Here is a 121896-nt window from a genome sequence, read left to right as displayed (position 1 = left end):
TCCAAAGCGTTCGTATTTGCCTTTTGTATCCGTTTTCAAACATCCCGAATTGTTCTCGCGAATTGACGTACAGATTCACTGGTCCTTCCTTCTGTAGCTTCACTAAATCAAACGGTGACGGCATTTTCCGCCCTACACTACCTCATACGGACACAAACCGGTATTGGTATGGACTTCTGCATTGTATGCGCATACAAAATGCTTCAAATACTCGTCATACTGACGGTGATGAGAAGCCACATAAAAACTCAGCATCTTCCCGATTGCTCTGTGTACCCATTCTGTCCTTCCGTTCGCCTGTGGCTGCAACGCGCTCGTCCTCAACTTCTTTACGTTCAGCAGTTTACACAGTTCCTTCATTAAATCGGAAACGAAGTTGGTTCCTTGGTCATTAATTATTGTCTCCAGTACACCAAACTTCATAATCATGTTATTTACTAATGTTTGCGTGACTTTTGCTGCCTGTTGATTTGGAATAGCCACCGTCTCCACGTACCTCGAAAAATCGTCTATTATTGTCAGAACTAATCTGTTCCCCGATGGTGTTCGACCGAAATGACCTAAGACATCGACTCCCAACATAGAAAATGGACATGTCGCTTTCGGCAATCGTTGTAGCTATATCTGTTTCCTACTCAAGTCTGCTCTCTGCGCACATGCTATACAATTCTTGACGTACTGAACCACATCCACTTTCCTACCTTCCACCAATACCTCTCCGCCACTCTCCTATTCGTCGCTCCACACACGCCATGACCAGATATCATATGATCATATGCTTCCTTTAAAACCTCATCTCTTAGTTTCGCTGGCCCTATTACCCTTGTCCCTAACTTCGTTTCTCTGCACAGAAGACCGTCGTACATTTTAAATTGTGGCTGTGTCCGATACAATTTACAATCGTTGTCAGCATCCTGTAATTCTTGCCATACTGCTAGGTCATAACCTATGACTTCTACTTTTATCACCTTTTCAGTGCATCCGCATTACCGAGCTTCTTCCCAGGCTTGTGCACCACCTCGTAGTCGAATTCACTGAGCCTCACAGCCAGTCTAGCGAGTCTAGTGGACAGATCCTTCAAACCCAAAAACCACTACAACGCAGCATCATCTGTCACTACGCGAAATCTTCTCCCATATAAATAACATTTAAAATAAGTGATTCCATTGATTACGCTAAGCATCTCCCTCTCTGTTGTTGAGTAATTCCTCTCTGCTGCATTCCACTGCCTAGACGCATAGGCTACAGGATGTTCTTTCCCATCAATTTCCGACTAAGAACCCACCCTAATGCTTGATTCGATGAATCGCATGCTTGAATACATTCCCTTTCAAACTCTGGATACACAATAACTGGACTTGATGTTTACACTTCTTTCAGTTTGTCAATCGCTTTCTGACACTCTTCTGTCCACTCAAATTTCACACCCTTCCGTAACAATCGCGTCACTGGCTGTGCCATTTCCTTAACTGTTTTCGGCTCCCGAAAATCCATTACAGCTTGTACCAACCTCGGAGCTTTTCGCACTCCGTCCTTATTGATGATATGATCTAAATATTTCATATCTTCCAATGCAAAATGACACTTCTCCAGGCTCAGCATCAAACGAACTGCTCTTAACCTCATAAAGACTTCCCTTAACCGCTGTCTATGCTGCTAAATACTACTGTTAAACACTATAAATGTCATCAAAATTGACAAGTCACTGCCGTGGTTCAAAACCCCTCAACACACTGTCTAAGAACCTCTGAAACGTTGCTGGAGCGTTTTTCAAAACGAATGGCATTCTGATGTACTGCTAATGCCTCCCAGAGTAGAGAAAACAGTATTTGGACGATCTTCTGGAGCCATCTCTAACTGATGATAACCGCTTGTCAAATCTATCGTAGAAAAGTACTGGTACTGCCCTAAGTGATACAAAGTCTCCGATATGTTTGGAATGGGGTATGCGTCCGTTACTGTCTTATTATTGAGTTATTGGTAGTCACAATAGAACCTGTATTTCTTAGTTCCATCCGTAATTTTTTTTTTAGGCACAACGACAATGCCTGCTCCCCAGCAACTATTACTATGCTCTATAATACCATCTGAAAGCTGTTGATCAATGAAATCCACATTCGGTTGCAGATACCTCGGTATTCTTTATGGTTTACGGTAAACAAGTGCTTCGTTACATGTTGGTATCCTATGTTGAACTAATGGAGTTGCTGGTAACAACCCTCGCGGAAAAAACAAATCTTTAATTTCCCACAACAATTCTTCCATATGCTCTTTTCCTTCTCCTTTGTTACGCAACGTAGTTCTATCGGCAGTTTGTGGTTGATCGCTACACCTACCTTCCGGACACCAGTCTTCATCATCTGGTACATCCAAATTCGCTTCTAAAACTCGTTTTCTCAAATTCGCATCTGCAGCGCAAATATTATCCACGTTCACAGGGACAACTCGCTCGTCGTTTCCCTCTTGTACGCGTACAATACTACGTTTCACAAAACAACCTAATGGATCCAAAAATTCATTATCCTCCAATGGTTCCATAACACATACTGTACCCACAGGTAGATTGGACTCTACACTTACCCGAAGCGACTTCCCGGTGCCACTAGGCACACGCTCATGCGAATTAAGCCTTAATGCTAATCTACGCGGTTCAATAGGTTTGTTCATTATGTTGAACGCCCCTCGTGTCAGCTTTGCATCGACAACAGTTTCCCCAAACTGAAATAATATTCCACCGAGATCCACATTCGTTGTCCAAGGTCAATTTCGGCATGTGTTGATCCAAGAAATCTACTCCTAGTATTATGTCGTTGGACTTTCCCTATGTGAAAGTCAAGTGTCACCGATCCCAATGGTGTGACCTCCTTACCCCCACTCCGCGCAACCTATAACGTGGTGGGTCTAACTTCCTTCATCCCATTAAACTCTTAATAGCCACTGACACTTGCACCCTGCGTCCAACAAAATCTTAAACCATTTAGTTCCTAAGGATCCTACAACTGAACATTCCACCTCTGCATACTTACACACCTGGAAATTGAAATAAGAACACCGTGAATTCATTGTCCCAGGAAGGGGAAACTTTATTGACACATTCCTGGGGTCAGATACATCACATGATCACACTGACAGAACCACAGGCACATAGACACAGGCAACAGAGCATGCACAATGTTGGCACTAGTACAGTGTATATCCACCTTTCGCAGCAATGCAGGCTGCTATTCTCCCATGGAGACGATCGTAGAGATGCTGGATGTAGTCCTGTGGAACGGCTTGCCATGCCATTTCCACCTGGCGCCTCAGTTGGACCAGCGTTCGTGCTGGACGTGCAGACCGCGTGAGACGACGCTTCATCCAGTCCCAAACATGCTCAATGGGGGACAGATCCGGAGATCTTGCTGGCCAGGGTAGTTGACTTACACCTTCTAGAGCACGTTGGGTGGCACGGGATACATGCGGACGTGCATTGTCCTGTTGGAACAGCAAGTTCCCTTGCCGGTCTAGGAATGGTAGAACGATGGGTTCGATGACGGTTTGGATGTACCGTGCACTATTCAGTGTCCCCTCGACGATCACCAGTGGTGTACGGCCAGTGTAAGAGATCGCTCCCCACACCTTGATGCCGGGTGTTGGCCCTGTGTGCCTCGGTCGTATGCAGTCCTGATTGTGGCGCTCACCTGCACGGCGCCAAACACGCATACGACCATCATTGGCACCAAGGCAGAAGCGACTCTCATCGCTGAAGACGACACGTCTCCATTCGTCCCTCCATTCACGCCTGTCGCGACACCACTGGAGGCGGGCTGCACAATGTTGGGGCGTGAACGGAAGACGGCCTAACGGTGTGCGGGACCGCAGCCCAGCTTCATGGAGACGGTTGCGAATGGTCCTCGCCGATACCCCAGGAGCAACAGTGTCCCTAATTTGCTGGGAAGTGGCGGTGCGGTCCCCTACGGCACTGCGTAGGATCCTACGGTCTTGGGGTGCATCCGTGCGTCGCTGCGGTCCGGTCCCAGGTCGACGGGCACGTGCACCTTCCGCCGACCACTGGCGACAACATCGATGTACTGTGGAGACCTCATGCCCCACGTGTTGAGCAATTCGGCGGTACGTCCACCCGGCCTCCCGCATGTCCACTATACGCCCTCGCTCAAAGTCCGTCAACTGCACATACGGTGCCCGTCCACGCTGTCGCGGCATGCTACCAGTGTTAAAGACTGTGATGGAGCTCCTTATGCCACGGCAAACTGGCTGACACTGACGGCGACGGTGCACAAATGCTGCGCAGCCAGCGCCATTCGACGGCCAACACCGCGGTTCCTGGTGTGTCCGCTGTGCCGTGCGTGTGATCATTGCTTGTACAGCCCTCTCGCAGTGTCCGGAGCAAGTATGGTGGGTCTGACACACCGGTGTCAATGTTTTCTTTTTTCCATTTCCAGGAGTGTATTTGTAATGTTGAAATTAAATAGAAGGTCCCTTAGGTGGATCTTGGGCCCCCTCTGCCGTTTAACAATTGTTTACCTCTACCTACTTCACTTCTCCATCCTCTACGCTGCTGATTTCTACCCCTTCCTTTATTCCTCGGTGACTGGGTACAGTGCCTCTGCACACGTCCCGTGCGACCACACTCATAACATATTAAACCCACTGTGAAACTGTTTGTCTACCACATACCCCATTGCCACGTCTATTTCCTCACATTCGATAGCCGGCTGAATGGACGAATGCAAATCATTCGGATTCCCATCACACACTTTCCGCTACATATGCACCGGTAACCCCCTCAAAAACACATCGAGAGCCCTTTTCTCGGCCTTCTGCAACAGAACTCCATTCGCTTCATCGCTGTGACCCAACTCGTAGGTATACTCGTTAATTTCTCTTATCCTGTCCGCAAATTTCTCTACCGTTTCCCCCTGCCTGCCTCTTCGTCATTGTACTCAACCTCTCCCTGAAACACCGAGCGCTATTCTGTTTCTTTTACCTCTGTAAAGCCCCTCCTTCAACAGCTGAAACTGTCCTACCCTCCTTAGAGCCTCAGAAGACCTTACATATGTCTTTGCTTCGCCCGTTAATCTAATCTTGGTTACATGTAGCAACTGTTCATAAGACCAACCATTCATCACAACTGAAGTTTCCAAGTCCTCCACAAACGAACACACATACACAGATGCCTTGCCAGAAAACGGAATAATCGAAATCGTGGTGGCTGAATCAATCTCCTGCTGCAGCACCCTAGGCAACAACGACTGATCCGATACGGTTTCCCACTCACTTCTAGGTGCGCATGCGCTTTGGAACTGCGTTTTGTCCACTGTCAATTGTGCTACCTTTTCCGACAAAATCCATACTGCTTCTTGTTCCAACGCACCTTGCGTCCCTGACTCTGCCATTGTGTTGCTTTCGTTCCCAAAAAAGTGGTTCAAATGGCTCTGAGCACTATAGGACTTAACATCTGAGGTCTTCAGTCCCCTAGAACTTAGAACTACTTCAAACTAACTAACCTAAGGACATCACACACATCCATGCCCGAGGCAGGATTCGAACCTGCGACCGTAGCGGTCGCGCGGTTCCAGACTGTAGCGCCTATAACCGCTCGGCCACTCTGGCCGGCTCTCGTTCTCAGTTAGTCCCAAAACAAACATTTGAGTACAAAAATTACCTGACTTCCTACAGCTCCATATCATCATAACATCATCATACACCAATACAAAAGTAATGACATGCCACGAAAAACAACATTTTACTGCCTCAAACAAACTAACACTTGTTCTGACAGAAAAATATATATGCCTATGACAAACATCTAAAATGGCCTACCAGGAGCCATACTCAGTACACAAACAAAATAAAGGAAACGTCCAACACTCAAAACGAAAAATCGTTCAACACTGACCACATTTTGTGACTGTAATGCAGGCGGTGGGTTTGAACATCATACTGTACAGATGTCGTCCACTATTCTGACACCAAATGTAGAGGCGTGTTGGATGTGGATGGAAACCGTCAGGATGCATTGTATTAAAACTCATCCGCATATCCTAACTGATTTATTATTTCCAGCTACAGTACCCCCATTGCTCTCAGTCTGCATCACTGTGTTCCACAATGCTGAGGATGCCACTTCGCTGTCTGCGAAACAGCTTGGCGTAGAATCGCTGCCTCAGCGACCAGTGCAACGCCCTATGGTGTGTTGGCCTTGTACGGCTGCGGAGTTATCACAACATCAGTCTGTGCTGGCAGTCAACTCAGCAGTCTTCATCCCTGCTTGCCTTAGCGCCGCTAGGTGGGAAGCCGCAACGTGGCCCCTCCGCGTGCATCCTCACCTCCTCACCTGCGTGGCTAAGATCGCGGCAACACCAAGCGCCCATGATCCAGCGTCCAAATCTGCAGCCCTCGACTCGGGATGCCTCTGTGTTGGAAGCCAACAAGACTGTCCGCAGTACTGATCCATGGTGTGGCCCGTCGGTGGCTGGCTGCAGACCCTGCATTGGTCTCAGAGGGTCTAACCAAGGACCTGCCGTGGACTGGAACACTGGCGCCCCATCTGCTGCTGCATGTAGCCAGTGGTGTGACACATCCTGATGTCTGGGAGAGCTGTCACACCTGAATGCCTTGTTAGTGAACTGGTGTCCATTTATACGCAGCTTTTTGCCTCTGTTTTACTAATGTGCCGCTCTGAGTCTTGTATTCATAACACCTGGGTTGGGCCAGTGGTCCCCTTCTGCTTGTAGCTTCTGCCATGCAAACCACTTTTCAGCAGGTCTACGACCCTGTGATCTTCATTCTACTTCGCAGCCGCTGGTAGCGTAACTTACTGTCAACAGGCTCACGCCTGGCTGTAACTTGTGCGCTCAGAAATATTGCACTGAAGCTAACCTTTTCCCGTCTTAAAGAGTGGTGCCGCCACATTGTATATCCTCTCTTTTCTGGTCATAATAACTTATTTCTGCCCAAATAATAAAACTCATCTATTACTTAAAGTGTTTCCCCTTCTAATTTCCTCAGTATCACCTGATTTAGTTCTACTACAGTCCATTTACCTCGTTTTGCTTTTGTTGATGGTCATCTTATATCATCCCTTGAAGACACTGACCACTCTGTTCAAATGCTCTTACAAGTCCTTTGCTGTCTCTGACAAATATACAGTGCCATCAGCAAATCTCAAAGTTTTTATTTCTGCTCCCTGAACTCCAATTCACACTCCAAATTTTTCTTTTGTTTCCTTTATTGCTCGCTCAGTATACAAACTCAATCACATTGGCGATATACTACAATCTCAGATCGCTCCTTTCTAAGACGAAATAGTAAGTAACCAGTTGCACAACATAAATTTAATTTCTTTACCAATTTCAGGCACTTAGTGTCCTTCTTCAGAAGGTTATACCTACTGCATTATTTGGGAGTGTTAACAATAAGATGCATATAGCAAAATTCTCTTCTCATCAACTGCTTCCCTTTCACGCCCCAAGGCTGTTATTAGTTTTATGACATAGAAGCCTTAAACATGCTTTCCAAAATGCAAGCTATACTTAGACATGGAAATGTACCACTGGAGTATATACTGTAGAATTTTTGACACTAATCTGGTGAATATCTGTATATGTGGGAACTGACTTGCACTTTCTTTTACACTGCGGATGCATTTCCGAAATATTGCGACATTACATTACTTGATGAGTCTTACACTGTCTTTTCACGCACTCAACATCAACTGTGCTCTGGATAATCGGTGTAATCGTCGAAGTTTCTTGCTACTTGTGTATCTTGCGTACATTTTACAATTTTCCTACATGTTAGGTGTTGAAAACAGTTAATTTATACTTTATTGCTTTTTTGTAACATTGGAAACATCTACTGATAACAGAGACAATCACTCACAGTTTTAAGAACAAACTGCCAAAGTTCCTACAAAGCAACCATGAGCTGGTGCCTATAATAGTCTGGCACAAATCATGATACAAATATCGTAATGTGCTCATCTTCCGCAATGCAGGAATCTACTGGTGACAGGAGCACCTGTATTCTACAGTGCAGCCATCTGCTTGTTACAGGAGCACCTCGGTTGTGAAACAGATCTTGATTTTATTTTGCATCCTCAAATTTTGAAGGACAGTATTAAAGGTAAAACTCATTTTCAAAAAATGGAAATTCCTAGTTCATTATTTAAATTTTATAAACAAATTTTGTGTTTTAGTTATTTACAGAGAAATATGCTGTCTATTCGGTCCGTTATTCCATGGCACATGAACTTTACCAATGTGGCTGGCGAGTCTGTCCTTAAACGAACTTGTGGAAGCCAGTAATGCAAACATGGTTGACATAATTTTCCATATTTGAGATGCTTGCTTGGCTGCCAAGCAGGACCACGTGGGGGAAGGGGGCATGGCGGTACGCTTTGTAGCATTACGTTACTAGGAGACGTTACTAGGTGACATGAGCCCGGTTTTCTCTCGTGTCAATAGTAAAACAAACAACCTCGGCTTCCACTTGAGATTTACATAGTGAAACAGGCCCATCCGCAGACAACAGTATAAAATGACGAACTATCATCTTAAAGTTGTGAGAACGTGGTGGTTTGAGCAGAATGTGTAATCAGTATCCAGGTCACTGCAGAGATGTCACCAACTTTGTTGAACCAAATAGGTGGATCAAGTCGGCTGTGACTTAGGAAAAATATACCACACAAAACTAATCATTCAGGCCTAACGCATTCACACTTAACTCGTTGTCTGTGCGGTAATTTGTCCTAAACATAGCTTCATCAAGTTCGGTATTAGCACTGTGACCAAAAATTAGCAACTAAAAAGTTCCTGTTGACTGCTTAACGTAGGAATACCTGTACCATAACGGAATAGGCTCCGGTAGTTCTCCACAGCTTTTTTTCGTTCTTTTTACCTCGCAGGACATAGTCTTACACTTAAAAGATAGCTGTGAATTATGCGGAACTGGTGTCAGGCATGTATGTGGTCCTCGATCTCTGACGGAATCCGTGGCCGTGAACTGTGTGTATGTTCCATGTGGAATCAGTGCAGTAAGATGCTTTCGATAAAACGTGGCAAAATCGCAGGAAGGAACTGCCATGTTTCCCCATAACCAGTATGCGAACTAACCTGCTCTACATGTTAGCGTATATATGGAGACTGTCCAACGTTCGTATACGGAATGCTGGACCACTCGCTACTCAACCGACAAGAACTAGCGACGACCGTCACACCGCGTCAGTGACAATCAGTTAAAAACAGGGCAGTAATTACGCAGTTAACTACATGCACTGCACGTCTGAAGCCGGGTACCTCGCATAAGACCATTGCCCACAAGGCAACTTTGCCCAACTTCAGGCGACCAAGAAGTACAGAAACTCAACATGTTGATGTGATCCGACAGTTGGCTATTTTGCCTCTTATCAAATCACGCAAGGCGTAGAGCGCATTGATTTGCGGAGGATAATGCTCAGGCCGGAGGTTAGCTTTGTTTTGGGGAAGGGTTTAGTACGATGTGACTTGGGCCCACTCATTCAGACTCCCACGAATGTGAACCACGATATTTGCTGGAACACCCTGGACGACCAAGTGTTGTCCTAGTCACCATATCTTCTTCATTGGTGCCCGCCTCTGTATCCGAAGCTGTTAACGCCCTCTAGTGCTGTGTCGCTTGACTCGAAAGTGGACCACTTAGAATCCTGGTGGTGGATGGAATTTCAGCTGCCAGTGTTCGGCCGGGAAAGAGAGGACAGGCAATGTCATAAGGATCCTGATCGCCAGTCTTTGCGCAGTGCTGTGAATTTATTCCGAACTCCTCCACAGTCATGAAATCAGATCATGTCTCACAGTTGATGGTGACTCGTCTTCCAGATAGAGACGTTAATCTCCCTGACCCCTTATCGCTATTCGATATCAGTAGGCTGCGTGTCGGCACCAGGTTTAGCCTTCTGTCTTCTCTCGCCATTACACAAAAGGGAAACTTTGCACCAACTGTACACAGATCCAGTACAGTCACGCACACGCAGCATATGCGATTCGACACAATCTTCACGCTCCGTGAAGAAAGGGAAGAATGGCAATGGACTCAGCCAGCCGCTGGCCACCGAGCACCGATCACCGAGAGCTGGCCGTAGCCAGTGGTCTCCAAGTTTCCACGTATTTTTGAACTACCCAGTCGTCTGCATGAAGATGAAAACGTGGGTGAAACTGGAGAAATTGTCTAGGGATCAAGTGAGAATAACGGTGTTTTCATCCTAATAAAGGACCACACTACCAAATAATCGGAGATGATGTCACTGTAATTGTTCTTCAGTATGGAAAATCGTAACGAACTTCTTCAGAATTTTCAACCAGCATGTTCAGAATACGCAAGTATTAACACTGTCAGATCTTCAACGTCACCACATATGAATCATGCTCAGAATCATGCAACCGTACGTAACTGATCATATACATATTCGTAGGAAAATAATTTTCAGTCTTCAAAAATATTTTTCGATGTTTCACTACAAAACAAGACTTCAAAAAATTGTTGTAATCATCAAAAAATTATGGCTTTTCTTTTTTCACGTGTTGCTAAGCACATATGTCTATCTAACGAACTATTACAGAGACCTTTTATCATCAGATCTACGACATAGTTAAATTGGGAGATATTGAACCTTAATGAAATGAGGAATGATTGCCTTCCTTCAGTAAATAACAATTGTTAAGTGACGTAAAGAAACCTTCGTCAGATCTTGTCCTGAATATGTAACGTCTTCCTGCTGGAGTAGAATGCCTCCTTCTTTGCCGTCTGCTTCGAGCAGAAAGCACAACAATAAATAGCCGTCACTCATTTTGAGAAACGTGCATCTAAATGGTCAGATTCGTAATTCTCTGTGATAGATAGAACAGCCATCATAGTGATTTAGTGTTGTTCTTGTTTAATGTATTTACCAGACGTAGTAATATAAGGGTCGTGAATGGCATCACATAATGAGTAATCACTATAGAGGACGCACCACGTAATCGACTGAAACAGCTTTACGAACATCCGACCCAGTTTGAAAGAGGCCAAACGTGAGTGTCTATTTTGTCGGTCGGTCGAATCGTGCAACATTATGATTTGTGGGTCATTCGGCTGTGACACTTGCCTGATGTTTGAATGCGTGGGAACGTGAGGGCAGACACACACCTCGTCATGGTTTCAGTAGACCGCGCCTGTCCCTCAGAAGTGAGGACCACCATATTGCGCACCAGGCACACAGTAACTCCTTCATATCTGAGCCTGCATTCCCAGAACGAGTAACAGGCTCCCTGCAAAATTCTGTGTCCCGTCGCAAAGCACGGATGCTGGCGAAAATACGACCAAACAGTTACCGTAACACATGTAGGCTGACTTTAACAACACAGTCTGTACAAATGGTGGCTTTTGTAGCGGTGTCGAGACCGAGAAACGCGGTCTCCTGACGGACAGCTTCACGTAGTGTTCAGCTATGAGTCGAGAATTCCACTATTCCGGGTTACCACCTTCGGAGAGTATGTAGGCAACTTGGAGAGGCACAGCGGTGTTATTTCTCGAATTATGGTGTGGGGAGCCATCTGGTATGGCTTCATGTCACGGCTAGTAGTGATTGAGGAAACTCTGACGGCACAACGCAATGTCACGGACATCCTACGCCCTCCTGTGTTACACCTCACGTGACAGTTGCGTGGTGCCATTTTTCAGCTGGACAACGCTCGTCCACACACGGTTTCTGTCTCTGAGAAAGGTCGTGTAGTGCTGAGGTACTCCCAGGCACAGGAAGATCCCCATATCTTTCCCCAGATCGGACGTCAACTCCGCCATCATCCGGGATCAAAGCACCAGCCACAAGAGGTGAGTGCCAGTTTGCCTCAGGAGAGGATACAACCACTTTTGTGGCACCTTAACCCAGTCATTGCATGCATCCAGACCAGAGCCGGTGTAATTACTGCCGTTGTAAATTTGACTTGGTACTGTAATAATTGGAGTAACTTAACATATCCTTTTAACCCCTACAGTACTAAAAAAAATCTACTTTAACATAAAGCCATGATATTAAACTGTAAGGCACGGAGAAATCAGTTTCATATGTCGTTTACAATCTTAAAAATCGATTGAAAAGTGTTACGAGGGGAAGAAACGTACAGATCGAAAAGAACCTATTTTCCATTTTTTTTTAGGGAACAAGATAATCTCTACCGAAAAACTAAACACATGAGTTCACAGAGCTTCGCTTCACTTACCGCAGTTTTTTTACAGCAAGAAAATCGGAAATCTCACGTGTTACGAATTTGGGTCTGCAGAGAAGGACACGCACACTGTAATGGACGCTGTCGCATGTTGCGTGGCTAAAACCTGTCCAACCGGTCTGCCAGTGAGCAGGTTGTCGGCAGTATAGGGCCTGCAGTCTGTTCACGTCGATTCTGGAGGCAGAAGGTCTGGGTCTGCTGCTAAATACGCTTTCTGCGGTGAGTCTAACGCCTTGAAAACTGTTTCGTTTCCGAAACCGACATGTTACGACCACAGTTATGAATGCTGTGATAACAAGCTCGTATAACTTGCCAATGGGTGATCTTTAGGCTAAAAGGAACTGAATCGCTCAATTACAGTCAGTTAACTATGATTCTAAGCTCAGTAGAGGGAGCATTCAAACCAGTCCTCCACGCGATAGCGCATCCTGTGATGTCATAAGGGTCACCTAAATATCAAGTCAGTCTCAGTTATTTGTTGTTCAGTAGCGTAAAAGTTATTTATCGGCAGAAATAAGTTACAGCAGAAATAGGCACTCCTGTTGCGGACGTCATGCTGTTGGAGGAAACAGTTTCAAAATATGTTGCGACATGTAAGGGATGAGAAGACATAACGGCACCATATCTCAAATACACGAAAATGCAGTTAGTTACGATTTCTAAAATTACTGCCTGCTGATTTTACGAACCAATGCATTTTGCAGTTATGCAATCTCTCATTGAAGTATACTTCAATCGAACCCTTTTGCTGTAGATGCGTTCATAATTAGATATTTATTAATAAAATATAGCTAAGTACGTAACAGCTCAGTTCAGTCCAGCTTGTGTGATACATGGTTCTATTAATAGAATCCAAAACTATACGACCTATCTAAGTTTCAAAGGGAAGTGAACTAACGCGAAACTCCGCCAGCGCACGTGTCGGAAGACCCAACGAACTGACCGACCGCCGTGTCAACCTCGGCCTATGAACGTCATAGGGAGGGACATGAGGTCAGCACACAGCTCTCCCGGCCGTTGTCAGTTTAGTGACCTGAGCTGCTACTTCTTAATCAAGTAGCTCCTCAGTTTGCCTCACAACGGCACCCATCCAAGTTTTAGCGAAGCTCGACTGCGCTTAAGCAAGGCCGTCGGCTACCATTGCATATTATTTACTCTGCGTACTGTACACACGTTTCCTGCGGTAGTACGTTGCACATTATTTATTCTGCTTATAGTACAGATTTTTCAATGGAACTTGCATAGCAACAATAAATTATTTATATCAAAGCGAGAACAATGACTGACGCATAATACGACACGACCTCTGAAAGGGAGACGTAACGCTCCGTTGGCTGACTCTCGAAAGCAAAGCATTCAGTGTTGCTGTGTACTTGCTTAGACGACTTTGGAGGTGGCATTTATGTGCTGTCGGGTTTATTGTGGTCTCTAGCTTGTGAAACAGATTTTTATCAACGACTCAGATACACTCATGACCAAAGTCTTGACTGACTGTACAGCAGATGTGAACATCAACGGTCCTTATGGATCCGTGTGACGCATCGAGTCGCGAGATGCATTCCTTCCTCATACCTACAACCCGCAACTTTCCTCTTACAGTTAAATTACAAGATGGACTGAAAACCTAGAAGTCTGGCTTCCTCTCCCATTTTTTTTCTTTTGTGTACGTCGAAGAACACTTTCAGCTGAATGGACCACTTTTTTACCAACCACCTTTCCTACAAATTTGGCAGGTTTTGCAGATTGCTAGACGTACAATTCAAGTTTATTGTAATGTTCAGTAGAGAGGTCTTATGTAGCTACTGCGAAGATAGCTCATCAAGTGCGACTGTAGGGCCTACACATTGTCAAAAGCTGTAATTCGTCCTCAAACTCTTGCTCTTCTTTTAGAAACCCGTTAGTGTTTGTTGGGGTAGAACATCGCATTTTACCTTGGTCCATAGCCATTCACGAAAATTCATTTGATGCATTTACCTTGAGACGTCCACTAGAGAGCTTGGCTAATCAGGAAGCCTCATCACTTTATCCAATTTTCTTCAGTAATTTATAGTCTGGAACGTGGTCAATGCAGGATTTTGTATATTAGGATCCCCATCTTAGAGAGAATCACGTGTTTAGCTGTGGGATCTTTCAATACTATCATTGTTTTCTGTTCTGGAGAACTGTGGCTTGACTAAGTTTTTGTCGAAGTACTCGGATACTAAATTTTTTTAAATGTCTATCTACATTTACATCTACATGGATACTCTGCAAATCACATTTAAGTGCCTGGCAAAGGGTTCATCGAACCACCTTCACAATTCTCTATTATTCCAATCTCGTATAGCGCGCGGAAAGAATGAACACCTATACCTTTCAGTACGATCTCTGATTTCCCTTATTTTATCTTGGTGATCGTTCCTCCCTATGCAGGTCGGTGTCAACAAAATATTTTCGCATTCGGAGGAGAAAGTTGGTGATTGGAATTTCATGAGAAGATTCCGTAGCAACGAAAACCGCCGTTTTTTTTAATGACGTTCAGCCCAAATCCTGTATCACTTCTGTGACACTCGGTCCCACGTTTCGCTATAATACAAAATGTGCTGCCTTTCTTTCAACTTTTTCGATGTACTCCGTCAGTCCTATCTGGTGAGGGTCCCACACCGCGCAGCAGTATTCTAAAAGAGGACGGACAAGCGTAGTGTAGGCAGTCTCCTTGGTAAATCTGGTACATTTTCTAAGTGTCCTGCCAATAAAACGCAGTCTTTGGTTAGCCTTCCCAACAACATTTTCTATGTGTTCCTTCCAATTTAAGTTGTTCGTAATTGTAATACCTAGGTATTTAGTTCAATTAATGGCTTTTACATTAGACTGATTTATCGTGTAACCGAAGTTTGACGAGTTCCTTTTATCACTCATGTGGATGACCTCACACTTTTCGTTACTTAGGGTCAACTGCCAACTTTCGCACGATTCAGATATTTTTTCTAAATCTTTTTGTAATTTTTTTGATCTTCTGCTGACTTTAATAGTCAATTATGGACAGCGTCATCTGCAAACAACCTAAGACGGTTGCTCAGATTGTCTCCCAAAACGTTTATATACACTCTTGGAAATTGAAATAAGAACACCGTGAATTCATTGTCCCAGGAAGGGGAAACTTTATTGACACATTCCTGGGGTCAGATACATCACATGATCACACTGACAGAACCACAGGCACATAGACACAGGCAACAGAGCATGCACAATGTCGGCACTAGTACAGTGTATATCCACCTTTCGCAGCAATGCAGGCTGCTATTCTCCCATGGAGACGATCGTAGAGATGCTGGATGTAGTCCTGTGGAACGGCTTGCCATGCCATTTCCACCTGGCGCCTCAGTTGGACCAGCGTTCGTGCTGGACGTGCAGACCGCGTGAGACGACGCTTCATCCAGTCCCAAACATGCTCAATGGGGGACAGATCCGGAGATATTGCTGGCCAGGCTAGTTGACTTACACCTTCTAGAGCACGTTGGGTGGCACGGGATACATGCGGACGTGCATTGTCCTGTTGGAACAGCAAGTTCCCTTGCCGGTCTAGGAATGGTAGAACGATGGGTTCGATGACGGTTTGGATGTACCGTGCACTATTCAGTGTCCCCTCGACGATCACCAGTGGTGTACGGCCAGTGTAGGAGATCGCTCCCCACACCATGATGCCGGGTGTTGGCCCTGTGTGCCTCGGTCGTATGCAGTCCTGATTGTGGCGCTCACCTGCACGGCGCCAAACACGCATACGACCATCATTGGCACCAAGGCAGAAGTGACTCTCATCGCTGAAGACGACACGTCTCCATTCGTCCCTCCATTCACGCCTGTCACGACACCACTGGAGGCGGGCTGCACGATGTTGGGGCGTGAGCGGAAGACGGCCTAACGGTGTGCGGGACCGTAGCCCAGCTTCATGGAGACGGTTGCGAATGGTCCTCGCCGATACCCCAGGAGCAACAGTGTCCCTAATTTGCTGGGAAGTGGCGGTGCGGTCCCCTACGGCACTGCGTAGGATCCTACGGTCTTGGCGTGCATCCGTGCGTCGCTGCGGTCCGGTCCCAGGTCGACGGGCACGTGCACCTTCCGCCGACCACTGGCGACAACATCGATGTAGTGTGGAGACCTCACGCCCCACGTGTTGAGCAATTCGGCGGTACGTCCACCCGGCCTCCCGCATGCCCACTATACGCCCTCGCTCAAAGTCCGTCAACTGCACATACGGTTCACGTCCACGCTGTCGCGGCATGCTACCAATGTTAAAGACTGCGATGGAGCTCCGTATGCCACGACAAACTGGCTGACACTGACGGCGGCGGTGCACAAATGCTGCGCAGCTAGCGCCATTCGACGACCAACACCGCGGTTCCTGGTGTGTCCGCTGTGCCGTGCGTGTGATCATTGCTTGTACAGCCCTCTCGCAGTGTCCGGAGCAAGTATGGTGGGTCTGACACACCGGTGTCAATGTGTTCTTTTTTCCATTTCCAGTACTGTAGATAAGGAACTGCCGAGGCCCTATAACACTACCTTGAAGAACGCCAGATATCACTTCTGTTTTACTCAATGACTTTCCGTCAATTACTACGAACTGTGACCTCTCTGAGAGGAAATCGCAAATCCAGTCACATAACTGAGACGATATTCCATAAGCACACAATTTCACTACGAGCCGCTTGTGTGGTACAGTGTCAAAAACCTTCCCGAAATCCAGAAATTCGGAATAGATCTGAAATCCCTTGTCAATAGCACTCAACACCTCATGTTAATAAAGAGCTAGTTGTGTTTCACAGGAACAATGTTTTCTAAACCCATGTTGACTGTGTGTCAATAGACCGTTTTCTTCGAGGTAATTCATAATGTTCGAACACAATATAAGTTCCAAAATCTAGCTGCATATCCACGTTAACGATATGGCCCTGTAATTTGGTGGATTACTCCTACTTGGTGGATTACTCCTACTACCTTTCTTGAATATTGGTGTGACCTGTGCAGCTTTCCAGTCTTTGGGTACGGATCTTTCGTCGAGCGATCGGTTGTATATTATTGTTAAGTATGGAGCTAATGCATCAGCATACTCCGAAAGGAACCTAACTGATATACAGTCTGGAACAGAAGACTGGCTTTTATTAAGTGATTTAAATTGCTTCACTACTCCTAGGATATTTACTTCTACGTTACTCATGTTGGCAGCTGTTCTCGATTCGAATTCTGGAATATTTACTTCGTCTTCTTTTATGAAGGCATTTCGGAAGGCTGTGTTTAGTAAGTCTGCTTTGGCAGCGCTGTCTTCGATAGTATCTCCATTGATATCGTGTAGAGAAGGCATTGATTGTTTCTTGCCGCTAACATACTTCACATACGAGATGAATCTCTTTGGATTTTCTGCCAGGTTTGAGACAAAGTTTCGTTGTGGAAACTGTTAAAGGCATCTCGCATTGAAGTCCGCGCTAAATTTCGAGCTTCTGTAAAAGATCGCCAATCTTGGGGATTTTGCGTCTGTTTAAATTTGACATTTTTGTTTCGTTGTCTCTGAAACAGTGTTCTAACCCGTTTTGTGTATCAACGAGGATCAGCTCCGTCATTTGTTCATTTATTTGGTATAAATCTCTCAATTGCTGCCAGATACTATTTCTTTGAATTTAAGCTACCTCTGGACTACACTTATATTATTAATTTGGAATGAGTGGAGATTGTCTCTCAGAAAGGCCTGAAGTGAGTTTTTATCTGCTTTTTTGAATAGGTATATTTTTCGCTTATTTTTCGAGGATTTGGGGATTACAGTATTCAATCTCGCTACGACAACTCAATGTTCACTAATCCCTGAATCGGTTTTCATGCTCATTATTACCTCAGGATTAGTTCTTGCTAAGAGGTCAAGTGCGTTTTCACAACCGCTTACTATTCGCGTGGGCTCATGAACTAACTGTTGGAAAAATTTTCAGAGAATTTCGGATGATATTTTATGCGTACCTCCGGAATTAAACATGTATTTTCGCCGACATGTCGTGGGTAAATTAAAGTCACCACTAACTATTATCGTATGAGTCGGGTACGTGTTTGAAATCAGACTCAAGTTTTCTTTGAACCTTTCAGCAACTGAATCATCTGTATTGAGAGGTCAGTAAAAGGATCCAATTATTATTTTATGCCGGTTGCCAACAATGACCTCTGCCAATACACTATCTTATTAATGATTTATGTGTTTGTTAAATTTAATAATTAATTTTAATTTAAATACCCAGCCAGCTTCAACAGTGCTACTTATATATACCTTTTGTCAACGCTATCAGGTCCTACATCTTTATCAGTATTTCACAAGACGAGGTACTGTGTTTGGTATAGCAGAACAATTTTCATTACTGGTGTTCCCAGATGATGTAGATGTATACAAAGAGACTGCTTAGTTGTAATTTTGTATCAGTATTCTTGCTATTGACCAGTGATGGTAAGATTAGTGGCTGTCTCTTAAGACACATAAATCTAACGAACGTACAAACACAGTATACGTTCAAACGTAGTGCGCTGGTTCATCTATGAGTGTGGATGTGATAGACGGTTACAATCCTATTTCGCTTTGCTGAGGTATGCCGACATTACTTTAGGTTGTAGCGAAGTCTCTCCATTACCAGTGACATACTGAATTCTCTTTAGTAGGTAGTTCTAAATTCTATAGCGCACCTGTTGCAACATTACTTAAGAACATTTCTTGTGGACTAAGTGACAGCGTGGAATTATACTGAACGTTTCCAAACGTGACTGCATTCGGTGCCTTTTGGAGACAATCTCCCTGAATACTATCGTTCTTACTTACAATCATCAATACTGTTTTTATTCTGTCGATGCGTTCATTACCCGACATTCTGGCTTTCTTAGTTGCTCGCACTTCAGGGAATCTCCGACGCCTTCGAACGACTCTACAAGCACTATAGTGTCGTCAACATACCTGCTGCGATCACTTTTTTTCTGGTGTGCGTCCTGGGAGAAACGGACTTCTAATCTGGCAGTCTGGCAGGTGCGTTTTATGGAGGTCCGGAGATCACAGAGTCATTATCAGAAGACCTCCAAATCCATATTCAACGGTAGGATATCCATCTTTCGAAACTTAGCACTCTTGTAGTAAATCCAAGCCACAAAGTAAGTGCAGCAAAGAACCAATAAGCAGATATGACTCGCGCTGCGTTCATGAAACTATTCTGTAGCCAAGTGAAATGATCGTATGGTGTTATTGGCAGGGAGAGCCCTTCTGGTGTAGTTCTACTTTAGATATGATACCACTTTGCCGGCTTGCACTTCGATGAAGGTGAAATGAAGTGATGAGCACAATACAAGCGCACAATAAACTATGAAAGAAAATCTCCGACTCAGCCGATAATCGAACACGTAATACGACGGTCTAAATGGAACAAACCAGTTCATCAGGACTTTGGACTACAGGGTGGGCAGGATTGGAAAACGCAGTGCTTGGCCACCATGTCCCCCTCACCAGCTGGCGAGCCGTGCTGATAAAATTTGAATGTAGTCCGCCTCAGTAGGTGTGTGGTAGGAGTGACGGTTTGCTAAGCGAATGGTCCAGGGTTCGTAGATTTTCTCCACTCAGGGACTTGGTGTTGCGTTGTCTTTACGTTCGTAACGTCATAACTGACGTTACAGTGTTGAGGTGGCTGAATGGGCACGGCGCCGAAAGCCAATTAAAAACAGGAGAGAAAAATAAAAAAAAAGATAGAAAGAAACTAGAAAAGAAATTAGCCGGAAGCACCGAAATACAGTAAGGGATGCCGACCTGGTCTCTTTTTTCAGAAAGCACTGTGGTAGTGTGGAACATATTTATTCATGTATTTCATTAACAAAAATGGTTCAAATGGCTCTGAGCACTATGGGACTTAACTACTGTGGTCATCAGTCCCCTAGAACTTAGAACTACTTAAACCTAACTAACCTAAGGACATCACACACATCCATGCCCGAGGCAGGATTCGAACCTGCGACCGTAGCAGTCGCGCGGTTCCGGACTGCGCGCCTAGAACCGATTTCATTAACAGATCGCCTTGAAATGTAAGGTGGGTCGGATGCTTTTGAATCCAATAGCAAACACTTCTCAGTATTACAATGTTATTGGTATACAGTTGTTAATTATTATTTTTTAAATAATATAAAGACTATAATTTAAAATTCTCTAATGTTACAGCGAATTGAGTGCGTAACAGTAGTTAAAATGGTTCAATACAATTTTTTTCTGCCTATCTGATGAGAATATACTTTATACATGCAAATGTAAAAAAAAAAAAAAAATGTAATACAATGAGAGTGGTGGAAATAATTTACAATATATTGAGGAAAGTGATATACTGTACCTGGATGTGTAGCATAGCGTGTGTAGCATGTAGGTTGGCAATGGCCTAATTCTACGTTTTTCAGGTGAGAAGATCTCGGTAGAGCCTAGAGCTATTCTGATCTGAAATGATTTTTGCATGTCTGTGTTTACTGTGTTTGTGTGTATTGATATATTACTGGGAGTGTTGCAAGTCAGGATACTACATGATATTCAGCAGCTGCTTGTTTGTCCTATTGTGGGTAGTTGCGGTACATTCTATATGGTACCTTAGATACATACACCTGAGCATTTGCTACAAGTAATACATGAATTTTAGCTTTACATGAGAAATGTATTTATGTTTGTAAATTTTTTAGTAGAAGAATAATGTAGTTCATGGCTACTCGAGTGGATTATTCCTTAAATAACTTAATACATTACATTTTTAGATTTATACATACTTTATACAGAAAACATATTTGATGTATAAAATTAATTCATTGTAGCTCTAAATAGAGTAGAGAATATACTTCTATCTACACATAATAAAACAATACGTTACTGCTTGTGTGCAGTATACTTTAAACACCATGCAATATGTTAATGGGGAGTAGGAGCGTCGAAATAAATGTTCTTCAAGCCTTCTCCTCCCAAGCGACGTTACGTTATTGCTAGTGTCTTACTACACTCCTGGAAATTGAAATAAGAACACCGTGAATTCATTGTCCCAGGAAGGGGAAACTTTATTGACACATTCCTGGGGTCAGATACATCACATGATCACACTGACAGAACCACAGGCACATAGACACAGGCAACAGAGCATGCACAATGTCGGCACTAGTACAGTGTATATCCACCTTTCGCAGCAATGCAGGCTGCTATTCTCCCATGGAGACGATCGTAGAGATGCTGGATGTAGTCCTGTGGAACGGCTTGCCATGCCATTTCCACCTGGCGCCTCAGTTGGACCAGCGTTCGTGCTGGACGTGCAGACCGCGTGAGACGACGCTTCATCCAGTCCCAAACATGCTCAATGGGGGACAGATCCGGAGATCTTGCTGGCCAGGGTAGTTGACTTACACCTTCTAGAGCACGTTGGGTGGCACGGGATACATGCGGACGTGCATTGTCCTGTAGGAACAGCAAGTTCCCTTGTCGGTCTAGGAATGGTAGAACGATGGGTTCGATGACGGTTTGGATGTACCGTGCACTATTCAGTGTCCCCTCGACGATCATCAGTGGTGTACGGCCAGTGTAGGAGATCGCTCCCCAAACCATGATGCCGGGTGTTGGCCCTGTGTGCCTCGGTCGTATGCAGTCCTGATTGTGGCGCTCACCTGCACGGCGCCAAACACGCATACGACCATCATTGGCACCAAGGCAGAAGCGACTCTCATCGCTGAAGACGACACGTCTCCATTGGTCCCTCCATTCACGCCTGTCGCGACACCACTGGAGGCGGGCTGCACGATGTTGGGGCGTGAGCGGAAGACGGCCTAACGGTGTGCGGGACCGTAGCCCAGCTTCATGGAGACGGTTGCGAATGGTCCTCGCCGATACCCCAGGAGCAACAGTGTCCCTAATTTGCTGGGAAGTGGCGATGCGGTCCCCTACGGCACTGCGTAGGATCCTACGGTCTTGGCGTGCATCCGTGCGTCGCTGCGGTCCGGCCCCAGGTCGACGGGCACGTGCACCTTCCGCCGACCACTGGCGACAACATCGATGTAGTGTGGAGACCTCACGCCCCACGTGTCGAGCAATTCGGCGGTACGTCCACCCGGCCTCCCGCATGCCCACTATACGCCCTCGCTCAAAGTCCATCAACTGCACATACGGTTCACGTCCACGCTGTCGCGGCATGCTACCAGTGTTAAAGACTTTTCACTTTTTTTTTTTTTTTTTTTTTTTTTCACTAGCTGCTTATATTTTATGACCCACCGTCTAATTTCTTATGGTGGGTCGTATATTGCCACTTAGCCGCTGTGACTGGGTCCGGGGTCCGCAGTGACTTAAAGTAACACCACACCGGCTCCCGTCCCCACTCACACCGTTGCCCGTGTCCCGCCACGTGGAGGCGGGCTCTGTTTAGATCCATTTGTTATCTTTTTTTTTTTTGTGCAGCATTAGAAAAACTTATAACTAATACAAAAACAAGTAAGATATTAATAAACAAAACGAAATTAAATATTTAGAAAGAAGGAAGGAAGAGAACTGAATAGAGAAGTTATATGTATAATATGGCCCGTCACCTGGTTGTGGGCGGCGGCCCGGGTCTTGGAATGACCCTCAAGACGCTGGCCGTTGCTCACCATGCCTTTAACATCTACCATCCTAAAAACTACCTTAACTAGAAGAGATTAGGGTACGTTAAAGCTAGAAACTAAGACTAAGACCTCCATGTCCAGCCTGCTAAACTATTTACGATATTCAATAGAGAGGTAACTGATTTTGTGCTTGGCTCAAAGTTGCTAATGAAAGGGTACTCGTGGTAAAAGTAATAAGGTAATGACGCTAACGGTTTGTGTTGAGCCTGCAAGGCTCCTAGTAGAGTACATCAGGCGCAAGCACCTCCCGGCCCCGTCGACAACACGACCTGAACGGTGGTTTTCCCCGATCTACCATAGGTATCCGTCGGGTTGGGCTCAAAAGAGAGGAACCACAATTAAGATCCTTCCATCCAGGACGTGCGCCGCCTCTTACCAGGGGGGCGTAGGTCCCTTGAAGAGGTGCCCAACTTTAAGCTTCAGATGAGAGGTTCTTAGTATTGTGGAGGTTGAGGTATAGGCTGTGTAGGTTGGTTGTACAAACAGTTCACACTGAGCCAATGAGACTTACAATGATACGTGGTGTGGCAGTTAGCACTTTCCGGCCCCGCCAGCAACACAGCCTGAGCGGTGGTTTTCCCCGATCTACCATAGGTATCCGTCGGGTTGGGCTCAAAAGAGAGGGACCACAATTAAGATCCTTCCATACAGACTGTGCGCTGCCTCTTAACGGAAGGTGTAGGTCCCTTGAAGAGGTACCTAGCTTTAAGCTCTTATTGGACATGGAGATGCTGTAAACTATTTATATATACGGTGCAATCTGTTTTTAGGATTGTGTGTGACTTGTGCACCTCTTGTCGGTTGTTCCACTCTGTTCTTTGAATTTGACTTGGTTGACACTATGGATCATCCGCGCTGGACGCTTCAATATCTGTGTTGGTGCCCTGGTCTGTATCTGTTTCTTCTTCATCACTCGTGGTGCTAATCATATCTGTATCCCCCTGGGCATCGTGACGTCTGTTTGGACCGACTTGCCTTCGGTAGGGTCTGTTGCGCAAGTATTCTATTTGTTGGATCTTCGAGATTTCGTCCGTTAGTTTGTTGAGTTCAGTCCACCTTTCCGGGTCGCGTATTATGGCATGTAGTTCGTTCTGTGTGTTCAGGCGATTTATGTGTACTGTTTGTCTTGTGTTCGTGCGTTGTCCGCAGAAGAAGACAGTATGTTCAGGGGAACCTTCTTCCCCGCATGTGCATCTATTAGTCTGCTGCAGACTCACGCGGTACAGGTGCGTGGGATAAGGGCCATGTCCTGTGATGAAATGTACCATACCGCGGCTGGGATCAATATGTTTTAGTTTTAGTCTTTCCCGGATGTCAGGGAAGAAGTTGTAGACACGGCGGCCCTTATCGCTGTTGGCCCACTCGCTCTGCCAGGTATCCACTCGCCATGCTCTGAGTTGGCGTGTTGTCTCAATCGGTACACCAGTGATCTGCCGAACCTGGTCTATTCTCCCCATCCTAAGCCAGTACATTGCTGCGCGGTACCTGATGGTGATATCTATGGGGAAAATTCCCATGACGACACATAGTGCGTCATTTGATGTTGTATTGAATGCCCCTGTTAGTCGAAGTAGAACACTTCTTTGGCCTCGACGTACAATGGTTCTGTTGGTTGAGAGATTTAACCTGTGGGCCCACGTACTGGCAGCAAAGCATAGTACTGACTCGAAGAGAGCGCAATGGTATGTTCGTGTCACTGACAGGGGTAGTCTGAATTGTTCCGAATTTAGCCTAGCCAGTTTGTGTAGTATCTTTTCTGCTTTGTTTGTGCATATTCGCATGTGTTCGTGGAAGTTCAATCGTTCATCAATGTATACTCCTAGATAGCGTGTGACTGCTAGTCTTTTTATGTTTGTGTCCCCAATTTTGACTATTGGGTTCCTGCGCCGGATACCCTTTAGCAATGTATAAGTTGTTTTGTTTCCTGCTATCTTTAATTTATTATCTGTGCACCATTGGGTTATTGTCCTAAGTGTTCCATTGGCTCTTTCTTCTAGCTGGGCACGGTTATTTGCTGAAACTACGACGAGTAGATCATCAGCATAAGCGACAGCTCCATCTGTCAAGATGTGCTCCTCTAGTAACTGTAGGAGCGGTTCTATAACTATGTCCCAGAAGATGGGGCCGCAGATCGACCCTTGTGGACAGCCTTTTGTAATTCGTTTAATCACTTTCTGGTTGTCCATTTGCCAAACGACCGTTCTGTCTCTGCAGTAGTCCATGAAACTATTATACAGAGACTCCGGTACCTGCAGGTGTCTGAGCCTCTTGAACAAGGCCGGCCACCAGAGGTTGTCGAAGGCACCTGAGATGTCTATCATAATTGCAAGTGTGTATTTGGAGGGTGTGTCGTGTACTATTTGGAGTGCTCTGTTAATTGCGTCGTCTATAGATTAGACTGCGATGGAGCTCCGTATGCCACGGCAAACTGGCTGACACTGACGGCGGCGGTGCACAAATGCTGCGCAGCTAGCGCCATTCGACGGCCAACACCGCGGTTCCTGGTGTGTCCGCTGTGCCGTGCGTGTGATCATTGCTTGTACAGCCCTCTCGCAGTGTCTGGAGCAAGTATGGTGGGTCTGACACACCGGCGTCAATGTGTTCTTTTTTCCATTTCCAGGAGTGTATGTGCTGTCGGTATTTGTTTCTTTTATGATTGTGACTGCCTGTTGTGTTGTTGGTGACTGTGTTGTGGCATGCAGTGTCATGCGTTGTGGATTTGGGTCCCTTACATGTTGATCCTTTCTGAGACATGTTCACTTAGTGTGTTGGTTCTGAAGTGTCGGCAGAAGTGCCAACACCGTGTTGTTTGAGGAAGCCGAAATGCACGCTATAAGCTCACGCAGGATGGCGTGAAGTCTGAAACAGGATACGTAATGAATGCTATAAAGAAAAGTACGTAGCTGCTGGAATACTTAACTTTAATCCACAATTGGTGAACATTGGTCTTGTTACTGTACATGCTTCATTAGATACATAGCAAAGGATAAATGGCGCCTTGCTATGTCGTAGCAATTGGCTTAGCTGAAGGCTATGCTAACTATCGTCTCGGCAAATGAGAGCGTAATTCTCAGTGAACCTTTCCTAGCAACGTCGGCTGTACAACTGGGGCGAGTGCTAGTACGTCTCTCTAGACCTGCCGTGTGGTGGCGCTCGGTCTGCGATTACTGACAGTGGCGACACGCGGGTCCGTCGTATACTAGCGGACCGCGGCTGATATAAAAGGCTACCACCTAGCAAGTGTGGTGTCTGGCGGTGACACCACAGGTTCCTTCTTCGGTTTCAGAATCTGTGGTCCTGATTGCGTCCTCCCATGGGTTTTCTGTTGCTTGTACTTGTCTAGGTGAAACCGTAAATTTACTTTCAGAATCTTTTCTTAAAAAATTTACTTTATTTACTAGCGACTGATGAAGAACATTAACACATTTAATCACACTAGATGAGCTTGGAAGTAGTTGCCAGGAAGTAACTGATGGAAAATGAAATTACTTTAACAAATGTGAATTTTATTTAGAGGCAGAAAGAACAATATTAACAGTATGAGCCTTCGGGCTGAGACGCTTGCCTGCTCCCTTTCAACACGACCGTATTCATGACCACCCACAACAACCTCTGAAGGAGTACACTGGTGCAAATCTGCAACACATCAGATTACTTTAAACTACAAAATTTTTAACAACTCTCACAAACCACAAACCGTAAACTATGCACCCTGTAAGAGCGATGTAAATGGTACAACACTCAACTTATTTGCCAGCGAAAGTGCAATTTTTTTAAGGTCCCTTACGGTGGAAGGGTGGCAACCTTATAGCCTAAAATGAATATTTCAATAAAACTCATAAAATGCAGATTTACATAAAATGTACAACGTGCTCTACATTACACATATACCACCTCGCAAGATGATAGGCAAGATAAAAACATGTTTCAATAATTCGGCCTTTAAGCAATATATTCGTTAACACTGAATCCGACAAACATGACACAGGCAGCTATTAACGGTTTAGAAAAGCTTCTCCACGGCAATCATTCACTGACGCCCCACTTACACGTAAACTGAAGGATTTTTTCCGCTGTATCTAGCATCAAAGTTCACATACGTATCGGGTTCACGTTATTGTCCACGATAACATTTTTGTTTCTTGCTGCGCCCGTATCTTATGAAATGTAAGTTTCTGCAAGATTCTCCAGTGTTTCAGCCATAGCGACATCGGGATCTTCAAGGATAGATTTCGTTCCAACAATCTGGAAAATTTTTTGTGATTGCTTTCATGGCTGTGTATCGTTGTGACAATTCTTGTATAAAGCGCTCTGGGCGTTTAAACACTGTTCGACGAACTTCTTAAATCGATAATCCAGCATCACAAGGTGGTTCACATGGCGCTGTTTTATTTACTTTCTTTGTTCCTCGTCGATCAATATTAACGTCCATATCACTGCATTTTTTAGTGCCAAGCGCAACAGCATATTCTATAATAGTGGTTCATGCCACCACTGAAAGCTCATTCAAGGTTTTTAATTTGGCTAGTATTTTACGCAAAATCAATTCTGAAGATTGTAAATATTGCTGGACTAAATTTACTTCTTCCAGCATCGTGTAGATAAGAAAAGTTAAAATCACATATAATAAGCTTGCTGCATATCTAATGTCAAAGATTGCCTTAGATGGATCCTGCATATCTTCCAAAGTGCCCAAAATTGTTTCCTTTTATGTCTTTAACCGAATTAATATCCGCCCGCGATAGCTGAGTGGCTATATCGAACCAAAAAAGAAAAAGAGTGGTCAGCGCGACAGAATGTCAGTCCTAAGGGCCCGGGTTTGATTCACGGCTGGGTTGGAGATTTTATCCGTTCAGGGACGGTATTGTGTTGTCCTAATCATCATTATTTCATCCCCATCGACGCGCAAGTCGCCGAAGTGGCGTCAAATCGAAAGAATTTCAACCGGCGAACGGTGTACACGACGGGAGGCCCTAGTCACACAACATTTATTTTACTGAATTAATGACCAGTCCAGGGAGCAACAGATAGTCGTTTCAGCCTTATTCCTGTTTTTTATTCAATTAATACTCATCCATATACATGCAGAAGACGGGTAAACCTCCATACAGATCAAAAGCAGGTGACGTTGGAAGCAAGACATAGAATGCGTGAAATCCACAAAGATTTATGGAACATTTCGTACAGCGACTGAACAGAGCTCTAGTACTGACTTCTCGAATTTTTCGTTATAATCTGACTGACGGGGCGTTGACACAATCTAGAGCCAAGCACATGGCAATATCCAGCACAACTGCAGCTGAATATACTTTGCAGTCTTTCACGTCACAAAATAATTTACAAATCCGTTTTTTTTTTTTTTTTTTTTTTTTTGAAACCGTTTCTTAAGTCTAGATGACTCAAGTTATTCTCGTTGGGTTTCCATATTCACAAAATAAATTATACAATAAATACCACGGACACAGCGCAGACAGATCATTCCATCAGCACCACCTGATGATGGCGGAACGGTTATCCGCCGAAATATCGTGGAACTTCGACGAACGGATCCGGCTGCACACCCGAGAACCTTGGATACAGCACATTCGCCGGGAAAACCTGAGATCTCATATCACCAACCTCTACGGGGAGGATATGTACCAACTGGTGAAGAAACTGGATAAGCTTCGGAACCAGAAAGGACGTCGGCTGAGTTCCCTCGCCTTTTTACTAAGGTGTAGGGATGAAAACACCGTACCTACGTTCGCCAAAATGATGCATTTTATATGCACGCCTGCAGCGAATCGTATTAAGCGAGGAGCCAGTCTGGCCCTGGTCAGGGAGAGGATTCGCTACACCCGTCTACAACTGGACAAGAACGCAAAGGAGCTGCTGCATCTTCATGTACGATTATCCTCCGTACTCCAAGATCACTCTTGGGAATGGGTGGACGGTGTTACCTGGGCCCAGGCAGACTGGACCCACCGTAAATCCACGGAGAAGCAGATCACCAAGTTTGCACGATTGCACGACTACCTGGCAAACCGAAACATGAGATAGTGCCCACTAGGCGGACCGTGATTAACCTCACGGGTAAATCACTCGGCGACGCAGCTACAGCTGTACCTGAAAAAGGACTCAATTTCGCACCGACACCTGCATATCTGCCGTTCAATGAAATAATCTCTTCAGTAGAACAGGCTGTCCGTGGCTTACCAGATGACAAAGCAGAAGAAATCAGAAGGGAAACTTGCCGGATTGTTTCAAGGGCAAAACCAGCCAGAAGCAACATCTCGGGAGCAGAAAGAGCAGCACTACGAGCCCTCCGAGACGATAAGGAGATCGTCGTTCTTCCTGCCGACAAAGGAAATGCCACAGTCATCTTTGAGAGACGCGACTACGAAAAGAAGATGCTGCAATTGCTAGACGATCCAGCATATCGGAAAATCAACACAGACCCGACCAGGAAGATACAACAAAGCACCGCCACCTTGTAACCTCCCCACAAAAATATAATAAATAAAATTAGTATGATTCTAATTTAGTGTAACCGCCCCACAAATTCCTTTCTCATTTGTAACCTCCCTACAAAATTCTTTCTCATTTAATCTAAACTCAAAATTCATTCACATTTAGCGTAGCCTCAAAACAGAAAAGTTCCTAAACCTCTCAACAGTAAAAATTATAATTATGTCGTTCACATTTAGTATAACATCCTAATAAAAAAATAAATTCAGTAACCTGGTAATAAAACAATGTAACTAACCTCTCAATTAAATTGTCGCTCACTTATGACTTTTCAATAATTCACTGTGAATTTAACCTGGTAAATTTTGGACGACACCAGTGCTGCGTCATGGCCCTGAAAGATCATTCCGAATAAAAGAAAAGGAAAAATTCTTACCTCAATGAAGTCGCCGGATATATCTGCTCTTACAATAAATTTTTCCGGCACAGCTCTGTGCAATGCTGGCCGACCTATCTGTCATTTTTGAAAGGAAGCAACCGATTTTTCTTTTTTTGCAACAATCGGGATGATCATGGATGGGAGAAATTAGTAAATTCTTTAAATTGAAATGAATGGTTGTTAAAAGTTACTTTTTATGAGAAAGATTATTATTACGAGATTTTTAAAACATTTACATGGGACTTGAGATGACATTACTACATATACGCGAGGCTGCTTTTTACCTTATACAATAATACTCAGGCTCCGGCATAGCTGCACCGCGACCGGCCACCCAACACGATACACCAGAGCAGACCAGAGCCGACTCCAGACTAGCAACAACTTACTGCTGCAGCTACACAGTTCCTACTGTAGTCAACACTGCTCTCTGGTCAGAGACCTTGCATATCACAGGCAGCGCATGAGCAATACATCGAAATTACATCTGCTCGGACCTCTTACATTAACCCTCCACTGGGGGGGGGGGGGGAAATTTGGCAGCGATGGTGAGTCAATTGGACTTGCCATGAGCAACAAATTTTTCTAAAATCTACTTAATTAACTAAGTTTAGAGTCACTGAGTATATATATATATATATATATATATATATATATATATATATATACATATATATAAGTGCAGAAAATGAAATGAAATAGAGTGCAAATGCACTGAGTACAGAACATATCAAGCAATGACAAATATCAAGCAATGACAAAATGTATACGCAATGAGTACAAAACATATTAATAAATGACATAAAGTGCACATGCACTTTATATATTTTTTACCATTTTACAAGAACTAGGATACGCAATGAGTACAAAACATATTAATAAATGACATAAAGGGCACACACACTGTGTATGTCTCTACCATTTTACAAGAACTAGGAAAGGAAAGGGAAGGATTGCATCATGGTTGTAGCACAGTAGGTTGCACGTAGCTGCACTGAAAGTCCATATCTTTCTACAGAAGCACAACACCAAGTGAGACAATCTGAAGTTCCTTTCCCTGAAGTATTAATCAGTGTAGCCAAGACACTGAAATGTCGTATTAATATTCAATGTTATCATTTTGGTAGTACATTAGGTACACCAAACAGTGGGACCATAATAACATCTCCATCGTTCAAGGTGGTGGACAGCATGATGTGTCAACGCCACACTCCTGAAGAATTGATACTTTTTCACCAAAACAGAATTAGTGCAAAATCCATATATAGTGTTCCATGATCATGAGGATGGACAGGACAAGCGGATATTGCAGTAATTTCTGGTAATTAGGTCAGAAGGTGAAGGACATTAAGTCATATGCTAGTCATCATTGAGAATTACACTAGTCTATTAACCGATTTGAGTAATTGTTGGCACTCATTGCCTAGTTACTGAATATTTCTGTACTATGTATGGAGTATTTAAGAACATTATTCATAAGTCATCTGATTACACTAAATATTGGCACTCACTGGCCAGTTACAAACCATATTTATGCATTGTTCAGAAGTCATCATTCAAAGCAAGAGTTAATTAATGGCATAGCATTAACATAATTCATCTAGTTATAGTAATCATTGGCACTCATTGGCCAGTTACTAAACATTTTTATGCATTGTTCAGAAGTCATCACTCAAAACAGGAGTTAATGAGTGTAGCATCAAGCTGCTGGTATTCATATATAATAGCATGTAAGTGACATAAGACAAATTTAAAATATAAGAAACAGTGGCATTCATTGGCCAGTTATAAAGTATTCATGTAGTTTTATAAAACATTATTCAGTATTATTCAGAAGTCATCATTCAAAATGAGAGTTAATTATTGGCATAGCATTTATAGAGTATAACAAAAATATTATTTACAGAAATTATTGGCATAGCATATATGCATTATTACAAAACATCATTCAGTATTACTCAGAACTCATCATTCAAGTGACACAAGACATATTTAAAATGTAACACACTATAACTATTACTGAACGTCTATGGCTAGAAAACATCATTCAGTATTACTCAGAACTCATCATTCAAGTGACATAGGACATATTTAAAATGTAACACACTGTAACTATTACTCAAGGTCTGTGGGTCAATAATACATAGATATAATGGATTCAATACATCTGACAAATCTGCATTATATTTAGTACTATAAATATCTCTTAAACTAGTAGCAATATTTGGGACTGGTAATACATTTTTTTGGTGCCAGCAATGCATTGCGTTGGGATCGATAATTAATTGCTGGGGCATGAGAATATTTGCTTTTGACCTATTGCTGCAAATAAGGATTAGTAACGTCATTCGTCATGAGTCAGCTGTAGCAAGGTTATGAACAAGTAGAGTATATGTGATCATATTCATGAATGACACACACAAATGGGTAATAAAAATGGAATTACTAGAACAGGTGTAATAACTAACTGCTTATAGCACATTACTTTCATGAATAGCTTCTCCTGGAAAAAATACAAAATGGATTATTAAGCTGAAAGAAGAAATGCATATTGTGCTGAAAAGTAGTGAACTTCGAATTAACAGGTAATGAAAGGTGTACTCAATTTGTATGTACTCTAGCTGTCCTTTACAAAACATTCAGTCATTATACCATGCGACATAAGACATACTGTCAAAACGAACTGCAACAAATACTTAAATAACTACATAGCATCTCTTAACTAACAGTAAATATAAAAACTTCATCGTTATCCTCATCTGCAAAGAAAAACTTCATTATTCATATTACTATAACTTCATTACTATCATCACCTGCAAAGAGAAACTTCATTATTCATATTAGCATATTCTCCATATAATTATTCATAATCATTCATTATCATCTGCAAAAAAAGACACTTCATTATTCATATTACCATTTACTTCATGCAACTATTCGTAGTACAGAGTTTCTTATTTCGAGCATATTTCATCACTAAAACTAAGATGTGTAGTTCCGTCTAACAGCGTGCATCAATCGCCTCGTATTCTGAAAGAAAAAATTAGTTAAGACTGCTATCATACGATGTGTATAGTATATTCTCGTTAATGCTTGTTAATTCTGATCTATATACTCTTCATGACGAGGTATTGCATTTTATTTTGTTCATTCCGAAGGTGAAATTTCCACTTCATAGTAATCCACAGTGGTTTGTTTGATTTATTTCTTTTACACTTTATTGCTTTCTGAAAATGATGAATAAGGATTAATATCTTGCATTTAAATCATATACCCATTAAATAAAAACTGGTTTCTAGTGATATAATTAAGCATACAGCATAGCATGACAGAAAACGTATTATGTCAAAAACATAGAGAGTGTTCATGTGCAAAAATGTACACATAGTCTCATAATGCAGTAGCCAAGAGTGTAGAATAGTCAAGATATTGAGATATCATAAGGAAAAATGTAAAAGTCAACTGGCGTTTGTTATATCTTAAAGATTTCGTAGTGCATACAAACAAAACAGGATAACAATCATACATACGCGAAAAATGGAAAATGTGAACGGTCTGATATATAACGACAAGAAAAGCGACCTGCTAACCTTACGTTGCCAGGCACTTGCCAAGAAAAAATAGGATAATCATCAGTAAGTAGTAATATAAATACAATTGTATAAGTGGTCATATAAAAATCAGGAAATGGCATTACAATGTGATAAATCATAAAGTATGTTCATTCAATAAAGGGTTTAATATTGGAGACATGGTGATTGCCTTTACTTTTTCTGGTTCTCAGAGTTTCGACGTGTGCTACATTAGGGTGAGAAATGCTGCGAATTCTGTGTGGACCTGCGTATAAAAGCTTAAATAATGTGTGCGTACTAATATCTTCTGTCCAATGTGAAAGTCACGGCGTATACAAGCCTGTTTTTGCTGTCTTCTCCGGCGCTCTGCGGCACGTTTGATGTTGTTTAGCGCAATGTCAATTATTTCATGGTGTCGTAGTCGACGAGATGTAGGAAAGGATACTAATTCTTTAATTTTGTTAGGTGGTTCAACATTTTTCAATATAACAGTCGGAAATAGCATAGTAGATTCATTTGGTATCGAGTTAATAACGTCCTGGAATGACAGTATGTGTGTATCACAATCGATACGTTTTTTATGGCAGTGTATTATACATAGTTTACCTATTTCTTTCATTAGACGTTCACAAGGGTTCGAAGAAGCATGATACTTGGATATATTAATCGGAGAAATGTTTCTTGCTCGTAACATACGTGTCCATATAGCAGATCGAAATTGTGGTCCATTGTCTCGGAAATTACTTTCAATACATGCCCTACATGAAACAGAAAATGTTTTACAAATGCATTCGAAACAGATTTAGCAGTAGCTTTGCGTAACGGAGTGAAGGTAACAAATTTTGAAGTGAGTTCAACAGCGACAAAGATGTAGCAAAACCCTCTATTAGATCTGGGAATCGGACCAAAAATGTCTACAGTGGCCATGTTTCTCAATTTAACAGGTACAGTGGAATGTAACGGAAGAATATGTGAAGTCGTGTCTGACTTAGCTTTCTGGCAGATTTTACATGACGCTAAAACTCGTCGAATACGTTTCTCCATGTTGGCAAAATAAGAGTTCTGTCCCAGTATAAGAAAACATTTTCTGGCTCCATAATGTGCGTAACTTAAATGAGTATACCAAATCAATTTGTTAACAAGCTCGTCAGGAATGCGTAGTAATCAATTGTGGCTGTCAGGGTGAGAGCGGCGAAACAGAATGTTATTGTGTACAGTGTAATGGTTTCTAATGGTAACATTATTCCTATCTTGCCAAAGGTGTTTAATTTCTTTCCATACGTTGTCTTTACTCTGATCTTGTGCTATGTCTCGTAATGACGCCGAAATAAAATTTTCGAATGCAACTTGTTGAATATACATGACGCTGAAATTTGCTTGGCAGAAGTTGGTTGCGATGTCTTGCTGATTGTTGCTGAGAGAACGGGATAGTGCGTCTGCTACAATATTTTGTGTACCGGGAATGTGAGCAATTGTAAAATTAAATTCCTGTAAATAAAGTTTCCATCTGCTTAACCTGTCATGTGTAAATTTTGCTGAAAGTAAAAACTGGATAGCTCTATGGTCTGTGTAAACGGTCGTATGTCTTCTATAAAGAAAATGTCGAAATCTCGTAAATGCCCATACAACACATAATGTTTCAAGTACTGTAACAGAATAATTGCGTTCAGCAGGTGACAGAATGCGACTCGCAAAGGCAATGTTTTTAATTACTGTAGAACCATCTTCTTCAATTTCCTGAAAAATGTGTACGCCTAAAGCGGTGTTAGAACTATTGGTGGCAATGGAAAAATTTCTAGTAAAATCTGGATGTGATAAAAGTGGTGCATTCAACAAAGCTTGTTTCAGATTGACAAATTCAGACTGTTGGTTTTTCATGTAAAAGTGTGTCTCAGATGTCGTTGAAAGTAATGACATTTTCGTGAACAAGATTCTCTGTGTCAAAAGTATTGCTTGCGTTGCTGGAAGATTCATTCTGCACTGTATCTAGTCAAATTCTTTCTGACGTGCTGTTATTTTCGGTAGGATGCTGTGGCATTTCAACTATTTGTACTGTTCTGTTACTTCGTCCTGATGTATTAGGTTCGGGATGATACCTACTGTCTGGTTCATTCATGATAATCTGTTGTTGTGGTTGATTATGCTACTGGTAAGACCGACTGTTATTAAACATACGCTGAAAATTGTGCTCATTACTTTTACGTCTGTCATGATAGTCATTTCTATACTGCGCATTGCGATATGAGTTGAAATGGTGTGTTTTCTGTACGTAGTGATTTCCTTGCTGCTGTGTGTTACTATTTGGCGGAGCCGAAGCTATACGTGTACGCGGCGAAACACTAAAGCTTGGTTGACCTTGCAGAATACATTGTTTGTTAGGTACGCTAACCAGCTGGTTTTGTTGATGTTGTGGGGAAAAGCCTCTATTGTTACCAAAACGTTTTTTGCTGTTGCTGATAATTTTGACGATACTGATGATTAAAAATTTTGTCACTTATTAAAATTACGCTGGTAGTTGTTGTCATTTCAAGAGTGTCTAATGAAAACTGTCACTTTCGGTAAAACTTGTCATATCAGGTTTTCTTTACACGTTTCTAATCCTAGATAGATCGATAGTTGAAGAACTGTTTTGATAGATATAAAGGATAGTAGAAGAGAAGGCAGCAGTGCAGAAAACTAAAGATGAAACAGCACTACTGCGGCTCAGGGCCCTGTGCACGCTACGGCACATATTCATCGAAGTGTAATGAATCCCCTGAGGTCACTTCCGCACTGCAAATAAATTTTAGTTTCTGCGTTACAGGCAATGCTGGTGAAAATTCAAAAGCAAGTTGTGATATCCAATCCAATTCTAGTTGCTGCATTACAGGCCAAGCTGATGAAAATACAAAAGAAAACTGTCGTATCCAGTCCAAAGGGTGATTTGTGTTCTGTCATTATTAAATACTTTAAATTTTCTCACGGATAGAAAGTGCTTGTAATCAAAATTTTCCTCTTTGAATGACTGAACAGGTTCAGGATTGCATGTTAATCTGTTTGTCTGTGACTGTTCGGAATCTAAGTCACGTACTCTCTGTAAATTACCTAAATTATACTGGCTGTGTGAGTCTGACAAATGTTCGGAAAGTGGCATATGCTGTGATGTGTTAAAGGCTGAATTATTTTTCATCTCCGTCATTTCTTGCTGTATAGTTGACAATTTTCTATGTAATGTATTATTGGACGAACCTATCTCACTGATAGTCTGCTGCAAATTTTGGAATTTGGGTGTTTGATTAAGCGAAACTGGTGATGTATCGTCTGATTTGGTGTCATTATTATTTTCGATAACATCAACACGACTGGCCAATTCATCATATTTTTCAGTCACTGCTTTTACGTGATCATCCTTTTTAGTATCACAAACATTAATTTGTTATTGTATTTTACGTGTTGTTTTGTTCAATTTTTTAACGTCTGTTTTGATCGTATCAGAATCCTGTATTAGTTCCAATTTTTCAAGTCTGTTGGTCATTGTCTGAAAGTCTAATGTGTGTGTTCTGTTTTTGTTTTAAGATCGGAGATTTCATCATGCAATTCGTTATTCAACTGTTTGATACTGTTAATTTCGTCTGATACTGTAGCAATATTGTTGTCTACGTATGTTTTGGCTTTCGTAAACAATTTACGCTTATCTTCCTGTCTTTGTACAGTAATTGTTTCCATGACGTGTTGCTTTACTTTATTCTGTTCCTGTATAAATTTACTGTAACGCTTTTCAGTGTTGTGTAGGTGGTGATTAAAGCGTGCGTCAATTTGGCTGTTCTGTTGGTCAAATTTCGCGTCTACTTTCGCATCCAGCGTTCGTGAAAGTTCTGCTGACATTAATTTAAACTCGTCGCGTAACTGTGTTGTGTTTTCAGAGCATTGTTTAGCGACAGCACTAATTTCATCTGTAAGTAATTTAGTTGTGGCTGCATGTGTATTACTTAATTCCTGTGCCACAGATCTAATTTCTTCACCACTGCTCCTAGCACAAGCCTTCATTTCCTCATGTAATTGTTCCTTAGTATCATGACATTGCACGGCAACGGCTGTAATCTGTTCACTAAGCTGTTTGGAATTGTTATCTAGTTTTTCATTAAGTTGTTTGTAATTGTTGTCTTGTTTTTCATGACTGTTTGGAATTATTTTCTAGTTTTTCATTAAGTTGTTGTTTGAGATTTTCATTATTTTCATTAAGTTGTTGTTTGAGATTTGCACTAAGTTGTTTACGCGATTCACTAATTTGTAGCAATACTGCCATAACTTGATCCCAGCCAAAATTAGCGTTCATTGTAACGGAGCGTGACACGTCATCAACTGTCGTTAAATTAACAGAGGACACAATTGAATTCGTTTGCTCATCATTAGCATTAAAATCATTACTAGTGATCGATACGCACTGATTATCAGTAATTAGAGGATTATCGCTGAGTGTCGCAAGTATTATCGGTCAAATTATTCGAGTCGGCTATTTCACTCATCGCACATCGCGATGTACTGTTAACAGTTTTTCGCGGCATTTCTCACAAATCAAAATTAAGCACAAAAATGAAACAAAGACGAAGTAAAAATGGAACAAACATAGTTACAACAAAGAGCAATAAATTGCCGATGATCTGTGAAAAAGGTAACAAATTAGTAAATGCCTTGCGCCAGATGCAAACTACATTTAAGTAAATAAGAGCAGATATATGACTACTTCTCAGAAATTCACAAAGAACTGGAATATTCTCTCCACTTAAACAGTGAGAAATTCGGGCCTCAGCTGACACAACTGTTCAGGCACGTGTTAACATCGACGTATTTTGTCTTCAACGGTCAATACTACGAGCAGACCGACGGAGTAGCCACGGGGAGCCCGCTCTTCCCCAGTGGTGGCCAACCTGTTCATGGAGAGTTTCGAAGAGGAAGCACTGGAAGCCACCGAACTGAAACCTGTATGCTTCTTTCGGAACGTGGACGACACGTTCGTCATCTGGCCACATGGACAGGAACAGCTACAGATATTTCTGCAACATCTAAATTCGGTCCATAGTAACATTCAGTTCACGATGGAGACTGAGAAAGATGGAAAACTACCCTTTCTTGATGTCCTAGTGGAACGTAGGTCTGATGGCTCACTGGGTCACAGTGTGTACCGAAAGCCCACACACACTGACCTGTACCTACATGCGTCCAGCTGCCACCATCCGGCGCAGCTTAATCGAATGCTCAACACCTTGGTACATAGAGCACACTCGATCTCTGATCAACAGAACTTGACAACGGAACTCAAACACCTGGAGATCGTGTTCCACAAGAATGGGTATGGTAACCGCCAAATCCAAAGGGCCTTCCGACAACAGAAGTGCAGCAAGAACCGAGATGAAGAACAACCCGAAGAAGAAAGCAAGCTCTGGCCTTTCTGCCCTTTGCTGGCAACGTATCGTCAAAAATAGGGAGACTGTTAAGGCGACACAAGATTGACACAGTCTTCCGGCCACCAGCAAAGATTCGTGACCTACTAGGAACGGCAAAAGATGACGTAGGGCTGAGGACAGCGGGCGTATACAAAATCCCGTGCGGCTGTGGCAAATCCTATATCGGCCAAACAGTTCTCACGGTCGAGGACCGATGCAAAGAACACGAATGTCACACCCGCTTACGCCAACCCAGCCCTATCAGAACACTGCATTGAAACCGGACACACAGCGAAATTCGAAGAGACAAAAATCCTGACTGCCACAAGTGCCTACTGGGACAGTACCTACAAGGAGGCCATAGAAATTCGAGTAACAGATAACCTCATCAACAGGGACACCGGGTTTCAACTTAGCAAGGCCTGGAAACCGTTATTAAACACCATCAAAGAGCAACGGCACGAGCGGACGCGAGATCCTTCCGCCACGGCGGACGGAGATGGACTGCGCCTACCACCGGGCGTGGCTGCAGCTTCCCCCACCCCTCCCAACGCGCGGCGCCCCGCCGGCCGCCCGCGCCGGGGTACGACTCGGGACCCCGCGGACATAAATACCACGGACACAGCGCAGACAGATCATTCCGCTGCTCGACTCGCTACGACTGACATCGTCACCGCGCACGCAACGTTATGGCTGGGAAGGAGATTGCCGCCGCATTGGAAGCCCTCATCAATGCGATGGGGTTCACCGGCGGCCGCCAAGGTCACGCCGTCTACCCGCCGCACCACGCCCTGCGGCGACGTCAAGTGCCTCGACGGCTGCCCCCCCCCCCCCCCCCCCCTCCGGCGAGGGGTGCGAGCCGCGCCGCCTTGAGGCCGCCACCGATGAAGCTATGGCCGGCTTCCAAGCCGCCTTCGCGGCCGAAAGGGCCGCACTGAAGGAGGAGCTCGCAGCTGTGCATCGCCAGCTCCAGCAGCTGCGCGATGAGCTGCGGGCTATCAAGAAGAAGCCGCCAGTTCCCGCCACCGCCGCCGCTGTGAGTCGTCCGGTTGGGGTCGACGCGGCCACGCAAACAACCGCCGCTCCGCCTCCTGCAGCAATGCAGGAGGTGGCGCCCATGCAAACAGACGATGTGCCTCCTGGGCTGCCCCCCTCCAAGGTGGCAGCCGCAAGCAAGAGCGCTAAGGCGCCTCCTGACTCCTCGCAAGCTGAGAAGCCAATGAAGAAGAGGTGGCTTAGTTTACCATTCCCCGGAGTGAGTAACGTACAGGTCATCCTGAAGAACATTGCCGCGGCACTGAAGAACGGGTCCTACCCCTATTCAGATCAACCATACCCCTTCACCCCGCCTGACCAGCCTATACCTCCCCTCCCCCATCGACCGATCCGCCTTCGCACGTACAGATACCGTGACGCGCTGATGGAAGCGCTCACGAAGAAAGAACTAGCCTTGATCAATTCACACCCCTTCTTCACGACCTAGTAGACGTTATAGACCTATGGGTGGAGGAAGAGTTCCGGTGTGGTAGGAGGAAGGTGGATCCCGAAGCTCAGGAAGCCATGGAAGCCATTGCGCGTAAACAACAACAGTTTTAGTAACGAAAACCATGCGAGGCCATCACTACAGTAGCGGCGACTCTTGCTAAAACCACTGGCCAGTCATTTAGGCCGCTCGCTTTCCATTTCTCTCACTGTCCCTCTCACTATCCTTTAATCTTCCTTTTATTTTAATATAAAAAATATATAAAAAATCACAAAAAATGGGAAAAATGCACAAAGCCAAGCAGCACGATAAAGCCATGTAATTTTCTAGCCAAACCGTCATGCCAGAAGGTGAAGCGCCTCGTGCGCTAGTACTTCGCCCCCAGTCGAGGATATCTTCCTCCTTCAAATGCGCAGGTGCGTAGACAGATCATTCCATCAGCACCACCTGATGATGGCGGAACGGTTATCCGCCGAAATATCGTGGAACTTCGACGAACGGATCCGGCTGGACACTCGAGAACCTTGGATACAGCACATTCGCCGAGAAAGCCTGAGATCTCATAATATGTTAACATGTTTTCTTCACACTGCTTGATTTTGACTATTCTTCGCTGAAAATAATATTACTACCGTTTGCAAATATCCAGTCAATAAAATCAATTCAGTTCTTACGAAAAAAAAGCAGATGGCCACAACATTCTCCTGGACGATGGGATAAAACGTGATCTGATGATAATGAACTTTGCTATTCTTGCCTTACGCTCCTAAGTGAAAGGAAACAAACATGCCAAAAACCATATTTTCGATAGGAGACTCACCCCTAACTACAAACTGAACAAGTCTTTTACTAAGAAATTAAAAGAAAGTGTTGGTTTTGAAAATTCACTCAGTCTCTCTAGAGCTTTCATTGATTTTACAAAACACTGACGTTGCTAATGTTTATAGGGAATTTACCCACTTTGCTGATGACGTATGTTTAGGTGTGATTGCTATTGTAACAGAGTAGCCAGAATGTCAGCTGGAGTATTATCGGTATCTAAAGGATATTTCCAGATTTATTGCCTTTTCGTTTTCGTTTATTAAACATTACTTTAATATTCGTATATCAAAATGACGTAGATGCGTCTGTATGTAATGTTTGGTGCAGGGCAGTTTTGGTGCGAGTATGATCATGAGCGAGCATTCTGATTGGCAGCTTGTATGTATCTACGTTGCCAAGTGAAGCGACCTCGAGTAGAATACGTTCTGAGGAAGGTGAAATCTAATTAGCGGTACCACGAACGGGAAAAGCAAAAACCCCGCCACGCTGCACGGGGAGGTCGTGCAAGATTACTTAACAGCTTCACATAAGATACACAAGAATATTCAGTTTACTTAAGACACAGCAAAAAAAGAAAGCATTAATTACCCAGAACTCATTATTTAAATGTGGTGAGTGTAAGTTCATCATTTCTTGTAAACGAAAGAATAACTACTCCATTATAAAGGCACCTTACTGTCACCCCACGCGATATAAACATGTGTTTTTAACTCCATGATTCACAGAATCCTTAAATCACCACTAGAACCAGAATTTACACCCACCGAATTACGTACCTTGAGGCAGAGTTGCGTTGAACAACGGATATAACAGTCAACTAGTCGAGAACTTATATAAAAAAATGAAACAGATACTTAATAGCGATAACAGCAGTAAGATCTACAAAAATAAGATCGAAGTAAATAAAAAATAAGAAACCCATAGTATGTAAAGGAAAAATTTCTAACAAATTCTAACAGAAAATTTGTTGCTGCTGTTGTTGTGGTCTTCAGTCCTGAGACTGGTTTGATGCAGCTGTCCATGCTACTCAATCCTGTGCAAGATTCTTCATCTACCAGTACCTACTGCAACCTACATCCTTCTGAATCTGGTTAATCTATTCATTTCTTGGTCTCCCTCTACGATTTTTACCCTCCACGCTGCCCTACAATATTAAGTTCATGATCCCTTGATGCCTCAGAACTTGTCCTACCAACCGGTCCCTTCTTCTATTCAAGTTCTGCCACAAACTCCTCCTCAATTCCATTCAGTACCTCCTCATTAGTTGTGTGATCCACCCATCTAATCTTCAACATTCTTCTGTAGCACCACATTTCGAAAGCTCCTATTCTCTTCTTGTCCAAACTATTTATCGTCCATGCTTCACTTACATACATGGTTACATCCCACACAAAACTTTCAGAAACGGCTTCCTGGCACTTAAATCTATACTCGATGTTAACAAATTTCTCGTCTTCAGAAACGCTTTTTTGTCATTGTCAGTCTACATTTTATACCCTTCCTACTTCGACCATCATCAGTTATTTTGCTCCCCAAAGAGCAAAACTCCTTTACTACTTTAAGTGTCTCATTTACTAATCTAATTCCCTCAGCATCCTCCGAATTAATGCAACTACATTCCATTATCCTCGTCTTGCTTTTGCTGAAGTTCACCTTATATCCTCGTTTCAAGACACTATCCATTCCGTTCAACTGCTCTTCCAAGTCCTTTGCTGACTCTGACAGAATTACAGTGTCTTCAGCGAACCTCAAAGTTTTTATTCCGAATTCTTTTTTTGTTTCCTTTACTGTTTGCTCAATATACAGACTGAATAACATCGGGGAAAGGCTACAACCCTGTCTCACTCCCTTCCCAAACACTGCTTCCCTTTGATGTCCCCCGACTCTTGTAACTGCCATCTGGTTTCTGTACAAACTGTAAATAGCCTTTCGATCTCTGTATTTTACCCCTGCCACCTTCAGAATTTGAAAGAGAGTATTCCACTCAACATAGTCAAAAGCGTTCTCTAAGTCAACCAATGCCAGAAACGTAGGTTTGCCTTTCCTTAATCTATTTTCTAAGATAACTCGTAGGGTCAGTATTGCCTCACGTGTTCCAACATTTCTACGGAATCCAGCTGTTCCCCGAGGTCGGCTTCTACCAGTTTTCACATTCCTCTGTAAAGAATTTGCGTTAGTAATTTGCAGCCGTGACTTATTAAACTGATAGTTCAGTAATTTTCACATCTGTCGACACCTGCTTTCTTTGGTATTGGAATTATTATATTATTATTGAAGTCTGAGGGTATTTCGCCTGTCTCATACATCTTGATCACCACATGGTAGAGTGTTGTCAGGACTGCTCCCAAGGCTGTCAGTAATTCTAATGGAATGTTGTCTACTCACGGGGCTATGTTTCGACTTAGGTCTTTCAGTGCTCTGTCAAACTCTTCACGTAGTATCATATCTCCCATTCCATCTTCATCTGCATCCTCCTCCTTTCCCATAATATTGTCCTCAAGTACATCGCCCTTCTATAGACTCTCTATATGTTCCTTCCACCTTTCTGCTTTTCCTTCTTTGCTTAGAACTGGGTTTCCATATGAGCTCTTGATATTCATACAAGTGGTTCTCTTTTCTCCAAAGGTCTCTTTAATTTTCCTGTAGGCACTATCTATCTTACCCCTAGTGAGATAAGCCTCTACATCCTTATATTTGTCATCTAGCCATCCCTGCTTAGCCATTGTGTACTTCCTGTCGATCTCATTTTTGAGACGTTTGTATTCCTTTTTGCCTGCTTCATTTACTACATTTTTATATTTTCTCCTTTCATCAATTAAATTCGATATTTCTTCTGTTACCCAAGGATTTCTACTAGCCCTCGTCTGTTTTCCTACTTGATCCTCTGCTACCTTCACTACTTCATCTCTCAAAGCTACCCTTTCTTCTTCTACTGTATTTCTTTCCACCATTCCTGTCAATTGTTACCTTATGCTCTCCCTGAAACTCAGTAGAACCTATACTTTAGTCAGTTTATCCAGGTTCCATCTCCTTAAATTTCCATCTTCTTTGCAGTTTCTTCACTTTTAATCTACAGTTCTCAATCAATAGATTTTGGTCAGAGCCTACATCTGCCCCTGTAAATGTCTTACAATTTAAAACCTGGTTCCTAAATCTGTGCCCTACCATTATATAATCTATTTGATACCTTCTAGTATCTGCAGGCTTCTTCAATCTATACAACCTTCTTTCATGATTCTTGAACCAAGTGTTAGCTATCAATAAGTTATGCTCTGCGCAAAATTTTACCAGGCGGCTTCCTCTCTCTTTTCTTACACCCAGTCCATATTCACCTAATACGTTTCCTTCTCTTCCTTTTCCTATTACGGAATTCCAGCCACCCATGACCATTAAATTTTCGTCTCCCTTCACTATCTGAATAATTTCTTTTATTTCATCATACATTTCGTCAATTTCTTCGTCATCTGCAGAGTTAGTAAGCATATAAACTGGGCTTAGTATCTATCTTGGCCACAATAATGCGTTTACTATGCTGTTTGTAGTAGCTTACCCGCACTCCTATTTTTTTATTCATTATTAATCTTACCCCGACATTACCCCTATTTGATTTTATATATATTACCCTGTATTCAAACATTTTCTAAATGTGATATTTCAATTGTTTTCCAAGCAGTCAGAACTTATAAAATTTAAATTATGCCGTGAGATCGCAGAGAATAGTGACAAATGTGAGAAGTGTGGTACGTATAAGCTAGAACGTAACCAGTGTAAAGGGTTTTATATATGTCAAGTGGGTCGATCTTTTTTTTTGTCAGATATAGAACATATATTTCTATACTGGAAAACATTCACTATTCAGACAGAATGTTATGACCACCGACCTAGTATCGATATAAACCTGTTCAGGAGAAAGCATCATCACCTGTCGATGAATGACTGGACACACGCAAGGTGCATGTAGTAGCAGCGAGCAAGCTGTCGGTGTGTAAAATAGGGAAGGTGCGCGATCTGTCTAGAGTTTGACCGGGGGCAGACTACTGTTGCCCCGATATTCGGCAATAGCATTCCGATAACCCCACGATTTTTCTGGTGTTTGAGGACTGCTGTGTTGAGTGTCTTCAGCACGTGGCCAAACCACGGTGAAACTACGCCCAAACGTCGTGGGGTTGCGTTGCCATCCATCATTACAACGCCGGATGTTGTAGGCAGTGTAAACTGGTAAAATCGGACATGTGGCGGAATTGATTTGAATTCTAGGTAGTTTAAATACGTCTCTTAATAAAGAGTGCACCGACCACTGCTAATGATGGGCCTCTGCAGCCGACGACCGATGAGTGTGCCAATGTTGACACCACGACATGGATAAGTACGACTGAAATGGACACGTGACCATCAGCACTGGACGTTGGTGAAGTGTCAAAGCGTTCCATGGTCGGATGAGTCCCAGTACCTTCTTCATCATTCCGATGTGTGGGCGCGAATCCGTCATCTTGCAGGGGAACAGCTCCTTGGCACTTGTACTGCGGGAATGAGACAAGCTGGCGGCGGCTCCATTATGGTTTGAAGAACATTCACTTGGGCATTCATTGGTCGAGTGGAGATCGCGCAAGACACCGTGGAGGCCAAGGTGTGTCGTACACTGGTTGCAGATCACGTACACCACTTCATGATGATCGTATTTCCCGAAGGTGGTGGCATTTTTCAACTAGACAACGCGCCATGGCACAAGGCCAAAGAGTGTGATGGTGCGGTTCCAGGAATCAAGTGGCGAGTTCCAGTTGATTTGCTGGGCCCTTAACTCACCAGATTTGAATCCGATCGATAACATGAGGAATACGAATAAATATGGCATCAGAGCTCATCGTATCTCTCCCAGAAATTTTCGGGAATTAGGTGACGTGAGCGAGCAGATACAGCGGAAACTCGCTCCACCGACTTGGAATGGCTTCTTTGCTTTCATGACACGACGTGACGCCTCTGTTGTCCGTGCCAAAGGAGGACACGCCTACTGTTAGGTAGGTGGTTATAATTTCTGGCTGATCAGTGTATCGCCGCATATGATGATCATCTGGGAGACGAAGCACAAGCACAGCATCAACCACAACATGAAAATTCTTCACAGTACCCCTAAAGACATAAATCTTCCTGAAACTTAAAAATTTTATGGTCATAAGAAGCGACACAGCAATAATGTCCTTAATGGCCAGTTAAATTTTACAGTTAAAAATGTCATTCAAATAGTTCATGATGTAAAAAACAGTTACACTTTTTGGCCACTTGCTGCAAATGTGGTAAGATCACTAATGAACGATTCGGTAGTTCATCTCCTCCGAAGTATATTAACTGCTCTGGGCATCACTGTGTGGATTAGAGACTGCAGCAATATCTTGCCTTGAAGAACGTAAGATGCCGGAGCTGAAAACAACGTGGTGTATCCCGTATAGAGAGGCCAAAAAAGTCATGAAGCCTCACACGTTCACTATGTCTTCAGCTCTCAAAAAGCCTCTTCCAATAGCAGATACCTCTATACATATGGAGGTTGCTAACTGCGTTTAAAAGTGCACTTGTTCTACCGTAGTTATTTCAGAGTCAACAGCCCCCTCTAGAATGTCGGGACACTGCAGACCTTTCAGCACCTCCAGAGCTAAGATCTGGTGAACAGTCTATCACTCCCACCATCACTACTGTGGTAGTTCCTGCCAAGCCTTCCCAGACCAAAAACCAAACAAAAAGCTCCCATTGCAGGTGAAAACAGATGGTATATCGTTATTCCCTGTCGATGTCATTCGTGCTAACGGTTTTACTTCGTTTGCTAATGCTGTGTGATGACTACCAAGGGCAACCACCTCACCCCAAGACTGAACCTAAAATTGTTGCCAGCTCCTCACCCGAATGGAGAGATACTCAAAGTGCAACACCGTGATAGCGCCCATAGTACAGCAGAACATCGGTGGGTTCCGGACCCATTTGGAAGAATCGAAATTCCTAGCACAGGAACATCCCCTGTGCTTTTGTTCACAAGAAATGCAATCCAAGCCCTTTATTGCAAGGATGACCTTACTGGGAAAATTCCAAGGGAAGTATCACTGAGTTTGTACATCCCTGCACCACTCTCCTCTTCGTTACAAGCAGTAGCCATTGAAGTTCATGTGGGTCAGTGGATTACTATTTGGTCTCTGCATTTACCATCTGAGGGAGCTATAGAATCTGAGTAGCTCAGAAATCTTATAGAATAACTCCTTCCCCTTGATTTCTCCTACTACGAGAATTTACTGTCCATTATATATTATGGAGCTTCCGCTATACTTGCCCCAAGGGCCGAGTTTTGAGAATATCATGATTTCTCCAGAGCTATGTAACCCAAACAATGGTTGTCCTATCCATTCAACTCTGCTAGTTGGTCATACTCAGCCATCGACCTCTCTTTCTACTCTCTGGCTATTGTAGATTCGGATTAACGGGAAATTCTTGATGACCTTCATTCCAGGAACTCTTACTATTGGATGGAGCGCTCGCACTCCCTCTTAAAGCACCGCCAAGATCAGTAGAGCTAACGGGACATAGTTCAGCCAGAAGCATCACCCAGATGATGGCATGATGACAGAGCATTTTGTTCTGATTACTGCCACTGCCAGCCTGGATCCAGTGTTCTGCCATGGTCGTGCCACCATTGAGAGGACTGAGTTGAACTTCAAGTCCAACAATTCTTATCCCTAAAACTGACCATTTTCCACGTGGGAGAGGGATTCGGCACTGACTGAGGCTCATGATACTGTTTCCAATCATGATTCAAGACTTAGATGTCGCTGTCGGGCCAGTTTCCCATCTAATGAAAGAAGGCTCTGCTTAAGTCAGCAAACGACTGGACGTGTCCTGGTAGTTAACAAAGCGTCACCTATGTAGGGAAGGCCTTGGAGCTAATGGTAAACTGACGTCTTGTCTGGGTCTTAGAGATCAGCCAGCTCCTCAGCCGCTTTCAGTGGGGGTTCAGGAAATGGCGATCCACTGTCGACAATGTGATCCTACTCTTACTGATATCCATAGGGCTTTCCTACTTAAACAGCATTGTCTAGATACATCCTATGACATCAAAATGCGTAAGAAACTACCTCGAAACACTGTATTCTTGGACAGCTTCACCAAAGGGTCTTCCGTGGCTACCTCCCCGTTTTCATTGGGTCCTTACAATCTCACGACTTGTTTAGATACTGAGTTGGTGCTTTACTGTCAGATAATTTTGAGCAGAAGGTGGGCGTCCCCCATGAGAATATTTAAAGGGTTACCGTCTTTGGAGTAGCCAAAAAAATCATCATGTCTACAGTAAGGAGTCCTGTACAATGCTCCTTATATAGGGACGATTTTGCATGTTTTGTTCCTCCTCAAACATCGCAGCAGTGACTCTCCGATTGCGATGTACGGTGAAGATGGTGGAAGAGTAGGCTGCAAGAAGAGTTTTACGTTTTCAGCAGGTAATTGTGTGTATGTTCATTGTAATCGTTCCTGTCGACATTTTAATTTAAGCGATTGCATATGAAGGACACCATTCTATCGCTAACAAACTTTGTAAGGTTTCTGGGCATTATTTTTTATTTGAAATTGTCGTTGTTACAACGCCGAAAGGACCTGAGAACAAGAGCCCAAAATGCCCTGCTAGCTTTTTTTTTACCTTCGCCACAAGTCTTTGGCAAAGGACAGGGAGCGTCTGCTCCAGTTTTATAGAGCTCTCGTGAGATCGCTGCTGGACTATGGGTGTACGATATATGGCTCAGCGATATCTTTTTACCCGAAGATCCTTGACGCTGTCAACCTCGAGGGTATCAGACGGGCTTGGGTGCTCACAGTACGAGCCCCATACTCAAGCTGGTGCTCCGTACTGAGGCCGGAGAATCAACACTTTCCATCCAGCGGCAACTGCTCACGCTGCATCAATCATATAAGATCTTCTCTGCTCCGAATGCACAAGTGTATCATACTGCTACTCGTCCAGCTATGGAACACGTTTTCTCCAGTCGTCCACGAGGAAAGAAGCCACTTGAAACCTGCGAGACGATTGGAGTCCGCTTTGTGTGGGGCAAGTAAAGGCTCAAATTCAGAGTTTTAACCGACAGCTACCCCAGTCATTGCAGAAGCCCAGAGTGATTTTTTAGTTTATGCCGTACAGCATTTTTAATACAACATTCTCCGTCATTTTAAATGAGTGATACAACTATGCACCTACAATCACGGATGGGTCTAAACAGGGGCATTTTATTGCCTCGTCTGTTATTTTCCCTAGTTGAGTCGTGAAGATTCAGCTGGCTCCTGATCTCATTGTCTTCGATGCCGAATTATTCACGACCTTGAGTGTGCTGGAGCAGATGAGATGTGTCGTGGCTGCTAAATTCCTCGCCTGTTCCGACTCCCTGATTTCCCACCATTCGCTGCGATATTTGTATGCACTCAGTGTAGTAGAACATCTTAAGACACCCTTCTTCAGTTACAAAGGCTGGGGCATGAGATGTCTTTCTGCTGTTGGGTGATAAGACACAGGGGTATGAAGCGGATCGAAAGGCCAGATGTAGCAGCCACCCGTTAATTTGTTTTTGTAAGCTAGTAGTAAGTATGCAGCTCGAATAAAGACAACTTCTCAACCAAGATCACACTTTTAAGACAGTTGCTTATAACCTCCAGTTTCGATAAAAACAGTTACAATCAATCGTTCTGTGAATCGTCAGCATAAAGTGTAAAACATAGTACAGTTTGAGAACTATCACACACGACATAAATATAATACATAGATTCTATTATTATTACACATACATCAGTAAGGGTTTATAAATGTGCTCAAATTGCGCTATGAATGTTCTCCATATCTTAATTACACGAGCAATTGACATAAGATACACCGGCGTATCGAAGTTACCACTAGTACAATATGTTCTCAGTTAAAACCAGTACATAGAAAATGTTTCGCCAAGTGCATCAGTCCCATATTACGGATCACAGAGTACATCACCGATGGAAGAGCGCCGCTGAACTAAGACGCAGTGAAAGTTACTAGAGAGGATGTTGACATTTAGTGCTGCTAGAGGTTGCTTGCGTATTCATGTCATCGTCAACTGGGAATATAAATACGTAATTTAGGAAAGTGGTAACAGGTATACAGTTTTAAAAATATTGTTGTGGCAGGTAGAAGCAAAAACATTTTCTAAAAAAAAACCGTCAGTTCAACAGTGAGTAAAAAAACATGTCATTAACACTTCAACCTATGTCGTATTCCAACATTATACCTTTGTGCAACATCACATACAAGAAAAGTAGTCGCGTAGTAATATTTGTTGACAATATTGTTGCACAGCGGAAAACTAGCAGACGACGAGATTGCGGAGTACAGAGCCCCATAAGGTTGTTACGTAGGTGACGAAGAGGCAACTCTTCATTCCTCAGTTTTGCCATAACTTCCCCGACCCATACATGCAGTAAAATATCACAGAAGGTCATCTGTGCAACACCTGATAATAAACCACATGATACGTAGCATGAGGCTTATGTATGATTTTGGACTCCGTAACTGTTACTAAGGGAAAACATTAAAATCTCGAATACAAAACGGTAGTACAACAACGTTGACAAAGAAAATTCACTAAGGTGCTAAGACATTTAGATAAAATAGGGATATAATCATAAGTATGAGGTGTAATTACGCGGTGTATTGCCGACAGATATAACGAAGGACAAATCTGCGACGTAGTTACGTAGAGGCAACGGCAAAATAAATACTCCATGTATGATCCAGTTTAAGACATGTGAAACAAGATGACGATCAGTTCTAAGGTACTGTGAAATTTAAATACACATTTTTACCAATATTATCAGAGAAGGCTAAAAATAAAAAGCATTCCGTCTTCAGGTCACGAGTGGCCTACCGGGACCATCCGACCACCGTGTCGTTCTCAGTGGAGGATGCGGATAGGAGGGGGTTGGGGTCAGCACACACCACTCTCCCGATCGTTATGGTGGTATTCTTGACCGAAGCCGCTACTATTCGGTCGAGTAGCTCCTCAATTGGCATCACGACGCTGAGTGCACCCCGAAAAATGGCAACAGCGCATGGCGGCCTGGATGGTCACCCATCAAGTGCCGACTACGCCCAACAGCGCTTAACTTCGGTGATCTCACGGGAACCGGTGGATCCACTGCGGCAAGGCCATTACCATAAGAAAAGGCTAACAAAGGAAAACTCTGTAAAGCCTTTTCAGTGTAGGAAGTGGAAATTATCTCAAAGTTGCCTTCACTTCCTCTCTTTTTTTTTCATTTTCTTTAACTATAAAAGAACGTTATGACTGACAGCATCAAGTCTGTTGCTGATAAAACAAGAATCCTTGAATCAGAAAGCCCGGTTACACGAGCCCACTTATTAGATTGGTTACAGAAGCCCACCAACGGTACATCCGTTCCCCTTCTCTGAGTAAGCTGTACATTGTACAACGTACAACTGAGTTGGGCAATTACCTCATTTTGCCAGTTAACGACAGTTCCACCTCAACAAGAACGCATCTCATCAGCGGGCAGCACACCTTGAGACTGGAGGGATTCTTATAGATGTTTATACCATCCTCGCGATCCAAGTAGTCAAGCCAAGATTTGAGTTCCCTGTGGCCCACAATGTTTGACTGTCTCATCGCACAGTAGTCGTTCTAGCACTCCCAGAGTTTATGGTGACAGAGGTCAAGCGGTGCTTGCCAGTCTCCTGCTCAGGAACTCCGCGGTCGCCAAGCCCGTACGCAGAAAATAAATGCTGAGCCCTGATGGCAGTGATTTGAGATTTTTAATAATATTTATGGCAGAGTTTGTCTCTTAAAAAAAGAGCTTGTCTCTTCATTACACATAAAATTATTGTTTACATTTTCGTTCAATTAGTTACACGAAAAGTTTTATGTTTGCAAAGTTTTGAGGTGGTTCACGAAAAAGTTGCCGTTCCTTGTTAAACACAGAATTCTTATCTCAATTAACCTTCCATAGAATTTACGTACCATCTCTGCAGCTGTCGATAAAATGCAGTCTAAATTTGTTGGTAGAGGAAAATTTAATTTCCTTCATTTTTTTTTTTCTTTGTCATCAGTCTTCTGACTGGCCTGACGCAGCCTGTCACGAATTCCTCTCCTGCGTCAAACTCTTGATCACAGAGTAACAGAATCAACAGCCGCAAATATTCCTTCGAAATACACACTACGACAAAAAAGAAAAAAAAATACGACGAACCACCAAGGAATCATCCGAGTGCGACCAATATAGTAGACGTGATGTACATGTAAAGGCAAGCAAAGAGGTGAAACAAAACGTCTTTGGTTTACTCAGTTTTGCATAAATAATTCAATATTTCTGAAATTTTAATCATTTACTTGCCTGTATATGCACATCACATCTTTGCTCTCCTTCTATGTGTTATGGTGTATGAGAGTCGATATATTCCTTTGCTTTTTATACCCTCTACACCTTCTTCAGCAACTATGGGAGTTATTCCTTGATGTCCTATTCCCTGTCCCTTCTTCTTGTCAGTGATTTCCACATATTTATCTCCTCGTTCATTCAGCGGGAAAACTCATCTTTCCCTCTCAGTCCATCTAATTTTCAACATGACTCAATCGTTTCGATTCTCTTCTTTTCTGTCTTAGAAACAATGTATGATTTCTTTCTACACGTTCTGAAAATTTTCACCCTTAAATTAAGTTTGATGTTTTATACCAGTAGAATTCTTTAAGCACGGATGTTCTCCTTGCCTTCGCTGCTCTACTTCTTTGAGTCGTCCTTGCCTTATCCACATATAATATTTTGCCTCTAAGGCAACAGAACCCCTTCGCCAAATCTACTTTTTGGTCCCCCAGTTCCGGTATTTTTTAACGTCAATCTCACTTCTACTGCTCGTCTTTCTTCGGCCTGCAGACTCACAGATTTTAACAACTTGAATGGTCATTTTGTCGTCACTTCCCTAGCAGTTTAGAAACTCCATAGGCATTTTATCGGTGTCTTTTACCTTAGTAGATCTCAGTCCATCCAAAGCTATGTTTAACTCTGTTATTGAATACCCTACCATGTCGTCTCTCATTTCTTCTTCTACCATGCCACCATTCAACTCCTCCCTTCGTAAAGGTCTTCAGTGTACTTATTCGACCTAAGCGCTCCCTTCCCTGCGTTTAACAATGGGATTCCCATAGCACTCTGAATGCTAGCGCCCTTGCTTTTAATTTCACCGAAGGTTGTTTGACATTTCTGTAGGCTGAGTCTGTTCTTCTCTCGACTTATTCGCATTTTTCTTGTGACCATTTCATCATGGCTTCTCTGCTCTTCTTACTTATCTTATGCCTTAGCGAATCTGATTGCTGAACATCTGTCGTAATCTGAGAAGTCTGTACCTCCTTCTCGTACTGATCAACTGAAATACATCTGACACAAGGCGTCTTCACAGTCACGTTCCTTTTACCTAAATCTGACTGATCAGTTACTATGGTTTCCTTTTTAGATGCGTAATTTCCTCTTCAACTAAACAGCCTACTGTGGTATTCATTATTTCTATATTACACACTTAGAGATCTCATCATTCCACAATACTTTAGTACCTGCTTCTTTCCACATGGATTCCTAGGAATAATCCTGTACAGTTTGCTCTTCATTATTGGCGTTCGTTTCATATCGATTCTGATGAGGAAAATCCTGTCACTAACCATTCAGAATAATTTACTCTCTGCCCTACCTTCCTATTCATTAGGAATCCTTCTCCCCTACTGACAAAGGGCCAGAGTGGTTAGCACACTGGACTCGTATTCTAGAGGACGGTGGTTGAAGCACGTGTCCGGCCATCCTGATTTAGGTTTCCTGTGATTTCCCTATACGCTTCAGGCAAATTCCGGGATGGTTCCTTTAAAATGTCCCTAATCCGAAGGGAACGATGACGTCGCTGTTTGGTCCCGTCCCCCAAATTTTCTGCTGCTGTTCCTGTTACCTTATATCCTTACGCTAGATTTCTTTTAATTTCCATGTTCACGGTCCTATGCAGAAACTGATCTGCTCAACGTCCCCGCCACAGTATTGTATACCGTCTCTGACAGTGCTTCATTCAGTTATTTTAAACTTGTTACGTTTCCCAAACGCAATCTTAGTCCAATGAAAATTCTACCGGTCCTACAGCTGTCTTCAGTGGAGACGTTCAGTAGGAATACAGCGCCGTCACCCCAAGACGCATACTTCACAATGAGATACGGATAATAATACCGTAGTGTAGATTCGTTCAAAAGAAACTTAAAGCAGCCTGGCCATCCATATTTAGGTTTTCTGTGTATTTCCTAAATCACTCCAGGCAAATGACTTTGAAAGCTATCGTCCGATTTTCTTCCCGATACTTGAAACAATTCAACCTTATTGATCCGACTTTAAGAACTCTCATCTTCCTTCTTCGATTTCTTTTAAGCAATCAGTGCTTGTATGTCAAAAACGCCTTCAGGTTTTTCTATTAGTGAACTGGTGTTCCTGTTCAAGCGATTGTGTCTACTTTCTGCTTTACAGCAATGGCAGACACCGGTAGATACTTGGTGATCACACCTGAGGAGGTGGCGTACGTCAGGAAGCAGCTGGGTACCAACGAGGATGACATCAAGACGGCTGTGACGTCACTGCGGGAGTGGCTCAGGATGCAGCCACACCTACCTGACGCTGTAGGTCAGTACATCTGTCACACTAGCGGCCATGTATTAAGCCTGAGTAATGGTCATACAATCACCATTACTGGTATAATTACATAGATGTAATGCTTTGTACATCTGAATATTATTTGTCTCTTTCATTAGCATGTCTATGGCAGCATTGTCTTAGTATTATTATTTTATCTGAAAATCGCTCCAGTTTATTACACATTTAACAAGTGCAGAAATAACTGAACCTTATCTCATTACAGATGCTCAGGTTCTTTTATTGATCACTGTGAAACAAATACTTATAGTTTTGTATACTAATTTGTGACTTCAGTTTAATAAAGGGATTATGGGACCATACAAATACCACATACTAAAAAAAGCTGACGTCTTAACAGTTCCATCATACGAAATTTTACGTAGCAAAATTGCTGTCGATATGAGAATCCTTTCCCTTTTGTGTTTCCTTAATATCCTTGTAAAAATCTACCTTCATAACCACTACGGGAAATCTGTGTTCCAGACGATGCCCTCATTGAACGAATGTACATCAACTCCAAGTGCAGCATGGAGAAGGTGAAACTGGGATTAGACGCATACTTCTCCCTCAAACACAGATTTCCTGAGTTACTAATGAACAGAGATATCGGAGGAAGCGACTTCCAGGTTGCAACGAAGCACTTGTGAGTTCTTATCTCTCTTAAGCTTTTTAAATTCATAAAGAATTGTTATTTTTTCTGTAGCTTTTCATTTTGTGTTGTAATGGATGTATAACTCTGCAGGGCACATGTGCCGATATCTGGACTCCAGCCAAGTATAGGCTTACGTTACTTGTCACTTCTTTGTGAAATGATAATATTACTTTTTTCGGGAAATCAGTGGAGTATTTTGTGCTATTAAAACAGTATTTAAGTATTTGAATTTACGATCAAATGAAAAATTATTTTGGAATTCTCTGGGACTGCTGCGTAATGAATCTCTTTCAAGGACATAAAAAGTTTGTGTAACCAGTTGCGCTGCTATGAGTATTGCTTTTTATTTGAACCTCGGGCCTATTTCAGCTACATAACCATCATCAGGTTAGCTGTAATTTAACGTTTTATAAATTTTGGTACATTTCTTGTATTACATGTGGTTTATGAAAAATATGATTTTACATGTGTTTCAAGTCCTGACTTCCATGCAATGACGTTGTTACTGTTGCTATCAGTTTGTTACTGATTATACTTTGGGTTAACCTAATAACAATAATTAATTTTGCAGTTTGTTCTGACTTGTCATTCAGTAGTGCTCAGAAATAAACTTCAGTCTGTTGTTGAAATCTGCACAACTGCCGTCACTAAATATCAACTGGAGACTGAGATTTATTTCTGACCACTAATAAACGAAAAGTCAGAGCAAACTACGAAAATGATGATTACTGCTACACTAAAGTAAAATATAAAAATATATATTTTATTATATATATTATATTATAAACATATTATAAAATATATTATAAAATATATTATAAAATATAAAATATATTATAAAAATATTTAAAAAATCAGTAACAATTTGACAACAACAGAAACGACTTTCCTTGTAAGTCAGGACTTGAAATAGCATGTAAATTCTTATTATTCGTAACTCACATGTTATATAACAAATTTAACAAAAATTTTAAAATGCTCTATTACAGATAACGGGATACGCAAATTTATTATGTCCTTGAAAAATCAGTTGTGAGTTTAATCAGTCGTTCTGCATTATTATTCCACTGTTCTTTTAATGAGTGTTTCTATCTCACAGCGTTCGACAATCTTGTCAGGCTGCTTGAAATGGCTTGCCTCTTCAAATCTCGCTGAGTGAAACGCCCCTTTATAAGCGTGCAGTAGTATCATCATTTCAACGCAGAAGACTTTATTGCCGTGCTCTAGATTTTAAACAGTTTTACTGCCACCATATATCTTACCAGCACCTCCGTTGTTTGTACATTTATTCTTCAACATTAGTGACAACCCACAAAGCGACACAGCGCCCTCTTCTTGGATCACTTCAGTGCCTATCTCACTGTTGTGTAAAACGATCTGACAACTATAAAACCGCCAGCATCAACTCGCAAACCCAAAAGACATATAAACCCACAGTGTCCCCAGCTAGATTTTTTCTGTGTCAACAAAATGTGTGGTGTGTGGTGGAAAATAGAGAGTGCATTCTTGCTCTGAAACTCAAAAGTAGGGATCACTTAATACTGAATCCTAATGTACATTGAAATATCTATCTCATTTTCATTTTTAATTGCTTGTGTTGTATTGCACTCACGATTTATAGTAATGGGTTACACTAAAACACGTCATTCTGTGCAGCTATTTTCGTATTATATTTTTGTTCAAATCACAGGTTTTTATTTAGTTTTGGTTCCATCACATATACGTTATTTTTCGAAAAGATTATTCACCTGTCGTAATTTTTTCACCGTCAAGTACTTTCCAATATGATCCTCGGCGTTACCATCAAATTGTAGTTATTGACTAGATTTTTAAAGAAATCTTTCGACGTTATGCCATTATTAGGAAAATGCCGAATTGTACACTCCAAGTTAAGTGTCTTGTTTCGATAACAGTAAAATAGGGATACTGCTGCCTCCAAATGCAAGTTTTTCCCCTGTGCTCGGACTCACACCACAAGTTAATGCAGTTTTTGGAGAGAACTAGACATCCCTGTTCTCTTCCCTACGCACCTGTTTTTCTTCGTACGTGAAAAGGAGTACTGGGTAAATACTTAATCAGATGAATAAACATTCACTGTTGTTTACGTTATTGTCGCTTAAAGCCACGTGGCTGGAAGAGCACAATACGCTTTTTCTTTCGCAATTTCCAATTTCTCTTCCATCTGCTCACCTATGATTCAAAAAATTGAATTTAATCTGTCCTGAAAAATTCCTTCTATTCTAGTCAGATGAAAGAGTGGCTGAAGATCTAATCCAATTCATTCTAAGTAAGGTTCTTGGATCTCTCAAATCAAGCTTCAAAGTGATGCAGGGCGCATTTCTCATGGTTTTTGACGATCATCTCCAAAATGTCACCTACGAAACAAACTAGTGTCAATAATGTGCTGTTTGACTCTGAACATCATCATCTTTTTCATATATGTAGCAGTCAGAGAATTCAAGGATATCTTAAATCATCAGATTCTTTACATCTTTCATGGTGAATCTTCACTTACTTGGAACGCTGAAGTATCACATGTCACCCTCAACACGATTAACGCTAAGCCTTACTTGATTTTGAATGATAATAATAAGTTTCAGGTGTATTTAAAACAATGTAACATAACCAAAATTTTACAACAGTTTGAGGCGTCCCCCCACCAATTCCTCTCCAATGTCAAACATAGCTCAGAGTGAACCTTCCGCCTATATCCTCAATTATTTGCTGCGTGTATCCCAGTTTCTGTCTTCCTCCTTAGCTTTTCCCTTCTACTGCCCCTTCTATTATGATGAAAATCATTCCCTGACATTTTTAAAGATGTGCTGTCATACTGTCCCTTCTTCTTGTCAGTGTTTTCCATATATTGCTTTCATCGCCGATTCAGCATAGAACCTCCATATGTCTTACTTTATCAGTCCACTTAATTTTCAACATTCTTCTGCCGCACCACTCCTCAAATGCTTCGATTCTCTTCTGTTCTAGTTTTCCCATAGTCCATGTTTCACTACCACATAATGTTTTGCTCCAAACGTACATCCTCAGAAATTTTACCTCAACGTAAGGCCTGTGTTTGATACTAGCAGACTTTTCTTTGCCAGGAATGCCCTCTTTGCTTGTGCTAGATTGTTTTTATTCCCTCATTGCTCCGGTTGTCATGTGTTATTTTGCTGCCTACGTAGAGCAATTCCGTAACTTCCTCTACTTCGCAATCACCAATTCTGATATTAAGTTTATCGCTTTTATAATTTATGTACTTCTCATTACTTTCCTCTTTCATGGATTTACACTCAATCCATATTCTGTTATCATTCGACAGTTCATTCCATTCAACAGATCCTACAATTCTTCATCTCTTTTACTGAGGACAGTAGTGTCATTGATATCCTTTCACCCCAAACCTGCCCTCATTCTTGAACCTCTTAGCTTTCAATTACTTCTTCTATGTATATATTGAACAGTACGGGCGGGAGACTAAGTCCCTCTCTTTCACCCTCTTTTATTAGAGCAGTCGTATTGATCCCCCTTGGTTCCTGTACATATTGTGTATTATCCCTCTCTCCCTATAGCTTACTCCTGTTTTTCTTGGAATTTGTACAATGTTGCTCCATTTTACATCGTCCAACGCTTTTTCTAGATCGTTAAATCCTATGAAAGTGTATTCCTTTAGTTCTCCTTCCGTTATCAACTACAACGTCAGAACCGCCTCCCTGGTGCCTTTACGTTTTCTGAACCCACACTGATGGTGTTCTAAAACGATTTAAATTTTGTTATTCATTCTTCTGTGCATTATTCTTGACAGCAACTTGGATGCTTGAGCATTTAAGCTGACTGCGCGATAATTCTTGCATTTGTCAGCTCTTCCAATCTTCGGAATTGTGTGAGTATGCGAAATTCAGGGGTATACCGCCAGACTCACACATTCAGCAACCCAACGTGAGTTATCATTTTGTTGCTACTACAATCCCTTATCACTCCCCCCCCCCCCCATGATATTCCGATGGAATGTTATCTGTCCCTTCTACCTTATATGACCTTAAGATTTTCAAAGCCGGCCGCGGTGGTCTAGCGGTTCTAGGCGCTCAGTCCGGAGCCGCGCGACTGCTACGGTCGCAGGTTCGAATCCTGCCTCGGGCATGGATGTGTGTGATGTCCTTAGGTTAGTTAGGTTTAAGTAGTTCTAAGTTCTAGGAGACTGATGACCATAGATGTTAAGTCCCATAGTGTTCAGAGCCGTTTGAACCATTTTTGAAGATTTTCAAAGCACTTCAAAATTTTGATTCTAATAGTGAATCCTCTGTCTTTTCCCTGTCGACTCCTGTTTCTTATTCTATCACTTCATATAAGTCTTCCTCCTCGTGAAGGCCTTCAGTGTACCCTTTCCACCTATCCCCTCTCTGCTCTGCGTTTAGCAGTGAAATTCCCAGTGGACTCTTAATGTTACCAATCTTGCTTTTAATTTCACCGAAGGTTGTTCTCACCGGAAGGTTATTTTGACTTTCCTATATGCCGAGTCACTCCTTCCGACAATCATTTTTCTTCAGATTTCTTCATATCTCTAATCCAACCGTTTCGTCTTAGCTTCTCTGCACTTACTTCTGATTTAATTCCTGAGTGACTTGTATTTCTGTATACCCGAATGTCCCTGAACATTTTTTTACTTCCTTCTTTCTTCGATCAGAGGAAGTGTTTGATCTATCATCTGTTGTTTGTTCGCAGTTGCCTTCCTTGTTCGAATGGTTTTCTTTCCAACTTCTGAGAATGCGGCTGTTGATATACTTTCCGGGATGTGAGGTCGTGGTCCAAGAACTTTTCAGCTCCTTACGTTTCGTCCAGGACTGCGCTGGACGAAACGTAAGGAGCAGAAAAGTTCTTGGACCACGACCTCACATTCCGGAAAGTATATCAACAGTAATGTCACCCAGTCGTGAAAGCCTTCATTCTGTGAATGCCCTTTTCTCCTTTACAACTTTACTGCGTAAGGAGCCATTCATTATTCCAGTATCGCTAGTATCAGAGAACTTCAAGTTTGTCTCTTCTTTTCTTAGTATTTTCACATCAGACTACTTACGCACTGAGTCTACCTGAGTAGTCTCTTTTAACGCCTACTCTTCACCGCTACTAAATCGTGATCTGAGTCTGTTTGTGCTCCTCGTTACGCCTTGCATTCCAGTATGTCATTTCGGAATCTCGGCCTGACCATGACGTAATCCATCTGAAATTTCCATATGACCTCCAATTCATCTGATTTTCTTGTCATGTCACTTCGCGAGGCCTTTTTGGGAGGACGTAATGTGTTACTCGGCTCCAGGTGGAACGTAAGCTCTCGCATTTGATGTACAGCGCATCAGTTACAGCATCTGCCAATGAAGTTTAATGAGCATCACTGTAACATTCTGGCGGTCTGTAATCGAAATCGTGAGAAAATGCACAGCTGTGAGTTTGATTTCTTCTGTTTCTTCTGTTGTTTCGAATTTGTGATGGTCCGAATCGGACTAATAATATTCAGGAATTGGTCAGAGGATTGACTGAGGAGTTTCTTTAGTGGACGAATTACAGAAGCTTAAGGTGCTTCCGATTAGTTCTGCTTGGTTCCTCCTTTACCTGTAACAATATTTTTGAACTCTTGCCACGTTACACTGCTACAGACGCTTAATGTGTTTTACAAGGAGTAAGATTCTCCATAATTTTTAAAAATAATTGAATAACGTCAGAACCGTTAAGCCATAGTTCGTCAGGGGTGCACCACCTTGTACGTTAAGACTAAAGATCGTTTTACATAGAAATAGTGATATTTGAAAATTAACTGAGTTTCTGTAATGTATTAATTGCCAACAGCCTGTGTTTGAAAAACATTTTTTAACCTGTAACTGATTTCTGATAATATTTGTTCTCAGTTTGATTTAACTTACTAATTATGGCCGTGTAGTAGAGTAATATTGTAACCGTTGACCATTAAATACAGTAATGGCAATATTATCTCGAATTCGAATTTTTTTTTTTACTCATGGTAGATTGTTAATTCCTTGGAACCGTTTTTCACATTTGGAATGAACCCTTCTGCTGCAGAGTAATTCCTGAAATTTCAAAAAATCACTGCCGACTACAATCCACATAAAGTGTACACCACAATTTCAAATATTTATTAAACTTATATTCTAGGGCTGGTTAAAGAGTTACATGGTACAACACTGCTTCAATTGACGGGTAATTTATAGTTACTGATTCACAGAAGCTCTCCTGCATACTTTGCGGGTCTTTCTTTTGACAGAGAAAGTGGTTGGTTTGATACAGGCTGCAGGCTAGCTTGGTATTTGCTCCCACGCCGTTTCCCTTTTTTTTCTACTTATGTCCAATACTTTGAACTGTACATTATCTTGAAGAGTGGTTTTGTACAACAACTTGCCATGTGGATCTTCATTAAACGCATATTTAACCCACCTAACACTGTTCCAATACACAGTTTCCGCTTCAGTGTTTTTAGTCCTGTGGATGAAGATGTTTTTCATGAGGGATTTGAAATCAAACAACTCCCTTTGCTCCATTTCGAATACCATAAGATTTGGATCACACTGTATGTACCTGATGAAGGTCACCCAATCCCTTGGAATTTCAGTGGGGTCTACAGATTTTTTCCTTTGTTCTCTCAATAATGGTATGAATTGTGTCATCTTCCATATGAGTATGACCTGGTTCTAAGAATTTATGGTGGATAACAAGTGAATGCCCTTTTACGTGACGTTTTTGCACGACATAAAGGAGCATTGCGCTAACAAAGATGTTTCTTGTTTGACCTGGACAACAGTCGCTGTAGAATATTACTTCTGATACTTCTTTGTCTAATACATTGTTTAGGTACTTCATCAGACGCGAAGCAATTTCTTGGCTACCACGTTTGGCAATGGTTTCCTCCCAAATGAAGCAAATTTTTCGTTGTGTATTAGCTTGATTACCTGTGGGATTACAGGTCCTGATCTGCCTCTTGTAAAACGGTACTCCATTCACTAAAAACGGCGTTGCAAGGCACTTTTGCAAATCGAAGGAAACGGCAGCTAGCTTTTTATCCTTCAAATACAACTTCTTGTCTATATCCTTTTGTTTGTATGCATCTCCGGCAAATTCAAGGTGTTTAAATTTAACTATTCAGAATTTATTCGCTCTTCTTTTTGGTCGGTAGATTTAATAATCATATCAAATTTATCACATTTTGCGCAACTATCGTTTTTGGGCTTTTCAAATTGATAGTTGAAATTTTCCACAAACATCTGCCTGTACAAAGACCTACTCTGAGATATGATGTTGTTCTCTGTACAAAAGTCCACACATAGTTTATACATTTTAGAAATTGACAGATCGGGTGAAAGGTACTTTCTTGCAGTATGTGAACGAGAGTAATGAGATTCAATGGCAGGAAACATCTGTATATGATCGAGAATAATCTTCCGTGCCTCTTGAGACACTTTTGGCTGGTTCCCATGCTTTCCCCATAGACCTTCAGCACACATACCTGAGTTCGATTTGCTTTTCTTCTCCGTTACAACTCGGACTTTTTTTAAGGTGACGCCAAGTGTATTTAAAAACATTTTTTGACAGACTGCAATATGCTCACCAGATTTAGGTAGTGAATAGAGGCAAGTGAATTTTCGCCTACTCTCCAATTCTCTACCATCTCGTAATCTTTGGCGAGCTTTACGTTTTTCACAAACGAATCCTGCTATGAATTGGTTTTTTGCTTCCTTACTTAATGAGTGATAGTCCGCAAACATAGTTTTTTTCAAAACACTTCAGCCTACATGTACAGGCTGCTTTAAGACCTTTGGTCTTAACCGTTTTTTCTGTAGAATTTTTATATTCTAACCCTGCATTTCTTCTTTTCTTCCTTATTACAATTGCCCACGAGTTTGGGTTCCTCATCCTTTTTCTGGTAATATTTCCTTCAGCCTTCTTTCTTTCGCGTTTTTTCGTTGTCGATGCATTTTGTTCCTGAAATAAATTGTCCTGTTCGTTCTCGTCATTATTCAATTCACTCAAAGCATTCATTTCAGTTGGAGTGTTCACGACAATTCATTTCATTCGCTTCATTCTGTGCATTCGCTTCACTGCCTGTATCGCTTAAATTACCTTCCGAGGAGAAACACTCATCAAAAGAAAAGTCATTTAGATCGCCACAATCAGGTGGTGAGCTGGTGACCATCAGTCTTATTACTAAGTTGTAAAAATTGTTCGTCAGTGCACGACAGTGCCTGTTGCTGGGGCTCCCGAGACAGACCTGAAGAGAACGCGTATGCTAATAATTTATTTAAAACACACATGTACTAATAACCGCTAATTTTATGCTGATTATTATAGCGTAAAACAAACAAAACTAATGCTTAAGTGTCAAGTGTAATAAAGTAAAAGGAATAATACAAGTATTTATTACCTTGGCTTGGAAGTTCTCTCAAACCCATTTGTAGCAGCTTTTTCCCTCTTGTTGCTATCTTGTAACCCTTGTAACAATGGTCAAACTGGCGTTTAAACAAACACTACAAAAAATCTCGACAAGCGATTTCAATACAGTGTTAACACACAATTACACAACAATGTCAACACAATGTTATACAACAATGCCAATACATGTTGCTTGATGGGAGGCCAATGTCACAAACACACATGGGTTAAAAAGGCCAATGTGCACTTTGGCCTTTTTATTTATAGAAAAATATTTTACCTAATGGGCTTAAGTGTATATTGGCCTTTCTTCTCATTAATGCTCTTCTGACATTCCGTTTGGACATATGCCCTAAATGAATCTGTATCTCTGTTAATAAAAGCACTGACCACTGGCCTCTTTTACACCAAAATAATGGCCTTACGGACAGTGTCGTAGAGACAACAACTGAAAAACTTTGATTTTGGACATTGGCCCTTTTAGCACCAAGCCAAGGATTCATTCTAGATTCATACTTCATTGTTTGTTCCTGCATTTCGTAAATTGTAACTTCATTTTGACGGCATATATTACCCTCTTTCACATAAACATGTATTAACAGCAGTATAACGTCTCCTACAGCAAAATGATGGTGATGCCACGACTCACAAAGGATGCCTATCGCGTGAGCATCTGGACTGCAATGGACGAAGACTCGAGCAATTTAGATTGGCCTTTGTATGGTAACATACTTACAGGCGGATTGGAAATTATGTTGGTCGAAGACTACTGTCTTGGAGATGTGGTCATCTTCGACTTGGCCAATGTGAATGCTGGACATATCGTACGCACAGATATCAACTTCATCCGCAATCTTGAACTCTGCTACAAGGTAATGTTGGAGACCTATTCCAGGTATAATTGATTAAAAGTGTGAGATATATGGAACTTTCCGCCATTACCTATTTACGAGGCTGGGAATTGAAGATGGGTAGAAAGTGGAGTGATGTGTTCTCCAAATAAGTTTGGTACCGAGCATAAAAGTGGCAGGAAGCGAACCCCCTTCCACAGAAATCAGTCGCTGTATTGACGTGGCGTACTTGTAGCCTGTAACTGTCTGATCACAAGGCAATAGATTACAACAGTAAAATGAATGTGGGCAAGACTGTGAATAACAAATTACAATCATTAACAGTGTTATGAAAAAGGTGGTTGCTTCTCACCATACAGGGGAGATACTAAGTAGCAGATAGGCACAACAAAAAGACTGTCAGAAAGTGAGATTTCGGCCAGCATACACGCACACACACACACACACACACACACACACACACACACACACACACACACTAAATGCAACTCTCTCGCACATGACCACGGTCTCTGGCAGCTGAAGCGAGACTGCAAACAGCAGCTCATGATGAGAGAGGCAGCTGCTTGATGGAGCTAAGGAGGAGGCTGGGGCAGAGAGGGCTAGGCATACCAGTGCAGGGTTGGGAGACGGTAAACTGCTGCTTATGGGAGCACACAATGACGAGATGGGGAGAGGATGGGGAAACTGCAGTTTGGAAGTTAGACGGAGGGTGGGGGCTGAGGAGAGACGACTGAGTTTTTGGAGTAGAGGACTGTGTAGTGCTGGTATGGGAACAGATAATGGATTAGATGGATAACAACAATGACTAACTAAGGCTGAGGAGTGATACGGGAACGTTGGATATGTTGCAGGGGAGTTTCTCTCTGTACAATTCAGAAAAGCTGGTGTTGGTGGAAGGGATCCAGATCACATAGACTGTGAAGCAGTCATCCAAATAATGAACGTCGTGTTGGGCAGCGTGCTCAGCAATGGGGTCGTTAATCTGCTTCTTCGCCAGAGTTTGTCAGAGGCTATACATGTGGGACACTTTGTTGGTAGCCTAGCTGCAGCTTAGCTTCTAGATCACATGACTGGTTCCAAAGATACCCCTGCCTTTGATGGGATAGGTAGTGCTTGTGACCAAAGTGATGGTGGGAGGATGTATGAGACAGGTCTTGCACCTAAGTCTTTTACAGGGATATGAGCCCTGAGGCAAGAGGTTGCAAGCAGTAGTTGTGCATGGATGGATGAGGATATTATATAGGTTCGGAGGGCTGCACAACACCACTGTGGGAGGAATTTATTAAAGTAATATATACACAAATATTCAGCTGCAGTTTGGTGAGAGAGCGTGGAAATGACTTAAAGTTCTGAACTCTGGTCTCAATCTAACCCAATGGACTATGGCTAGCCAATATCATTACAGTTCAGGCCCGACAACTGTTGGTAGCTGCTGACCCAGTTACCGGATAAATTTTTGCGACTCTCGGCGATGATTGCGACGACTGGTGGTGGCCTGCTATTACCTGGAACTGGAACTGCTGGCAGCTGGAACAATAACTGCCTGAGTGAAGCTGTGCCGTCACTTATAACTGCGAATTAGAGAACTATTTGTCTGGCATTACTCGAAAGCAGGATGAAGGGTATGCTTTCAGCGCATTCTCTAGCGGCATACACAACAATTGACAGATAGCCCGTACTGTTTTAATGTTTTTTGGTGGAAGCATAAAAGTGCAGCATTTGTGGAGGGAACGGTTTGCGGCGGGAGGGGATATAAGCCAGCCGCGAGCCCTCAGGATCTCAGTTCATCAGTGCACATGACAATGGAAACATGTCTGATCGCCGAAGCTTTGTGCCCTTTTGTGCACTATGGATTGGCAGTAAATTAGTAGACTGTTTGATTAAGAAAAACTACGGGAGAAACTGAAGAGTCACAGAATAATTAGATTTTCCGCATACCTTTTTCATGTTATTTTTCGTTCGTCTTGGCTGGCACAAAATGATCGAGTAAGTGGTATGTAAAATTTCTCCTTTCGCATCGTGTATAATCAGGTAAGGTAATTGAAACCGTTGCTTAATATAAATTATTACAATAGTATTTTCCGTTCATTTGCGTGTGCTTTTTGCTAATGGTGAATCAGTCCTCACTTTAGCCATTTGGTCATTGTTAATCGAGATAGATAACTCAAGACTAATCACTCGTAATTGTCGTCTTACTCATCAGAAACGAGAACAGAAGGTCTGCAACGACGTGCACACTGTCTTATCTCTGGCTAACATTATCTCAAGCCGTGGTAAATGGCCGAGTTATTATTTGACATTTTTCTAAAAACCTGATGAATGTATTTCCTACCCGCAGTGGAAGGTGGATAAAAATGTGGGATGTCACAGTGGTACGGGTACAACGAGCACAGTGTAAGATTACAACAATGACACCACGCTTGCAGTCAAACTAATGTTAAACCAATTTAGACCCCTGCTGACATGACCATTTATGACGCCGAAACAGCTTGGCCCGTAGGTAAAGTGGAGTACATACGAGGGTTAGTCATAAAGTAAAAATAAAGTTATGTAATTAATTTCACGTTTATTTACAGTTATATCTCTATCGTCCGAGTAAGTAGTGCTATTCCCTGTTCACAGTACCGCTGCACCCCGATAGAGGCCACAAAGAGAATGGCCAAAACTGTCTATTCCAGGGGTGTGCTGCTGAGGTGTGGTGCGAAGTTTCAATGTGTGCCACGTGATGTGCCTGCAATAAGCACAAAATTAATTACACAGCTCTATTTTTTCTAGGTCGCAATCAAAACGGTCGTTCTTCAATAAAAAAAAATGTAACGTAAACGGCTCTTTTGTCTCTCTTTTTATTGCTAGTTTGTATTTAATATCACAGCTTAAGAAGTTAGTGTCTTCTTAAGCTCAAAGTAATTTGCCGAAATGTGTTTTCTTACTACGTGTTTCCGAATTTATTTCTCATAAAAATATTCGCTTTAAGTACTCTATATTCCCTCCTCGTCATTGTTTCCTTTACCAATCCTCATTATATACACGCCTAGCGCATATGACAGTTAATCTTGTTTGGACGACTAACTCACTATAGCTGCGCAAATCATTGCTTCAGACACACTTTGTCTTGTACTGCTCTTATCCATGTTGAGTTACCCGTTTCCATTTCTCTCCAATTTTTAATCATTTCATCGGTTGTCTTGTTTTGGAGAATTTCGTAGTTTGGAGCTTCTCAATTGGTTCCCATTATTGCTCCTGTCTTCTTTTCTCTCTCATTCTTGTTGTGTGCCCCTAGCCATCTCACCTTCATTAATATTCTCAGTGGTTCACCTCTCTCGTAGTTGTACTCTACATTACTCACGTATATAGTTTTATAAGCTCTTAACTTTATCTCTTACTGTCACCGTCAGAGGGTGGTACGGAACTACAAGTCCCACCGCCACACCTCCAAAGTGAATTGCAGTGACGCAGTCACTGCCCTGTGGAAATTTACTGCCTAACCAACACAGTTAGACCGCAATAGACCGGTGATGCTGTATTGTAACATATATATATAAAAAAAACTTTATCTCAGTAAGCTCTTTACTTTATCGAAGTGGAGCTTTTTCCTGACGTAAATGTACCTTGATACTGTTGTAGGTTCGTGATCCATCCTCGATCCATCCCTTTATATTACAGCTTTATTTCTTAACAAAGGATACCATTAAATAAATGAATTTGTGCTTCCTGAGCAGTTTCACCAACCCATTTTCAAGTCTTCGAGTATTACCTGCCTTTCTTCAAAATTGAATACTAATATTTAATGCTTAATATTTTATACTAATATTCAGAGCACTCTGATTTAACTACCTCACCATTTCTTCTACATTGGGTTAATATTCAGCTGTTAGTATGATCGTCTGTGTAAACCTTTCATTGTTTTCATTTAGTAGCAATCCTCGCAATTACTTTCGTATTTCAACATCTGTAATAATATTCCTCAGCTCTCGTATTGCCTTAAATTCGTCTGAGACCACTTCTCTTCGTACATATTTCCTCGTCGATTTGGTGCTATCTTCGTTTGATGCAGTATAGTGCGAGTAGTTTCGTTGAATCCTTTCATGGATTATGAAGAAATATCAGTAATCTTATTCGAATTTTCGTTAGCAGTTTAGATTTTAAAACATCAAACGAATGAGAAATTGAAATGTTTGCTCCACTTATTTTAACGTTTAAATTCAATTTAGTTATATACAACTGAAGTAAATACTTCCATATCATTTTAAACTTAAGTGTTCAGCCTTAAAGAGAGCTTAGTGCTCACCTAATTAATAAATTTGGTATGTATAGACTGCTTACCGCCGGCGATTGAAAGGACTTCACTTGGTGAATGCATCGAAGATCATACATTCAGTCATGAAAATAGCAAAGATGGCGCTATCTGAAAAGTTGCAGAAGAGGGTAAGTCATACGTATCTCTCATTATTTTCTTCTCCTTGTCTGTAACATATCATCTACTTGCATATAAGTCCATACGCAGTGGTACGTTTTACATATCGGGCTACGTACACCCTCTCGCTATGTTTAGCCTCATGACTCGTGTGCTCCACTGCACGCTACAAGCTACACAGCCGTGCGGGATTAGCCTAGCGGTCTTAGGCGCTGCAGTCATGGACTGTGCGGCTGGTCCCGGTGGAGGTTCGAGTCCTCCCTCGGGCATGGGTGTGTGTGTTTGCCCTTAGGATAATTTAGGTTAAGTAGTGTGTAAGCTTAGGGACTGATGACCTTAGCAGTTAAGTCCCATAAGACTAAAAAAAAAAAAAAAGCTACACGTATACAGCATAAATAGCTGCGTAAAAGCTGCTTCGTATTATCGCTTGTCGCGAAGTACTTGTAGTGACATATTCTTTCCAAATAGTGTCAGATAAAAGTACTGCTCTGGCATACGGTTTGGGACTCTATAAGGTTCTCCTTAGCCGGCAACACTTCTGACATAAACGTCGCCATGAAACAAATTTGACACCGTGTTAGAGACGTTCGGCCCTCTGGACGCCTTCACCTGACCAGCCACGACACTGTCTTAATTGTACCAATTCCTATAGTAACAAACGTCCTTCCCGCGTGTACAGTCGTGCACAAAAGCATCCGAACGACCTGAATTGCATTTCACCTGATTCGCATGCAACCCACATAACCCAGCTCTCTAGCAGATCCTCTAATCGCTCCTTGGTACAGTCGTTTGAGTATTGAAAATGGTTCCAACAAGTTACCACTAGAAAACACTGCTCTGTATCGCAATAACTCAAGATGTAAAGTAATACTACGATACTACAAATATCAGGGAACACCTTATCACAGGTAAGACTGTCCTTAAGGCTTGTAAGCTCACATTTATTAGAATAAATGACATACCTGAAATGTTACCACTCTCATTATTACGTCAGATAGGTAATCCACGTAGTAAGTTAATCGTATTCATGATTTCCTCTTCAAAGTAGCATACAGTACTTATTATTTAACACAAAATGACATTAAAAGTTTAAGTTATTTACGAGCGGCTAGATTAGAATATGTATGAACTTCAAATGACATGACGAACCGTCTCGTTCTGCATATGGATTCAAACCCAGGTCATGCAGACTAAGCAAAGATTTCGTGACTGACGGAAGCTAACAGTCATTCCTGATTAGGCATACAGAGAGTGATATACCTCGATTTTAGACAGTATCAATCAGCAAATACCAACTTTAAATTAAATAACGCAAACATTTTTAACGGACGCGAATTCCTACCCAGCACCTAATGTCCCTGTTAACGAACTACGAGAGATGTTAAATATTGCTTCTTAACAAGTAACTTATTTGAAATGCCATGAGGTAAAGTTTTGTGTTGGACAGGGATTCGAACCCAGAACCTAATCGGATAGATATCGAAGCACAATCAACTGTGACATATCGCATTTTCTCAGCAGTAGCTAGATGTTTTAACTGAAATGACGAGACGAAACGTTAATTTTTTCCTTCCGAGGACTGCTACCCGGCACCTATCGCTGTTATATTCTAGAGAAAACGAACGTTAAATATGGGAGTGTTGCACCAGCAACGACATGTGAGCATGTTTGAATTAGAAATAATATGACGAAGAATTCAGTGCTGACTGGGAATAGAGGTCCACTCATATTGTTGTCGACTATACTCAAAGAGACGTCGGCTACCGAAATTTTCTCCACCAGCAGCTTGGAATAACATCTTGAACTTACAATGAACTCGCACATAGTTCTGTCTCACTGGGAGACAAAAACGTCAGATATCGTTAGTGTTGACAACGGATCAAAATGCATTATCAGTAGTAGTGTTCCTGTAGCTGTGGGAATCATTGGTTGAAAACGAGTTTAACACCAATGGGTACAGTACTGCTAAGTATTCAAAACGATTATCAACCTAAATCTGAGTTCATCCGCAAACTGAGGCGAATTTATAATATTGAAGCTAGACTGTGTATCCTTGTCTGCCTTGAGTGGGATATGAATACTTCGAACCCCGTAGTTAACGTTGCTCTCATAAACCACTTTTGTTTTTTAATTCTTCTGGGTCTTCAGCGTGCAATATGTGTTGTAAATACAGTCTTAGAGCAAAAAATTGACCGCCGAGACGTTCACGTAAGTTGGGCAATACAGTCGTGCTCCTCTCAGAATTCTATGTCCGGCAATATGCTCGATCTGGCAACATTGTAGACTGCGGCACTTCCCAGAGGAAGTCTTGACTTCAGTCTTAGTACTTTATTCTTGACTACGACCGTAGTCTTGAGGTAAAGTGCGAGACTAGCTAATACGACGCCTGGTAACTACAAGCACACGTCGACGAAGTTATTATCGCCCCTTTCCTCTCGGTGCTGAAGCTATGAGTGTAATTCAAGCGAATCTACAATAGATTTCGCTTTCTGTCACACTGGTAATAACAGTTTTGTCCAACAATGTTTTAGCGGAAGATTTCTTTGCCGACCCGTTTACTGCCTACCGGCGGGGACTGAGGTACTGCATTGTCTCGCCTTCTGCCGACAACGTCTGCTCCACTCCGCACTCTCGACCATGTAAAATGCTTTTATGTTGTTGAGTGGTCTAATAAAATCTATCTGCGATTTGTGTTTCACTCTTGATAGCAAAGGAGGCACAAAACCGTTTTTATTTGATGATTATTTTATTACACTAGAATGCAATACATCAAATGTGGCACAGAATTAATTTCATGGTTTCTGACCCGGTGCACTACAGTTAAAGTGTCAAATTCCGTTCTTTTTCCTTTCGCGGGAGGTTCCTCACATAATTTATTATTGTCATGGATTCATATGTGTTAGTCAAGCCACAGAGAATAAATGCAATGTAATGTGTTTGATTTCTTTCTTTGATTCTCTATGGTAAATGGATGCAAAAGATTGTGTCAATACCTATCAGAAACTGCTCTATAGCTACTCAGGCAAATTGCTTGTTTTGAGGTCTATACCTTAATTAATGGAGAAGTGAAGGCTGTTCACAAGTGAAATATAAAATATTCAACTGGATTTAAGGCGACACAATTGCCCATATTTGAAACTACCTACCCAGATAAAAAGTAAGTTGCTAGAGCCGCTGTAAGCAAATGTCTGCAGGGAGTTCCTAATTGCAACTGTGGAAATTTAGCATAGAAGCCCTGTAGTAATCAAGAGGTTCATTTCCTTCATACTTATCACCCTGGCATGTGAGTCTTAAGTGAAGAACAATATTGAAATTCGTATCGCTGATGGTCGATTCGAATTTCTTCAGAGACGCTGGTATTGCGAAGCAGCTTGGCAGTCAGGAAGCCAAGATCTATGACCATTAGCGCAACTTACTGATCGAGCTGCCAAGTGGATTTGATGTGTAAGGGTTTTCTTCCGATTTCAATAAAGAATTTTTTCTGGAAATTCGCAGCTCCATAAAATATATCAGAAAAAAAGCTCGCATGCGCTGGCCCCTACCACGGTTAGAATTGACGACTGATTGAGCCGTTCTGAACCGAGACACGTGCGGTAGCACCGTGCTACAGACACACTGCTGCCTGTACACCACTATCATCATGGTATTTGTCGCTCAGCCTCATAAAGCATCGTGAAAGATAATAAAGTTGTCACTTAAGTGAAGAATAGCATTTCTTTAGGCAAAAAATTGAATTTTCTGTCTCAGTGTCTTAGTTTACATGAGGATTAATAGCACGAGTCATTGAAAAGTAAAGGGAATATCAAGTGAATTTAGCGACTCAATTCAGTACTATACGTGGAAGTGATTGCTCTGTCACAGTGTTGCGTAATGTTTGTGACGATGTTGCCAATTCTCAGCTGTGCTAGGAACAGCTCTGTACGGAATGAGAGGAGAATCCCGTGCTCGTGTCATAGGAGGATATGGAGAGGAGGCGCGGGGTTCGGTTAATATGCAGCGTTTTCTCCTACCATTTGTGTCAGACATTCAGGTGTATAATCATCCATCACGATTACAGTATCCTACAAAATATATACGAATAAAACACTTACCTTGCTACTTTGTGACAAAAGATTATTTCAGTACAATAAAAAGTCTTTGGGAATCACTTATGCCCACCTGTCACAAAAGTAAGATAACAAACACTTTGCACCTCGAAATTGATTACACCTATGTGCAGTCTAGTGACGTTTAAATAAATCGTCTTAGCGGCACAAAGTCGTGGTTTGCGAATCATTTACCGGCCGTACTCTGCCGTCTTTCACTGGTTGGAAGGCAAAAAGCTTACTGACAAATTTCACAGAAGGAAAAGGGGGACTAAATGTCCCCAACTGGAAGGTCATGTTGTTTTATTTAAATGATTACAAATTCAGGTAAAACGAACAGTCAGGTTGTCAGTATAAGGACATTACTGTTGTCAGTATGATGTTGCACTGCCCAGGGCCTGTAATCATAAAGGGCCCATTTAGGTCAGGCATATTGTATACAGAAGTGGAAGTGAGAGCACCACTGAATTCTAATCCGTATGCATTGCATACACACACAAATTACTGTTGCAGTGTACTTACGGAGACCAATGCGTGAATTGCGTATTTTGCGGTGAGCAAGAGCACTGGCAAACAGTCTTCGCTACATTAGGTTGCTTAATGCGGTGTCACTCTGAGCTAGAATTTATGGTCAGCGAGTAAGTGTAAGGTCAATGAGTCGGACGCGAGTTTTGCAACTGTGAAATACTTTCCTACATTATGGAAGCGAATATTAAATTTGAACTAATATTGCGAAAATTTTGTACTTGAATAGCTTACAATGGAAATCTTTCTGTTTATTGAAAAGGAAAACAATTGATTTTCTAAAACATTGTCTCTCATACACAACTTGAAACAGGTCATGTCGACCAAATCATATGGAAGAACTGACAGCGACGTAAATCGGAAGGCAGTAAGTTCTCTTGCCTTTTGGTTTGACAGTACTCGATAGCCATTTCTAGGCGCAAGTAAATGAAGAAAGGCAGTGCGTTTTTGTTATCAAGTTACGTCTTCATCAATTACTTTAGTTTTAATGTAATCTACGAGTAATCGCTGATGTTTGATATTAACGTAAAAAGGATTGCGTTGACAGGGAAAGAACCGTGTTGGGTTCGTATCTCTGTCACAGAACTTCACATCATGCACCTCATCTTTAAATGCATGCACACTTTGTTACTTCAGAATAGAAGTATATCAGACATCTTTCGCGGTTAGTTAACAGGGACGAAAGGGTCTTGACAGAAGTCCCGCTTTATTACAAAATTGTCGTCTTTTGTTTTAGATTTGGTTACCGGTATTGGCAAAAACTTCGGTAATTCATGACTCTTCACGGCTAGTCATCAATATGATATGATTATATTATATTACATTAGATTAATTCTTGTTTCATAGATCATGAATTCGACATTTCGTAATGATGTGGAACGTATCATTTTAATGAAAGATTTCTTTACATACCATGATTAAATTTCTTGACAATTTTCTCTCTCTCTCTCTCTCTCTCTCTCTCTCTCTCACTCTCTCATTCTTTTTCATTTTTATCTCTCTCTCTCACTCTCTCTCTCTCTCTCTCTCTCTCTGTCACACACACACACACACACACACACACACACACACACACACACACACACACACACACACGCGCGCGCGCGCGCGCGCGAAAACTTCTGTGAATGAGTTTCTTAGTTTTGAGTACACTTACGAAAGAAATATAAAAACATGAGAGTTACTGGTTCATGATGCTTAGTTTGCAGTCAGTTCTGAGTATTATTAGTAACTACGCTCCAGTCCCTAACCCTAGTTACAGAAATGCGAATCAGACGCATTACGTATTCCAGGCCGTAGCAGCCGCGACTTGGTGACACCAGCTATGTTCACTTCACAGCCCGCTGTAAGATTACATCGCTGTAAGATTACATCGGTGCGTCTTCTTCTTGCTGTTATTGTAACTGAGATTTGGCAACAAGACAATTTATGTTAGGCAACACTGTGATAGACGAGTTACTTCCTGGTGTGCACGGAATTAAGCCTCAAAGTTCACTTGATTTTACCCGTCACTTCCACTGAATAATCTCAGTTATTATCGCTTGAAACGTAACAAAAGATTGTAAATTTACGGTTTTCAGCCCAGGAAAATCGTTGCACCTCGAAATAGCAACTAATCTCATCCTTCAAATAGCGGTTTACGAGTTCTAATCACTATTGATCTCGTAAGATGAAGCTAAAACACATAGTTCTTCGCCAGCTCTGTGGTAACGTGCTGACCTGTGAAAGAGCCTGTGTTACGGTCCGCAGTTTCAGTCTCACTGAGTGTAGCGTTTTTATCCCTTCTGTGAAAGAGCTACAAGCAGTCAGATCAAACATCGCTAAGGAAATCTTAACGAAATATTTTCGGCTCATGGTGAAAAACTTACAATGCTGCACAACAGGTAACGCCTCTTTCCGCTGCTGGCAAGCAAATTTTGGGTTTCTAGGAATACATAACTTTATTTGTGAAATGCCACATTTGCATACATCTTGAGAATGACACAGCATGCCAATTAAACACAGACCCAATCAAAATCTAAGTGAGTAGTAGTTTACCAATTCGTGACGATAGAGGCACGTTTGTGTACAGATAGTCAGTTTTATTAAAACAGACTTTCGTCGTAAGGTTATCGTGGGTAGTTTTATTTCATTTTTTGTAGTGCAGTTCACAATTTTCGTAAGGTTTCCTTTAATGTTGTTAAAACAATAGTAAACGTGAGAGAGAAATTAATCATCAACGATATATGCAAATTCTCTGATGTTATCTATAACAGTCTGAAAATGCCTATGCAGTTTATTGATTACATGCATGTAGAAAACTTATTCTGAATTAAAGCTCTCAAACAAAGTTTGAAGAAGAATAAAATGCCACTACCAGACGACAGCTAATGTAGAAAATACTTTCCCGACGTATTTTGGCACGATGCGCTCTACCCATACATAATACAAAAGTTTCGAGATGCATCTACTGTCTGGCCGTCTGTTAAACCTGAAATGAACAAAATGTCGCAGAAGTTAGCTCTTTTTCCACATACGACTATTTTGGGTTGAGAAGTGAATGGAATTATGTTACAAGTTCCATTAGATTGATTACTTTAGCAGACAGCAAAACTGCGTTTTAAAAAATATATTAGTAAATAGAGTCGAACTCGCGACATCTTACCTACCACGCGCGATACTTACCCTTACGCTACTAGCTGACACATTGATATAATAGCTCAAGAAGTCAATTACAATTCCTAAAGAACTTCTGTATTCCACAGCGCTGTGGGATAATGCATAAGGCCAGGTCAATACTTATGAGAGACAAACAGTTATACCCTTTCTTTTACACTGCACGACGTTTTCAACAAACAGATAGCGCAATAGAGTCGCTCAAGTGGAAAGGAACGCTTCCTATTTAAATTTCTGCATCCTGCACTGTTGGCAGTTCTGTGTTGGTGGCAGTTACGTGATTTTATTTTGGTGATTACAAAATAAAGTTGAATGTATGCACTGTGTAGCCGAGGCAGCTAGTTCATGGTCATTCGATCAACCAAGTAAATGAATTTACTGAACATGCTGCAAATTGAAGCAGGGAGCCTGTGTGGCAGAATTCTCAGCCAGTGTAGCACACCGGCGTTATGATAGAAAAATGAGCCCCTGAGAAGAGGATTTGGTGGTCTATTGGGCTGATGATAGGTTCATATATCTATGGTCTGGGTTCGATTCCAACTTCGGGCAGGAATTTTAGATAGGGAGAGACAGATTCCATTCTCTTCTGGCTACACCAAGTGGAGAAGATATAATGGCATTGTGGTCTAAAATTCACCTTAAAAATGATATCCGTTCTTTACTAAGTGGACGTTAGGTTGAGCAACAATAAAGTCTGGAGTGGCGACATTGGTGAAACTTTATCACCAGTAACGTTTCTTATACTAGTTACTTATTTCTAGGGACGAAACAAACGCTATGTAGAATCGCAGGACACCTATTCCATCTTTTATCTGAGCTTCTGTACGTAGATAAAATTGGCTCTTAACTGGGAATACAACTCAGACCGTCCTTAACGCGGAATTTGATTCCTTTGTAACAATACAGCTCGGCTACAATTTCTTGTTTGTTCAAAACTGGAGATTCCTCAACACCTCCACATAACGCGCGTGAATGGGTTCGAATCCTGGCCCGGCTGTAAAGATTTCATTATGTATTATCGAGATCTATCATGACAACAACTATCTGCTGGTGGATAATAATTTTGATTTTTAATGCATTTTGATCCGTTGTCAACACTAACGATATCCGACGTTTTTGACTCCCAGTGAGACAGAACTATGTGCGAGTTCATTGTAAGTTCAAGATGTTATTCCAAGCTGCTGGTGGAGAAAATTTCGGTAGCTGACGTCTCTTTGTGTATAGTCGACAACTATATGTGTGGAGCTCTATTATCAGTCAGCACTGAATTCTTCGTCATATTATTTCTAATTCAAACATGCTCACATGTCGTTGCTGGTACAACACTCCCATATTTAACGTTCGTTTTCTCTGGAATATAACAGCGATAGGTGCCGGGTAGCAGTCTTCGGAAGGAAAAAATTAACGTTTCGTCTCGTCATTTCAGTTAAAACATCTAGCTACTGCTGAGAAAATGCGATATGTCACAGTTGATTGTGCTTCGATATCTATCCGATTAGGTTCTGGGTTCGAATCCCTGTCCAACACAAAACGTTACCTCACGGCATTTCAAATAAGTTACTTGTTAAGAAGCAATATTTAACATCTCTCGTAGTTCGTTAACAGAGACATTAGGTGCTGGGTAGGAATTCGCGTCCGTTAAAAATGTTTGTGTTATTTAATTTAGAGTTGGTATTTGCTAATTGATACTGTCTAAAATCGAGGTATATCACTCTCTGTATGCCTAATCAGGAATGACTGTTAGCTTCCGTCAGTCACGAAATCTTTGCTTAGTCTGCATGACCTGGGTTTGAATCCATATGCAGAACGAGACGGTTCGTCGTGTCATTTGAAGTTCATACACACTCTCATCTAGCTGCTCGTGAATAACTTAAAGTTTTAATGTCATTTTGTGTTAAATAATAGGTACGGTATGTTACTTTGAAGAGGAAATCATGAATACGACGAACTTACTACGTGGATTACCTATCTGACGTAATAATGAGAGTGGTAACATTTCAGATATGTCATTTGTTGTAATAAATGTGAGCTTACAAGCCTTAAGGACAGTCTTACCTGTGATAAGGTGTTCCCTGATATTTGTAGTATCGTAGTATTACTTTACATCTTGAGTTATTGCGATACAGAGCAGTGTTTTCTAGTGGTAACTTGTTGGAACCATTTTCAATAGTCAAACGACTGTACCAAGGAGCGATTAGAGGACCTGCTAGACAGCTGCGTTATGTGGGTTGCATGCGAATCAGGTGAAATGCAATTCAGGTCGTTCGGATACTTGTGAGTATGACTGTACATGGGAACTGTTCCACACATCACTATAATTTCCGATGGACTCCTGACATCATCTGCCTTCATTATAATGCTACTATCCGCTGTGTCTTCCCAATCAACCACCAATCTCAGACGCCATGTCCACGTTGTGTCACTGTGTGCAGAGTCCTTAAATTTAAATTTCCACATTGTATTGGACGGTAGTATTCAAATGTGTCCAAAACCTCCGCGAAAGTCTTCTGACCACTGTCAGATAATCCCAGCAAAAAAAAAAAAAAAAAAAGAAGGTGACGGCATTTCCATTTACATTCCATTGAATGAACTACGAATTTAACAGCGTCACATTTCAGTCACTGTCTGAAATATTACCGTAGTAACCCGCCTAGTTAATAGTTCAAAGAGTGTTAGTAACCCATTTCCGTGGGTGTTCGTGCAATACCCCGTATTGTCGATTTGGGACCTTCTACATCTACATCAGTATTCTGCCAGGTAACGGATAGTGTGTAGCTGGAAAAGTTTTAGCTTCGAAGGGTATAAAGGCTGAGAGATCCATACTCAGCGAGGAAAAGGCTTACTACAACAGCAGATTGCTGTGTATCTTCCACTGAACTATATGTCCCTACACTTCTAATTTGCAAAAGTACGCGTCCTGCAGACGGATTAAAAGACAGTGCTCCACTTGGAACATATTTTGCGTACAGCCCCGAAAGTGGATTCCCATATAAAGACGTATTTGTGCCGTGATGGTTGGTTGGTTGTTTGGGGGAAGAGACCAAACAGCGAGGTCATCGGTCTCATCGGATTAGGGAAGAATGCCGGCCGTGCCCTTTCAAAGGAACCATCCCGGCATTTGCCTAGAGAGATTTAGGGAAATCACGGAAAACCTAACCGGCCAAAGTGGCCGTGTGGTTAAAGGCGCTACAGTCTGGAACCGCAAGACCGCTACGGTCGCAGGTTCGAATCCTGCCTCGGGCATTTATGTTTGTGATGTCCTTAGGTTAGTTAGGTTTAACTAGTTCTAAGTTCTAGGGGACTAATGACCTCGGATGTTGAGTCCCATAGTGCTCAGAGCAATTTGAACCATTTGAACGGAAAACCTAAATCAGGATGGCCGGACGCGGGATTGAACCGTCGTCCTCCCGAATGCGAGTCCAGTGTGCTAACCACTGCGCCACCTCGCTCGGTTGTGCCGTGATTAAAACATTTAATCGAAGTCGTCTACCCTTCGAAGGAAAAATAAGATTTACTCCTTCTAGCCGAACGTTGTACACACACCGTAAATAACGAAGCATTAGAGCCTGCTGGAAAAAATGGTGTAATTATGCTCTCACTACCGGATCACACGACACATAGACTGCAGCCCCTAGACGTTTCATTCTTCAGGCCACTGAATAGTTATTATATAAATGAAATGGAGAAGTTCCTACGACATAGACGGAGTGAAGAGAGAGTAGAGGTTGTCACCCAGTTCCTCATGGCAACATTGTTTGGGAAAGCATATGGACCATCAACAATAGTATATACGGGAATAATGGCTTTGCTAACACAGGAGTTTGGCCAGATTTATGTTTCAAGACTGTCATTTTGTAGCAGCAGTTCAGTCTGAAACAGATGTTGTCCTGTTTTAGAGGTTTGAGACAATTCACTAGTAGAAGCAGCTTCTACTAGTGAACTGTCACATGGCACGCAGGTTTCAAGGAGAAAGTATGTTACAACCACCCAAAATCTCATTTGGAAAAGGCGAAAACGAACAAAGTTCTGACAAGAGTTATACTAACAAGTGGTCAACACAGTCAGATCCTGAAACATGGTGCGACAAAAACAATAGGGAGAAGAAGAACCGCTGCGAAAAAACGACTCCCGAGTTCTAGGCCGAAGAAGATAGCAAAAGCTAAACATTCATTGCCTTCAGTAAACAGACGTTTCAATTCCAACGAGGATACTCGGTTCTGTACTACCTATTATGGTGATTCCAAGAAAGACGTGACTCTGTGTCTGATATGTAAACAGTGCATTCATGAGACGTATACTGATGTTATAGAGGGGATCAAAGCGTCTTACTGCTGAAAAATCAACTCAGGTTATTGAGAATGGAGAACTGTCGCAGTAGACTAATTTTTGTTAGACGAATAATATTACTAGTAGGCACAGTAATTGTTTTGTGCGGTATTAACTTTCTAGATATTGTTATTGTTCTTTCATGGTGGCCTAGTAAGACAATAATTTCGCATTCTATGTTCCTTTAAATGTAATTATCAAAATCAAAGTTACAGACAATTTTAAAACTGGAGCAGCCACAGCTAAAGTAGTTATGCATAACTAGTTGGCAAGTCATATAGTACAACAGGTGTTTAAATATAGGTTTTAAAACTATTTAAATATAGTCCAATAGTCTGCTGTAGCTGTAATTATTTCGGTCGTTTAGAGACCCAAACAACTTACATGTTGCATCTTCTGGCGTTTGTAAATGCTTTGTCGTATGGTATATGTCAAGCAATTGGTGCTTGACATAGGACGACAGGAACATATTCTAGTCGGAAAAGTGAAGACAGTTCGTGATTTTAACACAGACTGGACATTCATATTTGATGACGGTTTTTGTCAGTTTACGAGGGCTGAGAACTTTGCCTGGCCCCGCCAAATCTTACACTGCGGCATTCTGTAACAGCTCCCTACACCATATGATAGAGCATTTATACACAGCAGAAGACACAAATTTGAAAAATGCGAAACCGGCTTATGTGGGTGTCCAGTCCACTTACATAAATACAGCTTCAGGAGTCTACTGCATTTCTCATTCAGTTATATATATTAAGAGATTTTACACCTGTATATAAGCACCTGTTTTACTATATGAATCGTCAATGTGTTACGTATAAATTTGAATGTTATTTCGTAGATACATTACTGTATGGCTGCAAAAGACTAAAAACGTCTCACTCTTGATTGTATAAAGCATTTAACGATTCCTTGTGAATAGTGCGACGTTATCATGAATATATGCCTCAATGAAGTTTCTGTGTTCTGTGTTGGTTTCGCTTTAGCATTTTATATACCCGAATCATGCTGAAAATATTTTAAATGTCTTACGAACTTGTGTTACGGTAGAAGACGAGGAGATCAATACTTAACGTTCTAGTCTTAGTATGGCACACAGTTTTAATCTGCCAGGAAGTTTAATATCAGCGAGCACTCCGCTGCAAAGTGGTGATTTCATTGTGGACAGTAGCTGTCTAGACGCTTGTGTTGCGGTCTAATGGGTGCTGTTTTCCTCTACTCAGTTGATGCACTGCGTAGAGCGCACCTGCAGCCCAGTGTGTGTGGAGGTTGTATTTCAGGGTGGAGGGTGGTTTTGTGATGTTTTCAGGTTGTTGTTGGTGCTATGACTTGGGGCCACTCATTCAGTTTATCGTGAGTATGGACCAGGGTGTTTACTTCAACATTCTCATCATCCAAGTTTGCCCTTTATTCTGTGTGATTGTAATTATTGCTATGGACATTCTCAACTCTCCTGTTCACAGAGTGCATGCATACGCTGCAGGTTTGACGACTACACAATCACCGTGTTGCCCACTGACTGCGAAACTGTATTATGTGACATCATCCCCATAAAAAAGTCATGGAACGTAGACTGTTTTAGTGATGCTTCCTGGGATGACTAATTCTCTGTCCGGAGACTTAGCTTATTGCGTTTTCGATGACGGATGCAACTAAATAAATTTGCGCTTTCATGTCTGCTAATGAAATCCTGGTTTCAGCAGGGTGCTTTGAGGTCGAATTATTTGTGCAGCGAAGTAGGAAAATACTGTTTTTGTAATGAACAATGGGACTTGTTAACTGATCTGATAACATCAGATACTCCAGATATTTCAAGGTTAATATCATGCACATTTCTACTGATATGACGTAAGTGGCAATACCTGTTTTCCTCACCCATTATTAAGCTTAGTGTCTGGAATACTATTTTCAAGTGAAACTAAATGAAGTTTTACTTAGATAAGTTTCTGCTTCCAAATGTGGCTACTGAGAACATTATCATTAATTTTTTGTTTGTTTCTTCATTGCCTTCTGTAGTGCTCATTAATTTTATTTTAAAGACTAGTTGGTTTATTGAAGTGACAGTGTGGTAATGACTCAGTACTGCACTAGAGAAAACATACTAGTGTTCGTATTGTTTCAAGTCATACTGCCTGTCTGCTGCAGGTGTTCGTGCACCTTCCTGGATCGACGACTCTGTTCGACGAAGTGCAGCCTGACTGCGTACCAGACGAGCTGGGAGGCACTGCTGGTCCTGTTGACAACTTTGCGTGTAAGCAGCTCCTCTAAAAGTTCACCGAACCGATTCATCATATCCCACATATCCACCTACACTACTAGCCATTAAAATTGCTACAACGATAAAAAATGCAGATTATAAACGGGTATTCATTGGACAAATATATTATACTAGAACTGACACGTGATGACATTTTCACGGAATTTGGGAGCATGGATCCTGAGCAATCAGTACCCAGAACAACCACCTCTAGCCATAATAACGGCCTTGATACGCCTGGACATCCAGTCAAACGGAGCTTGGATGACGTATACAGGTACAGCTGCCCATACAGTTTCAACACGATATCACAATTAATGAAGAGTAGTGACTGGCGTATTGTGATGAGCCAGTTCCTTGGTCGCCATTGACCAGACCTTTTCAATTGGTGAGAGATCTGGAGAATGTGCTGGCCAGAGCAGCAGTCGAAAATTTTCTGTATCCAGAAAGGCCCGTACAGGACCTGCTACATGCGTTCGTGCATTATCCTGCTGAAATGTAGGGTTTCGCAGGGATCGAATGAAGGGTAGAGCTACGGGTCGTAACACATCTGAAATGTAACGTCCACTGTTCAAAGTGCTGTTAATTCGAACAAGAGGTGACCCAGACGTGTAACCAATGGCAACCCATACCATCACGCCGGGTGATACGCCTATAAGACGATGACGAATACACTCTTCCAATATGCGTTCACCGCGATGTAGCCAAATTCGGATGCGACCATCATGATGCTGAAACTTGAAACTTTCTGGCTGTGTGCCCGACCGAGATTCGAACTCGGGACCTTTGCCTTTCGCGGGCAAGTGCTCTACCATCTGAGCTACCGAAGCACGACTCACGCCCGGTCCTCACAGCTTTACTTCTGACAGTATCATGATGCTGTAAACAGAACCTGGATTCATCCGAAACAATGACGTTTTGCCATTCGAGCACCCAGGGTTGTCGTTGAGTACACCATCGCAGGTGCTCCTGTCTGTGATGCAGCGTCAAGGGTAACTGCAGCCATGGTCTCCGAGGTCATAGTCTTTCCTGCTGCAAACATCGTCGAACTGTTCGTGCAGTTGGTTGTTGTATTGCAAACGTCCTGTTGACTCAGGGGTCGAGACGTGGCTGCACGATCCGTTACAGCCATGCGGATAAGATGCCTGTCATCTCGACTGCTAGTGATACGAGGCCGTTGGGATCGAGCACGGCGTTCCGTATTACCCTCCTGATCCCACCGATTCCATATTCTGCTAACAGTCATTGGATCTCGACAAACGCGACCAGCAATGTCGCTATACGATAAACCGCTATCGCGATAGGCTAAAATCCGACCTTTATCAAAGTCAGAAACGTTATGGTACGCATTCCTCCTCCTTACGCGAGGTATCACAACAACGTTTCACCGTGCAACGTGGGTCAACTGCTGTTTGTGTATGAGAAATAGGTTGGAAACTTTCCTCATGTCAGCACGTTGTAGGTGTCGCCACCGGCGCCAACCTTGTGTGAATGCCCCGAAAAGCTAATAATTTGCATAATACTTCATCATCTTACTGTCCGTTACATTTCGCGTCTGTAGCACGTCATCTTCGTGGTGTAGCAGTTTTAATGGCCAGTAGTCTATATAAGTTTTAATGGCCAGTAGTCTATATTTAAAGACCATCTGGCCGCTTGCCCTAATTATTATCGTACCTGGCTCGTAGGCCACAGAGCTCAGCGTGGATTCTTATTTCCCACACATCCACTCCATGATGTCTGAGTCTGAGGAGGGGGAAGAGGGGGCAACAACGAACACGCCGTATTTAGATAGCAATACCGTGTTTCTCAACAACACAGATCACGAACGAAACAGGTTTTCCGTATTACTTAATTAGTTTCGGCGCACTGAAGGCGTAATACCGTATTATCTTATACAAACTGCCGGCATACGAATAAATGCGAACAATTTTACAGATTTTCGCACTCGCGCTTCCCCGTAATCGTGACGTGTTTAGTGTTGTAATAAAAAAAAGTCTCCCACACACATATGCTAACAGAAGTATTACAGCAGTTTGGCAAACCCATTATGCAAACGTGGAAACTCTACCTGAGTACAACAATGTAGCCGGCCGTGGTGGCCGTGCGGTTCTAGGCGCTACAGTCTGGAGCCGCGGGACCGCTACGGTCGCAGGTTCGAATCCTGCCTCGGGCATGGATGTGTGTGATGTCCTTAGGTTAGTTAGGTTTAAGTAGCTCTAAGTTCTAGGGGACTTACGACCACAGCAGTTGAGTCCCATAGTGCTCAGAGCCATTTGAACAACAATGTAGGCGCTCTCGACAGTGTTAACGTAAACGGATTCCTATTTAAATCGGGAATCACACTGAAGGTCAATCAGCTATGTAGATATGCACAGGGGCAATTTCAATTGAAATGGCAAACGGTCTAGGAAACAGATGTGACGTTTGCAGCGTCCTCAAAACGTTTAGGAAACTACCCTCGTAATTCTTTCAATGCTGTAATAAAATCTTCAAACGTCACGTTAGTAAGCTTAGGGACCTGGAATATGTTAGTCACAATCTGTCCTTTGAGCAACACGATTTTCTTTTTAAATGCATTTCAGTCAAATGGGGGTAAAAATCAAAGCAGTGAATATCAAAATATTTTCCTCTGCTACGGTCATCTTTCATAAAACAACTGAACACAAAAATCACAGAGCAAAAGTTTGATTCAGTTTGACACAGTGAATTACGAACCGTACACTACGCAGAGATGACGCAATTAAATATTGACACTGTCACACGAATTCACTCTGTAAATTAAACCCTTCATCACTGAGTTAAAAGCCAAATACCTTTTCAAGTAATATTACAGGCACTGTGCCTATCATAAATAGTTGTCGAACTGTCTTTAAAACATATTAATGTTAACTACAACCCGCCCCGCCACAATCGGGAATCAGTCAATCCAGATCTTCAATATTTGTCGTTCTTCAGAAATCACAGAGAAGATACAGTACAACAATGATAGAACCACCTTACTGGCAAAGCAGACTTGATAACTGAACGTGAACTGACAAGCCTTGTTTCTGTGTAAAGGTCATCTTCATGGTAATTCTCGTGGAAATACAGCCCTTCTGCCACGTTCAGTCACTACGTTACTTCAAAATTAGTCTGTACAGAATTGTTAAGGAAGACTTTTCTAACGAATAGATAACTATGTTGCGCAGACTTACAGAACTGTCATTGTTCTTTTAACATCGGGGTTCAGAACAAAAACAGCTTTGCACAGATTATCCAGCATTAGGAACATTTACGGAAGAAAATTAATACTTGTTTCCACAAGAAAATAAAAACAGTCCTACGTTATGACTTTGATAATAACAGTGTCTCAAATTACTTCTTACGCTCATACAGGAAAGCTACTGAAAATCGGAGTGCTTGTGTAAGTATGTGAGGTAAACTGTTCTCCGTGTTTCAGACAAACTTCTGGAGAAGGTCGACCGTGAGTGGCTGCTGGAGAAGGACAAGTACAAGTCAGACGAGAGCAAACGCCCCGCCAAGGACCACGATGGCGACATCTACGGCATCGCAGGCTCATTTAAAAAATTGTCCGTGGACTGACACACAACCCTGTTTCGTAAGACAGAGAGAAGAAGTTGTAAAACACGTGTACATATTGTACAGGATTACTTGTAGCCAATAATTGAAATAAACTGTTCTCTACTAAATCTCGTAATTCTAGATTCATTTTATGATTTAGTCGTTTACTCTTTCTTTACATATTGTTTGTATAATGACAATGATTTATCACTAAGTTAACCATCTTCCTCGAGACAACGACGAAAAGTTCTACAGATGTTAAGCAAACTGCCTTTCTAGAATTGCCAACGTTTCGAAGGACGCAGTTTTACGTTTTGCAGGCCTTCTACATTGCGTTTTGGCTTAATGCTAGGGACCGATATTACCACAAGGACTGTATGTACAGACTTGTGTGTACATAAGCTTCTATCATTATTATTTTTTTCTTGTACAACGATATATTATAACAGTGCAAAATTGTGTTTGGTTTAAGAGATACAAAACAACAGTATTTTCACTTTTTTTCTCAGATTGTTATCTTGAATTTCGTGCTCCTCTCTTTTCTTAGTATCACAGTTTTCTGTATGAACTTCTGTAGAGGATGGACAAAAATTTTAAACACCGAAAACACAGTGTGTTACCACGGCTAGTACGATGTAGGAAACCAATTGCCCTTCAGAACAGCTTCCAGTCGTCTTTGAATGGATAGAATCAGTTCCTCTATGGTTTTCAAGACAATCCTGTACCATTCTTCCAGGAAAGTAGTGACAAATTCAGGTAACGATGATGGAGATGGATAGCAACCACCTACCCTTCTCCTCAAAGCAGACCACAAACGCACAATAATGTTAAGACCTGGTGGCTGTTGTGGCCAGGGTAGAAGCAATAACTCATCCTCATGGTCACTAATCCAGTCCTGGACGATGTGAGCTGAGTGCGCAGGTGTCCTGTCGTCTTGGAATGCAGCATCGCCATTGGGGAACAAGCACTGAACCATGGGAAACGCCTAATCAACTAAAATGGCCAAATAATTCTACGTAATTGTGTGCCCTTGCTGAGTAACCACGTGGCTCATGGAATACCACATTATGGCCGGCCACCTCTTCACCGAACCGGCCCTATGTTTCACTCTTACGACGTAAACTTGGTGGGAATTCGGAAACATGTGAAACAGGACTCATCCCCTCCAAATGACTTTCTTCCATTGCTCCATATTCGAAGTTTAATGTTTCAAACACCGCAGCTTTCCTCTTACGGACATTTCCATAACTGATAAGTGGTTTTGGGAATCCAGCTCACCCTGCAGTTCCCTGCTTACGTAGCTCCCGACGTGCTCTTATGGTGTTGATAGGGTTTGCGAATGCAACATTGATTTATGCACTGACTCTTACAACAACCACCGTTCTATTTTTTTCGTCACAGTTTCCTTCACTGATCCTCTGTCACGACCACTCTGCACACATTTTCGTGCGTGTTGTGGCCTAGCGGATGATATTTTTTTTCTTGATGCAGTAATTTACCAACAGCCGTATGTATTGTAGAAATTGATTTTATGAACTTCTTATGTGCTACCAGTTTCGGCATTACACTGATGCCATCTTCAGGCCCCACACGTCATAGTCGTAAAACCCCTATACACGGAAGGAGCCATATAACAGGATCCATTAATTAAATCGTTACGCAACCGCTCTTGGTGGCCAGGCGACACAGACTGTGCCCAGAGTACGATGGTAGATGATAATCTGAATGACACAAGACCGGTAGTCTTTACTGACACAGAAGAGTAAGAACAAATTTTGTTGCTTTTGGTTGTGGTCTTCAGTCCTGGGACTGGTTTGTTACAGCTCTCCATGCTACTCTATACTGTGCAAGCTTCTTCATCTCCCAGTACCTACTGCAACCTACATCCTTCTGAATCTGCTTAGTGTATTCATCTCTTGGTTTCCCTCTACGATTTTTACCCTCCACGCTGCCCTCCAATACTAAGTTGATGATCCCTTGATGCCTTAGAACATGTCCTACCAACCGGTCCCTTCTCCTAGTCAAGTTGTGCCACAAACTCCTTCACAATTCTATGCAGTACCTCCTCATTAATTGTGTGATCCACCCATCTAATCTTCAGCATTCTTCTGTATCACCACATTTCGAAAGCTCCTATTCTCTTCTTGTCCAAACTATTTATCGTCCATGCTTCACTTATATACATGGCCACACTCCACACAAATACTTTCAGAAACGACTTCCTGACACTTAAATCTATACTCGATGTTAACAAATTTCTATTCTCCAGAAAGGCTTTTTTTGCCAATGCCAGTCTACATTTTATACCCTCCCTACTTCGACCATCATCAGTTTTTTGCTCCCCAAATAGCAAAACTCCTTTACTTCTTTAAGTGTCTCATTTCCTAATCTAATTCCCTCAGCATTACCCGACTTCATTCGACTACATTCTATTATCCTCGTTTTGCTTTTGTTGAAGTTCATTTTATATCCTCCTTCCAAGACACTGTCCATTCCGTTCAACTGCTCTTCCAAGTCCATTGCTGTCTCTGACAGAATTAGTGTCATCAGCGAACCTCTAAGTTTTTATTTCTTCTCCACGGATTTTAATACCAATTCCGAATTTTTCTTTTGTTTCCTTTACTGCTTGCTCAATATAGAGATTGAATAACATAGGGGAGAGGCTACAACCCTGTCTCACTCACTTCCCAACCACTGCTTCCCTTTCGTGCCCCTCGACTCTTATAACTGCCATCTGGTTTCTGTACAAATTGTAAATAGTCTTTCGCTCCCTGTATTTTACCCCTGGTACCTTCAGAATTTGAAAGGGAGTATTCCAGTCAACATTGTCAAAAGCTTTCTCTAAGTCTCCAGATGCTAGAAACGTAGGTTTGCCTTTCCTTACTCTTTCTTCTAAGATAAGTCGTAAGATCAGTATTGCCTCACGTGCTCCAACATTTGTACAGAATCTAAACCGATCTTCCCTGAGGTCGGCTTCTACCATTTTTTCCATTCGTCTGTAATGCAATCGCATTACTACTTGGCAGCTGTGACTTATTAATCTGATAGTTTGGTAATTTTCACATCTGTCAACACCTGTTTTCTTTGGGATTGGAATTATTATATTCTTATTGAAGTCTGAGGGTATTTCGCCTGAATCATACACCTTGCTCGCCAGATGGTAGAGCTTTGTCAGGACTGACTCTCCCAAGGCCGTTAGTAGTTCTAATGGAATGTTGTCTACTCCTGGGGCCATGTTTCAACTGAGGTCTTTCAGTGCTCTGTCACTCTTCACGCAGTATCGTATCTCCCATTTCATCTTCATCTACATCCTCTTTCATTTCCATAATATTGTCCAGAAGTACATCGCCCTTGTATAGAACCTCTATATTTTCCTTCCACCTTTCTGCTTTCCCTTCTTTGCTTAGAACTGGGTTTCCATCCGAGCTCATGATATTCATACAAGTGGCTCTCTTTTCTCCAAAGGTCTTAATTTTCCTGTAGGCAGTATCTCTCTTGCCCCTAGTAAGATAAGCCTCTATATCCTTACATTTGTCCTCTAGCCATCCCTGCTTAGCCATTTTGCACTTCCTGTCGATCTCATTTTTGAGACGTTAGCATTCCTTTTTGCTTGTTTCATTTAATGCATTTTTATATTTTTTTCCTTTCATCAAATGAATTCAATATTTATTCTGTTACCCAACGATTTCTACTTGCCCTCGTCTTTTTATCTACTAGATCCTCTGATGCCATCGCTACTTCATCCCTCAGAGCTACCCATTCTTCTTCTACTGTATTTCTTTGCCCCATTACTGTCACTTGTTCCATTACGTTCTCCCTGAAACTCTGTACAACCTCTGGTTTAGTCAGTTTATCCAGGTCCTATCTCCTTAAGTTCCCACCTTTTTGCAGTTTCTTCAGTTTTAATCTACAGTTCATAACCAATAGATTGTGGTCAGAGTCCACATCTGCCCCTGGAAATGTCTTACAATTTAAAACCTGGTTCCTAATCTCTGTCTTACTATTATATAATCTATCTGATACCTACTAGTATCTCCAGGATTCTTCCATGTATGCAACCTTCTTTTATGAATCTTGAACCAAGTGTTAGATATGATTAAGTTATGCTCTGTGCAAAATTCTAGCAGACAGCTTCCTCTTTCATTTCTTAACCCCAATCTCCCTTTTCCTTTTCTCGAATTCCTGTCATCCATGACTATTAAATTTTCTTCTCCCTTCACTACCTGAATAATTTCTTTTATCTCATCATACATTTCATCAGTTTTTTCATCATCTGCAGAGCTAGTTGGCATATAAACTTGTACTACTGTAGTAGGCATGGGCTTCGTGTCTATCTTGGCCACAATAATGCTTTTACTATGCTGTTTGTAGTAGCTTGCTCGCACTCCTATTTTTTATTCATTATTAAACCTACTCCTGCATTACCTCTATTTGATTTTGTATTTATAACCCTGTATTCATCTGACCAAAAGTCTTGTTCCTCCTGCCACCGAACTTCACTAATTCCCACTATATCTAACTTAAACTTACCCATTTCCCTTTTTAAATTTTCTAACTTACCACCCCCCCCCCCCCCCAAATTAAGGGATCTTACATTCCACGCTCCGATCCGTAGAACGCCAGTTTTCTTTCTCCTGATAACGACGTCCTCTTGAGTAGTCCCCGGTCGGAGATCCGAATCGGGGACTATTTCACCTCCGGAATATTCTACCCAAGAGGATGCCATCATCATTTAACCATACAGTAAGGCTGCATGCCCTCGGGAAAAATTATGACTGTAGTTTTCCCTTGGTTTCAGCCGTTCGCATACCAGCACAGCAAGGCCGTTTTGGTTTGTGTTACAAGACCAGGTCAGTCAATCATCCAGACTGTGCCCCTGCAACTACTGAAAAGGCTGCTGCCCCTCTTCAGGAACCACCTATTTGTCTGGCCTCTCAACAGATACCCCTCCGTTGTGGTCGCACGTACAGTACGGCCATCTGTATTGCTGAGGCACACGAGGCTCTCCACCAACGGCAAGGTTCATGGTTCATGGGGGGCGGGGGGGGGGGGGAGGAGGAAATTCAATCAAAATCAGAATCAAAATAATACGGAACACGAAAGAGAAATCCGGTAAGTACAAGATCAGTTGGCACAAGTAAACAAGAATTACATATTTCAGAGGACACTCGCGCTCCAGTACTTCCTTATCCAAAATTTTTGAAAAAATAATGTATTGTAGAGTAGCTTCACACATTTGTAAAAATAAAGTTTTAAGAAAATATCAGTTTGGTTCCCAGAAGGGTTTTTCAACGGAAAATGCTATATATACTTTCACTAATGAAATATTAAATGCTCTTAGTAACCGGAAGTCACCCATTGAGATTTTTTGTGATCTATCAAAGGCTTTTGTTTGTGTAAATCATGGAATACTTCTAGATAAGATCAAGTACTGTGGTATGAATGGGACAGTGCTCAAATGGTTTAAGTAATACCTAACTGGAAGGGTGCAGAAAGTTGAAATAAGCAGTTCACATAATATGCAAAAAATTGGTGATTTCTCAAACTGGGGAACAATCAAGAATGAGGTGCCGCAAGGTTCGGTCTTGGGTCCTCTGCTGTTCTTAATATATATTAATGACTTGCCATTCTATACTCACGAAGATGCAAAACTGGTACTTTTTGCCAATGACACAAGTATAGCTATTACACCCAACAGACAAGAATTAATGATGTTTTTCAGAAAATCATTAAGTGGTTATCTGCAAATGGGCTCTCACTGAACTTTGACAAAACACAGTATATACAGTTCCACACAGCAAATGGAATGACACCATTATTAATACAGACTTCGATCAGAAATCGGTAGCTAAGGTAGAATATTCGAAATATCTAGGTGTATGCATTGGTGAGGGGTTGAACTGGAAAAAACACACTGAGGATCTGCTGAAACGTTTGAGTTAAGCTACTTATGCTCTTAGGGACATTGCAAATTTTGGCGATATACATCTGAGTAAATTAGCTTACCACGCCTATTTTCATTCTCTGCTTTCGTATGGCATCATATTCTGGGGTAACTCATCATTGAGTAAAAGAGTTTTCATTGTACAAAAGAGTGTAATCAGAATAATTGCTGAAGCTCATCCAAGATCATCCTGCAGACACTTATTTAAAGAGCTAGAGATCTTCACTGTAGCCTCACAATATATATATTCACTCATGAAATTTGTTACTAACAATCCGAACGAATTCAAAAGAAATAACAGTGTACATAGCTACAACACTAGGAGAAAGGATGATCTTCACTACTCAAGCTTAAATCTAACTTTGGCTCAGAAGGGGGTAAATTATGCTGCCACAAAAGTCTTTGGTCACTTACTTAATAGCATCAAAAGTCTGACAGATAGCCATACAGAATTTAAAAGGAAATTAAACGAATTCCTTAATGGCAACTCCTTCTACTCATTAGATGAATTTTTGGATATAGTAAGTGGGTAATTTCCCCAACCCCCACTAAAGAAAATAAAAATATTAAGTGTCATGTAATATTTTGTGTAATGTAATATCTTGTATAGATACCTTATATTAAACTGATACGTTTCACATCATTACGAAGTGTCATATTCATGATCTATGGAACAAGCACTAACCTAATCTTATCTAGTCTAATCTAATCTAATCTAATCTTGTTAGACAACAGTTCGGAACTTTCGACAGAACTTGACACTATCACTCTGCAAGTATTGACAGGGATGATATCGACGACGTATTTGATTCTAATGACTTAATTCAGCATAAAATTCAAACAATTGACAACTGTAATGATACTGATGGGCAGGACCTTTTTGACATTTTACAAGCACATTCCACAGTTTTTACTCACAGAACAGGAACAGTCAAGGGATTTCAATACCAGTTTCGTGTCCGTGGGCATACTAAATTTTGTATTAGATCACACGTAATTCAAAAAATGCTTCAAATGGCTCTGAGCACTATGCGACTCAACTTCTGATATCATCAGTCGCCTAGAACTTAGAACTAATTAAACCTAACTAACCTAAGGACATCATACACATCTATGCCCGAGGCAGGATTCGAACCTGCGACCGTAGCGGTCGTTCGTTTCCAGACTGTAGCGCCTAGAATCGCACGGCCACTCCGGCCGGCTCATACGTAATTCCGGCACATTATAGGGACCGTGATAGAACAGAAATACAATCTATGCTTGATTAGGGCATTATTGAGCCTGCAGTAGCCTCTTACAACAGTCCACTACATCTTGTTGAGAAGATTAATGGATCGATCAGGGTTGTCTTGGATTCGAGACAAATCAGTACTATCATCATTCCTGAAACAGACAGGCCGCAAACGTTGGAAGAATTTGTTCAGAATTTTTAATGGTGTAAAACTGTTGTCTTCTATTGATCTCAGATACAGCTTTTATCAGATCGAACTTCATCCAGAATGTAGAAAATACACAGCTTTTCTTTGTTTCGGGATTTGTTATCAATTTCGGAAACTTCATTTTGGTTTGACGATTTCTTCGGCAGCATTCATTCGTGGGCTAAATTCTATATTACCTGAGTTCTTAAAACGTCGTATCACCTTATATGTATACGATATTCTAATAGCAGAAGCCTCATAGGAACAACATAATCGCTGGTTCTTAGGACATTCGAAAAACTTTGTGAGTGCACAAGTGGTGGTTCATGGACTTGGTATATTATTCGCAAGACTCTTCAGTGGTAATTTTGCAACCGCACAGTCACAACGGATGGCTGCTGCCCATCTCTACAAGGACTACAGTGGGTCTGCTCCTTTGGTGGCCCACCAATACCATAATCTCAACCAGGAATAGAGTTGATCTGCATCTGCGGTGGCCCTCTAATATCATTATCTTCTTCAAAACTTCAAATGACTCTGCTGCAGGTTTGCTCACTTGTGGCCCATTACCTGTCTGCATGTGAAGAGTTACCACTCTGTTTCCGCTGGAAGGACAACACTACTTCTTCAAGACTCATGGAAATCAACTACTTCCGTGTGCATTTTCTTTTACTGCTCAGACTTTGTGCTAAAAAAAAAAAAAAAAAAAAAAAAAAAAAAAAAAAAAAAAAAAAAGCTGCAATTACTACTGTGATGAATGATCGGGACTGTCTTTATGAACTGTGAGTAATATTTTTGCTATTGACCAACAGTGTATCAAAAAGGGCGTGCATTTGGTATCTTTGTTATAGCAATTAAGAAAAAAAATTTTAAATCAGTATTGTCCACTGCCCAAAACAATTTGCAAAATTTTTTGTAGGGAGCATGGCGGCTATGTAAGTAGGCTGTTCATGTTTGTACGTTGGTAACGCCACGCAGTGCTCTGTACGAAATCGTTGACTGCGCTGTGTACAGTCTGTGGCTGGTTTGACTCATTGTTGGAATATTCGCTTGAGTAGTGTCGGGCAGTTGGATGTGAACAGGGCGTAGCGTTGGGCAGTTGGAGGTGAACCGCAAGCAGTGGTGGATGCGGAGAGAGAGATGCCAGAGTTTAGAGAGGTTACTATAAGCGTACGATCTGGACGCGTGTCCGCCAGAAAAAGGAAATTTGTAAAGAAGGGTGTTATAAATTGATGGATATATATATGACTTTTGAACATTATTAAAGTAAATACATTGTTTTTTCTCTATCAAAATCTTTCATTTGCTAACTATTACTATCAGTAGTTAGTGCCTTCAGTAGTTAGAAACTTTTATCTAGCTGGCAGTTTTGGCACTCGCTGTACTGCAGTAGTTCGAGTAACGCAGATTTTTGTGAGGTAAGTGATTCATGAAAGGTATAGGTTATTGTTAGTCAGGGCCATTCTTTTATAGGGATTATTGAATGTCAGATTGCGTTGCGCTAAAAATATTGTGTGTCGGTTTAGTGATGACCAGAATAAGTAAAGAGAAAACAGTTAGAGTACGTTGAGTTTTGCTCAGCTATTTGAAAATCAAACAACGTAGAAGTTTACCAGCACAGTCATTCAGAATTTTTCTAAGGGGACGTTACATATGCATAGTGCCTCAATCGAGGTCTCGCCGAAAGCCCCCCAACTTTATTTGCAGGACCCTCCTCTGGTCGGGCCTCATAATCGTTTTATGCGTACCTAAGCATAATCGATGTGCCCACGCACTAGCCGCAAAACAAGTTATTGACCCAAAGAGTGCTCTATAATTGGATTTCTTTTCAGTATGCCTCTTAAACGGCCGTGGTAGCCGAGCGGTTCCAGGCGGTACAGTCCGGGATTACGCGACTGCTACGGTCGCAGGTTCGAATCCTGCATCGGGCATGGATGTGTGTGATGTCCTTAGGTTAGTTAGGTTTAAGTAGTTCTAAGTTCTAGGGGACTGATGACCTCCGATGTTAAGTCCCATAGTCCTCAGAGCCATTTTTTGAGTATGCCTCTTAGAAGTAGGTGAACAGTTTTGTTTTTCGCCATTATGAATTTGTTCTTCGTGCACCATTCACCGATGAACACAATGAACCACGTGGCTCTACTCTCTAATTTGGACTGGAGTTATCAGATACCATGACCGACGGTCATCAGCATACGTAACCACCCAGTTTGCTATGTCGTTGTCTTCTAGTGCAGTCAGTAGTAATTCTATGGCTATGTCCCAGAAAATCTTTCAGCCTGGGGATCATTGCGGACAACTCGTTATTATCCTGTTTTTACAGTAATCTTTAAGCCTGTTGTATGAAACCAGTGGAACATTCATCACTCTAAGTCTTGCAAACTGCGCTAGCCACCAAAGGTTGTCGAAAGCATGAGCTATGTGAATTAGGATTTCCCCTAGGTATTCGTGGTCCTGTTTACTGCCATGTGGCGCGGCTTGGCGTGCGGACGTGTTCGGAGCTCCGGTTAGTTTCGTGTTTTGTGGTGGGAAAAAGTGGTTATAGTGCAGTGAACGTTTCTTTTTAGATAGTTAAAAGTGTAATCCGCCACGTTGCACAATAAATACTAGTTCGGGACTGAAGTTTCACGGTGAGATTTCGTTTTTCCGTGATAGTGGATGCATTCTTGTGAGACGTGTGGCAAGCTTCGTCGGCAGAGTAGCTGGTCATTGTCCATTGGCGGCAGCGACGCGTGGCGCCTTCTGCCAACACCGACTCGAAGGAAGGCCTCGGCGCTTCTTCGTGACGTCACGTCAGCTGGGCACGGCGAACGCCAGGTCTGTTGAAGGGCATACTCATAATGGTGGTGTCTCCCTCTCTGACACAGGAAAATGTGAAACTATTGGCGGTAGTTGACCAACACACATTGTTCTGAGAGATTTCTGCAATCAATTACCAGAGCAATTCATTACACTTCTTAACAATTAGTGTACTCCTGAACTTAAACTTCCACCTGTTTTAAAGATTGACATACAAAAACAACTTCATGGTCCAGCAGCAACAGAATTCGTGCTTCTTTACCTTATTTGTAAATCTGAGGAAGTTACGTTTGTACTGGGTTGCTTTTACAAGAAACTGTCAACATATTGGTGCTCTTCTTTATGTATCTCGGTTGACTATGGGGTGAGGAGCACTGAATGTTAGCGAAATATCTTGCGGTTGTACACGTTTGGGGAGGGGGTGGGGGACAGAAAGAGAGGAAAAAGAGAGATACTTGTTTTATCAAATAAAATTTTTCTATCTTATAAAGTTTCTCCTTTCAGTTGCAAGAGGGGAATATTTATCTTTCCTAATGTGCATGCTTAAAAAAGTTTAATCTCAGCAGTATTTTCGATGTATGAAGCTATTTTGTTTCCTGTTTAGAATTCCTTTCGTTGAAAACGACTGTAATCTAATGACTGGCAACAGTTGGACATTTACACATGTAAATTAGTTCACATTTCCAGTGACGATGTCAAATGAAAATAAATAATTAATAGAAACGAGTTAATTGTAAGGGGGTTGGGGTAAGTTCCGATAACAAAATGGATCAAGTAATCATAGATACTTGAATGTAAAATTTCCGAAGCTTGAAATGGGGCAAAGCATCTTCTCATATTGATCTACGTTTGTTTCGACAGGATTCAGTAATATAGAACTACGATCTTAATTTGTAGCTTTACGATAGTAAGAAAATCTTTAATCTAAATAAAACTGCAGAATCCGAAACAATACCAAACGTTTTGTCCTAAAATAAGAGATTTACAGTGATAAGCACGCCCAGGCGTTTCTGCCTGCAACAGACCTGGCGTTCGCCGTGCCTAGCTGACGTGACGTCACCAACAAGCGCCGAGACCAAGGTTATCCGAGGCCTTCCTTTGAGTCGGTGTTGCTTCTGCTGACGGTGCGCCGCGCAGCCGACTGCAGTGACCCCGGGACGCTGACCGTGCTGACACCGAGGCCTGCGGTGAGTTGACTGCGCGAGCTACAGCTATTCGGTGCGTCTGGCGTCACAGACAACAGCGGCCGTCTACAGAAAGCTGGCTGCAGGTATGTTCAGCTGGTGCGTGGCTCTTATTTCTCCGCGCTACTTTGATACTGGCACACTGGCATAGTGCCTGAGCACGGAAGACGAGTTAACAATGTTTTCTAGGTCTTAAAGCTGTTTTTCTCTTTCGTTAGACCCAGATACCGGGAGCTGGATGTCAGCTACTAAGTGCCACCTGGCGTGGGCTCACTCTGTCTCACTTTGTGAGAGATTTTAAGAACGTGCGTATTAGGCTGTGCATGAGGTTTAGCTCCAAGTCCGCGCTAACACGAGGACCCTGCAGCATACATCGTGGATCAAGCAGGCGTCGGCTGGATCAAACACCGATGAAGGCTGACGGACGCCGCAATTAAACATTACAACAACATCAGCAGGAACTGGCAATGGCAGTATACCAACACGGGAACAAGGAGTGATCAGACGAACAAGCTCTATAGCGGCTGTAACACGCAGATGTACAAACATGGATTCAAAAATGACAGCAGCTGCAGACGAAATTATGGCAGATTTGCAAGCAGAGCTAAAACACTAAAGGGTGTCCTCCACAATTACTGCCTCAAATCAGGAACGAAATACGGGCATTGGCCAAGTCAGACTTTGTAGACAAAACGACGAAGTAAGAACTGAAAACGAAAGACTGTGTAGGGAATTAACGGAGGCAAATACCCCTCAAGCAACAGACAGAATACAGTATTTGCAAATGGAGATTGTGGCCCTAAAGGAAGAAAATCAAAAATTACGTATCGAAACCTGGCCAACACCACTGACTTTCGCTGCAGTTGCGGCAGGTAGTCCTGTCACAAAGCCGATAACCCGGGCTGAAAAACAAATTGAATTAGTAAAACATAAACAGGCCACTGTCCTCTTTTTTTAAATCAAAGAACAGCCAGGATGCTAAAGGAACAAGGGATACATTAACTAAAGCAATAAACCCGAGACTTGATAAAATGAAAGTTACAGAAAGCAGTGAGGGATACAGCGAACACAGTAATTCTTGAAACAGAGGCGTAAGCAAGCAAGAGGAAGATTATTGAAAAAAACATCAAACTTAAAGGACATTCGATGTGAAGAGTCAAGAAAACTATGATCACTACTGGCAGTACACAGCGTTCCAGCAACACCAACAGATCAGGGCTTCCTAGACGAATAGTTTGAAAAAGTTCAAATGGCTCTGAGCACTATGTGACTTAACATCTGAGGTCATCAGTCCCCTAGAACTTAGAACTGCTTAAACCCAACTAACCTAAGGACATCGCACACATCCATGCCCGAGGTAGGATTCGAACCGGCGACCGTAGTGGTCACGCGGTTCCAGACAGAAGCGCCTAGAGCCACTCAGCCACCCCGGTCGGCTTGAAATAAGTCTCAGCGATCGTATCACCAAAGACGAATTTCAAAAAGAAGTCACAATATGATTCCAAACCGACCCGAAAGGGAAAAAAACTGTAAATAATATTCTAGAGATGACACCAACGGACATAAATGTTGTTGCAGAGCGATATGGTGTACATATGATTTGAATCTTTACGCCCTAGGAACTATGTATCGGTACAAAAGTGCGTCAACGTCGGGATTTTGGTCATTCTTCGAAAAGATGTGACAAGGAAGCTATATGCAGGAAATGTGCGAAACCTGCTCATAAAAAATTCAAATGTCATGAATAAACCACTGTTGACTGTATTCCTTGAAACAACAGGAAAAGAACATATAAAAAAGCTTGGGGATTAGACTGTCCTACTTACAAAGAACTCTACAAAAGACAAATAGAAAAAACGGAGTATGATGTCACTAACATTGTCAACTAGGACACTCCAAAACAAAAACAATGAGACAACTCTCTTTGGACATTTAGTTAGGGATATGCATACAAGTATCAACTACGAAGATGCACACACGTCCTGTCAACAAAATGGAGATATGAACACCAGCATCGCACTTCGCAGAAGCAAAGACAAATCACCAGCAACTAAAATACGAACGTGGCTAAGTGCAGTAGCCTGGTGGCAACAATTTGGTCTGCTGCTGACCACAGACTCTCCAACGGACATGAATCCCCTCAACAGTGGCAACATTATGCAAGAAAAATATTTTAGCCTAACAGATTACATCGACGACGTGTTTCTACTGCTCCAAGGAGTAGAATGTGGGCGGGAACATCAAACACGAACTTTTGTAGTGAGCAACACTCCAAACGGTGTCCTTTCTTAGAGCAGAAGAATTGGAAGTGGAAGCCCTAAGTAAAGAAGACCTTAGAAACAAGATACTACTCACAACAGAAGTACATAAAAATGACAACAGACATCCAAGATACGGCTATGCCTGCCAGGAACAGTACCATGACACAGTAGTGAAACAAAACACACCACAGTCAACAGAAATATAAAACAGTGAGAACAGACGTGTGAAACACGTTCAAGCCTATCCAAGGCAGGATAGTGACACAGGAATAACGCCAGTACATCCGGACACAGAATCAAACAATAACATCAGGAAAATATGAATATGATAAATCAGAATGTAAACCATACAGTGGCAATACCTGCGAAAAGACAACTCAGTTGCAAGAAACAGCTATCGATGAGAAACAAACGCAGAAAGATAACTTCAAATAACAAAAAGTGACCACACACCTCATGGATGCTAAAATCAACATGGGCACACAAATATCTCATACTGAGAAATCACAACAATCTTCAACTGCGAGACGTCACATCATACAAAACCGGGAACTAAAACGACAGCTGTAGCACATCAGCACATCAAACGGTATTACAAAACCATGAAGTAAGTAGTAAAATAGACTACGATGACATCGAAAAGAACATGCGCCAAAGTCGGCTGGAAAAGGACGGACTTTTTAAAATACACTAAGAGTGGCAGCAATGCTGAATCAAATGGTTCAAATAGCTCTGAGCACTATGGGACTTAACTTCTGAGGTCATAAGTCCCCTAGAACTTAGAACTACTTAAACCTAACTAACCTAAGTACAGCACACACATCCATGCCCGAGGCAGGATTCTAACCTGCGACCGCAGCGGTCGCGTGGTTCCAGACTGTAGCGCCTAGAACCGCTCGGTCACTTCGGCCGGCCAAGGCTGAATCACCTATAGAGTGGCTCAGTATGCTAGCCCACGATTGCACAAACAGACAGAATGATTCTTCCAACCGGAAACCTCCCAACAGATAAACTCTAACTCTGCAATATTTTATGGAAAGCCGGCCGTAGTGGCCGTGCGGCTCCAGGTGCTACAGTCTGGAGACGCGAAACTGCTACGTTCGCAGGTTCGAATCCTGCCTCGGGCATGGATGTGTGTGATGTCCCTAGGTTAGTTAGGTTTAAGTAGTTCTAAGTTCTAGGGGACTGATGACCTCAGAAATTGAGTCCCTTTGTGCTCAGAGCCATCTTTTATGGACATTATGTTAACGAAGACATGAAGACCTTAACCTTGATAATGTCTACAGGGAGCTGGTAAGAGAACATGGGTGCGTGTACCTCGATTACATCCAGAGCGGGCCGAAGTTCTTTGTTTTTACTAAATTTTCATAGTGAAATCGTATGGGTAGCACGACAGTGGCCGCAGTGCTTGGTAGGGTGGTGAACGAGATATATTCGGACATAATGTGTCTATATAAGAACTGTACACACGAGATGGAAGAATTCCAGGCCTTCCGAGGCAGCATATGCAAATCACAGGCACGAACAAGGTCAATGCTGCAATCATTTTCATAAACAGTAACCTTACAGTAACACAAATAAAACAGTTACTCACACATCATACGATTGCAGTCGAAATAACTTCTGGGAAGGAAACATGGATCATCTCGTTCATCTACACCCAGTACTCGTTTGGCCTAGAGATTTCTGCTGAAGTAATAAAAGAAATTGCTCGATTTGTATGTGGCAGAGGACTACTTCTCTTAACAGACATAAATGCTAGGCCAACCCTCAGGCACTCTGACAGAATGGACATCAGAGGACACATAATGGTCGACATTATAAACGAATGTAATCTTTTCGTTTTAAACAAGCCTAGCCAAATGCCGAATTACCAAGGAAATAGTGGAGTAGGCAGCATTACAGAATTTCTCTGGCAAACAGTGCATCATTAATACAGGTAGCGAACTGGAAGATGCTCGATAAGAGAATACTCAGTGATCATAACGCAATAATTATATCCACTAAAACACATACACAGACACGCGCACCCAAGGTGGCTTCTGCGCAAAGTGAACTGGCAAAAATTTAGGCATGTGAGTGATGAGTTCCCTCTATGTGTCACCCAAGGAAGCATAGATTACAGAGCTCACGTTCTCACAGACGCCTTAAAGAAAGCGCAAGCTACAGCAATACCTGCAGCACAGGACACACCTAAACAAGTGGCCAGCATTATCAACAAGATTAAGAAAAGATACTCGTGATGAACGACGATATAACCAAAAATCAAAGACAGCACAGGAAAGAGAAATTAGACTTCAACATTATCGTGACGCTAAAACACTATACAGAGACGAACTACGTAAGACCAGGAAAAACCACCGGGACACATTTGTTAGGACAAACTTACAGGACAACATGGTACTACCACATGAGGCTAGAGATGCACAGAATAGTATCTCCTCAAGAAACTACTTCCTCAAGATGACACAATCACGCCACCCTTCGCAGACTCCTTTATGACTAAGACGAAAACGAAGGTATCACCATCCCCTTTGCGCATGAGGAAGCTGCACTGACAATAGACAAAATAAAGAACAAAACATCTATGGGCTCTGACGGCACCCACCGTGAGACCGTCAAACAAGCTGCTCCACTTATAGTACCATATCTGAAAGACTTACTGTATGACGCTGTACTAGAAAGACGAATACCGAAGATATGTAAGATGACAAATGGAATTATAATCAAGAAAGCGGAGGACAAAGACCCGACTGACCGTAAGACATACAGGCCAATGTGCATCATTAACATTCTCGCAAAGGTACAGGAGAGACTGCTGTACAATAGATTTCAGTCACACCGACAACTCTTCCTCCTTAGCCCACATCAGTTTGGTTTTCGACCACATAAATCCATCGACAGAACTTAGTATTGCAGAAATTTCTTATTATCTGTATCTTTAGTGCACATATCCTACAGAAAATTAACACGTTATTTTATTTAACAATAATTATTAATAAATCAGATCATTCACACTCACATTCAAAGGGGTTCTTTGAATAAGTATCTAATCTGGAATCCCGTCAATATCAGAAATACTAAACAATGTTCAGTCACTTTCGATAAAAAGATTGTTCCCATTTAATATCCATAGACTGTCACGAACTATGATTGCTAGTCGCGTGAAGTAAAGCTTTTCCACTATCACAATACAAAGTCCGAATCTGACCAAAAATTCTTAATTCCGTAAAATATTTAAATCTTCACACGAAGTGATGTTAAAGTCAGAGAGATTATTCATCACCTCCCCGTTCCTCTAATATGACAAAAGTTCTGATTCTGATCTGAAATTAATGCTTCCCAAAAAACAATCTCGTCGCGATATATTCTTGCGCCCTGGTTTAATAACGCTCGTATTGTTGCTTCCTAAAGCTGTACGTCCTAATTGACTTCGAACAGACTAGAAGATAGAAACTGGAGTATCATAATTGTATTGTAAACGCTATCTTTGGTGTTCAAGACCTACGTCCTGTGACCATAGTATTGATATTCTCATTTATAAGAATAACTAATAATTTAACCATTTCTATCATTTTTCCATAGATTTTATTCTATTTGTCTCTTGTTTCTATTTCGTAAATTACTACTTGTGGAAGGGCTTGGGACATTTTCTGAATTTATATTTCGAGGGCATGGGAGCTAATTAGGAGCTATTTTGGTTTATTAACACCGAGAGGCGTTGTAGGTGTTACATCACCCCCCCACCTCCCCTCCCCCTAGGACTATGATAAGCGTAAACTGTCTTCGCTTATCATGGTCCTAGAAATGGGTATTTCTTTCTTCCTTTGTTCTTTTTTTCATTTCTCTCATCATACAAAATTTGGTTACAGTAAATTTGACAAACATTAAAATTTCAAAAGGGCTTAATAGATTTGCCCACTAATTATTTCAAGACACTATCTGTTATAAAATTAATAATTTGGCCTAACCGAACTGCCATTATACAATTCAATAAATTAAATGTATCACTTATTATACAGAGCCTAAGCGCACTGCTCTGTTTAAAAAATATTATGACTCTATACAAAACAAATTTTACAAAACTTGAACTTCAACAATTTCTTGAATTTTCTGCTGATGCCAATACGCGCAAAAAAGAAGCTGCTTCCGCACCAAATTGACCAGGCAGCATTGTACAACCAATCCGGTTCTTCACTCGGCCGCCTCTTCTTTTGGCTTGCGACCGAGACTTACGAACGTCTGTATCTCATTGTTTAATACAGACTTTTACGTTGTCGTCACTCGAAGAAGCTCGCCAAAGAGACGCTGTGAACTGCACCAGCCGACCAGGCAGCGTTGTCGATCTGATTCTTCACTCGGCCGCCTCTTCTTTTGGCTTGCGACTGAGACTTATTTCTTGAAGTCCGGTGTACTGCTGTATACAGCCGTTAATAGCTGTATCTTCGACGATAATCACCGATATTACTACACTACTGCTCAGGGTTAGGTTGGAACAGTAGATTCAAAGTATTCCATTGACTTTCAATTTATTTGTCCACATTCTGTGCTCTAATACCTTCTGTTGAATGCCCCCCCCCCCCCCCCCCCCCCAACGTTTATAGCGTTGCTCAGTTCAATCTACGCGTCAGAGGCCAACAGTTAGCCACACGATTGCATATAAAGGTTCATTACCTTCTATAAATTCTAACTCCATAGTTAAGACGTCTTAAATTATTCATTTCACGAAGAAATCGTATTAGCAGTTTTTCCCTACTTTATATGAAAACATACTTCCCTCGTCACTAATATATCGTACCACTGACACTTCAGACGACACTAAGACACCCCTTCCGCCGGTACTTTCGCAAGAAGGGAGTCTTAGGTTGTTGTAAACCCCCGTAAACACCCCGGTAATTAAATTTTACCCCCTCCCCTTTCCCTCGCTGTTGACCGATCCGCGAAGCTCAGTCGTTCAGTCGCGAAAACCGTATCATGTAATTCCACAAAGGTGTGACGTTTATTGAACAATATTAGTATATATGAAGGTAGTATCTGTTCCCAAAAGAACAGTTACCGTTGATGACCATACAGCTTTCATTAGAATGAAATGATAATTAAATGGACACCCTACCTGCAAACAAGCGTTGATATAATTCATTGGGGACATGTACAAAATGTGTGCCCCCACCAGGACTCGTACCCGGGATCTCCTGCTTACATGGCGGACGCTCTATCCATCTGAGCCACCGCGGGCACACAGGATAGTGCGCCTGCAGGGACTTATCCCTTGCACGCTCCCCGTGACACCCACATTCCCAACATGTCCACACCACTACATTTGTAGTGCGCCTGATAGATGTTTGCCCATCATTCTCATTACTCGTGGCAGATTAATCTACCAAGTCCCGTAAGAGTTTGGGCATAGCCTGTGCGTTCGCACAAGAAGATCAATGGCCAGGAAGCCATATTTTAACTATTTATGAAGGTAGTATCTGTTCCCGAAACAACAGTTACTTTTGGTGACTACGCAGCTTTCGTTAGAATGAAATGATAATCAAATGGACACCCAAGCTGCAAACAGGCGTTGATATACTTCATTGGGGACATGTTGAAAATGTAAGTCCCGGTGCGACACAACTAGGCCCTTTCACAATCTCCCGTAATCGAATGTTCAGTCAGGACAGAGTTCCCTTTGCAATGGGGACCTCCGCCAACGGCAACAGTGTTACTCATACCGGATCACCGGTCATATATGCTATTTTAAATATCTTTACAGTGTCAGATTTATGCTGAGCATATGCTTACTAGAATCACATCTCAGGCATTGCAGCGCCTCGATTCTGCTCAGCACCTGCAGGCAACATACCGGGACAGCAAACAAACCCAGACGGCCTAATGTGCTTAAACAGCTCCAAGCTGACTAGGTTGACGGCAGCATGGTGATCTCATAATCCAAAGGCCAAAGCACCTGTTCAATCATAAAAAGCGTATTCTCAAAAATTACCTAATGAATCAGTTTCTCCCAAACAGCAGACTCTCCTTACATTAGTTCATTCAGACTGTATCCTGAAATGAGCGGAAAATGACTTAGGAACTCACAGGACCAAGATCGCTACAAACATGCTCATTCGCGAATAACCTCTGGACTCGCATTCCGGAGGACAATAGTTAAATCCTGCGTCCGGCCCTCCTGATTAAGGTTTTCCGTGATTTCCCCAAATCAGCCCAGGCATATGCCGGGATACTTCTTTGGAAAGGGCACGGCCGACTCCCTTCCCCGTTCTTCCATAATCAGACGAGACCGATGACCTCGCTGTTTAGTCTCCTCCCCCAAAACAACCCAACCCAATCGCAAACAACGTCGGAGAACCGCCGTGCCTACAAGCTTCGTACCAAATCCTAACGGCAAACTTGATGTCGCCAAATACTCTGCCACTGACAGCACCCGCGGACCGCTCGCGGCGGCCTGACCGTGCCCCCTAGTACGAATGCTGATATCGGGCATACGATACATCGATATTTGTAAAAAAAAAAATTCTGCTGCTCAAGGTACATTGAAAAAAATTATCGTTATATCGATGAAAAAAGATATCGACGTACTGGACAATAAAAATATCGTCTACACATTGTAAATATAATGCCGGTTTTAGAGCTGCTTATATAAGTATTGATTTATTATTAGATATTCTGTACATCAACAAGCTACCAACCTGCCTATCTCACTTAGAGCAATGACTGAAAGGAAAACAATGCACGTTGACGCTCGGCGATCAACACGTTGTTAACAATGGTAACTTCACATAAATGGCGCAATAAAACATGTCCGTCATTCGGTTTCGTCACTTTATGAAGACTTCCCTCTTGCACGTTTCCGCCCAACGCGAAGACCAGTCTTGTCATTTAGATTTTTGTTCATTCTCAGCAAATGTTTTGGAAGAATGTTGATGTATACAAATAGCACACTAATTATGTTAATTTTTTTAACTCAACAGGTGTGCTGTTTCTTCACATCGGGAATCTTGTTATTACATTCACACCGCCAACCCGCACTGCAGTCTGACTACTTCCATGCGGCACCTGTACTTGCTTCGCACAGTCCAAGAAAACGACTGGACATGTGAAAGCTCAAAAAGCAGTAAGAGTCCTTGACACAGTGACATTAAAATTTTGTTCTACTACAATTTCGACAGAACAGTTTCAAATATTTACCGAAATTTCTGAAAAAAGCGTAATGTAAAATAAAATGTCGGAGCTCGTTGTTGGCATTTCGATATAGATATATCGCGGAAAAAATATCGATGTATCGATGTTTTATCAGTAGCCATTCACGCGGGAGACTTAAAAGAAGGACTCCGCCATGGCTCGGATAAGAAATAGACTCCATACAGATTTCTTATGCAACAAACATGGGGAAAATTATCATTCTGCAATACACAACGTAATACATGTAAATGTATAAAGGCATCGTATAGAACATCTGTTTCCGTTTGAACATCTCATAAAACATCGACATTTGGGGCGACCCAGAATTCAGCTTGCGAGCCAAATGACATAGCTCTCATCCTGGTCCCACAGTTCCTCTACAGCTACGCCACCACGACTGAGTTGAGGCGGAAGACGGGTAAACAACGAACACGGCGTATTTCGTTACAATGCAGGTGCATTGCCTGTTTCTCAAAAACGGAACAAATTTTCGGAATTATTTAATTATTTTTGACGCTCTAAAGGCATAATATAATATTTCTCTGGTACAAACTGCTAGATAACAGACAGATGCAGATGAGCTTTACAGGTTTTCAAACTCAAGTTGCTATCTAATTTTGACTTATTTAATTTTATTGTCGAATAAGACCTTTCACCCGCAAATACGCTTATTAAAACATTACAGCAATTTTGCAACCTCATTATGGAGACATGGAAACTCTACCTGTGGAAAACAATGTAGGTGCCCTTGAAGAATTTGTCTTTAAAATAGGTGTTCATTGCACATACATCGTTTATATCTCCACATGCATGGTCACACTTTGAACTGAGACAACAAAAGGCCCGGAAAACAGCTCGTAAGCAGATGTAAGATTGATCGTCTCCATATGCTTCGTTCTATCCCATCGAAAACTGGAATAATGCGCATCACTTCATAAATTTTGTTGTTTGTACCACCAATTTCTTCACGTTTTCCGTGCTTGTAAATTTAAGACAAAGTTTTTGCTCTCCTAGGCATCCAAAGCCTCTAAATGTTTAATAAAGAGTATATCGTCCGTTGTAGGTTGTTTGTCCTTTATCAAAATCATGCTATTAACTAATTTCGGCCGTGAGCCGCTATCAAGCCCATTTACCGTGCCAAGTATTACACATCGTGCTCATCACATTGTCTTACGTCACTACACAAAGCCAGAAGTGTCACTCCATCGTAAGATACCCTAAGTGCTGAAACCTAACAACTCTCTCAGGCTGCAGCACTTACGATGAAGTACGCTTAACAATTTTTTTCCTAAATTTTTAAAAAATGAATTTTTACAACTTGTCCCCATATATCTTCGATCACAACACATTGGTGTTCATTATTCTAGTTCTAATTTAAAGGTAATATTTTTTTAAATTTCAAATTAATATTTTAGTGACTAATAAAACCGTTAAGTAGCTTGACAGAATGGAGTTACAGCACTTGGACTACTGCCAAGTGTTATGTAACAGAAGTCCGTTGTACTTGATTTTACCATCTAGTCGAAGACTGCAAAAAGCTAATTCTGTAACAATTCAGGAACAATGACTGTGACCCCTGTTAGAGAGCTCTTCAGTATTTGTCGTTCATGCGATGTCACAGAGAAGGTATAGCAGAATAGTGATTGAGCCACTTAACTGGCAACAAAGATTTAATGACGAATTGTGTACTGACAAGCACTGCTTCTTATAAGTGTAAAGGTCATCTTCATGGTAATTCTAATGAAAATGCAGCCCTTCTGCCACGCTTAAGGACTACGTTATTTGTGAATAAGTATGCAGAGAATAGTTCTGGAAGACACTTCTAACGAAGAGATCAAGATTTTAGGCAGACTTACAAACTTCACATTGTTCATTTAGTACTGAGCTCCAGAGCAAAAACTGCTTTCCACAATCCAACATTAGTAACAATTACGGGAGAAAATAATTGTTACCTCAAGCAAATACTAACAGTGCTATGTAACGACTTTGATAATAACAGTGTCTCAAATTACTTCTTACGTAAATGCAGGAAAACTACTGAAACCCGGAGTGCTTTGAAAAACAAACTGTTCTCTGTGTTCCAGACACGTTTATTAGTGTCATTTAGGCTCGATACATTGATGGTAGCAGTTTTTATAGTTTTATTAGATCATTTTCATGTGTACGTAAACGTTTGTTTACATTATAAATACGAGGGATAATCAGTAGGTGTAGTTTACTGTAGGGTACTGTTTTATTCAGAAATAGCTCTGAGCACTATGGGACTTAACTTCTGAGGTTATCAGTACCCTAGAACTTAGAACTACTTAAACCTACCTAACCTAAGGACATCACACACGTCCATGCCTGAGGCAGGATTCAAACTTGCGAACGTAGCGGTCGCGCGGTTCCAGACTGTAGCGCCTAGAACCGCTCGGCCACTCCGGCCAGCCTACTGATTAATTCTTTGATAATATTCACTAGATAGCCCCTAGCAGTTTACTATAGGTCACTATTGTTCTCTTTAGTGTTCACTAGATAGCCCCTAGCAGGAAAATAAGCACCTGATCTAGCTTCTACCAAACATTTTTATTGTTTTTCATTGTTGAGTGTTCTTTCGGCGAAGTAGAATGTAGCTGTTAATCTCGTGTGGCAGTACGTTTCCTTATGTTTCTTATAGTAAATCACGTATCAGCTAGATGGATAGGGACTGTGTATATTGTGTGCAGAAGCAGGAGGAGATGGTCACATTTCAAACGTAGCTGGAAGCTCTTATGGCCACAGTCAACAGGCTCCAGTGTAACAACTTATGGTGCGTTGGGGACGGGGTGCCTGGAGCACCCTCTGCTGTACTATATGTGCATGGGGGGATGTCACAGCTCTCTGTCTCTGAGCCGCCGCGCGGGATTAGCCGAGCGGTCTGAGGCGTTGAAGTCATAGACCGTGCGGATAGTCCCGGCGGAGGTTCGAGTCCTCCCTCGGGCATGGGTGTGTGTGTGTTTGTCCTTAGGATAATTTAGGTGAAGTACTGTGTAAGCTTAGGGACTGATGACCTTAGCAGTTAAGTCCCATAAGATTTAAGACATTTGAACATTTGTCACTGAGCCGACCTCAGGTGCGACTGAGCCGGCCGGCCCACTCTCACCTCAATGTGCGTGGCGGACTGTGTCTCGAGCCTCAAGGCCAAGGTTGCATGGAGGACGCGGGCACCTACCAAATCCCAGGCACTTTGTTAATAGAATCAGTGAGCTATCGGATGCTGGGGGGGGGGGGGGGGGAGGTTAACCGGAGCAGAACGAACCTTCTGCCAGGATAGTCGCCGCTCCTTCAGCAAGGTCCAGACAGGCACGTGGGGATAGTGGGTTTGTTAGTTATTGGGAGCTCAAATGTTAGTCGGGTCATGGAGCAGGAACATAGCGGCGGGGGTGAGGGAGAAGTCCAACGTTCACTCGTTGTGCTTGCCAGAGGGCCTTGTCCGGGATGTGGAAGAGGCTTTTCCGCCAGCTATCGAGCTTGCGGGGTGTGGCCGGCTGCAGATTGTTGCACATGTCGGCACCAACGATGCCAGTCGTCGGGGTTCCGAGGAAATCGTTGGGTCCTATAGAAGGCTGGCCAAATTGGCGAAGGTGGCCTCCATCCCTCGAGGAGTAGAAGCCAAGCTGACGATTCGCAGCATCGTGCCCACGGTGAACCGGGGTGCTCTAGCTTGGAGTCGAGTGGAGAATCTAAACCAGAGGCTACGGTGACTCTGTAAAGAAAATAGTTGTAGGTTCCTCGACCTACACTGTGGGATGGAAGGTTGTACGACGCCTCTCGGTAGATCACGGGAGCACTATACACAGGAAGCAGCTATGTGGGTACCACAGTACTTGTAGCGTGCACATGGAGGGTTTTTAAATTAGATTCCTGCCCACGGGAAACAAACCGTTGGCCAAAAAATTACCAGTTCATAACACTGGCGTGGGTGTGCCAACTGTAAAAATTGATAGTTCGACTAAACAGGTCATTCCAAAGGATTTAAGTATGCTAAATCTCATGTTTGTTAACTGTCGAAGTGTCAATAGCAACATCCCCGAGTTACTCTAAGTAATAATATATTGTATTAGGTACAGAATACTGGTTGACACCGTACGTAAATAGCAATGAAATTTTGAAATCGGATGGGACTCTGTTTAGGAACGACAGGACTGATGCTACAGGAGGTGGTGTGTTCATTGCAGTTGAAAGCTGTTTAAACGCAGTTGAGATCGATACTGAGTTGGACTGTGAAATAGTCTGGATCAAGCTGTCAATCATACAAGGAGTGACCATTGCGTTAGGATATTTTTATAGACCATCAGCAGTCACAGAAAACGTCGCAGAACATTTCAGGGAAAGTCTTGAGTATACAGGATATAAATACCAAATTATCCGTTAGTTATAGATGGAGACTTTAATCTGGCGTCCATTGACTGGGAAAATTACACGTTTATCATAGGGGGTAGAAGCAAAGACTCGTGTGAAGTTATTCTAGGAGCGCACTTTACATACACCCTTGAGAAATTGGTTAGGAAACCAACCCGAGATGGGAACATATTAGATATCTTGGCGTCAAACAGGCCTGATCTTATTGAGGAAGTTAATCTAGAGGATGGTATTAGTGACCATAATGTCGTTTGCCGGCCGTGGCGGTCTCGCGGTTCTAGGTGCGCAGTCCGGAACCGTGCGACTGCTACGGTCGCAGGTTCGAATCCTGCCTCGGGCATGGATGTGTGTGATGTCCTTAGGTTGGTTAGGTTTAAGTAGTTCTATGTTCTAGGGGACTGATGACCACAGCAGTTGAGTCCCATAGTGCTCAGAGCTATTTCTGAATAAAACAGTACCCTACAGTCGTTGTGACATCTATGTCAGTGGAAGTTGCCAAAAAAACAAAGCAACTGCGTAGAGTTTTTTGGGAAAGTAAATAAAAGTGTCGTTAATGTATATCTTCATAGTCAGCTCCAAGCATTCACCGAGGGACACAAAGCTATTGAGCATCTTTGGTCGGAATTCAAATGTATTGTCCACCACGTGCTAGATAAATATGTGCCTAGCAGAAATATAAGGGAAGGAAATGATGTACTTTGGTTCAGTAAACATATTAGGAAGTTGCTGAGAAAGCAGATAATTTTGAACAGTCGTTTTAAATGTAGTCATTGCCCCGTTGACAAACAGAAATTATGCGAAATGAAAGCAGCTGTCAAAAGGTCAATGAGAGATTCTTTTAACGAATTTGAAAGCAATATTTTATTTACAGATTCTAAAAACTACCCCAAAAAATTTTGGTAGTACGTAAATTCTATGAACGCTACAAATAATTCAATACCTTCTCTTGGTGACAGTACGGGTAATGTAATGGTTGATGATAAACAGAAGGACGAAATTCTAAACCTAGCTTTCAAAAACTCGTTTACGGTAGAGGACTGCAGCACCATTTCCCCTTTCAAGTATCGAACAAACGAAAGGATCGCTGACATAGTGTATAGTGTATCTGGGATTGTAAAACTGTTTAGATCCTTAGACACCAGGAATGCATGTGGCCCAGACGGTATTCCCGTAAGATTTTATGTTGGCTATGCTACAAATATAGCACCATTCTTATCTATCATCTATAAGATGTCATTGGAACAGCGGGAAGTTCCTCGGGACTGGAAGAAGGCCCAGGTAATATCAATTTATAATGCACATAATTACCGGCAAATTTCACTGACATCCATCTGTTGTAGAATCGTGGAACACATTTTGTGTTCAAACATAATCACCTTTCTAGACTCTGAGAAGCTCACCCGCAGAAAACAGCACGGTTTTAGGAAACAATGGTCATGATATACAACAGGCTGTAAGTACAGGCTCCCATGTTGATGCCATTTTTCTCGACTTTCGAAAGGCGTTCGACTCAGTTCCGCACTGTCCCTTGCTCCAAAAAGTGAGCGCTTCCGGTCTATCCGATGACATATGGCGCCGGATAAAAATCTTTCTAACAGACAGAGAGCAGTATGTCGTCCTGAATGGGGACACTTCAACAGAAACAAGCGTAAACAAGGTGTGCACCAGGGCAGGGTAATAGGTCCGTTGCATTTTACGATTTACATAGACGATCTGGTTGATGGTATTGATAGCAGCATTAGACAGTTTGCCGATGATGCTGTAGTCTACAGGAAAGTAGTGTCACACGAAACTTGTGAACAAATCAACGAGGCTTTGCGGAAAATAAATGCATGGTGTAATGACTGGCAGTTACCTCTCAATATTAGTAAGTGTAACTTACTGCGCACAACAAGGCGAAAATCCCCTTTAATGTACTAGTAAAAAATAAATACCTAGTGTTTAGAAGCGGTAACATCCGTCAAGTATCTGGGTGTCCCGCCGATAACCGATGTGGTGACGTCTACGGAACTGCAGACTCATTTAAGAAGTTGTCCATGCACGGAACCAGCTCTTCTGTTTAAGAGAAAAACGAAGTTTTTACACACTTGTATATATAGTGCAGCTAATAAACTGAACAAAATGGTGTCCCACGAAATCTCGTAATTCTAGTTTCATTATTATTATTATTATTATTATTATTTACTCGTTTTCCTTTTTCTTTCTAAAATGATAAAAGTTTATCACTATGTTAACCACGTTCTCCGGGGCTATAATGAACTCTTCTACAGATGTTCGGCGCAAGTGCCTTCAGGATTGCCAACAGATCGAATGTTGCGTTTTAGGTCCAGTGCGAAACCTCCTACGTACGTAAAGTCACACAGAACCAGGAAACTAATTATGAGCCGGCGACGACCACGGGATCTAAGCTATAAATTTTACTTCACACTACGTCAATGGATAACGCAGTTTTTAAGGCCCCAGCTGTGGATCCGAAAGTGGAAATTTATTCAAAGAATATTTTAATACGAATCAGAGGTGTCTAACAAAAGAAATCTTTCAGTTAACAGGTTGTATTCATTTCCAAGTGATTATGAAAGACTGTGGAATGGTTTCCAAATTCTATACATATTAATTCTAGTTAGTGAATTTCTATCGATTCTCAAACTTACTTAACTGAACGATCCGTCCTAATGGATGTATGGGTCTAGACATGGATATGAAAGTTCATTAACCCCAAAGGAAAACAATGACAACCTGCTGGCCGATCAAGAAGCTCAAATATTCAATACAGAAATGTTGAATCTGAGAACAGGCGATCGTAGAGATCTCTACAAATGCTAACCAAGAAATACCCTATCATGCAGATGCTGCTACTTATGCTCAGTGTAACTATTCACGGATAGTCGTGATGAACGCCACAGTCATGCAAATTACTCAGCCGTAGAGAAGCAAAGGAAGTGTCGCTGTTGTCGCAACTCCGGACCCAGTTTGTCTACTAGGATGTGTGCTGATCACCGTCTCGAACGTACCCGTCTGATATGCACAAGATGTGCACATGTCAAAGCCTCTTCGGATCTGCTCTCTTATGCCATAATCACCGAATGCACTACTTTTCACTGCCATTTCCCACCAAACACTGCATGCCCGACAATATCGAAAAATGCCAAATTTGTTGCGTGGCCATCCTTCTGCCCAAGCACAGAAATATTTGTTTTGTAAATTCAGTCATTCAACGTTCTACAGATCGCGCTGAATAACCATCAACACGCCCACCCTCTGAAAAGGGAAAAAAGAAAAAAAAAAAAAAAACTGTAAACTAACCCAATAGGATGAGACACATAATGAACTCAAAGTACACTCCTGGAAATGGAAAAAAGAACACATTGACACCGGTGTGTCAGACCCACCATACTTGCTCCGGACACTGCGAGAGGGCTGTACAAGCAATGATCACACGCACGGCACAGCGGACACACCAGGAACCGCGGTGTTGGCCGTCAAATGGCGCTAGCTGCGCAGCATTTGTGCACTGCCGCCGTCAGTGTCAGCCAGTTTGCCGTGGCATACGGAGCTCCATCGCAGTCTTTAACACTGGTAGCATGCCGCGACAGCGTGGACGTGAACCGTATGTGCAGTTGACGGACTTTGAGCGAGGGCGTATAGTGGGCATGCGGGAGGCCGGGTGGACGTACCGCCGAATTGCTCAACACGTGGGGCGTGAGGTCTCCACAGTACATCGATGTTGTCGCCAGTGGTCGGCGGAAGGTGCACGTGCCCGTCGACCTGGGACCGGACCGCAGCGACGCACGGATGCACGCCAAGACCGTAGGATCCTACGCACCGCCACTTCCCAGCAAATTAGGGACACTGTTGCTCCTGGGGTATCGGCGAGGACCATTCGCAACCGTCTCCATGAAGCTGGGCTACGGTCCCGCACACTGTTAGGCCGTCTTCCGCTCACGCCCCAACATCGGGCAGCCCGCCTCCAGTGGTGTCGCGACAGGCGTGAATGGAGGGACGAATTGAGACGTGTCGTCTTCAGCGATGAGAGTCGCTTCTGCCTTGGTGCCAATGATGGTCGTATGCATGTTTGGCGCCGTGCAGGTGAGCGCCACAATCAGGACTGCATACGACCGAGGCACACAGGGCCAACACCCGGCATCATGGTGTGGGGAGCGATCTCCTACACTGGCCGTACACCACTGGTGATCGTCGAGGGGACACTGAATAGTGCACGGTACATCCAAACCGTCATCGAACCCATCGTTCTACCATTCCTAGACCGGCAAGGGAACTTGCTGTTCCAACAGGACAATGCACGTCTGCATGTATCCCGTGCCACCCAACGTGCTCTAGAAGGTGTAAGTCAACTACCCTGGCCATCAAGATCTCCGGATCTGTCCCCCATTGAGCATGTTTGGGACTGGATGAAGCGTCGTCTCACGCGGTCTGCACGTCCAGCACGAACGCTGGTCCAACTGAGGCGCCAGGTGGAAATGGCATGGCAAGCCGTTCCACAGGACTACATCCAGCATCTCTACGATCGTCTCCATGGGAGAATAGCAGCCTGCATTGCTGCGAAAGGTGGATATACACTGTACTAGTGCCGACATTGTGCATGCTCTGTTGCCTGTGTCTATGTGCCTGTGGTTCTGTCAGTGTGATCATGTGATGTATCTGACCCCAGGAATGTGTCAATAAAGTTTCCCCTTCCTGGGACAATGAATTCACGGTGTTCTTATTTCAATTTCCAGGAGTGTAGTTACGTCCTGAAAACTCAGTTTTCGACGAAGTATCTATAACTAGAGGCAAAAGACTGACAGTGCATCACAATAATAAGGGCAAACAAGAAGAGAAGTGGGGAGAAAAAGTTAGTAATATAGAAACATGCTTCTTTTTCGTAAATAGGGCTATAGTGCGACCTCCAGCATGTGGCCAGATAAGAGAAAACGAAAATGACAACTAAAAACGCGAAGAACTGTAAGTGATATATGCATAAAAAACGGGCCGTTAACTTTTTTACAATCTACAAATAACACATATGAAAAAACTATCATTCTAGATCCTGCTGATGATGCCCTAACGTGAAGAAAGGCGAAACCCCTTAAAGTGAAAAAAGGCAAACCCCGCCTGGGAGAAATAAAGTAGAGCTGGAAGACAAGGCGTTTTTATTTTCTAAACAAGCGTGGAAAAATGTGTGTACGCTGGCCCAATAGCCTGGATCCTTCCAGCACACAAAATCTCGTCGAGGCAATGTTTTCTTGTAAAACGCCAGTCACATGACAAAACGCCTTCTCACTTTAAAAAACGGTCGCCACATTTCCGCCTCTGTGATGGAATCTAAAATGCAGCTCATGGTGCTAGGCCATTATTTTTTGTTAGCCGTGTTTCTTACATAGTATGTCCATTCACCATTAATCGATATACGTTAAATAAAAATTCGTTATCTGCCTCTAATTACTTAATGAATCTCGAAATGCATGAAAAAGACACGCAAAATCAAGAGCCGAGTTTCACATGCGGCTCTTCGTTTTTGCATAATGCTAGCGTTCGATTTTACCACAGGAACGATGTGCACAGACTTCTGTTTACACGTGGTTATTATCGTTATTACTTTCTCAAATACAATGATACTTTTAACAAATCAAAATTGTGTATGGGTTGCCAGATATGAATGAACAATATCTCACTTCTTAATCTCAGCTTCTCATGGATTTCTCATGACTCTTGTTGCACATAACACAGACGTCTGTGTGAACTATTGTGCGGGGTGTACAAAAATACGAAGTCTGTCTAAAAAGTATTCGACATTTGACTTACCCGCGCAAAATAGACACTATAGCGCGGCGTCACTGTAAGCAGTAGAGAAAGAGGCCTCTATGTTCATGCATCAGGTTTTGTCAAAAGCTTGGTGATTCTCAAAGCAAACAATTCGTAAGATTCAGCAGGTGTTTGGAGAAGATGCGATGGGTGTAACACAAATTAAGGAGTGGTTCAACCAATTCAGAAATGGCCGCACATCAGCAGAGCATGACCAACGTTCTGGCAGGCCCCAAACTGCTCGGAGTGCAGCTTTTCTTGAGAGGGTGCAAAATTTGGTGATGGCATATCGTCGTTTGACGGTGCGGGAGATTGCCCAAGAGGTTGGAGTGAGTAAAGATTCTGCACACGCAATTTTGGATTATGATTTGAACATGCACCTAGTGGCTGCGAAACTCGTACCCAAGTTGTTGTCATCACAACAAAAAGACCTTCGTTTTGACGTTGCACAGGACCTTCTGGACACCACCAACTCTGATCCTCGGTTTCTGAACACTGTGATAACTGGAGATGAGCCATGGATGTACGGGTACGACCCAGAAACAAAAGACAGCTGTCACATTGGAAGTATCCCGGGTCTCCAAGGCCGAAGAAAGTGCAGCAGAGGCGAAGCAAAATCAAGGTTATGCTGAGTATCTTCTTTGATGTCCGTGGAATTGTGCATCACGAATACGCACCGGAAGGACAAACAGTGACAAAGCAGTACTACCAAGATGTTCTCCGGCGATCCTGTGACGCAGTCCGGCGCAAAAGACCAGACATGTGGACTGCGAAAAACTGGCAACTGCATCACGTCAACGCCCCCGCACATTCTTCCCCCTTGATCCAAAATTTCTGGGCCAAACGTGGAATTACAGCCGTTAGCCAACCTCCGTACTCTCCAGACACGGCTCCTTCTGGTTGTTTCCAAAATTGAAGACGCCATTGAAGGGATCCCGTTTTGAGTGTAGAGAAGAGATAATTCAAAACAAGACGACAGAGCTAAACACTATTCCAAAAGAAGACTTCCAGAGTTGTTTCCAGCTATGGAAGAATCGGTGGGCCCAGTATGTGCAAGCTCCAGGGGCCTACTTTGAAGGGGATTAGGGTCCCAACCCCATCAGGTATTCGAAATATTTTGTACGCCCAAAGGTCGGATACTTTTTAGGTGATGCTGGCCGTGGCGTCGGCATGACCAGGCTCAAGAAGATCCGGGAGAAATTCCGCTGGGCTTTTGTCTCCAATGGGTCTGGACCTGCAACTGTTTAATAAAAAAGTTACTGACGCATAGGTGGATAGATACTGGAGGCATCTCTTCATCTGAATTTTGAAATTGCGGAACAATCTCTCGGCTTCTCCATTAGGTTGTGTTAGGTTAGGTCAGGTTAGATGGAAGGGAGCGGTGGGGGGGGGTGGGGGGTGGGATGGGGGGGGGGGGGTGTTGGAACGTGACGTGTGTGTCAGTTACGATCACTTTCGGCGGATCTTCAATCGCGAAAATTTCTTCTAAGGCAGTGATGGTGTTAAGTGTTGACGTGGTATTTTATCTGACGATTTACGGATATCTAGAGTAAACATAACACCCTATAAAGACCGTGACGTCATACACTGGCCGGCAAAACCAAGAGCGAGCACATGGCGGCCAAGAAGCAAAAGAATGTCTTGGGGCTTCCTGCTGGCTTTGACAGGTTGGACACTTTCGAGTGAGTCTTTCAATCTCCTGGTTCATGCCCGGCCAGGAAGTGAACCTGCAAGCCAGAAGTTTAGTTCGTGATACACTCTCAGTGACCTTGATGCAATAGTTGCAGTACTTGCTGATGTAGAGAAAAAGGAACGACTACTCGGGGGCGTAACTCTTCGGAAACCAGTTGAATTACTCCGTCGATCAACGTGAGCTGGAGGTGGGCATTAAAGCATTGGGCAGTTGCCGTTAGGACTATCCATGAAATATAGCGCCTAAAGTAAAGCGCTGGAGGCGGTGAGCAGTCCGATCTGGAATCTTTGCTGCTGGATTGAATAAGGAGATCAGTGATTTCTGATCTGTGATGAAGTGAAACTTTGTGCCACAAATAAAAATGTGGAATTTCTGCTTCGTTTTTATTTGGGACTACCTGTGTTGCGTGTCAGTCAAGCTTTTCGATGTGTGGACCACAGGGTGGTCAGAGTCATCCTCCTCCGTGTGTGCCAAGACCATTCTGATGGCTGTATCAGGCGCGTCCGTTGCAATAACTACGAGGGTAGGAACCTAAATAGTGGCAACCCATCGACCGAACGGAGCAGTGACAGCTTGCACTGTATGCGACCGCGCACTGTGGTGCCAAATGATACGTGGATTGCGCAGAAAGTGTTGCCGCTCCTTTCGCAAAGCTGGTCGCAGGTGATACTCTAAAAACGAACATTAATACAGTGCATTGACGTTCTGCTACGGAGGAACGTAATGTGTCGTACACGAGAATCACCACAACTTTCACCATACTGGGCCTCTGGAGCATCACCTGCAATCAGCTTTGCGAAAGAAGCGGCGACACTTTCTGAACAACCCACCCATCATTTTGCACGACAATGCGCGGGCGCATACAGCGCAAACTGTGGCTGCTCCGGCCAGTGTGGCCGAACGGTTCGAGGCGCTTCAGTCTGGAACCGCCCGACCGCTACGGTCACAGGTTCGAATCCTGCCTCGGGCATGGATGTGTGTGATGTCCTTGGGTTAGTTAGGTTTAAGTAGTTCTAAGTTCTAGGGGGATGATGACCTCACAAGGTAAGTCCCATAGTGCTCAGAGCCATTTGAAACATTTTTTTGATTCCGAAGATGAATGAACCACTTCGTGGCATTCGCTTCAGAACTGTTCCAGAGATTCTACAGGCAGTGGACCGCTCCATTCTGACCATCTACAGAACAGGCTCTGCTAACGGTACACTACACCTTCCACATCACTGGCAGCGTGTTCTGCACAACGCTGGTAACTAATTTGAAGGGCAGTAACAGGTGCAAACATGTAACTCTTTTGTATCGGTTGTGAATAAATTGTTGCCACTATTTAAATTCCCACCCTCGTATATCCTTGGTTGGATCGAAACGTGCGAGGCACGATTTAAACCTGGGGAAGGCGCACTCGCAATGTGGTGTCCACTGGAGAGGGACCTCTTGTCTGCACAGCTGTGAAAAGGGTGCGGTTCCTGTTAGTGCTGCGGGTAATAACTTTCGGTAATAAGATGTCTTCCGCAGAAAGGAACGAAGTTGCTTAAGCATTGTTGGTCCGTGGGGTTTTATTACGGCTTCGACATGTTTATCCAGTGGACGAATGCCTAAGTTGGAAATAATGTGGCCAAGGTACTCAGTTTCCTGCTGGAAAAACCAACATTTTTCTTTTCTGCACTCTTAGGCCAGCCTCCCTTAAGACGCCGAATAAAGATTTCAGATTTCGAAAGTGTTCCTCCGTAATTCTCCCTGTTACAGTGATGTCGTCTAAATAGTTAATGCATCCATCTAGGCTTGCGGCGTCTTAAATGTAAGATACTGTTGAGATTCTACATCAAGGGGAAGTTGGATGTATGCATCCGCTACGCTTGTTTTATAGAAGTCTCCACCTTTTAAATTTGACAGTAATTCTACCGGCCTAGAAATAGGATATGTCTCAATATCTGATTGGGCGTTGGCAGTTACTTTAAATTCGCGGCACAAGCGGATCTTCCCGGATAGCTTTCGCACTATGACTAACGGGGTAGCCCGTTGACTAGAAGGAATAGGTTTTAGAACCGCTATCCAGTTCTTCCTTTACTTGGTGTCCGAGAGCTAACGGAATGGCGCGATTTTCAGTGCGATGTGTACCTCAAAATCCTTTGCGGTGCTGAGTTTCGGGTTAAACAGGTCCTCATAATCCCGGAAAAGTATCTCTATATCCGAGTACGAAACATATCTGGTTACTAAATTTACAAAATCGTCTATCAAAAATCCAAATTTCTGAGAGAGTCCAGTCCAGACAAGTTCTTAGCGGAATCACTTTTAACGACTAAGAACGTAATGTGGCTGAGGACATAACGATATGTAATTGGCAGTTCGACTTGACCGCGCACTGGGATGGTATGTTTATTATACGCCATTAGATGTCTCAATGTTTCTTGCAAGGGAGGAGCTTCAGCTGTCAAATGGGTACTGTAATTCAGAATTCTCAAGCTGCGGCGGTGTCTACTTGTAACTGAACTAGTTTTCCTTCAATTTGCACTTCTACGAAAAGCTTATTGGAGGTTTCTTGATGGTTGAAAGTCGCCACCAGATTAACATCACTTACAACATACTGAAGCTAAATAGCCGTTGAGAGAACAGTGTTGCCAATAGGCCCATCTGTCTTGATATTTTAATACGACGTAACGAAGTGGTGTGTAGTTCACGTTCAATTACTATATGA

The 121896-nt window shown here is 42.3% G+C and overlaps 1 protein-coding gene across 1 annotated transcript; it reads left to right on the top strand.

The window, feature by feature from the left end:
• Nucleotides 1–12394: 12394 nt before the first annotated feature.
• LOC124613983 (clavesin-1-like) lies at nt 12395–86646 on the top strand. Its single transcript, XM_047142770.1, has 7 exons — nt 12395–12461; nt 54616–54770; nt 55266–55425; nt 64484–64733; nt 69030–69140; nt 82866–82971; nt 86417–86646. Exons 2-7 carry the CDS (start codon nt 54620–54622, stop codon nt 86557–86559), a joined length of 921 nt encoding a protein of 306 aa, XP_046998726.1. The 5' UTR covers nt 12395–12461; nt 54616–54619; the 3' UTR covers nt 86560–86646.
• Nucleotides 86647–121896: the final 35250 nt, after the last annotated feature.

Source organism: Schistocerca americana, chromosome 4 (genome assembly GCF_021461395.2).
Source record: "Schistocerca americana isolate TAMUIC-IGC-003095 chromosome 4, iqSchAmer2.1, whole genome shotgun sequence".
NCBI lineage: Eukaryota > Metazoa > Arthropoda > Insecta > Orthoptera > Acrididae > Schistocerca > Schistocerca americana.
The sequence above is the reverse complement of the archived record's forward strand: the minus strand, read 5'-3'. Positions and strand labels throughout refer to the sequence as shown.

What these genes read in the sequence shown, in the direction of transcription:
- LOC124613983 (XM_047142770.1), top strand. Translation starts at nt 54,620, where the DNA reads ATGGCAGACACCGGTAGATACTTGGTGATCACACCTGAGGAGGTGGCG. An exon ending in ACACCTACCTGACGCTGTAG is followed by an intron (nt 54,771 to 55,265) that starts GTCAGTACATCT and finishes TCTGTGTTCCAG; the next exon opens with ACGATGCCCTCATTGAACGA. An exon ending in CTGAAAAGTTGCAGAAGAGG is followed by an intron (nt 69,141 to 82,865) that starts GTAAGTCATACG and finishes TGTCTGCTGCAG; the next exon opens with GTGTTCGTGCACCTTCCTGG.